General features: G+C 48.3%; 10 protein-coding genes across 14 annotated transcripts; 3 read left to right on the forward strand and 7 right to left on the reverse strand.

The window, feature by feature from the left end:
• Positions 1-16,310: 16,310 nt before the first annotated feature.
• nf2a (NF2, moesin-ezrin-radixin like (MERLIN) tumor suppressor a) lies at positions 16,311-32,426 on the reverse strand. The gene is made up of 17 exons (XM_037482753.2): positions 32,384-32,426; positions 31,921-32,043; positions 30,888-31,013; positions 30,684-30,806; positions 28,848-28,931; positions 24,160-24,228; positions 23,980-24,062; positions 22,912-22,987; positions 22,360-22,494; positions 22,189-22,263; positions 21,968-22,081; positions 21,761-21,883; positions 21,451-21,668; positions 20,180-20,285; positions 19,128-19,246; positions 18,585-18,744; positions 16,311-17,875 (listed from the first exon to the last, which is right to left on the reverse strand). Exons 2-17 carry the CDS (start codon positions 32,032-32,034, stop codon positions 17,825-17,827), a joined length of 1,776 nt encoding a protein of 591 aa, XP_037338650.2. The 5' UTR covers positions 32,035-32,043; positions 32,384-32,426; the 3' UTR covers positions 16,311-17,824.
• fbxo21 (F-box protein 21) lies at positions 32,252-37,657 on the forward strand. 2 transcript variants are annotated; one of them, XM_037482751.2, is made up of 12 exons: positions 32,252-33,009; positions 33,564-33,699; positions 33,869-33,978; positions 34,100-34,221; positions 34,397-34,543; positions 34,645-34,781; positions 34,900-35,036; positions 35,382-35,561; positions 35,652-35,784; positions 35,876-36,028; positions 36,182-36,339; positions 36,717-37,657. In XM_037482751.2, the coding sequence occupies exons 1-12, from the start codon at positions 32,786-32,788 to the stop codon at positions 36,976-36,978; spliced, it is 1,899 nt and encodes a 632-aa protein (XP_037338648.2). In that variant the 5' UTR covers positions 32,252-32,785; the 3' UTR covers positions 36,979-37,657. The 2 variants fall into 2 exon arrangements, with proteins under 2 accessions (XP_037338648.2, XP_037338649.2); XM_037482752.2 differs by having other exon boundaries at positions 32,253-33,009; positions 35,876-36,066.
• A 146-nt stretch (positions 37,658-37,803) lies between these two features.
• tesca (tescalcin a) lies at positions 37,804-43,835 on the forward strand. Of its 2 annotated transcripts, none has more exons than XM_037482761.2 (8): positions 37,804-38,827; positions 39,821-39,890; positions 40,325-40,405; positions 41,253-41,392; positions 42,239-42,300; positions 42,712-42,819; positions 42,911-42,958; positions 43,087-43,835. In XM_037482761.2, the coding sequence occupies exons 1-8, from the start codon at positions 38,674-38,676 to the stop codon at positions 43,177-43,179; spliced, it is 756 nt and encodes a 251-aa protein (XP_037338658.2). In that variant the 5' UTR covers positions 37,804-38,673; the 3' UTR covers positions 43,180-43,835. The 2 variants fall into 2 exon arrangements, with proteins under 2 accessions (XP_037338658.2, XP_062418512.1); XM_062562528.1 differs by lacking the exon at positions 37,804-38,827 and adding an exon at positions 39,656-39,674.
• Positions 43,817-54,402, reverse strand: fbxw8 (F-box and WD repeat domain containing 8). 2 transcript variants are annotated; one of them, XM_037482750.2, is made up of 11 exons: positions 53,774-54,399; positions 53,581-53,685; positions 52,998-53,162; positions 52,757-52,845; positions 50,763-50,920; positions 50,425-50,621; positions 49,741-49,962; positions 46,688-46,815; positions 44,519-44,692; positions 44,098-44,214; positions 43,817-44,001 (listed from the first exon to the last, which is right to left on the reverse strand). In XM_037482750.2, exons 1-11 carry the CDS (start codon positions 54,239-54,241, stop codon positions 43,836-43,838), a joined length of 1,989 nt encoding a protein of 662 aa, XP_037338647.2. In that variant the 5' UTR covers positions 54,242-54,399; the 3' UTR covers positions 43,817-43,835. The 2 variants fall into 2 exon arrangements, with proteins under 2 accessions (XP_037338647.2, XP_037338645.2); XM_037482748.2 differs by having other exon boundaries at positions 43,817-44,214; positions 53,774-54,402.
• A 2,363-nt stretch (positions 54,403-56,765) lies between these two features.
• On the reverse strand, positions 56,766-62,906 carry rnft2 (ring finger protein, transmembrane 2). Of its 2 annotated transcripts, none has more exons than XM_037482755.2 (10): positions 62,746-62,906; positions 62,533-62,613; positions 61,849-62,387; positions 61,671-61,747; positions 61,032-61,132; positions 60,580-60,733; positions 58,448-58,597; positions 58,039-58,133; positions 57,863-57,964; positions 56,766-57,754 (listed from the first exon to the last, which is right to left on the reverse strand). In XM_037482755.2, the coding sequence occupies exons 2-10, from the start codon at positions 62,577-62,579 to the stop codon at positions 57,583-57,585; spliced, it is 1,437 nt and encodes a 478-aa protein (XP_037338652.2). In that variant the 5' UTR covers positions 62,580-62,613; positions 62,746-62,906; the 3' UTR covers positions 56,766-57,582. The 2 variants fall into 2 exon arrangements, with proteins under 2 accessions (XP_037338652.2, XP_037338653.2); XM_037482756.2 differs by having other exon boundaries at positions 58,068-58,133; positions 62,746-62,904.
• A 69-nt stretch (positions 62,907-62,975) lies between these two features.
• Positions 62,976-65,653, forward strand: spring1 (SREBF pathway regulator in golgi 1). The gene is made up of 5 exons (XM_037482763.2): positions 62,976-63,621; positions 64,026-64,182; positions 64,279-64,430; positions 64,526-64,639; positions 65,018-65,653. The coding sequence occupies exons 1-5, from the start codon at positions 63,526-63,528 to the stop codon at positions 65,099-65,101; spliced, it is 603 nt and encodes a 200-aa protein (XP_037338660.1). The 5' UTR covers positions 62,976-63,525; the 3' UTR covers positions 65,102-65,653.
• Positions 65,654-68,498: 2,845 nt separating this feature from the next.
• Positions 68,499-77,371, reverse strand: castor1 (cytosolic arginine sensor for mTORC1 subunit 1). Its single transcript, XM_037482759.2, has 9 exons — positions 77,051-77,371; positions 73,430-73,500; positions 72,266-72,459; positions 71,828-71,963; positions 71,261-71,384; positions 71,045-71,161; positions 70,819-70,901; positions 70,178-70,272; positions 68,499-69,489 (listed from the first exon to the last, which is right to left on the reverse strand). The coding sequence occupies exons 1-9, from the start codon at positions 77,161-77,163 to the stop codon at positions 69,418-69,420; spliced, it is 1,005 nt and encodes a 334-aa protein (XP_037338656.2). The 5' UTR covers positions 77,164-77,371; the 3' UTR covers positions 68,499-69,417.
• Positions 77,372-77,738: 367 nt separating this feature from the next.
• nipsnap1 (nipsnap homolog 1 (C. elegans)) lies at positions 77,739-82,792 on the reverse strand. Its single transcript, XM_037482760.2, has 10 exons — positions 82,649-82,792; positions 81,273-81,400; positions 80,742-80,787; positions 80,349-80,443; positions 80,084-80,154; positions 79,837-79,977; positions 79,074-79,105; positions 78,890-78,984; positions 78,675-78,758; positions 77,739-78,316 (listed from the first exon to the last, which is right to left on the reverse strand). Exons 1-10 carry the CDS (start codon positions 82,729-82,731, stop codon positions 78,252-78,254), a joined length of 840 nt encoding a protein of 279 aa, XP_037338657.2. The 5' UTR covers positions 82,732-82,792; the 3' UTR covers positions 77,739-78,251.
• Positions 82,793-82,871: 79 nt separating this feature from the next.
• On the reverse strand, positions 82,872-91,157 carry lrrc74b (leucine rich repeat containing 74B). The gene is made up of 9 exons (XM_037482757.2): positions 90,480-91,157; positions 89,840-89,979; positions 88,170-88,302; positions 87,537-87,743; positions 86,025-86,134; positions 85,162-85,277; positions 84,929-85,007; positions 83,967-84,062; positions 82,872-83,877 (listed from the first exon to the last, which is right to left on the reverse strand). The coding sequence occupies exons 1-9, from the start codon at positions 90,805-90,807 to the stop codon at positions 83,764-83,766; spliced, it is 1,323 nt and encodes a 440-aa protein (XP_037338654.2). The 5' UTR covers positions 90,808-91,157; the 3' UTR covers positions 82,872-83,763.
• A 1,643-nt stretch (positions 91,158-92,800) lies between these two features.
• Positions 92,801-120,589, reverse strand: nos1 (nitric oxide synthase 1 (neuronal)). The gene is made up of 29 exons (XM_062562529.1): positions 120,353-120,589; positions 116,168-116,954; positions 114,372-114,468; positions 111,775-111,912; positions 109,673-109,818; positions 109,428-109,590; positions 109,202-109,293; positions 107,198-107,339; positions 106,951-107,090; positions 105,794-105,968; positions 105,287-105,388; positions 104,525-104,719; positions 104,032-104,117; positions 103,229-103,373; positions 102,340-102,444; positions 102,153-102,211; positions 101,939-102,055; positions 101,014-101,188; positions 100,531-100,669; positions 100,327-100,405; positions 99,979-100,172; positions 99,718-99,887; positions 98,546-98,756; positions 97,679-97,766; positions 97,185-97,306; positions 96,887-97,035; positions 96,440-96,634; positions 95,766-95,884; positions 92,801-94,399 (listed from the first exon to the last, which is right to left on the reverse strand). Exons 2-29 carry the CDS (start codon positions 116,887-116,889, stop codon positions 94,384-94,386), a joined length of 4,281 nt encoding a protein of 1,426 aa, XP_062418513.1. The 5' UTR covers positions 116,890-116,954; positions 120,353-120,589; the 3' UTR covers positions 92,801-94,383.
• Between the last annotated feature and the right edge of the window lie 9,722 nt (positions 120,590-130,311).

The following is a 130,311-nucleotide window of genomic DNA, read 5'->3' on the forward strand; positions in this document are numbered from 1 at the left end:
AATGTCGAAGGACTTCCTCTTGAAAAAGAGGCAAAGCCAACGGTATCAACTTCTGTGCTCGGAGGACCGGGCTGAAATTCATTTGGCCAACTCAAAATGCAAAGCCCGTGCCCTTCACCGAACACGACTGGCCCGGTGACGCCATTCTTAAATGCGGAGTTTTGAGGGGCATTACGGATATGCCAGCGGGCGCCTTTCGCTGAATCCGCCTCGGGATCAACATAAGCCGCACTGCACGTCCAAACATGAGCTCCCCGAGTGATTTCGAATTTTCTCCTGCAGCCGCGATAGCACCCTCTCTTCGCTTCCTCGCCTCCTTGCTGCGCGGCCTCGGGCTGGACCCCAGTTGATGTTTTTATTTTTTGTAGAGGAAGAGGATGCCCGTTTGAAGTGCTGCGTCGTTATTTTTGGGGAGCATCCGCAAGGGAGGGGGTGTAGGAGGAGAAAAGATTGGATTTGGAAGCAGACAAGACCCCGTTATTCAGAGGGGGAAGAAAAAAGATGGAAAAGCAGATGTGGGCGGGTTCGTCCCCCAAAATAAAAACCCAGGATGGGCGGGCAGGAAGGAAAGGTGGCGGATTGACAAGTAGCATACCTGACTTCTGTGATAAGCTCCATACTGACGTTCTAGTTCTTGGCAGCAGTGTTGGGAAATAAGTTACTGCCTGGGGGTGTGACTGTGTGCAGCTTCACGTAAGGGGGCCGAGTCATGTTTGACTAAGGTTTCCACCGCTCAAACCAAAAAATAATTGAAGGTTCCACTGTTTGATCAACCTTTTCACTAATTATCAGTTATTGGACCAAGGTTTCAGCCAACTAGGAGGGGGGGGGGGCAGCCGCTTTGAATGCAAAGATAATACAGTGCATTTATCACGTGGGCCACTATTCATCAAAATCAGGAACCCCTAAAGCTTCTGGCCAGTATGTGGTCATAACCCCCCCCCCCTTCCCCAAGCCATGATATGAAAGTTAATGGTGCACCAAGGGGCGCATCAATCAGGTTTTAAATCATTTGGGTGGCCGTTGGTCCTTAACAGAGCCAAAGTACTGAGGCCCGCCGATACCCAACGAGGAGACTTCGTCCTTCAAAAAGCTGTCGCGCGTTTCGCCTCCAGCTTCTACCACAAATCCCCGCGATGTCAGACTGACCGCGTCGCCACCCGCTAGAGGCGCCGGAATAACACAAAAAAAAACACCCAGGACTGAGAGAAGTGTCCCTAGACTTTACTGCCTTAAGCCCCACCGGAGGTTTAAGGGATATATGACGATGGCAGCTTCCAAGCTTGGTCTCCCTCAAGGACGTTAAAGCCAATCTCCCAAAACATTAAAGTTGTTGCAAAGTAGGGTAAGAAAGCCTCGTCGTGTCTGCATCCTGAGTGTTTACACACCTTCTTCTGCAGGAAACGACACATCAAAAAACGCCTGAGTCTGTTTTTTCGGCTCTCATGACCCAGAAATGAAGGATAACCCTGAAGGCGCTGAAACCACTGGGGGAATTCAGCCCTTTTGAAAGAAGTTAAGCAAACTCCAAGTTGAGTGTGCGTGAGGTGAAATGTGATTAGCTGTGACAGTGGTGAAAATGTTGATTGCACCAGTGTTCCTGAGGGCAGAAAATATCCCGGCGAAAAGCCTTTAAAAAAGGCTTATTTTTCATGTCATTAAGCAGAGAGCATGTTCCCTTTAAACATTTACACCAAAATATGTTCAAAAATTGAATTTTCTCAACAAAACCTGGCAATATTTTGTTTCCTCCTAAGGGACGCGTACAAATTAGGCTTTCTCTAACTTTCCCAAAGTGTTGCAAGTATGAGTGAACTGTTGAATCACCTCCTCAAGACTCTCCTCTGTGTGGAGATGGGAGGAGGGAGTGTGCAGGAAGCAAACTTCTCCCCGTTTGGAAATCAATTATTCACAGTAATCTCCAGGGATGTGCATGCCCCGGCACTTTCCCAGGATAATGTGAAATGTGTGTGTCTGAGTGTGTGTGTGTGTGTGTGTGTGTGTGGAAGATTCAGGCTAAACCCTTCAGCGCATTGTGAGAGAACGAGAGAGAGGGGTCCCTCTTCATCCTTTTGTGACTGTGTGTGTGACCTCTCGTCTGTTTCATACCTCTCAGTGGTCTTTAAGTAACGTTAGATGTCGCAAGCGGCTGTGTATCTTCACTTCAACAGCGTCCAGCATCATAAAAGTACAACCACCATCGCAGCAGGAAGGGAATAATGCATAATGACTCCTGTGAAACTGAAAGTGTATGATTTCAATATTTTTTAAAGATTCAGCAACGTTGACATGGCAAAACAAGATCACCCTTCAGCTCATCCTTCTCTCTCTCATGGATCTACAAGGAGATCCATGAGATTTCTCTAAGTTTGGGTCCCGGTTTCCTCCTGAACACCACCTTGTGATCGTATCCCAAAAGGCAGCCCTCGGTTTGTGTGAACCAGCGGTACGTCCGAGGGGAAGTAGGTATGGATGCTGACCTGCCGTGCTTGCTTCTTTACCGGCCTTTAGGCTCCACCAGTCCGTCCAAGAACTGCAAAAGCATCTGAAGCATTGGAGCCGATGGTTCTGATTTAAATCTGATCCTCGTCTCGGTTTCGCTACGCTCGACTTGTGATGGAACTCAGATTTCCATCTTCATTTGTATTCTAATGTCTCACTCAACATGCAAGGGGTTAGTTCATTTGACCATCTAAGTGTATTTAAATGTCAGTTTTATCCAGATTCGCTAAATGAGTTGTTGCTGCTGTAAGGGACGTGAATGTTGGAATTAATTTACCTGAGCATATGTAAAATGCTTCAATTTGTGGTCCTTAGACCCACATAAATCATGCATCGAGGCAATACAGAGAAGAAAGGCCGTTTCTGCATCAATGCATGCATACATTATGAAAATGTTGCCTTAAAATGCAAATTAGAAACCTAATTTAATGTCCTCCGAATCATAGACGGCGCGAGAGTAGTGTTCCATGCCTCGGAATGTCGTTAGCGTGCTTTTTTTTGCAGTATCCTTTTTTTTTAGCCTCCTGAATTAGCATTGCTGAACCAAACGTGCGATGAGTGCAAAGGTGAAGTCTACCAAGTGTTGGACAAATCTTTACTGAATTTTCATGAAATTGGCAATGATAAAATGCCAATGAAAGAAGTTCAAGCCATTGCGGAAATAGGGGGCATCAAAAGGAAGTAATTAACAGAGAACGTGCTTGTTTCTTATTTTCATTTTGTGGGACTTAAAGACGTTTATGTCTTTATGATTTAATTTATTTGAAGACTGCACTTTGTCACATTTTGCCATTATCAACACACAAGTCTTTTCCCCGAGCATGAACTTTCTTTTTCTAATTCTCCCTCTTTTATTCTCAGGTTATTTAATACATTCATTAAAAACATACGTTAAAACAGCTAGACGGAAATGCAACAAATGCTCGCTAGTGATTGATGGGTTCTGCACAGCTTATTCTATATTCATATTCAGGGAGTCGCTTAAATGCCCTAAAATGTGCAGATAAGCAGATCGAAGTAGTAGTTTAATGAAATCACTAAATGAGTACCATTCGTTTCTCAAACATTTGTTGGATACAATTGATTGTCTACAAGCAAAGGCCCGATTTAAACTGAAGAGGTTCTTCTTCTTCTTCTTCAATTAGACCCCTAAACTGACTAAACAGAATATAGACAAATGAACCTCACACATCAATACACACACAACTGAAGTCTGCAGCATATGTCCACGTTGCTTCTCATTACAGATGTTTATTCCTTTCAGTCACCAGGTGATTCTTTGTTGTATTACATGCAGTCTTAAAAATAAATCTCTTGGACCGTGTCCAAAAATCCAAGCTGAAGTCGGACATTTTAATTTGGTGGTATTCTAAGCCGCAACACTTCAACATGCGTGTTTATAATTGGCCATATGCTCTACTAATTCCGCTGCAGATCTGAGGTTTAAATGTTTTAATTAGGGTAAGGAGGCATCGCCGTATTGATAAAACTCTATTTTGCATCGGTTTAAACTTGGACTTACTGAACAGAGGTTTGTTTGTATTTGTGTGACAGAGCTTTGCTTAATTCTAAATGATCATTTCCTCATTTGCACGCGCAACAAGAGGAGTGGAGGGGTCAAAAGTCACTGACAAAAAAAATAGCGATTGCCCGTAAACCCGGCTGATGAAAAGCTTAAAAAAATATGACAAAAGTCTAATGAACAGCAGCGTTCACATCAATTTAAAATGTTATTCAGAGAAACTTAAAGCCTTGAAGGTTTCCTAAATGACCGCTGCTCCGTCTATCTGGTGCACGCAGCCTCTGATGTTCAAAGGAGTGCTAAGTCGCATCAACGCGCACCGGGCTAATGCCCTCGACATTAGCGAGGGCCCGATCGAGGGCCCGATCGTCATTAACATCATCTTAAAAAAAAAAAATGTATTGTGGGAAATGAAAATAGCCTTAAGACCTTAAGAAAATGTTTGTCTCCTTCAAAACGACTGAAAGAGTAAGGGATACGATTAGATTTAAAAATCTTCTTTTAAAAGCACACACATAATGATATCAATTCATTCATTAAGCAATTTATTGGCAAAGTCGTCAGACATTAGAAAGATGGAATGAGGAATCTTGGAGATATGTTACACGATGAGGGTTAAGGGAGCTGTTCAAGCAGTTTAGAACCTGCCAGTCATGGTGAAAGTAATATCAAATTAGACAGATGTTGTTTATTTTAGAACAGTGAGATTTGCGAAAGCAGGATTATTGACCTGAATGTTAAAATGCCTAAAAAAAGCATTCTTGGTCAATTGTTTTCCTATCCATAGTAATATTTTTATATTTGTATGTGCTCCCCAAATCAAATTCCTTGAAGGGGAAACCCTTCAATGAGATGAACTGGGCACACTGGGAGCTTTACACACATTTACTACACATACTCAGTGAACAAGCTCGTGTTTCTGGCCCATGGATTAAGAGACCGAAGGGGGATGAAGGGTCCACGTGAGCGGGGGGCCCTTATCTAGAGCGGCTTGACTGCAGCCTTGATGAGTGGGAAAGATGAAGACAGCAGGAGACGCACTGACCCGTCGCCCCAAAGACCGTTTTCTCAATAGTCAAACAATATCATTGTTGTGAACTAAAATGAATCTGACAATGCACCTTTATATATTTTTCCTGAATTCTGTAAGAATTTACTTTTTCCATATTGCGGTGTTCGATGTAGAGTTGTCGATGCATAATCACCAGCTAAGCTTCTGCCTGATAACGTGCAGCAACACAAACTGCACACCAGACACAAACACACACTCTCTCTTCTCTCTTCTAGCTTCACCAGGGACCATTGCAACCAGTGAACCAGAAACGTTGCTCGTTCCGCACACCAATATGTTGCTCTGGCTGTTGAATGATCGGTTGTAAAATGAATCGTAAATCATCCCTCATCCACTGCGGATGTGAACAAATAGTTGGTAGCTGTTTTACACAGACAACGGGTCACATGTGGTTCAGAAACGTTCCCCCTACCGTCCGAAATGGGCTGACCTCCGCTTCCCTGAGTGGAGATTATGGATTCCAGGCTGTGGGGATTCCGCTGATCGATAAGCCTGAGTATTCAAGATGGTTACCTCTAAAAACGTACCCGAGAAGAACTTCCCACTAAAGGTTGACGGTGGAAGTGATTTACACAAAGAGCTGGCTGATACTTCATCGCTTTCAAATGAGGAAAGATCCGCGTGAAGTGTAACAATAAGCCCAAAGTCCATTGAGCCCAAGCTCGGATGAAACATACGCTAAGAAACTGTTGCAGTTCGTCATACCCTTTTTTTTGGGCCTCTGACACGTCGGATGACGCTTTGTAAAAACAACGACATTCCAAACATACCATGGTCCGTAGCCTGTTTGAGCTGTTTTATAGAGCGGGAACCCCCTCAAACCAATGCTTTTATCTTTTACATTATACTTTGATGTTAGCACGCCAGAAGAGTTTCTTTCACTAATGAATAAAGTTCACACAGCTCATAATCTCTTTATCTTAAGCCCCAAGGAACGATCGATGTCACAAGCCAGCTGGCTTACGTCAATACATCGGTTTACTTGTCTTTTATTAAATGTGTTTTCCCAAGCAAAACACATGATTAGACTAATTAACGTGGAAGAAGTCCAGTCTAGGTACGAAATACACATCTGGCCCCCAGACCCCTTCTTCCTGCCGTCGGGTCTATTCTCCAGCTGTGGCTACGGAGGGACGGGCTGAGCTGGCCGTGCCTAAGTGATTTTGATTGATTGTGGTTTCCGTCCTGCAGTCAATGTTTCTGTTCCGTTTCCCCCGATGAGACGCGGCTGCCAATCACTGCCCGGAGAGAGAGACGAGGCCTTCGCCAAGTGTGGCACCGCGAATCGATAAGACATCACCGGCTGCTATCGCAGGGTAGAACGAAGCCCTCGTGAGGGAAGCGGATGAGACAGAGCCGGGCGTTTTCGGTGATGCCTGGTGATAGTCGATTGGTGGCGGGGGAAGTTGCTGGAGCTTTGCAAAGTCGGAGATTGAGCCAACTGTGAATACCGTGAGGAGATTGTTCAAAACTGAAGAGAAGTGAGCATGAAACGGGCATCGTGCAGATAGAAGAAGCTCATGAAAGGGCAACTTCTGCAATACAATCAACGTACATTACTAGCAATATTTGCACGCTTCACCCTAAGGTAGGACCTCACGGAATGGACAGGTGGATTGTTTCTTTCAGGTGTCTCTGGTCTTTTTCTTTTTGTTTCTATTTGGAAACAATACCTGGATACCAATCTTCTTTGACCCTGTTGGCAGTAAGTTGCAAAGTGAAGCAGGACCAAAATCTTATATCACATATGATTCATCAGCAGGGACTTGTTAGACCTTCTGGTCACTAGAGACTATTCATTTAACAAAGGAAATTAAACAATAAAAAGGTTTCCTTTGAAATCAGGTCAGGCATAAAAAATGTCCTCTTAAAAGGCAAACTCAAATATTGAACACGGTTTTCCGGCGTAACCCTGAATGATCTTTTTGACACATTTTCTGTTCGGGTTTTAAAGTTTTTCCACCAAAACCCGTACGGCCACGATCTTGGCACGAACTGTTCATTACTTCAACACATCTCATTCCATCCACACCACCATCCACCAGCTGGATCAGGTCCCCTTCCAGGCAGGCAAACGCTTCCAAACTCATTACGGTTGGACAGCTGCTGGGTTGGGGGCCTTCCAAATTCGATCACTTCCTGCGCGGCCTCTGACACCCGCCGCCGGGTCTCGCAGCGGCGTCGGCGAAGACGATGCGCCGCCTCCGCGTCCTCGTCACGCCTGGGTTTGGCACGCCGAGGCGGGATCTGGCTGCCACGTTTTGTGGCACGGGGGAGAAAGCGTCTCCATTTTGCTGCAAACCGTAGCTCGGTTTGTCAAGGCAACGTGACCACCTGCCCACCACGGCGGCGCATGCGACGCGAGAGGCGGCGGCGGCCTCGCGCTCATTCCCTCGTGCTGCTCCGGCACGTCACGAATCAGCTGCCTCCCCTTGACAGCTAAATCTCATTAGAGGAGTATTTCTTTGTTTGTGTGTGTGTGTGTGTGTGCTGGTGGACTGGCGAGGGACGAGATGGAGCCAACAGTACCACCGCCTTGTGGGGAATGACCGGGTGGCACGAGTGGTCCGGGGAGGGATGAAGGAGTCAGGAAGAAGGGAGGAAGGAGGGAGGAAGGAGTCAGGAAGAAGGGAGGAAGGAGGGAGGAAGGAAGGAATCGGGTGTTTAGGATGGACTTTGTTCTTGGTTTCAGAGCCGTGATGGGTGGGGAGGGGGGGGTTGTGTGTGTTAATGAGCACTCGGGTACTATATAAACTGTACAAATATCCATGCAGTGTGTGTATACAAAGAGCTGTTTAATAATTCAACAATTTCAACGAGTCACTGGAGTTCTGCGTCGGAGCTTCAAAATCTGAGATTTTTGCCAAATGGATAAAATAAAAACAACAACACAACACAAAACAAGTTTCTTTTGTTTGACGTGTAACAAACCTTAGACATCAGTATTTTTGTCTCTAATATGACATATGACAGGTGACTCAACATGGGAAATACAGTTTTTGTGTTAACAGCAGTGCATTTGTCATCAATTTGGCAGACAGGCTCATACCTGCATGGAGAACACTTTGAATGATGTGAGCCTTCCACAGTTGATTCTCGTCGTTTTGATGGGTGAGCACTTCATGGAAACCCCTCAAAGAGCCTTACTTTTTACTCATTGGCTTTTCTGAGCTGTCTAATGTGTGATTTGTGCCTTTTATATTGGTTTTGTGGTTGCAACAATCTACCCTTCCGCTGTTTGACAATTAATTTTGAACTGTGAAGAATCCCATGGAGAACGAGTACACACTGGCGCTGTTGTGTGTCTGTGTGTGTGTGTGTGCTCCACACTCCCTAACAACTGCAGTGCCATCGATTGTGCAATCAGCAGCGAGCGGGGCTAAATGCCTCGCTGCGCTCTTTTCTCTGACTTTTTGGTGTTCGCCGCCTCCAACAGTCCAGCAGAACCGTCCTCACCTCCACACATGGAATCTTCAACGCTCATTGAGGACGAAAAAAGCTTCTTGCGTGTCGAGTAGCCGCTTGCGAACCAGCAGGCCAGAAACGCCAGCATGACTGTGCAGCCCGTTGGTCTGAATGAGGGCACAATAAAAAGGAAAAATAATCACAATGGGTGTGAGTGTGTGTGTGAACAACGCGAGGTGAAGTACCAGCTGATCACTCCCTGACTGACTGATGAAATCATCACACTGACTCACTCATTAATGTGTGTGTGTGTGTGTGTGTGTGTGTGTGCACGTGCTTTTTAGGCTACAGATTTGAATGGAAAATCCCCATATCTGACAGAAGAGTCCATTAAGATTCTGCACAACGCTCCGGTTGAGGTCTCACTCGAGGGTGGAGGGGATATTCTCTTGCTTATCACACACACTCTCTCTCTCTCTCTCTCTCTCTCTCCTCTACCCCCTCCTCCCCTTTTCGACACACACGGCCACAAACACACACATAAACACCCACCGGTCATGGCTGCGTCCCTCTTCGACAATTTTCCCGCCTTAAAGCTACCGTGCTGCACCCCTGCCATGTTCTTCTCTCTCTCTCTCTCTCTCTCTCTCTCTCTCTCTCTCTCTCTCTCTCTCTTTCTGCGCAACACACAACTGCAATGATACTGCGGCATAGTCCACTAAAAACAAGTTCTCACCTGTAGACGGGCTCATCTCCCCCCCCCCGCAGTAGGACAGGAGACGGGAGAGAAGCAATAGAAGGGCGGACTCTACAATGGGAGCACAATACACAAGGATGATGATGATGATGATGATGATGCAGTTAATTTCCCTTATTGTCACGTTTTGTTTTCGTACCCAAAAGGTCACGGATAAAAAGTTTTGACGAAGCGTGGCGTCTTTTCACTGCAGTTTGGTGCTTCTGGGGCCTGTTACTCGTGACCCGTGTGTGAGCCGCTCGTGGAAGGAGCTCGTTACGCGTTGGGTTCTCTCCCCGCCCCGTGATCTGCAAGGAGACACCTCAAAAGCTGCTCATCATCAACCCCAGGATCCATTTTCTTCCTTGCGCATGATTTCTGTCCCACACGCACACGGCATCTCATGCTCCTGCTGAGCTTTCGTTTTTTTCTCTCTTTCTTTTGTTGTACGGTTTCAAAAAAAATAAAACAACCTTTGTGGCAAATGTGCGTTATTGCTCTATTTAAATGAAAATGCCGTTTTTTTTTAGATCTCGGATGCCGCCGTGTACATTTCACACTTCAGTGAATCACTATCGACTTTGATCTTGTTTGCCGTCGACCTTTAAATCGGAGCGAACAACCGCCTCTGACGTTACCTGGAAGTGTCTAAGTGCCCAAGGAGGCTTTTTCTTATAAAACAGCACGAACAGCGCACTGAAACTCACACCCATCCCATGACATGACAGCCAGCTGGTGACGACGGACAGAACTCCGACGCAATGCGTCACCGGAAAAAAAACAGGTGGGCCCGGTACGTCTCCGTAGATCCGGCTGGAAGAACTTAGGGTTAGAACAAAAGACCTGCAGCCTGTGCTTTAAATAACAAGGAGTTCTTCTTAGTGTTTCATCAACCTCCACCGGTCACACACACTCTCTTCATGCTGCTGCCCGGATGAACTCATCTGCGTTTTTTGCCTGACCTCTTGGGCGCCCCGGGGGGGGGGGGGGGGGGTTCTAAGGTGCCCAATAATTGGTACCAGTGGGTAATAGAGTGAGCACGATGAAGAGGCCGCGGGTCATCACGTGTTCACAACATGGCTGCAATTAGAACAGAGCCGATGCAGATCTGTCCAAAGACGACACGCTGTCGAAACAAGTTTAAACAAAACCAAATCACCAAACGTTTCATCAAGACATCACGGTTTACTTCAAATTGATGAAATATTGCAGATGCCTCACAGCCACATCTGTCTCACATACATCTATTCTACACGCTGTTGCTTTTTTGGGCTCATCTTTTGGTGCATTTGCAACATTTTCTTGACATTTTCTTGCATTTGTGAGTCTGCACTCAATTTGTATTTGTACGATGTTGTGATCAGTGATTGCACACATTAAAGTGAAATTGCATACATTTCACCAGATAAGTGAGAAAATGGATTAACCGATACCTTCCCTGAATCTAAATGAAGTTTATTGTTGTTTTTAAACTATGCTTTGAGGGAACCGTTATACCAACAGAAGGTAATAGAAACCACTTCAGGGAGGTTTGTAAATGTATTACTGAGTGAGTATGAGTGATGTTGTTGTATGAAAACTACCAAAACAGTCTGAACGAGTTGGAGGAATTACTTTTTTCCGGCGGCTGGAGCGTAGACAAAACTGATTTAATCACTTGTTCTTTTTCCTGTTCCCACAAAAAAAAAAACATAAATCATTGCCTTTTTTTCTAAAACTGGACATGCCACATTCACCCGGCAACAGCGGCTCGTTGTGAGAGGGGAAGTGGGGAAGGACGCGGAAGGACGCGTTGAAGTGAGGGACCTTCGTCAGCGGGACGCTGTACACTCGGTGGAAGCTGCACAGAACCTCGGAAAGTCACTGAGAGGGAAACATCTGGAAAGCAAGCGGCCGGGGGGAGGGGGGGGGGGGGGCTTTGGGACTCGAGGGTTGTCACAGTGAAGAGAATGTCACTGACAGTACACACGTACTTCTAACATTCAGATGCCTCCGTCAATCTCCACTCGAGGTCAGCTGGAGGACGTCTGCGTGAACATCGCAGTTGTTCTACGATACACAACAACATGCACGTACATGCACAACGTCAGAGGAGGGGCGCATTCATGGCGCCGGACCTTACAAAAGGGTAAGTCCACACATCTCCTGCAAAAAAACACTGTTGCATTGACTCCAATCGTAGGTATCGATTTCCCTCATGGTGACAAAAGAGGAAAAACAAGTCACATTTTTACTTTGCAGCGATTACGGCGCTGCTCCATTTCATTACTTGACATTACTCATTCGAGTGAGCCGTCTCGTCTGAGGGCGCGTTCCACCACGCCGCGGTGAGGAATCGGGCTAATTACAGCTCACAGATCATTGCAGAAATGTAACGGCCACAAAACCGAAAAACAAACAAACACGGCACGTGGCGTCGAGGGTTTAAAAGGAGCAGCGGTGACGCGTCCTGAGATATTTCCTCCAAACGGCCGCCTGCCACGCCGCCATGTTCCCGCGGGGGCCCGAGCTCCACTTTGACGGCCTGCCAGCTCCAACAGGGGGGTGGGGGGGGGGGGGGGGGGGGTTGGTTCTGAATGTTTCACAACAAAAGGGCTCCCACCCTGCCGGACAAAGTCATAATGGAACCAGAGGGCCAATTAGCCGTAATTGTTGTGGCCGTGAATGCAAATCACTCAGCGCTTCAGAAACAGGTTGTTTGGCCTCCTTTTTTTATATACATTTTTTTAATTCTGGCGCCTCGACGCGCTCCCTGTCACCTGCTCGCATTGTCGACTGCGCCGCGTGACGGGATGCAGCAGTTCGAGCCAGCACAATATTACATATTATATGTTTTACTGATTACTGATGTTTTCTGTAATTAGCCAAACCATGATGTTTTTTTTGTTTTTTTCAGAAACCCTGTGGAGTGCACGCCGCTACAAACCGCTGTGCTGTTAAAAAGGCTTCTCTAGGAGATGGGGTTGAAACGGGCCTGTGTGACAATGTGTGCACGAGAAGCCTGTGAATTGGCATCGGTGTGAAAACATAAATGTCAGTGCTCACCAACAGCCACATTCTGGATGTGGTTTTTCAAGCTGTGAAGGGGGGGGGTGTTTAAATTTTCCCCGAGTGCCATCGAACAGGTCACCGAAACCACGACCATGTGATGCCAGGGGGCCCCCGCAGCAGGTGGCCACGGAGAGAGAAAGAGAGAGAGAGAGAGGGGTGTTCTAAATATACTGCTCTGGTCCAGACGTCTCACAGCACAACGGGGTTTTAACGTCACGCGTTTCCGTACCCATGACTCACGCGTTCGTTTTCCGCTTGTTTTGGGTTTGCATAATTGTCTGTTAAGGTGGCTGCTGGAGATAGAAGAGCTGCGGAGACGAACAAAAGAAGCACACAAAGGAAGATAAGACCAAGAGGGAGGAAGACGGGGAGGAGAGAGAGATAAAGAAGGATCTGTTGCAAATGAAATGTTGCCGTTTGACTGCCGTCCTAAAAATAGGAACTCGCCCAACAACTCTCGAGATCTGAGAGCGTTTTGAGTTCTGTTTCTCCAGCCGTTGAGACTCTGAGAAAGAGGGGGGGGGGGGGGAGCGAGAGAGTGGAGGCCTCTGCCAAGTCCATGTGTGAATCCTCATGCGCTCATCGGGGGGAGGTTTGGGGGGGGGGGGGGGGGGGGTTTGGGACGTCTGCCCACGAGGACGTTAGAAGTGCAGCTCGGGTGCAGCACGACATCACTCCAACTTGAGTGAGCCGCGCGTGCTGCATTCCGCATTGATCGCCGCCTCCCCAGATAACACCATGTGACGTCCAAATTCACCCGGGAAACAAACGCACCCGGCTGGAAAACTTGGATTCGGTGACAATTCCTTTTTTTTCTTTTTTTTTTGTAAAAAGAAATCAGTCAACTTTAATTGATAAGACTGGGAGTGTTTTGCATTTCAATGAATACCATCGAATATTTAAAAAATGATGAAATCCTGGTTCTCAATACTTGCCTTCTATGTTTATAAAGGCCTTTTTCTTGCATTTGATAATCATTTATAATGAGAAAAAAAAAGTTATGAAAGAAAATTATCCTAAGTTGAGTCAAAAGTGCATTTTTTAGGGACTGTTTTGTGGTGTGATGGTAAAGTTGTGCATGTTCACTATCTGGCATGAGCAGATTGTGATGATTAAGTAGCTGCAGGCCGATAGGAGCTCGTTCAAACAGCAACATTTCCCTCAAAGTCCTGCTTTTCAACGGATTGAACCAACGTAGACATATCAAGTGGAGAGGAGGGGGGCTTCTGTGTTCACGCTGCGTGGAGGTCAGTGACGGTGCCCCCACCGGGGCCGCTGCTTCTCCACCTCCTCAGAGTTTGGCCTCAGTCATCATGCGGCTCGGTGAAAAATAATAAAACGCCAAAGCGCGGGGACGTACGCGACCTACTCACAACGCTTGACTCTGCGTCATTGGTCCAGAAAACCACTTGGTACACAAAGAGGAGATGAAAAAAAAAACCCAGCAATGAAGTAAACAAATCATTTTAATCTCTTCTCCCTCAACACAACAAGTGTGTTCTCCTCTTACGATTGATTCGACACTTCCAAGACTTTTCCAGAGCAATTTTTTTTGTTTTTTATTCCACCAGAATTTTGATTAAACCTGACGGCACCAAACAAGCCGCCCCGGGGGCCCGGAGTCTGGTCAACGGAGAGGAGGCTTAGCACGGCCTACCCCGTCTCCAGAGGAGAGGTGTATAAATGTTAATAATGATGGTTTTATTCATTTAAAGACACCCTGCAGGCGCGGTTCAAAAAAACAGGCAGCAATGTATTAAGACATTATGAAATGGAAAAACACATTGATATAAAAACTATTAAGTCAATACAATAGAAAATATTCGAGAGAGAATGCAGGTAAAGATCCCCCCAAAGAGCCCCCCCCCCCCCCCCCCCCCCCCCGGGGTGCTTATATAATGAGAATTTGCAAATGAGGAGAAACAAATCACTCGGTTTCCTTCATGGTCTCAAATGCGTTACATATTCGCAAATACTGCCGTTAATTAATTCATATTTCACTTCATGTTGGGCTGCATTGACGATCCATACAATGCTCTTGGGCACACATTATTTTCCTATATATATATATATATAATGATTTGAAGTGTGGCAGTGGTGATCGTGATGACCTTGTACTCCCACAGCAGCCCAGCCTCTGGAGACAGACAGAGAGAACTGAGGTTACAGCAGATGAAAGGGAATCATTTGCATAGGCGCACATCGCTGCAGTTTGATCCGCATCATGATGAGAAACAAGTGTAACGGGCTGAGACAATTAAAACAGGGCTCATCGCTATCTCATGGCCATTACGAAATGTATTCATAGCTCCTCGGCAGAAAAAACGGCAGACAGACGCACTTTCCTGCTGCTGTTTTCAAAAAGGAGAGACTTCGCCCCCCCCCCCCCCCCCCCAAAAAAAAAAATACCAAACTCATTTCCTTCCCTGCTATCTGTGGGGGACATAATGAACCCAATCACGGCAATTTCCACAGGTAGACTTCTGCATCCCGGGAATCAAAGAACATGCTAATTTTTCCGGATGAACGGCAGCCACCTGATGTTGTCTAAATTCCTCGGCCACCACACCGAGTCCCCTTGGGGGGGGGGACCGAGGAAATGTAACCATACTGAACACGAGCATGAAGGAAGGGGCAGAAAGGAGTTATTTAACAGTGGGTGGAGGACATCCCCCCCCCACAACACCCCCCTGCCCCCACAGGAGCAGCAGAAATGACCTCGAGTTCCCTTCCACAGTCGAGGAGTGTCGGGGTTTTCCATGAAGGAAGATGTTATTGTTATTATTATTATTAGGGTCCTCGCTACGACTAGTCGTAGAGGAACTTATGTGTTCGATTGAACCCGTGAACCTACCCTAATTTTTTCATAGTTTTTGAAGATTAGGGGGCGCTGCATTAAATCATTAAAGATGTGCCTTTTTGGCATATTTTTCTAATTTCCTACAGTTGTAAAAGACCGAACTCCTCTCAGGAATTAAAACTGATTCTTTTCAAATTCACGCAGTGCGCTCGTGAGACCTCGGCCCCTTAAAGTTGCAATTTGCCATAAGAAATATTAAACTATGTGCGTAGGAAGCAATTTAAAAAAAGACACCTTTTAAAAGATTTCGAAGGAAGTTGGGTCGTGTATGGTATTTTGAGAGGCTTTTATTTTGGGATGGAACATCAGAATGTCCTGGTTATCCATAACTGTCACCTTGGGGATCTGTACTATCAACCTGAATGTGGAATGGTCATTATTGATTGTTTCCTTTTAAATCTAATCTGAAAATGACCAAATGTAGTCTGGTGATTCGTCCGACGTGCAAGGAGTAGCGAGGACTCCTCCAACGCTGCTTGCACCTTTAATTATTGTTGTGCCTGCAGTGGAGACACAGTGGGGACACCTGCAGGTGCCTCCAGTGACTTAATTGACTGCTTCAGATGCTCGGAGGACCAACGCATGACGTGGCACATCAAGTCCAACCGGGAACCGCCGAATAACCAAGATCTCCATTTGTTCTCTTCAGACGTTACAAACCCCTTTGGCTGTTCACCACGGCAACCGTTGTGATCAGAGATCTGAGATCCGGCCATTCGGGTATTTCTAAATATTCAGAGATGACTCACAAAGGCAAACAGGAAGCATGACGGCGGAGCACGCTTTTACCGCTCCCTTTTTAAAAATAACACGCAATGGAAGGGTTGGCGAAATACAAGTGAACGTGCGGGTTTGCAGGTGGGAAATGATTATTTTTTTTTGTCTGCATGCATGCGTTGTACACTTAAGGGCCTTGGTGTGGAGGGTTTCACTACTCAGAACGACCATGCGGGGCTCTTGAACATGAAAGGAAAGATACAGGGGGCTCTGGATACCGTCTAAATTTCTAAGAGGGTTTTAAATCCATTCAGGGGAGGTTACAGATAAGGCTAAACGTGTCTATAGGCGAAGCAGAAGTGCACAGTCTTCTTTTTCCACATCAAAGTAGTCGGTAACAGGTAAAGTTGGCTCTCGGGGAGAGAACGGGGGGTCACTCAAAGGTCAACCTTTATGAAGCACAAGATGGATGATTGAAGTCACTTGATGGATGTTACATGAGCCGCTTGACAGAAACTGCGAGTGAGAGTTGTGATTGCAGCAAGCAATGACATTTAAACCATTTTAGGAGAGGTTACAAAATGCAAAAAGGTATTCCGAGCTGGGCTATTTTTAAGGAAGGTGTAGGGTGGGAGGAGATTAGCTGGTGCGTAGATTTGAGGAAGCGCTTGATAAGCCCAAAGAAAGAAAAAAAAAGCAAGCTCCGCCAGAGCTGGTGCAGATAAAACCCACAATGGATGGTTAAGTCCGTGGAGTTTGACGCCACGGGAGGACACAGCTGATGAGGCACGTGAATAGAAACACGGTGGCGTCGGCGACGGAGCACAAGGGTTGTTACGTGACCGGAAAGCCGGTTGTTTGCAGAAAAGTAGGATCGGCCATTTGTGATCTTAAAGCATCGCATCCTTCTGCATCATTCTTTAGATGCATAGAATGGATAAATGGTCAAATATGTGGTTCCTCCCATTTACATCCTCCACATGACGGGGATTCGGGTTCTTGTTCTCCTCACAGCACCGGACTGAACACTCATTTATTTTATATTTAAAACATACATATATGGTACACAGTAATACAAGGTAGTGTAACTTCACCCAAAGCTTCAAGTAAATACTGCTTACTTCCCTTGTTAAATGCAATCAAAAAGAAAATGAAAATATATATTTTTTTCCTCACCTTGTCACTTCTAAAATAAATTGCTTTCAGGGGGAAAGAGAACATTAATTCAAAAAGACACATTAATTCAAAACTGATGCAAATTCATGTTTTTCGGGAAAGTGGTTGTCTTCGCGAAAAGAAAAAAAAGGGATCCGTGAGATGGACGATGGATGCTCTCACGTGAGGATCAAAGTTCACCTGTCACTCACAGAGCGGAGCCCGGTTCACTATTCAAAGTGTTCGACCTGCCAGAGACGATAATAAATGGCTGTGGTCCGTTTGTGGCTTCCGATAACAAGTGGTTATCAAACATGTGAGTCAGTAAAAGGCAACACATTAACACATTAATAATTCCATCATTCTGCTTTGAATTTCAAAGCGGTTTTACAGTCAAATAATGTAGGTCGCCCCGTTTGGACATTATGTAATAACCATTTTAAACTGCACAGATAGTGTCTGATTAGAGCAACAGTGGAACTGGAGCAGTCAAAGAGCATTTTCAGTTTATTTCTTGCTCATCTTTGTTCTGTGACATGAATAAAACCCACTCGGAGTTCATTTTGAAACATTCACAGAGAACGTCCTCTATTTCACACCCCCAACTACTGTAAACACACGTTGTCAGTGCGCTGCAAAAGAAGGCAGTGGTGGTTTTGTGGTGGTTTTCCTGGTGGTTTTGTGGTGGTTTTGTGGTGGTTTTCCCGGTGGTTTCCCAGGAGGCGGAGCGTTCGGTCTCGTAGTTTTCTACGACCAGGTCGGATTGAGAGGTTCTGCGTCGCCGCCACCCACAGGCCGTGTCGTTCAAAGTTCCTCAAAGAAGGCCACCTTGGACTTGGTGCTCTGTAGAGTTAGCTGTGGAGGAGACGAGCAGAAGAGATCAGCATTGACAGCGCAGGAGGAAGTTAGTAAGGGACCAAAAGGGGCGACTCTCAATGCAAGCGATTCGGTTCGGTTTTGTTTTGATTCCAATCTCGGAAAAATGATGCAGCGAACAACTGTGATTAGCTGGTGTTGGTCTGTCTGCATCTCCACCGAGGGCGTGAGCACACGTGTGTGCCACCCAGTCCCGTCTCTGATGAACACCACAGTAATTAGGAAAAACTCTGAAAGCCAAAACACAACCCGGCAGAACGAGTCATTTGACGGGTTTCTGATGGAAACAGCAGGTGACATCTGGAGGTTACGCCCAGCCGCCGCCGAGGTGCCATTCCATTTTAGCAAACACAGATGTGAAGATATGACGCTGTACTGATACTTCATGCTACGTTCTCAGCGGCCTCTACGTGACTCCGCCTCCCTCCTCTCGTCCCTCCCCATCCCACCTCACACCAGCCAGATGTGCCTCTGAGTCGCTTCTGGTTCGATTAAAGCAACACTTTCCACTTCGCTCCATCTCTCCCCCCCCCCCCCCCCCTGCTGCTCCATCCAAGCAAAAATCAGTGCTCACTTAACACGTGTTTTGTACCTAAAAGGGGGGCAGATGCCCTTCTTTTTTTTTCTGTGCGTGATTACGAGGTGTGAATATAAGTGTGAAGGTGTGTGCAGGTGGGCCGATGGCTACCTTCTTAAAGTTGCTGTGCCTGCTGGTCCCCTGCTCGGAGTTCTGGTTGTGGATGACGTCCAGTGGAGTCTCCCTCTCTTTCATCTTCAGACTTTCAATCTCCGTCTTCAGCTCGTTCAGCTGCTCCTGCAGGTGCTTGCTCTTCTCCATGTACTCCACCCTGAACACATGCATCACACGGGACTTTAATAGCTGGATGTCGTCCTTGTTTTACACGGACCAATGTACATTACTGGTAATACTAAAGCTCATGTTGTTAAATACAAAATAACCCAATCGTTAACAATTGGCTCCTCAGCCTGCAATGACTGATGGGAGCTGGAACACTGGCGGTGACATCATTGACGCTGAGGGTCAACCGCCTGAACCCCTCAATTTAAAATGTGCATATTAAAAAGTGATTATGCTCCTCCAAGTACATTCCAAAATCAAGTTCGATTGGACTCATTTCGGATGCATTTAAAACGACCCCAAAATAGATTTTCTCATCAAAAACCCGATCCGTCCGCTGAATGACAAATCAGAGGCCCCAAAAACACTCACTTCTCCTTCTCGATCTCCATGGAGAGGCGTTTCATGTCGGTGTCCTTAAAGTCAAAGCTGAGGTTCTCTCTGCTGAAGCTCAGGTCCGGGGGCATGCTGTCAGACTGCGGTCCAGAGGCCTTGGAGGGGAGATGGGGAGGGGGGGAGATTGGAGGACAGGAGGCGACGAAGGCGAAATGAAGACGAGCCGGGAGAAGAAAGACAGGAAGGCTCAAGTAAACGGACCGTGAGCACACAGACGCGTGTGTATATGCTATCAGATCCTGGTCAAATGTCGGGAAATGCATTGGCAACGTCACTTCTGCAAATGCATGTGTCTGTCTGTGTGTGTGTGTGTGTGTGTGTGTGCGCGCGTATGCAAGTGTACATGTGTGTGAGCTGCTGAATGTGCATTGTGTGGGTTTACAGCATGCTGGGGGCTGACGCGTAGGCCGGCTTATGTGCTGCCTGTTTTAATGCAAGTAAATACTTTTAACTGTGGCTTTGTGTGTCTATGTTGTGTGTCTGTTTAGAGGGGGGGGGGAGGGGGGGGGGGGGGGGGGGTGGGGGGGTAGCGCTATTAGCAGTCAAGTTAAAACTATATAGCCATTTGCAGCTGATACTGTTGTGGGGGGCTGATGCATGTGTTGCATTATATATACATTTACTATCCCTGGTAAGGTTGTAACTTTCAACTGTTTACATATTTTGCTTTACTGGCAATGAATGTCATTTCCTTATAGTCTTCAAAATATCAAAGAAGTTAAAAAATTGTCCATCATAATTTAACACAGCACCCGTGAGAGACGTCTTGAAATTTGTCTGACCAGAAAAATGTCCGATTTCATGTTTTTTATGTATATTACATGATACAAAACTGCATTATATTTAAAACTAATGTTCATTAAAGTGCAAAGCCGCAACTATTCACCAATCAAAAGAAAATCTATTGGCTGATATTTGATAAATAAAAATGCCCAAAACAAAGTTTTGAAATGTGGGAACTTCTAGAATACATAATAAAACATCAGAATAAGAATAAGCAAGCGCGTGTACGATTTCGGACCCGTTACCGCGGAGACGGTCCGGCTGGTAATCTCCAGCAGCTTGTGCTTTGCCCTGCACTCCGACTCCTTGGCTTCCTGCAGGTCCTGCTTCAGCTGCTCAGCCTCCAGGGCCCTGAGGGACGGACACACACACACACACACACACACACACACACACACACGTTAATTCACCTCCCAGTCCTTCAAAAGCGCACAAATCATCCAACCTGAATCCAAACTTATCTCGCGCAGACGCCGCGTCGGTACTCGACGAGGCAGGAATGTCGCTGTGTTATTACCCCGGTGATCAATGCGCCGCCCGAGCAGACGCTCATTTCTGACTCCATTACTCCGCCATCGTGCCGGCGCGCACACACACGCACACACACACACAGATGTAAGGATGCCGCGCGCCGGTCATCACGTTTCTTTTGATTGAACACCCAGCGGTTCCTGGCTGAAGCGGGGGAGCCACGGGCCTCGAGGGTTTGAGTGGTCGTAGTCATCTGCATGTTGAGTGCCACGGGGTTTAAATTCCTCTGGTTCACAAAGTGCTCATCCAGAAATTGCAGGTGCCGGCAAGTGGTTAATGGTGCCTATTTAAAATGATTGCCTAATAAATTGTGAACGCTGTGAGGTGATATTCTTAGCATGTGTGTGTGTGTGTACTACTGGAGCTCTTTGCTACTGGGGATTGTCATTTATCAGGCATGTGCCTCTCGTCCGTCTGGAGAAATAAACCAGCAGGTACAACCACTCGATTTGAACCCAATGGCAGAAAATGACACAGTTGCCCCTTTTAAAGAATCAAATCGAAACGAAGACCAAGAGGGAAATTTCAGCAGATTGCAGCTTCATTGTGCAGTGAAATAGACAGTTTGAAAGTGACTCCCAGCCAGCGATCGATACAATTAACCAGCACAAATTAACCGCCGCGGCTCGGAGGAGCGGAGGTGCTGAACAAAAGCCTTCTCCCCCCTTTCCCCCCCCCCCGAGTGCGGCAGCGTGGCTGTAACGGCGGCAGAACAAAGCCCCGGAAATGAAATGATTTCCAACTAGTTAGAAGTTCTTTGATGGGGCCGTTAACATGCAGCTGCGTCCCCTCGCCTGCCTTCCGTCCCGCTGAGCTCACTGGAATGCGGCGGCGCAACTTGAAACTGGAACATTTGGGGGGGTTATTCGGGGACAGCGCTTCATGATTGCTTAGTTCGAGGTATTCACACAGGAGAGTAGGATTAAAAAATAAAAAAAGAGCATCCAAAGCCGGATCAGCATGAAATTCCCTGCAGCCTCCTCACCTCCTTTCCGACTCCTCGGCCATCTTGAGGGCCAGCATCTCCGCCTCCAGCATCTTCTGCTCCAGGAGCCGCCGCTCCTCCTGCCCACGGATGGCGGTGACTTTGACGCGCTCCGTCTCCGCCTCGGCCTCGGCGGCTTTCAGGGCCAGCAGCTTGGCCTCCTCCTCGGCGACCTGGGCCTTCTCGGCCAGCAGGTCGGCCGCCTGCTCCGAGCGCGCCTGGAGAGAGGAGCGGCAGGAGGGAGGTCAAGCGCAGGAAGAGTGGGAAACGAAGACGGGGGGGGGAGATATAGACGAAGGGTGTGTTTTACCAGCGCGTCGTTGGCCATGTGAGCCTCGTCCTGCAGCTGGATCAGCCTCCTCTTCAGCTCGTCCCTGGCTCTCTCCGCCTCCTCGCGCAGCTGCTTCTCCCTCTGCAGACGCCGCCTCTCCACCTGGGGCCACCGAGACGGGCGGAGACATCAGCGGAAACGTGGCAAAAAGCAAAAAAGAAAACTGACCGGGCAAAAGACGGCTACCTGCTTCCTGGCCCTCTCCTCTCTGGCCTGAGACTTCATCTGCTGCACTTCAAGCGAGTCCACCCGGCGGCGGCGAATGAACAGGTCGTGGTTCCCCATACACAACTGGAGGATCTGCGCGGGGGGGGGGGGGGGGTGGTGGGGGAAGAAAAACAACGGACGGACGTGATTCTCCTCCCCGTCCCCGCGGCGAGAAGCGAGTCCGTCGTCTCTGAACTCACCAACTTGTTGACTCTGAGCCGCGGGGAGTTGAACTTGAAGGTGTTGGTTTTCTTGTCCACGGGTTTGATGGTGAACTGAGCAGACGGGAACACAGAGAGAGACGTGCATTTGAAATACAGATCCCAAAAGTTCAACGGGGCGGGGGGGTACAGAGGGGCGGACGGTCCCACCTCCTTGTCGCTGTAGGAGATGTTGCGGATCTCGTTCCAGGGGAAGGAGCACTTGGGCGTCAGCCTGTTGCCCGCCTCGTAGATGTGGAGACCCAGGGCGTCCACTCCCAGGAGAAGATCCGTCCCCTTTTGGTTCTGAAGCCCCCCGAGAACGCAGCGCAGTGAGCAGGTGAGGCCACTAACTGATGACTATTTGTTAGTTCAGCTGATCAATGCCAGTGGAGTTGCGATTTTTTTTTTTTTTTACTTTAGAGAAGAAAGCTTGGTGGCATTTCAAAATGTCTCTGCCTTTTGGAGAAATGATCAAAGCTGCCGAGTGAACATCAGTTCGTCAAAGAGTTTTCCTCATGACTCACCTGGAAATAGATCCGGTAGCACTTGATAACGTGTCTTTTAAAAATGCTCAGGGATTCAAATACGTTCGGGCTAAGGAACAGCTCGTGAAAGCAGAGTCGGGCTGCTGTGCCCCCGCTCATTTTCAAATTGACTTTCCTCCCGGTCTCCCCTTGTGGGCTGACATTGTAAAGAGGTAGCAAAGCGGCATCGGCTCACCCGGATTGAAAAGTAATTGACGCCATACATGTCCAGGTCCTGAGCTATTTTTAAATACTCCATCTCGGCTTCATCCCTGATAGAGAGAGAGAGAGATTGAAGGAAGTGGAGGGGAGGTGGAGAGAAACAAAAGAAGATCAGAGCTGGTTTTGTGTGCAGCGTCTGTCACGTTGTGTGATCTATAAAAGCTCTGCAGCGCGCTGACAAAAAAAAAAAAAAACGCAACCCTAATGCACTAAAAAGGCTTGGGAGGTCATTTATTCGGATGCCTTCCCAATGCATCAAACTCGCTTCCCCTCGTTCTGCCGCCTGCTTGGTAGATAAGTTGTGATTTCAGGGTCAGCGCTACAAAAAAAAAAAAAAAAAAACGCATTAGCATATACTGTGTCGGGCCGAGGGGAAATTCAGGGCATGCTTCAGACTTTTAATAACTTGCTGTTTGATCGGGGTGGGGGGGGAATTGATGAGTTAAGCTTCATCAAAGTTTAAACAGGCGAGATAGCATTATGCGCAGTAAACAAATCTAAAATAGGTTGGAGCACATTCGTGGGCCTGAGGACATTTTAACGGCTCGATTACTGCTGCGGAAGCGTAGAGCACTGAAGAAAAAAAAAAAAAAAAGGGGGATCTCCAGACTTTTGCCACTATTAGTGAAGTCATCTCTTCCCTAACTATTCCAATGCTGGAGAGCCCATCTCTCTGCTGGGGCTCAGAGGTTATCGATCTGCACCCGCAAGTCATGTGACCACTCGGGCCGGTGCTGCGCTTCACTTTGCCTTCCAGATGGAAACTCCCTCCCTCCGTCTTTCTCCAGCTTGGTGCGGCTTGGACTTTGTTCCTTTCTCATAGTGCCGTTACAAACGATACGTTTCAAGCAGCATGCGCTGAGAAAAGTGATGCCACTTAACGCACAAGTCATATGCTGAGTCTTGGTCCCGGTCGAAAAAGAATGCACGATGAAAAAGTTATTTCCAGTGCGATCCTCCCCAGGAACAACTTTTTTTTTTTTTTTTGCCTCTGACTGCATTAAACTTGAAATGTGCTGAGCGAAGTGGAGCCTCCCGATACCTCGTCCTGCCCCTATGCTCCGCGTAGCACGTCGTGATCCTCTCCTCCCACATCTCTGCCGTCATCTGGTACAAGTTGATCACCTGGCATTTGGGGGGGGGAGGGAGAGACAAACATCGATGGGCCTTCGGTCGTGAACGCGGGTTGGGCTCGGGCACAAGCGAGGGGGGGGCTGCTCACCCTCTTTGGAAGCAGCTCCTCCTCGGCCAGGAAGCCCGGCTTGTGGACATCGGGGTCGTAGCCTGCGTACTGCGGGGGAGAATTAAGGGAGGAAAAAGAAGGATTAAAATCCCTCCCAACTAATGGCCGCTATCTACAACAGGCCAGACCACGTCTCCCCTGGGAGCTGGGGGTTTTTTTCTTCTTTTTTTTTCGTGAGATGTAAACCGCAGCGCCAGTGAGAAACGGATGAATGGAGGCCGGTCTAACACACACACACACACACACAGCGGCCTGGTTGTTGGTAGACGGCGTGAATGGATGAAACAAAAGGAGGACTGAGGCCGATCATGGCGGAGCGCCGCCGCCATCGTGCAGGTTGCGGCGCGATGTGGACGGATCAGGAATGAGTCAGAGGCGCTGCGAGGCTTCTTCTGGCGGAAGGAGGTGAATTATGCACGCAGCCGGGGGGGAGGGGGGGGGGGGGGGGGGGGGGGGGTTGAATGAGTGGGCGGCGGCGGCGGCTGTAGATTCCAGGTAACGTGAAGCTTTACCAGTATATAGGCGCAGTCTTAGTTCTGCCTCTAAATCCAGCTCTCCCTTTTCTGGAAATCTAATTTTGAGTTCTCACATTTGGTGGAGTGCATAGTGTCCCCACACCTTCCACAGCCATCGGGAGAGGACGCGCTGCAGCCAACGCTGTGTACAAGAAGGGGATGAGTCAAATCTATTTGTACCTCGTTAAGTGAATTTCATATATTATTATTATAGCTCCCTTGTGTGCATCTTGCATTTGAATATTTTCTGCTGTAAGTATAAATAATGCTGGAGCAAAATCATGTCCCCTTGCAGGATGAATAAAGTAAATATCTATCTATATCTGTATTTTATTTGTATGAGATTTGAAAAGCAAAAACTGCTATTTTTTCCACTGTGATCACTGTTTTCTTTCAGAATAATGAGAAGAAAACATTGGAAACACACATTTCTTTTTACTACACGTTGTATATGTGCGTCCACACATTTCTCCTAAATTCACTAGTGTATTAGATTATGCCTCATAATTTGGTCCAACATAACATTTCAGAAAACTTCAACTGGTTTCATGGAGGAAATGTTTATTAGTTATTTTTTATTCAATGTGTAGCTAAATTTATGGATTTTCACTACACATGAAGTTATTGTTATTTTGTATTTTTATTTTTTAACAGCCATGCACATTTACATAAAAACTTTAAACCAACCAACCGGGGGAAATTTCATGATGGAATCTATTGATTCGGCCGTCTCTCCTTAAAGAGTGAAATGCACCAATGTAAAAAAAATAAGAAAAGGGGTTTATGAGAAGCCTTTGTCTTTAAGGGGCTGACAGCATAAAGTGGAGCATCCTTCTCGTGGATTTCTCCCAGTATCACTCCGAGCCTGACACAAAAATAAAAAACACCTGCTACAGTGACATTTTGAACAAATGTCATTCAAGTATCCCCTTCAAAAAATGATGTCACAAACACACGAGGGGACTGAAACCAAGTCTCACTGTTCACGCGACACGACGACTTGTTTGGAAGGTAAAAAAACAACGTGCGGCGACAAGAGCCTGCGAGCTCGGGAGCGAGCCGGCTCCTCTCGTCCACCGACTGGTTCCACGCTGCTTTTTGTTTACAGCGCTGCTTTTTACGAGTTGTAATTGGATCTTATTTGTCTGCGCGTCAGTCTGAAAACGCCGCCGCCGCCGCACCTTAAAGACCCGGATTTAATAAGCTCGGCGCAGAAGCCGAGAAGCCGTTTTAATTAGATCCTCTCCCTTGCGTTTCCCATCCCGCAGCCTCCGCGCCCTCCGTTTGGAAGATAATTGATGATGCGTTGACTTATAGAGGGACCAGGGGCTTTGTGAGGGACCCTTAAGACGCGCTCTGATCACACACCTTTCTTTCAATTATTTCACACGACTCCAAAGGACCGAGCCACTCGCGAGGGACACCGATGCGGCCTCACCACTGGCTGCATTCTGTTCGACACACTTCAACACAATTATTAAGTACAATGGTTTATACTGAACTCAACGCTGAAGCGTCAGTATTTTTTTAGGATGTCACATGCAGTGTGTCCATAATCATGACACTCGAGGCTTTATGAAATGCACACTTAACCCCCGTGTATACACACAGGCTGTGGGAGTCTCTCCGGCTGAGATCCCATCGCATTTAAATTCATGGAGAAATAATTCAACTCAGAGCCATTGAGCACATGCAAAGTTGTGCAGCAATATTCATAACTTGCACTGCCCCCTGTACTCATGCACTTAGTTGGTCGGCTTTCACGGCTTCCCAGTAAAAGTTTTAGAGATTATCACAATTTTTTACCCTGATTGGAAAATGATTATGCAAAGATTCAGTGTGGGACTTTCTCCGTGCAGCTTTATAACGGTGGTACTGTCAGCTCTACGGGTTACACAGCGAAAATAATAATGTGGGAAGTGTGCCACAGAGCTTTGGGCAGCTGCGCTGCTTAGCAGGTAGCGACCCCCCCTCTCCACTCTGAACGAAGTGGACGGCTGATTAGATGAAAACAGATTGTGCTCCCGTCGTCTCTCCTGTTTCTGGGTGGAGGCCGCTGACAGCAGGCAGCACGCGGCTCCAGCTCATTTGCTGATTTTGCTTCTCCTTTTAACCTAGGCCTGTTAAATTGGCATCGGAAAAGAGCAGGGGGGGGCGGGGGGGGGGATCCCAGGGGGGGTGCTCTTTGCCAAAAAGCTTTGAGGTAGAGCTCCGGTCTCACTGGACCCTGTCCGCCTGTCAGACAGCTGCAACTAACTCTCCCCCATCTTTTTCTCTGGGATTTCAGAGAGATGGGATCCTTCAACCAAAACGGCTGAGATTGCTCGGGGGGGCGGGGAGGTGGGGGGGCGGGGGGGGGGTGTATTAAGGGAGATCTTAGATTTCAGGTAACTTTTTACTTTGATGCTCAACCAATAAATCAAAGAAGGTTTTTTTTTTTCTCTGGGCGCCTTCATGCGGTTTGAAGTGCTCATTAAGTTCTTCTACCTGGAAAGGGAGGGTTCCCAATGAGCGCCATGCCCCCTGCTGGTGGAGCCCGTTTTAAGACACCGAGACACACGTAAACCACACTGAGCGTTCGGTAGAGACATTTTTTGAGGTGTGGATTCTGTGTCTAATCGCTTTCTCTCTCTGCCCTTTGAGCATTAGTGCAGTCTGACAGGACCTCAAGGTATTCAGGTCTTACAGAGGACATTTCTCTCCACCCCCCCCCCTCCCAGCTGCTCCGTTGCCGTGGATACTTACACAAGCTAGACCATAACAGCTGATTAGTACAGTCACATGACGCAGCAATGCTTTCTGTCAACAGACATCTTTCCTTTCCTTACCCTCTTCCTCTCTTCCTCCCTCCTTCCAGTTTTCTCTCTTTTTCTCCCCCCCAATTCCATCAAACATTCAAAACAAACCCCCCCATGGAGGGAATTCTCACTGTAATGTTTGATGAGGCACATCAATTAATAAAATATTGTCTCTCTCTTAATAGTATTTCAACTGCTATTAATACTACTATTATTACTACTACTAATACTACTAGTGGTAGTACTGAAATACTAATACTACCAGTAATAGTGACACTGCAACTGATTTTACTACTCTTACTGCTATAAAAAGTACTATTAGTTTTTTTACTGGTTTTAATTATTTTACTACTACCAATGAAACTACTTTTACGCTCAATACTATTATTTCTAATGCTACTAATACTACAACTGCTACTGATGTTACTACAAATACTACTGTGACTAATAGTATTAGTACTACAGCTGATTATATAGCAGAGACACCTCAACGGGGCCATGGCCTCGGGCCCCGAGCTGAAAGGTTTCCCGAGGGAGGCTGACATCTAGGGTTAGTTAACTACCACTAGTACCATTTTTTTTTTTTATTTAACTTTTATTATTTATGTATTTTTTCAGATTGATATGAGCTTCTCCCATTTCTGTTTTTTTTCCCCAATTCTTTAAAATTAAATTTCAGCTTTTCCAATTTCTATTGTTTCAGCAATGTTCAGAATTAATTTCAGCTTTTTTCATTTCTGTATTTTAAGCAACTTTCTGAAATTCATTTCAGCTTTATGCATTCCAACGCATTTTCAGCAGGAAACGCACATTTTCTAGTTCTACAAGCTGCAGATTTGCCGTGTGGCTGCTCCAACAATATCAGAACTCTAAGAGCAGGTGGGCTCCTGGTTTCTACGTTTAAGGCATTTCATGCAGGTTCTCTCTGCTGCAGAGGATCAATACTAAACTTGCCAGTGAGGGAATTTTCGGGCGTGGTGTGTACTCCTCTGGTCCTTATCAGGACTCTGACAGCCAGAGTTCTGGATCGATCGTGTTTGATTTATGTCTCTCTTCCCCCCGCCCCCCCCCCCAGACATGAGAAGATATCTCAAAAGGTCCAGCCCCCCCCTGGCATAAGACATGCAGCGTTTCTGCACTGTTCTAAAGAGAGAATAAGCTGCATTATGGTGACACGCCACGTTATTCAGACGAATAAACAAAAGAATTAAAATAATTCCTGTAAAGAAAATTGCTGTATCGCAGTAACGCAGCGTGCTGCAGTCAGTCATTCAAAGAAGAGAAGAAGTTGTCGTGCATATAATTAAAATATGAATATCTCATTAAAGAGCTGGATGGACACAGGGACCCTCACCTTGGCATGGACGGCGTAGGAGGCCAGCAGCACAGAGGCCTCAGGTGGACAGTGAATGTCCTCCTCAAGGATCTTCTTCTTCACCTGGGGGGGGGGGGACAGTTTCTAAATCAATCATGTAGCTTCATACACTGTGGGCCACTCAGTTGTTTGTTAAATCTGTTAAATGGTATGACCTCATATTGGGTGCGGTCGAGTTTTGGGAGAACGCGAGTCGAAACGCACGAAGAAACGGAGCGGACGCCTTTCGACAGAAGAGCGCCCCCCCCCACCCCCCCCGCTGGTGAGAGTGGCGAGATCGCGGGTTTAGCTCCCCCGTGGTTGAGCTCACAGAGTGAGTGTTTACAAGTGTGGGCTTAACAAGGGAAATTCTTCAAATTGCAGGGTGAACCCCATTTCCAAAGACCAGGCTTAACGGATGCGTCTCGTCGGGGGTGTCGCTTCCCCGACGCCGTCACCTGCCGCACAAATTCAATCACGCCCAGAGAGAGCACGCAGCCAAAGCCAGTGGTGCTGTCCACTCGCGTTTTGAGCCGAGGAAGAGGCGGCCGCCGAGCGCTGAGAGGAGCCGCTGCTGCTGCCAGTGCTGCTGCCGCTGCTGCTGCCGCTGCTGCCAGTGCTGCTGCCGCTGCTGCTGCCGCTGCTGCCAGTGCTGCTGCGGCTGCCGCTGCCGAGATGGCGAAGACGTGCATTTGTCATGCCTGTGCGTGTTTGCTTGTGTGTTCTGATAAGCGCTAATCCGGCTGTCAGGCCTGTGACACTATCTGAACAGAGGCCTGCTCCCGACTTTTATGGGAATTAATGAGAGCAGAGTAATGAGGAGACAGGCGAGGCACCGGCATTCTCCTCCCGGTGCACTCGGCTGCCACTTTGACTGACAACTTATTTGTCGGCTGCGGCCTTTGTTTGTTTCTTTTTTTTTATAGTGAGGTTTCCCTCAGAAATAAATCAATCGCTTCAACTACCTCTAAATGGATTAAGGACGCACGGAGGCTTTTTATATGCCTTAAGTAGATAAGTGCCTCCATCCAAACGGCGAGGAACACAAACATGCCGACGTCTTGAGCCACACAACTAAACCTGCACGATGGGCTCTGAATGCTGTGGGGGATGAGGCCCCCCCCCCCCCCCCCATGGAGAACATGTCATTAAACTGGGCCTGAGCCCTTAAAGCCTAAGTGGTAATTGATAACTGTGGTTGGTAGCATCGGGCTCGGAGGGGTGTGTGGGGTGGGGAGGAGGGGGGAGGTGCAAAGAGGCGAATCTAATTTCTCGCGAGTAGAGCAGTAGGTGGAGGGGAAGGGAGGGAACATGTTGTGCAGTCACTCACTCCAAATCCCTAGTGTGCAACAGGAAAAAGAGCTAATCCCCAAATTTACAAAACATTTTGCAAAAGCTTTAAAGTGTCAAAAGGTCTAAGACACGTATATTTCTTGAAGCATTCATTTGAAGGCACCTGGTTTGTCAGAGAGTCGACACCCACTTGAACGCAGCGTCGCGCTGAGGAGATTACGATCAAATAACGAAGGAGGGGGGAGGGGGGGGGGGGGCGCTTTTGAGCAGACTTGTTTGGCCACATGTCAGCCACGAGGCAGGAATCCCGTCCTCGAGGCATGTCGGATTTCGGGTTTACTCGTAAGGCTGCAGAAATGTGCCCTTGGGGAGCGGCCGAGACGGAAGAGAACGCGTCAGTTGTAAGCTTCTCTCGTGCGGCCTGCTAGGAGCAAATCGAGAAGAAGAAAAAAAAAGAAATAGGACCACGAGATGGTTGGCATGGTAAACATTATCTCCAGAGCGCGTGCACACTTTACCAATCGGATTTCGGAGTGCAACTACCTGCAGGAAGAAGAGATGCTTCGTGATGTCTTGCACTAGCTCCTCCTCGGCATTTTCAGGGTAAAACTTGGCCAGGAAGTGCAAGGTGATGGGTTCCTCCTTCGGTACTTCCTGATCCAGGACCTGCGACAGCGGGGGCCGAAGAAGTGAACACACTCGGTTCCCTTTTCCCTTTTCATAGGGACGCCGTGGACGACCACTCACCTTCTTTTCCATTTTCAGCCAAGCGACGGCGTCCTTCATGTCGTACCGGAGTCCGAAGAACCACGTCTCCCTCAGTCCCAGAGTCCGGCACACCAAGTCAAAGAGGTCTTTCCCTTTCCACTTGACCTGTAACGCGGCATGTTTTTAGTCTCAGCAGAGAAGAGGCCAAATAATGTCTCATTGGTTTATACAGCAGCATACAAAAAATAAATAAACTATGTACACACATATGAAAGGGCGAGAGGACAGATTTGTATATCGACAGGTACGATACTGCGTGTACTGAACGCATTCACTTCCATCAGAACCTCAAGTCTGTGGTTTTAAAGCAGGGAGCCGGACACCTTCATCCAGCTGTTATAACCCAAGGTTTGTGAGGAAGAAAGAAACTGCTAGAAAATGAGAAAATCAGCTGCACCAGGGGCAGGGCGTCACAACTCCTAGGAACTAATAAAGATTGTGTCTGCATGGGCGATACTCTTTAAATGCTATTTACAAAACCCATAAGTGATGCAATTATCACCCGGGCACAGAAAATAGAACCCTGCAACTAAAATGATGTGGCTCTGTGTAATTACTGGCTTTGAACTTCTTTTCTGGGGGGTGTGGGGGGGTTCCTCCCCTTTAAATACAGAGGTAGGTGCCCGCTAGTCATTCTGATGCCTTTCCCGTGGTGGTGTTTCATCAACCAAATCATACATAACACAGCAACAAGCGCCCGAAATACTTCACGTGGTGATTCAGCAGCATTGCAGCAAAGTTTCAACACCGCAGTGAGCTTCGCCATTGACCAAAACGTGCACGATTGCATAAGAGTCCCGTTTTTTTTTGTGGTTGTTGGTAGAATTGACCCGCAGAGACGATTGATTTCTTTTATTTTTTTATCGATGGTTTGCTGCCATCTAGCGGCGAAAAGAGGGAAAAACTCTCCCATCGCTTCTCCACCAGCGACAAAAAAACCCCGTGTAACTCCAAACTTTACACGCTAAGGGGGTCGCGTTACACACACACACACAGACACACACACACACACCTCGCAGCTGAACTCCATGTCTGACTCCGCGGTGCAGATCCGGACGTGGAAGCTTCTCGGCGGTTTTCTCAGCAGCGAGTTGAATCCCAGTTTGGCCGCCAAGGCACTGGCCATGGCGCACGTCTGAAGGAAACTAACGTTAAGTTACCTGTCCCCTGCTGCTCAGAGGCGTTGACTTCAACGTGTCAACGTGTCACGGCATTGTGTGTTTGTTTGTGTGTGTGTGTGTGCGCGCGACGTAAACAACACACCGGGGTCGTTTTTCATACTTCATTTAGAAACCAACGTTCGTAAACGCAAACCGTAACGTTACACACACACACACAGCTTGAACTATAACCTCGCGCCGAAGTTACGCAGTCCGCTAAAGTTTTCATCTAAGCGTCCGATGAATGATCGTTTGTAAGTAAAATGTCCCCCCGTGGACTGTTGTTGCGTGTGCACTTCGCCGGTGCGCTGCTACCTGCTGCTAACCGTTGGTCATCCGAAGGGCCATGCCGCGTTCAACGACCGCCCGGAATGTTGTAGTGACATTAGAGTGCACATGAACCACTCTTAAGGAAAAGCCCGAGAACGTGGCCGTTTTTCCTAGATTATAACGAGGTTGCCAATTATGTTACAAATTGAATCCATTATATTATTGTGTACAATGATTGCATTAACTACAAATGATTTACCTAAAATTCTCGTTTCACTGACCGATTGCAATACGGGAATACCCGCCATGGTGAAGGCAGCATAGCGTCTCTTGACCGGACAACCAATCACGGTGCACTACACTCCCTTAGCCCCGCCCCCAGCCAAGCCCCCTGCGCCATAACTGGGCGGCGCCAGAGCAATGAGGTAATCGGCGTAAACAGTAAAGATGGCGACTTTTGTAGTCGAAGAGGGGCAACAAAGTCTAAATGGGATTATTTCCGACACGCAAACAAAAAAACTGACCGACCTGCCGACCGAGTTGCTCGAACACATCCTGTGCTTCCCTGTCCTCAAACATGACGACGTTTGTAACGTGTCCTGTTGCTGCAAGCGGCTACACGACGTGTGCCACGGAAGGGGGAAGGTCTGGGGACACCAGTACAAACTGAGGTGCGATGGTTTTTCTTTTCCCGTGGTCTTTCGTCGCAGTTGTGGCCTCTGGTGGGCCTTTCGTCACTATCTACCTAACCTCGTGTGCCTGTATTATGTGTCTTGTTTAGAGCCCTTAATCGCCCTTTTTAAAGAAGGTTTCCTTTACTGCGATCGGCCGTTGACATTCTGCTGATTGCACCAAATTCAGCATGACGCCAGGCCAGTCGCAGGCAGTCCACTCTGAAGACTCACGGTGGATTTGGTCAATTTCGGTGCTTAAATCTTTCACAAAGTTTCAACTGATGATGCATTTTACCCATAACTGCCAAAAATAAATGTGAGATTCAATGCCACATGCAGCCTGTGCACTGCAAGGGGGTGCAGCGCATGCAGAACGCTAAGCCCTTACTCTCTCTATTCTGTTCTTCTGTGCATATAGAAAACCACAGCTTGTAGATGCATGATCGCACAGCAACGTCATATGCTGCTTAACTCATTCTGAGCATGCATGTCCAAAAGTGTGAATAAAATGACCTTTTTTTTTTGTTCTCTCTCACTGCCTTCATCAACAGATGGCCGAGACTGCAGATGTTTTACCGTCAGAACGAGTGCTGTGACTGGCTCAGAGAATACAAAACGCGCCACCGGGTCGGTATACAAATACGAAGGACCGTGGAATCGATCTCAAGGAGATTCTTCACAGAAGTCGTAAGTGATCGAGACTACTTAATCGCTACGGCAATGTAATAATAGTCCCGCCTCTATGCGTTGAATAGATATTGCAAAATGCAAAAGGCCGGATTCAAAGTTTGCGACGTTGTTTTGAATACATGTGAGCTTTTTCTATTCCAAACTAACCCGAAGATCTGTACCTCAGCCTTGCGTTGGCCAGGTGCTGGGTGACAGCTTTGCAGAGATCGAGTCGCTCGGCATGCCGGAGCACTTCTGTGAAGACGAGCTGCTCTTCATACTCCACTCTGAGAAGAGGTGAGAGCAACAGTCTGCACTCACAGGAAAACCCTCAACGCGTGCCCCACACACTCTGCGTTTTGCTATCATGTTGGTTTTGGGGAGGAATTATGACATCTCCTGTTGTGCCCATCACCAGGAAAAGCTTGACCCTGAAGTACTATGCAAAGAAGATCCTTTACTTCCTGAGGCAACAGAACATCCTGAGGAGTTTGAAGACCTTCATGGAGCAGCCCGCAGATCAGCAGTCATCTTTGGAGGGTGAGGCACCAATATCCGTCAAACTTACCACAGGAGGTTGATGTTTCTGCTACTTAGCAAAATAACAACACAAAATATAACCATTTTGCCATTGTACATTCCTTTTTTTGTTGTATCCATATAACGTATGCAGACATCACCATGACATTCTCTTTTGTCTTGTCTGCCTCTCTAGGCGCCGTCCTGGTTGATCAGTATTGTAACCCCCTTGCTGATGTAACACTGAACAGCGTATCAGCCCAGCTGGATGAGATCGCCGAGAAGGTGAAGAAGATGCTGAGGATCAAGAACCCCTCTCACCCCAGTCTGCGCATCGCTCAAGGTGGGCTTTTAACGACGAAAAAGACACATGGGCCGATGCACACGAGCAACACAAAGTTGTAATACGGTTCCCCTTTGTGTGTGTGTGTGTGTGTGATGTAGGAGACTGTTCCGTCGTGCAGGACTTTGAGCTGCAGAGGCAGGTGGTGTGCGCCCTAAACTCGGTCCTGTATGAGCAGCTTCAATACAAAGGCAACGAGTTTGACTACTACAACCCTCTGAACTCTTACATCCACCAGGTAGAGGTCCCCTGGAATAATTTAAGCATTTCAAGTCGCGAGCTTTTCAATCAATTCTCAACTGTTTTTTAATTCCAGGACTTTCTCCCACCCACTTAACCGAGCGTTTTCCACTCAGGTGCTACTACGCCGTACAGGCATCCCCATAAGCCTCTCGGTCCTCTACATCAATTTAACCCGAAAGCTTGGGGTTCAGCTGGAACCCGTCAACTTTCCAAATCACTTCCTGCTGCGCTGGTGCCAAAAACCAAAAGGGTAAGTTTAGAAACGAATATCTCTCAAGTTCCTCTGAATGTTGTTGTTGCCTCACGAGTACAGCTGTCACTCACAGAGTTCATGATCATGGTCATGCAACCATATTGATACTGGTACTCTTCTCACTTTTTTGTGATCCAGTTTTATTAAACTGCCAATTTTTGGATTTGTATTACCTTAGAATTTGGTACTTCTTCAGGAGAACTTCAGTCTGTTGCAATCTGCAACGTCACCACTAGACGCCGCCAAATCACACACACTAGACCTCTAAAACAGAATGATTTAACAGATTTATGTTGGGACATATTTAGATACAAATGGATTTGTTCAACCGTGTCCCTGCAGGAGTGAGGACATCTATGACTTTGTGTACATTGATGCCTTCGGTAAAGGCAAACAGCTGACGGCCAAAGAGTGCGAGTACCTCATCGGCCACCAGGTGACGGCAGATTACTACAGTGCCATCAGCACCACCGAGGTGCTGCTCAGGATGGTGGGAAACCTGCTTAACATCGGCAAACGAGGGTAAGACAGACCGAAACCCCTGATCGTATTTAAAGGTGGCTCCGCATAAAAGATCGGATGACTTCACCTGCACTGCGCGCTTCCTTTCAGCGAGGGCAATGAGAAATCCTACCAGCTGCTGAGAGACTCCCTGGACCTCTACCTAACCATAAACCCAGATAATGTGCAGTACCTGCTGCTGCAGGCGCGCCTCTACTTCCATCTGGGCATCTGGCCAGAAAAGGTGCAAACACGCTCCAATAAGATTGCATCCAATCCGATTGGAACCGTCGTTCAGAACAAAGCCCCCACTGATGTGCCGTCCTCTGCTGCAGGTGCTTGACATCCTGCAGCACATCCAGGCGCTGGACCCCTCCCAGCACGGGGCGGTGGGTTACCTGGTGCAGCACACGCTGGAGCACATCCAGCACAAGAAGCACCCGGCCACGCCCGAGGTGAAGAAGCGCAGCGCGCCGGAGCACCTGGAGGTCCAGTATTCCGTGGGCCTCATCATGAAACACAAGAGGTGGGGGCGGGGGGGGGAGGGTCCCGCCGAGCGCGTCACACACAGCGTCATCCTCTCGACGTGGTCTCCTCACAGTGTGTCTGCCCCCCTCCTCCTCCTCCTCCTCCTCCTCCAGGTCCGGATACAACTGCGTGATCTACGGCTGGGACCCAAAGTGCACCATGAGCCAGGAGTGGATCACCACCATGAGGGTCCACCAGCTGTCCAACGGCGCCAACCAGCCTTTCTACAACGTCCTCGTGCAGGACGGCACGTGCCGCTACGCAGCACAAGGTACGCCTCCAGCACAGCCGTCATTCCTTTGCACATGTTTGATAAATGCCCATGCAAAAGAAATTCATCATTGCAGCAGTACTAATAAACCAAGACAGATGAATAAATCCTGATCCGCTAAAAGTTTCCAATTACGTTTATTTGCACTTGCAAAGCAGCATAGAAAGAATGCATTCATGAGGCCAAAAATGCAGCACAAACAATGTGAAAGTTGTCGCACAAGCACGTTGGCGTTTATCTCGGTAAATGTGCGATGGTCTTGTATGTGTATCAACAATGGCTGGGACTGTTTAGAACAACTCGGGGGGGGGGGGGTCCCTTAAGTACGTTGTCTTTTTAATTTCCGACTGTCACTCGTTGGGTCGGCGGTCCCTCAGAGAACCTGGAGCCGCACGCGGCGCCCCTGGAGATCGGCCACCCGGAGGTGGGGCGTTACTTCTCCGAGTTCGCCAACACCTACTACTTCGCCAACGAGGAGCTGCAGACGCGATACCCGGAGGACGTCGTGGAAACCCTGGGCGCCGTGCAGGAGCTGTACACGAGCCCGGGCCAAAGCCGCCCGCGGGCCGCCGCGCCCGTGTAGCCGCGACCCATCGCCCCGGGCGCCCACCCATCCTCGATTCACGGGGTCCACGATAACGGGACGTGTGCAGCGCAGCGGTACCAGTTTGAAGCGTTAAAAAAACAAAGGCTTAAAAGGAGAGGCTCCTGTCCGCCTCCGAAAGAGACAAAAAATACAAAATAAAAAAAGCTGGGAACATGCAGCCCAGAATTGTTACGGTTTCGATGCACACGTCCGTTGCAACAACAAAGACTCAAATCCAGTCCGGCCTGGAAAAATGCAAAAAATGATGTGGACGAGTAAATTCAGGATGGGTACCTACGTGTTGTACATCTCCCCTTTTACCTAAAACCACGGAATGCTCCTTTTTAGCCAGAGCTCCCCAACCCTCGACCCCGACTGCCCAGCTCCCAACACCAGTGAAATAAGCCCCCAGCATATAACACCCCCCCCCCGACCCCCCCCCCACAGTTAAAGACTGTACAGAAGAAACTTTGTAAATCGACTTCTACTTTTATTCCCCCAGCGTTTTCCTCACGTTTAATGCACTTACAAAAGTTAAACTTTCTCATTTATGGATGATCTTGTTTGTTTTTTTTCTCCTGCGTATCTACAAGTGAAACGTGTGCTGGCTCATCGCTGCGTCGCTGAGCCGTTAATGGAGCAACAAAAGAAGAACCCAATAACTTAAAAACAGAAATGACTCGCGCGTTTGAGGAAGTTACCAAAAACAAATAAAGCGTCTCAACTTTTAAACTCCGCTTGTCTGCTGACTTATTTCGCCGAGCTAACTGACCATATTCCCTCATTAATATGATCACACATTCAAATGTACTGCAGAAAACCGTAAAGAAACCAAAAGACATCAATTACTGCCTTCATTATTTTTCTGATTATATTGAAAAAAATATTTGGGTTTCATACAGATGCAAAATTAAGTTTAGATTCATACGAATTTAGGTATGAGTGAAATTAGCGACATTAGGCATTACTTGTGTATAATGGTGAGTTGCTATTAGATATATCAACCTACAATAATAATAATAATATATCAACCTACTTAAAATAAGTATATTTACAAGAATTAGATGTTCTACCATTTTATTTCCCGTGAATACAAGGATATCATTTGACACTATCGACAACTGTGGCGAGAATGTAACAAACCGAAAATCTGACATTTTTGGCACATGTAGTATATTTCGATATATTAGCAGTACAAGCAACCAATAAGCCGGTATATGTATTTTTATTTCGCAAAAATCGGCACATATTTTTGGAAAATTCGCCAAAAATGTAGCCGAAAAAATTTGGTGACGTCTGCCGGGACGCACTTCGCGGTGCATCACGTGGCTGTAGCTCCCACTCCGACCACTAGGCGGCGAAAAGGAGCTTCCAACGGGATCCTGGTAAGTTTAAACTACGCATTAGTGGGCTGCATTTAGACCGGAAGCGGTTTGAGGCAAAGTTGTGAAACAGCTGTGAAACATCATCATTTAAAATCTAAATCAGCTCTATTGATCTACAAAGTATGATTTAACGGAGCGCACATGTTCACAGTAGTAAAGTTATTAGATAAAGGCTGTTATAAGGACTTATGCTAATATAAATTGAGCTTTTGGGGAGTTATTTATAATAACAATCATTTCTTAGTTTTTAAGGTCGAAACTTTTATTGGCGGAGGACCTTCAAATCTGTTCATTCAATCACAGTAGAACGTCAACCCCCCCTCGTGCTTTACGCACAGGCTGCGTGGATTTAGGACGTCGAGGATGCCAAATAGTTCCGTGCGCGTGCAGCGCGCGCGCGCGCGTAGTGTTCGCGGCAGTCGGACCGGACGCGCCGGTGGAGCAGCAGCAGCAGCGATGGGAGCTTCTCAGACGCGCTCGGAGCACCGGCACCAGGACCTGGCGGATAGAACCGGATGTGAGTATAAAGTATAAAGTGACCCCCCCCCCCCCCCCCTCGTGAACTTTTTAGTTTCGGGTTTTCAGAAGCAGTGGTTCCGCGCGCCAAAGTGGCGTTAAAGGGTCTTGTGGCGGAGGCTCGTTTGGCTCCGCGAGGAAATCAAGGATGAGCGAATGAAGGCATTAATTACTTCTGCACACATCCCGTCTTTATTGTGATGTGAGTTTATTAAATAAATGAAATTGTGTTTTTTAGAAAATGGCAGGGTTTTTTAGAAATGGCAGGGTTCTGATTGCATGCAGAGTTTTTAGGATTTAATCCAAAGACTTTATTGACCTCCTCGGTGTGAGACTTTGAACTGTTTGTTATCGCCTTCATTTCCTTACGGTGGGACTTGGACCCCATTCCATTCTGGACTCAGAGTGTGTGTGTGTGTGTGTGTGTGTGGGGGGGGCTATTATGGTCACGTGGGTTCTTGACAATCTGCTGAAAAGTGACCTTGCAATCACACACACACACACACCACATAACAACACTGTTGTTGTTTTTCTTGCTGATTGCTCCATGTCATTGCAGTTAGCTGGATGTTACACCGCCCTTTTTGACCAACACACTTGTCTGGCAAAACAAGTTAACCCAAACAGATTTGGGTGTGTAGGCCTCGTGGTGTGTGTGTGTGTGTGTGTGTGTGTGTGTGTGTGTGTGTGTGTGTGTGTGGTCACTAGTGCACAAAGTGGGTTAATGATTAAAGGGACTCTCCCCCGGACAACAGCGCTTTGTTTCTTCCATTAATCCAATAACAGGGAGAACTTGATTAGATTAAAAACAAGACGTCTCACGGACCTTCGAAAGAAAATCCAACAACGTGTGCTCCTACATTTTCAATAACCATCATCTTCTGTTAAAACAATTGATTGGATATCCCGAAGCCTTTTTGGAAGGTCGTGGACTGTATTTCTTTTATTTGACGTACCTTTGTGTAATCTGTGTTTGCTTCTTCTTTTTTTTAAGTTTCACTGGAACAGATCAAAAACCTTCACAGAAGATTCCAGCAGCTGAGTGGGGATGAAGAAACAATAAGGTAATTTAAAAGAAGACTCTGCTGGTGGGCCCCCCCCCCCCCCCCACTCGAAGTCGTACCTGCACGGTGACTGCAGCTATGCACCGTGCACCTTTCTGGCATCACACACACACACACACACACACACACACAAGCGGCATGTGGCGACACGAGCCGGCAGCGCTAATGCCACAGCAGACGCGTTACGCAAATACAATAACGTCAATAAAGCACACAGCTGAGGCACATTGTGTACACACAGACACACACACAGACACACACACACAAGCCAAAGTGGCACATTGGAAGTGAGCGATCACAGATTGCTTCCCTTTGAAAAGGGTTATTTATTCTCAGTTCCTCTTCTGGAAAGTTACCGTTGGTGCTGTGATTAACACTCTGCATTATTACATCACGCTGATACTTTTTTTTTTTATATAAATGTCTCGCCGCAGTAAAGAGAACCTGGAAAGCATACCGGCGCTCGCCAACAACCCGATCAGGAAGCAAATCATCGGCGCGTTCTTCGATAAAAGGTGAGCGTGGAGGTGTCGCCCCGTTTCACCTGCTGACGGCCCTGTCGGGGGTTTGGTCTGGATGGATCGAAAAGCAAGTTTGTATCAAAACGATCCGTGTAAAGTGGTCTTAACAGTCTTCGTAGTAAAAGCAAATAAGCAATAAGCAAATTGTGTAGTAAATATAACGTGTCAGAAAGAAACTTCCATCCTGTCAACAACAGCAGTAACATAGATTGTAAATTCATTGTGGAATAATACTGAATATAAGGGAATCATTTCATAAAACCCTCATTAGGCCAACTTCCAGTGCCTTTGCTAAATAAAGCTAAATGTCTTCCTTACAGACACAAGAGGGGGTCAACAGGTAATGTGCAGTGGGTCACCTCAACTATGAAAGGTTTTTGAGTAGCATCGTTTTTTTTTTTGTTTTTTTTTAATCAGCAAAGCACAGCAGCTCAAGGGTTTATTCAGTGGCCTAAACTCAGCTGTACTGTGCAGTTCGGTGCCTTCAGCCTTCCGTTGAGGCCGATGAGAACAACACCGTGCTCGGATTAATTAGCATCAGGAAACAGCTCTTCGGATGACGGCTGATGATTGCAGCCTCTCTTCGGTAGACATAGAGTTTACCAGAGGGGACGCCATCCGACCCACGGTGTCCTCCTGGATCCGGCCCTTCAAACCACAACAAGACAAAACCGCGGCCTACACAACAACGCGTCTTTCTGACACCGTTCTATTTGCAGCTCGGCAAGTCGGGGGAAATACTTGTGGACCTATAAAAAGCCCCCCCCCCCCCCCCCTTCCCTCACTGCTTGAACTCTGTTCCACCTCCATGTCTCCTGTCCTCGACCCCCCCCCCCCCCAGGAACCAGAACCGGGACGAGGTGGGCTCCTGCGAGCAGATCGGCTTCGAGCAGTTCCTCATGGTCATGTCCCACTTCCGCCCCCCCAGCCTGAAGACCACGGCGGAGGAGAAGGAGGCGATGAGGAGGGAGAAGCTCCGCTGTAAGGCGCCCCGGCTCATCGGACAAAACCAGATTCCCTCCCTGTGTGTGTGTGTGTGTGTGTGTGTGTGTGTGTGTGTGTTTTTGCGCCTCGATTACACAACACCAGGAGAAAAAAAGTTACCTTCCGGGAGGGGGGGGGGGACGTGAGTGTCTCGTTTCACCGTCCTGTGGAGCTTCACAATTTGGCTCTTAGATTCCATGAGTCGGCTTTGAGATTCATTCCAGGGTAACCTCGGCTTCGTTGATTTGTTTATTCAAATGAAAGAAGGAAAAAAACACACACACACACACAAACGTACGTCCCCAGAAGGAGGATGTTGGACCTCCTGACCCGACCCGCGCTAATGAATCGTCAGAGGGTCCCCCCCGTCAGGTGTGCAGAGTGAAGCGGGCTAAGTGCAGGTGGCAGGAGGGGGGAGATTAGGGGGGTTGGGGGGTTGGGGGGGGCAGTGCCAATTTGGTCATCCCGGGCAAAGCAAAACATCTACTTACCCGACTAATGGCCCCTTTCTCACAGGGGCAGAGAAAATAACAATTAAATCCACCGGTTAAGAGATGACTTTCCTGTTTAGTCACCAAACAGCTCGTGCACAACGTGTTCAGATCGCTTCTTCCACCCAAAAAAGTGTTTTAAGCCGGAGTCTAAACTTTTAAACGTTTAGTTTGTTTGTATCGATTCTCGTGCTTAATGATCCACTGCCAAAAAAATGTGTTAATATTTCCTTGTTTTCTTATCAGTCTGTAATGAAAGCAAAAAGCAGTACTCTTACAACTTCCTTCTAGAATAAGGTGGAGTGGTGGACCTGAGTCCTGCTGACCTGAATGTGGTTCTGTTCCTCACCAGTTCTCTTCAACATGCACGACACGGACAATGATGGGACCATCACTCTGGTGGAGTACCGCAAGGCAAGATGACTTCATCTCATTTAAAGTGCAGCTTATGAATGAAAGACGTAGTGGAGATCGTGTAAAAGTCCTAATGTAGAATATTGAAAAAAAGTCATGTAGAAGAAATACAAGTACGGGGTTTCCTACTATACAGAATTATATTTTCCGAATTTTATTTGAATGGCAAGCCATTTTTTTTGACTTTTTTTCAAATATTTATTACTATAACATTTTGACGTAGCATATTTTTTAAAACATATTTGTTAACTTTTTCTCAAATTTTTTTAACCAAACATAGTTGGACTTTAACGTAATATTTTTTATGTCACAAAAAAGCTATATAATAAAAAGTAGTACAGCATGATACAAAAAAGTCATTAAAAAGTCTAGAATGCGTCTTACTGAAGAGCCTCCTCCTTGTTTTTAAAGGTAGTAGAAGAGCTTTTGTCCAAAAGCGGTGCCATCGAGGAGGAAACTGCCAAAGCCATCGCGGATGCTGCCATGTTGGAAGTGGCGAGCACCAACGTGCCCGCCATGGTAAGGGAGCCCCCCCACCCCCCCCCTCTCAATCCTCACGGACGCATGTCTGCGGCCACTAAACAGTTCTGTCGCCGCTCCTCCTTTTCAGGGCCCAGATGACTTCTACGAAGGCATCACCTTTGAGCACTTTGAACAGGTTTGCTCCTCAGACTCAGTTTTTTTTTTTTTTTTGGGGGGGGGGGGGGGGGGTTGCGGAATCTAATATAACCCGATGCTTTCTCTTGTCACTTACTCACGAGGGCACTTTTTGTCATCTGCCCGCAGATTTTGAAGGGACTTGAAATGGAGACTCGGATGCACATTCGCTTCCTGGACGTAGACACCACCACGATGCGCTGTGGGAAGTTCACCTCTTGAAGTCGTCTTTGTGAAAGAATGCTTCCGTTTGTAGTTCCAAACGCTCGATGTGCACTAATACATTTCTGGATGGTGGTGAGAAGTAATTACAGTTATCTACCACCAGGTACACTTTTATACAAACTAAAACGACTAATACGTTGGGGTTAAAGGACGTTATCTCTCTCTCTCTCTCTCTTTTTTTTAATCATTGTGATCGCTATCCTCCTATTCGGGTTTAAAGCTAACAGCGCCGCGTTCTCCTGCTGCTACGTGAAGGACTCGTTGTGCTGCAGGCCAAAAGGTGCACGAGGAGTCGGACGCGCCTGGTGACGCCGCATTCCTCTGCACAGTCGACCGACCACTTCTGCCAGAAATCCAACACGCGTTCCTGGAAGGTGAACGATTACGGGCTTTGAACTCGAGTGTATTGAGGAAACGAATTGAAGGGATAATAACGAAAGAAATGCATGTGTAAGATCGTTTTTACAGAAACTTAATGACTGTACGAAAGAAGAATTTTTGGTAATGAGGTAAAAGGGGATTTTTAAAACGTGTTTTTATTGCTGTAATGTTTTACAGTGGTTTCTGTATAGAACCTGTATACAAAATTTACATTAAAAAAAAAAAAAAGTCAAGTTGCCTGGTTTGACGAGTCGTTGAAAAGAGGTCAGAGGTCAGAGCGGCGGGCGGGAGCCAGGCAGCCGGTCGTAAGGCACCGCCAGGCCGATGTTGTAGTTGTAGCCGGAGGACTCGACGTAGTCGGACCTGCAGATGGGCAGGATGTGATCCTGAGACAACGCGTCCTCCGAGAAGTCGTAATGGCAGATGACCCCCCTGTGCCTGAGGGGGCGACGGAAAGACGTAGAAGCAAATTGTAAAAGGTGCATTCCAAGAGCTCGTGAAGGCGGCTGTGGAGGAAAGAAGAAGAGCGGCGACCTGCGGTGAGCCGTGAGGTCGTCGTCCGTGATGCACGCCCCCCTCGGAGACTTGTCATCGGGGACGTTGGCCGTCACCAGGGTGCCGGCGTTGAAGCGCACGCGCCGCACGGGATGCCTGTGGCAGGACACGAGACACACCGTCAGTACAAAGATTCACCCGTGGAGTCTTTTAAATGGTCGACTTATATAGGATATTTAAACAGGAAACAACTGCACAAATTTCCACCTTTTGGGTACATAATTGGTTTCAAAATAAAAGCATGGACAAATATCGCTTTTTTGAATAAATAAGACCATAATCTTATTTGTGTCACATGAATAAGAACCAATTATTTGTAGAAACCTTAATTCTCCTATTTTAAAAGCAGAAACTGTCTCATCAGCTGAGGTCGAGGACCCCCCCCCCCCCCCCCCCCCACCTGTTGTGCATCTCCCACAGCTTCGCCCCCGTCCGCATCTCCCACACGCACACCAGTCCCTCGCCGCCGCCGCTGACCACCTTCCAGTCGTCCGCCTGCACCGCGGTGACGCCCAGGTGGTGGGCGTACAGGGACGCCACGGAGGAGCCTGCTCGCAGGTCAAACACCGTCACCCTGAGTCGGGGGCGGGGGGGGGGGGAAGAAAGACGAGAAGTGAGCACAAGGGCCCGACTCACGGAGGCCATTTGGTGGATTTTTCGCCCCCCCCGGCGGAGGCGTCGGGCTGCGAGAGCGCAGAAGGGACGGAGCGGGCTGGTCAAAAGGCTGGATTCATCCACACACAAAAGAACACTGTCCACCGGAGCCCTTCTGAGGGAAGCCTGGGACGGGGGGGACGGAGACAAAGAGACGCCGAAGCACACGGCGACGGGTTCCCGACTGAAAATGAATCCAACGGCCCATCTGTCGCAGGGGTTTTATTCACCGCTCCAAACACAGAGTGACGCCGCGAGTGTCGGGATGAAACCGACGGAGGATGAAGCTGTGACATCACAGACACAAATCAAACAGCACAAAAAAAAGGCGGCATATGAAAGTAACAGAAGAATGCAGAATACAAGTCAACAAGCACAAATGTTAACACAAATACATTGATCATGGTTTTTTAAATTGAATGATTTTGTATAATTTTCTTTAATGACTTTTCCGTCCTTTCCCCAAAAACACGTCATTGCTGTAATTATTGGTATCAAATGATTTGTCTCCTCATCGGGGGGGGCGGGGGGAAGGAGCCCAGGGGACCTCCGGCTCCATCTGTCGTCATTGAGGCTTTATTGCAGCCGAACGCATCCAGGACACATGACTACATCGGGGCTCTCAGCCTTCCTCCGAAGACCTCATCACCATAATGAAATTCACTTGAGGGACTCAAACTGATTGCATCACGCATTTTTTTCCCCACATCCACAAAATTTAAAAGACTTTGCCAAGAATCGGAGCTAAACGGCTTAAACGGGCGCCGCGTCCTCGTCGTCGCCCGTTTGGTGACATCACGCGACGGAGGCGTTTAAACCGCGGGGGATCCATAAATCCAGTGTCTAGGTAAAATGGGCATTTTACCTCCTTTAAAGTTGTTTTTTTTATAACTCAGAATTGATTCAAAGTCTTTAAATATACATCTAATATCAAGACACCATTTTTGGATGAGCAGACTAGTTACACAGGACTCGTGCCACAGGTCCGGTCCAGCTGTAAAACTGTGTCCAAAATACGAGAAATTTGCTGGACGAGATGAAATCGTTTTGATTTGACAGGTGGTGCGAAGCGATTTCGGGGCATTCAGCTTGAAAACATGAAAATCTCCACGACATCGTTGTGCCTCTGGAGCCTCTGGATAAATCCTCCACTTCCCGAGGCCGGTAGAGTCACACCTGTAGCTCCTCCTCCTCTCCGCTGACGGCATACAGCCAATCAGGGACCCCTCATTTGCTTCATGGATCCCGACAAAAAAAAATAGAAGAAAGAAAATATAGAAAAGATGGATAAAAACTCTACAGGACAAAAAGAAGGGATGCATTAGGCTTTGGCCTTAAGCCACCCCTCCTTTTGTCTTCCCCCGCAAGGCATCGGGCCGGGGTCCAACGTGTATGGTGGGGGGGGGGGGGGGGGGTCTCTGAGCACAGCTACACGCCCCAAGACCAAGAAATGGTGAGAGGAACCGCATGAAACAACCGTTCCCTCAATAATAAACAAATAAAAAACCCCAACTGAAGCAGATCCTGAACAATACGGCGTGGTCTGCGTTCGGCTCGGAGCCAGATGGATCCGGTCGTGAATAGAAACAGGAGGCGCCGTCTCCTCCTGCCAGCTCGCGCTAACGAGCGCACAAAGGATGAGGGGCTCTTTTATGCGCCTTTCCTCATCCGGAGAGCCAGGTTAGCGATGAGGCGAGTGTGTGTGTGTGTCTGTGTGTGTGTTGTTGCTGTTGCTGCTGCTGGACGGGATCAGCATGGACAGACTGGATTTGTGTGGTGCAGTGTCCCAGGTGATGGAGGAGGACAAAAGAAGACGCCCTTTTTCCTGACACCTGTTTCTTCAGCGGAGGAGAACAGTTCATTAGGTCCCTTTGTGACCTTTGAACTGACCCCTGACCCGGCGGCGGCGGCCTACCTGCGGTCTTTGTTCCCGCACACCAGCAGGTGGGGGGCGCTGTCCCTCAGGCCGACGCAGGTGAAGTCTCCCAGCGAGTCGCCGACACACGCCACGGGTTTGCCCGTCTCCAGGCTGCAGACGTGGATCTGAACGAGAAGGGGGGGGGGCGTGAAGGTCAAGCGAGGGTCAAGATGCCCGGGTCCCTTTTGAGATGCTTTTTTTTACATTAAATGCCTGCAGGCTCAGCGGCTGCCTGCAAAACTTTTTCTTCTCACACAAACTTTGCAATGATGTCATCCGGCGCCGGCCCCTAATTGGTCGATTAGCGGCTGGTGTTTTGTCATCCGAAATGAGACGGAGCAAACAGGGTAACCGGCAGGCAAAATTGTCTTTGAATAATTAAAACGATTAAGAAATGAAAGCGAGGGGGGGGAGGGAGGGACGGGGGGGCAGAGAGAGAGAGAGTGAGATGGAGAGACAGCAACGACAATAGAGAGGTTTGACTGAAGGTAAAAAAAATAAAAAATGGTGGCATGAAGTAAGCCTTGAGGAGGTGCCAGACGTTCTCCGGTCCAAGCACAGCTTTAATGGAGCACCACCAAATCACAGACTTTGAAATGACAGCTTGATAGGATTTGGACAGAGAGAGGGGGGGGGGGGGGGCTGTTCTGGATGAATCTTTACAGTTTACGATCTGTGCGATCGTTCAGGGACCTCGGGGGGGGGGAATCAATCACCAGTTGGCTTAATGCACTTCAGACAAAAGGGAGCTCGGACGCGTTAACGCAATTACTCGCTGCGCTTCTTCGAGAAGACGACGCAAATTCGTCAATTAGCGTTTCGCTTTGGGAGACGAGCCCCTACGCGGCCTGTTGGTTCCGGGGGTTTTTTTTTGGGGGGGGGGGGGGGGGGGGGAAATCAAAAACACCAGGAGCAGTTGGCCAGGGGGGACGCCAGCTCGAGTCGACAGCCCAGCCACGAGCTGGGTGGGTGGGTGGGGGGGGGGGGGGGGGGCGCTCGGTCCATAATGAGGATCTGGAGACCGGCTCCGACCACACACACACACACACACACACACACAATATGGGGAGGGCTAGAAGACAAAGCTGCAAGCTAAACAATAACGCAAGTCAAAATATGAAAAAGAATCCTCTGAATCAGACACAAAGCTGGCAGATATTTGACAAAAAAAAAAAAAAAAACTACCTCAGTGATCACCGCTGAGCGCGACTAAGAACACGGGCATACGTTACAAGTCAGAATGCTGCAAATGAAAATGTTTCACCAAAAGGTGCCAGATGACGTCCTTGGATGTCACAGTGACAGATTTTAATGAAGCATATGTTTTCTTACTAAAAAGGCAACACGTTTACAGCCAAGTCTTTGTCTTCTTCCTTCTGGTAGAAGTGTGATGAGTGCGACAAACAGGTTAATTACACTGCGATATATTTTAATTAGCAAGGGAGAGAGGTATGCTAATCATGAATTGGCATAAATTAGACTGGAGTTCTTGCTATGATCACCATGGAAACAGTTTGAAAGACTTTTGTGCTTCTTTACTGCAAAAAAAACAAAAAAAAGTTTGATCTAAGGAGGTTGGTTCCGTTTTCAAAGTTTAATCAGGTATTATTGGATTGCATCAACGTGAGGTACGAAAAGAAGGGGGAACTCATTTTTATAACTTTTAATGGAAAATGTAGCTTTTGTTTTAAATGAGAAAAAACTATTTTCCCTCTTCTCACTTTGCACCAGGACCTTCCTCGCCGCATCCAACGGATGACGAAAGAAAATGCGGTAGATGGATTTTCTGGGATTTTTGCCCGGAGGCGCGGCGAGGCGCTGCCCTCGGCCCGCTTTGCGCTGCCTCAGCGCCGCGTCCGTCCTTCCTCCCGGGCGAGCGGTGATGTCACCCGAGGAGCTTTGCCAAAAACCTGTCCGCCACAAACGGATTGCTGCGCACAAACAGAGGCTGGCCGTGATGCTTCCATTCGGCCTGTCGCTACGGCAACAAACATCTGCCTTTCTTTCATTAAAAAGAAATTTAAAAAAAATAATAAAAAAATGACAGTATTCGTCTTTGGATGCGGCAGCTTTTCGACGAAGAGAGCTCTTAAAAGCGCCACGCCCCCCCGATCCCAACGGAGTCGTTGGTCTCTGTGTACAGGCCCGAGGGTCAATTAGGAGCGCGAGGTCCTTAGTAACGCGGTATTATTAGAAGCAAACAGATGCAGCTCGGGGGAACCAAAAGTTCATCAAAGTACCCCGAAAGGCCGCAGTAATTAGCAGCAGGGCCCGGCGAGGGCAGGCCGCTATTTACGCAAGCTATTTCTACTACAAGCCCAACCCCCCCCCCTCCCAGCGGCACGCGGCGTTCATTTCTAAGGGGACCAAGAGGGATGATGATCGGGTGAACCGGCTAAAAGTAAACTTCAGATTCAGGATTCATCATTCTGAACAAACTAATAAGCTTTTTTCATTAAAGTGACCTTGTTAACTCTTCTGGAAACCTTTCATGCCAATTAGCACAGTCTGGCTAGAATTTTCTTTCTTCTTTTTTTTTTTTTAATAGCACATCTAAAATCCAGCTGCACAGTTGTGCAGGTTTGCCATCTACTTTGCCCACATTAAAAGGTTGTGTTTGGGTTCATTTGTCTTGCGGGGGGGGGGGGGGGGGCTTTTCAGTTCCAGGAAGCACAAAAGAGGCCTTGATACCGTTCCATCAATCCCATTAACACACAAACACAAAAGTGCCGTTCACAATGGAGCAGCTAATCAGCAAAATTTAAAAAGTAGCTCCCCCCCCCCACCCCCCCCCGCCCTGAACTGATGCTGCCTCCCGAGGCGTTCATTCCTGACCTGGGATCTGTACCTGCGTCTCATTGCTCTTAACCCGCCGTCGGGTGCGAGCAGCACGGCGCCATTTGTCCCACTGGATTAAGCTGAAATTGAGACGTTGTGATTCCTTGAAGTGCAAATGGAGCAACAAGCGGAGCGGGTGATGTCATCACTAAAAAAAGGGGCCCCAGCCAGGCTCCGTGTGACACTGTGCGTCGGAGATTTTGTGACTCCACCTTGTTGCCTCCGTCGTGCGCCGCCCAGCCGGCGCGCTTCACCCCGAAGGCCACCTGCGAGGCCGAGGCGTCCAGGCAGGTGACGGGGTGGCCGTAGACGGAGTGGAGCGTCCGAGGCCCCCCGCCCCACCGGGGGTCCAACAGGTGCACGGCGTCGCCGGCCGACAGAGCCGCCAGCGGGCCCACCTGGCCTCGGCCCGGCACCAGAACCAGGCTCTCCACCTGCCGGGGGAGGACAGAGGTGGAGGAAAAAGCTTTGAGTGTCCTTTTCATTCTCATGAGGATTTATATAAACATGGTTTCAGTTACGGTTTTACAACAATGTATCCGTTCATTCGTTTCATCAGTATCGGAGAAAAGCAGAAAGTCTTCATATTTGAGAAGGCGGAAACCCACGAAATGTTCTACGCGTTGCCTGACAACCAGCTTGAAAAAAAAATAAATGCATTGACTCATTTCAGCACTGAAAAGTTACAAAAAATCCACCTCAAACAGAACCATATTCGTCCATGTTTTGGTGTCCGGACCTATTCAAAAACAATCCTCGTCTCCATTAGTCCAGAAATGGGAAAAATATCAAAATCTCTAAATGCTTCAGTCATTATTTACCATGAAAAGGGGAGGAAACAAGGAGGAAGGGAGGGAGTGGGGGGGCGAGGGCCCCCCCCCCCCCCCATCTCTTACGTTCTTGGGGAGCCGCGCCCGACACAGCTCCCTCCAGTAGCCGCGGTCGTCGGCGGCGACCAGCCGGACGTGGGCCCCGGCGGCCGAGCCCAGCGCGGCGCCGTCGGGGCTGAGGGCCAGGGCCCGGATCCTCTCGGGGCTCTGGTAGTGATGGACGGGCTCTCCGCCCGTCTCCGTGCTCCACAGGTCCACGCAGCCTGCACCCAACACATGCAAAGCCCGCCCCCCCCAAAAATCACTGCACCGTGACACATCTATGTTACGATGAACGAGTGGCTGATGTCACCAGCGGGGGGGGGGCAACACACACACACACACACGCACACACACTCACTCACCGTCTTCATAAGCGGCAGCGGCCACGGTGCTGTTGACCTGGACGTGGCTGACGGGGGGCCTGGGGACGCAGTGAGCCGACAGGCCGTTAACCTTCAGGAAAGAGGCGGGCGAGTCCCAGTGCAGCGTGTCCCACAGCCTCACGTCGCCCGACGTGTACCTGCAGGTGCACACGCACACACACACACACACACAGCATTCACACCTTTAGCGTCGCACAAAGAGGCCGATGAAGAGAAACACTGTGCCTGGCGCTGTTTGGGGCGGAGAGAGGCGGAACATTTCAACCCTCTTCATTATTCAGTGCTGCTTTATATTATATATTAGTTTCAAAGCCCATCTTGATTCACTAAAACATTGTTTTCCCTAGAACATTGGTAATGAAGAGCATGAGAAGGAACATTTTTGATATATTTCGTTCACTGTCTAATTCTCACACAAGCGAAGCTGTAATCAGCAAGTATGTTTGTGTGTTTTTGCGTGATTAATCTGATGGATTATGAAAGTTGTCGAATCATTTTCCTGTCAATCCACAAACTGATTTAACGGCGGTGGGTGAATCAGAGCTGAAACCTTAACACAGCAGCTGCTGGATGATAAATGATCGTTTTGATGCATAGTTCCAGTTTCTCCAGTGCGGGGGGGATTTGTTTACAGAACAGTGAAGGTTTTCTTCTGTTTGCACTATTGGCCAAGTGGCTTTTTGGAGTATCCACAAAAAAAACATAAAATATATAATATAAAAATAGTCTGCAGATGATGTTCCTGAAACTTGGAAGAATGATGAAACGGGATAAATAACATAATAGAAGTTTTTTTTTGGCAGGAAGCAAAAAACATAGGAACACACGCTTTGACTTAATTGGTACGTCGCCTAGCAACAGGCGGAAGATGCCCGAAAAGCGCCGGTCCGCGGGGGGGAGACAGATCGACCTTTTGAGGTTCCCCCGATAAGATTCGGTGGGTGCAACTGAATCACCATGGATTACTCCCAACTGCTATCGATTAGGTTCCTGTTAAACAAACTCAAGTACCTTCACCTAGATGAATGACCCTTTAGGTACCAATAATGGGAAAAGTATTGATGTTAATAGCCGCGGTAGAAAAAAAAAAGAGAAGGACACACGGGTATGTTTCACGATGAGGGTTTTCTACGCCGTGTCCTCCCCTCCGCCCCCGACCCACCAGGAGACGCAAACAAAACCCGTCTTCTCTCCGATGAGACGCTGGAATCTAATCCCGTCGCTCCCCGGAGACGCCGCCGGGCTCCTCTGGGTCCGCGCTACCTATCCATCACTGCCGCGGCCCGTCCGGCTGCAGGGCAGGTTGTCAGGGTTCACGGCAGCCAAGTACTGCCATTAGCGGAATAATGTGTGATGGCGACTGAAAGCCGTCCATCGCGACTGTTATTATAGGACTTCATTCCATACCTAAAATCATTACTCCTTATTAAAACTAAAAAACGTATGCAGGTTTTTTGCAAATGTTTCTCACCAAAAGGAATAAATGTGAGGAGGGTGTTTTCTATCACTGTGAGGGCATCGAACGCCGAACGCTGTTATTTATTATAACCGGGCCATGACCTCACTGACTCATTACATCCCCGAGCCAACAGGGAACGCTCTCGGCTCCGTGCTGTTTTGCTGCCGACAACAGAAAGAAAAAAGGAACAAAAAAACAAAACAGAGTCATCATGTGTTTCCATTTCGTGACCTTCCCTTTTGCTGCGGATTTTATGTGGATGTGCTCTAAAAGTCTTCAGGTGAAGCCGCGTGTTGCCAGCTGCTCACAGCCACTGCCTGGCTCCTCCTCTTTTAACAGCATCGCTTTTACAAACCAACCACCTGGCTGACGTAACAGGCCCGGTTGTTCAGCCAGAACCTCACGCCTACGCGTGACACATTCCTAATCAAACCACCAAAACAAAGCAGATAAAAGAGAGGACGGGGACACCAGGCAGATTCCTTCGGTCACAGCGGATGTCCTTGAGACTCACCCGGCCAGGACAAAGCGGTCCGAGCAGCTGACGTCACACAGCACCTTCCCCAACTCGAACTGCAGCTGGCTGATGGATCCCACCCGGTTCTACAGGAGAAAACACGACCACGAGGTGTTTTTTTCTCACTCAACTTGATTTTTTTTGTTATTTAGTTCCATTATTTAAGCCATGAATAAGAACGTAGCGTTGTAGGAAACCAGACGACCCCCCCCCCCCCCCCCCGATCCCGACTGATCACCTTCCAGTTGGAGCGCACGGTTCTGGCCGAGCTCCTGCAGTCCCGCAGCGTGCTCTTCCAGCAGGGCGAGTCGGACACGCCGGCCTCCCGATGGTGGCCCTCCGCCGTGCACATCCTGAACCACAGAACGCCGTCCTCCGCGAGCACTCTCCACGCCCGGCTCACCTGGGGGGGGGGGGGAGAGATTGGACAGCGGGATGCTGGATTGAGTCAGCGTGAATTAACGGGCTAATTTATTCATGCTTAACGAGTGCGGCCGACTGCCAAGAGGACTTCGGGGGGGGGGGGGGGGGGGGCGCAACTGTGATTTTAGGGACTTCCAGACGAGCCGAGCTCAGCGTGATGACTTCACGAGGGGGGGGGGGGAAAGGATGCCAAAAGGAACCGAGAGAGAGATGAGGACGTTCAGTGAAGAGCGCAAGCGTGCTGCTTTTCAGAGGATTAATTAGTTATGTAACCAGCCAAAGAAAGTGAACTAACTGAAAAACACTCCAAGCAGAAGGCTCACACCCCCCGTATATGGCATAAGGCAACAGGGCGTTCCGTGTGGGTCATCCTCTTTTGGACAGGCTCTACAGCTCACCTGTGCACATCGGCCCAGCTCGGCCCGGCCCAGGTATTGGAAGATCTTCAGGGCCAACTCGTACGGCAAATCAATGTCGAAGAAGGGGATGTCGTTAACTTCGTTCTGCAAAAGCAAAACATTGAAGCCGAGTTTCTTTCATCTGGTCAACCAGGCATCATTTCTGCTCATATCATCACCATCCTCCTCGTACCAGATCCTGAATGAGTTGATCCAACAGCTCCTCTTCTTTCTTCCCCTTCCTCTCAGGCTGCTGCTGCTGCTGCTGCTGCTGCAGCCTCTGCTGCTGCAAGGATGCACTGCACGCACTAGTCATGCTTTGGTACTGCCTCTTCCTCCTGGTTCTCTCCTCCTGAATCCTGTCCCGCAGGGGACTGGTCCTCCCGTCCAGCAAGCTGCGCGCAATGGACACATATTCGGGCTGATCCTCTGAATCCGACCCCGCCGAAGCTCCTTGGACGCAGCCTCCCGTTGCTTCTCTTGAAGGACTACGGTCCTCGTTGAGGTTTTCCAAGTTTTGAAAATAGCTATTTTTTGGGTCTCTCCGGCCGCGAGCATCCGACAAAGGGGACGCGGCGCAGACAAGTTGCCGCTCGTCTCTGTCACTCGTTAATTCCTCTTTCCAACGCTCCCTGAACGCGGCAAGCTCGTCTTCGGCCATATTTCTCAATCATCCTCGGTTACATATAATAACTTTAATAAAAAAAGGTTATGAAGCGGTGTCGTGGGAATGTATTGTGAACCCGTTCCAGGAAAGGGACGGTTAGCTTTGACACGGGTGGTAAACAAGCAACTGTCCGTCACTGTTAACAGTCCGTGGAGGAACAGCGTGTTGCTGTACATTGGTTCCGCTATCTTTTAATTCCGCAGTTTTATTATAGGATGTGATACATGTTTCTGTGGCCATAGCTGGAAACTGTTCTGAGAATAAATAAAAAGTGCTTCACGTTTCCTGCCAGTTGGAAGGTCCTATTTGTTATTTGTCATATTTTACTTTTTTTTCTTCTTCAAAATAACACATTTTATAGAAGGCGTCAAAAGGGAACACGATGTCCCACAACAAAAGACTCCTCAGATCAAACCAGACAGGAGAGATTCAAGAGTTAACCGTTGCCTCTCTCTTTTGAGAAAAGATGATGTAAACCCCACACCATGTGACACGGGAATGAATAATACAGGAGAGGGGGGGAGAGAGAGAGAGGGGGAGAGAGAGAGAGAGAGAGAGAAAGGGGGGGGGACGCAAACACAGTTAAGGTTCGTTGAGAGGAGGGAAGAGGTGTCACATATCCCCGAGACTTAAAAGAGAAAAGACTTGTTGTGCTCTCAGAGAAAACCATGTGCTGGCTACCGAACGACCAGCCGCTGCTCCTGCCCGGAGACTCCACCTGCGGCGCCCGCCGCCCCTCGCCGTGCTCGGTGGCTCAGCTGCTGGCGTCGCGCCTGCGGAGGATCGGGGACCAGCTGGAGGAGAAGAGCCGGACCGCCGGGCGCCCGGAGAGCGGCTCGGGATCCGGCTGCGGGGGCAGCGCGGAGCCGCTGGCGGCCGGGCGGGGCCACCCGACGAAGGGCTTCCTGTCCGCTGCGCTGCACTTGACCGCGCTCGCGCTGGTGGTCGCGAGGCGACACCTGTAGGGCGCGAGGCGGCGACCGCAGCAACAGGTGCGTGGGGCACGAGTCACGTCACCCGCGTGCTCGACTCGAGTAAACACGAGCCCGAAAGTCGCTGTTGTAATTTTAAAAACGTGGGGAAATGGTTTAGGGATGAGTACAAATCTGTTATGTTTTATTATAGCCGAAATGTATACGCAAAAATACGATGTAATGAATAAGAAAGTAAATTACACGCTTAATCTTTTGACACAAGTTTTATTTCCGTGTTGAGGAAAGGTCTACATCCTGAAGTGAATTAATTAAAGATAATTAAACGCGTTTATTTTTATTTTTTAGACGTTTCCACGGTACACGTCGTAATTATCAGGGGATCCAACAATCTAACATAACACGATACACAACTACCCCATTTCATGCAGTTATTCACCTTTGTTTTAAAAAACAGGTGTTGATGCTTTGAACTTTACAATAATTACGCATTCGGTAATTCAATTTTATGTTAAATGTAACCCCAATCAACAAAGCACATACACGTCATTAATGGAATTTTGTGATTTGTGAATTGTTGTTTTTGTCTCTAGTATGCTGTATACTTTAAAGCATCTAAAATATGTAATTGAATTTGTTTTTGACAAGTTTGATCAGATTTCTGTCGGGAACTAATATTGCATTTTCCCCGGTCTGCGTGAAATATTCCACCTTGACATGTACTTCATTTGTGCTCATTGAGTTTATGTGTCACACATTCTAGAGATGGATCCTTTTAGGACCGTGCACGCGGGGGAAAGGGCTCACGTCATTTGCACTTACAACCGAGGGACGCAGGAGTCGGAGGATGCGGTCCAGGACGGGAGGTGCGCAGAAAGGAGGATTTAAATCTGCGTTTCGTGGCCTTAACTTTGAGCCTGAAACTCTTTACGCCATGAAGACTTCCTCAGGCCCGATGCAACACTGAACCCCTGCAGTCACCCCCCCCGCCCCCTTCCACCCTCCCGGTTACAAAACGGTGATGTAATCCTCCCCCTGGTAGAGCGGAGGGAAAAGCTTACGCATAGGACTCCCTCTGAATCACCTTCCCACCACGTGAGTGCAGTCATGGCAGGCGGGGTTACACCGATTAGACCTTTAAATGCACTAAGCTTCATAATGCACTGGACCTTTTTTTTTTTTACATAACATGTGTTAATGTGAATACTGAGAGGATGATTGTTGGCATCGGTGTGCTCTACAGTGTTTAGACACATCCTCCTGTGCTTTAGCGTCATGTTTGTTAGGTGTCTTTTCATCTGATGCAGGACCTGCGCATCGGCAGTTGTGCTGGCTGTTATTTCTGGAAATAAGCTTTTGTCTGATATATCAAGTGTAACGTGAACAGAATTACTGAAACTTTGTCTTTTATAAAAGTGTGTGCTATTTATACTTTTTCAATATTTTGTATGTTTTTATTAGTGGGTTAAGTAATAAAAATCTTTCTGAAATACATTTTCTGCAGGAGTCTTTACAATTGGAGAAATACGCTGAGCTCAACGTGCTTTAGTTTCTAAATGAAAAAAACGTCACAGTGCAACGCACTCTGCATTCAAAGCAAGCCAGGAATGTATTCTCAAAGGAAATGATTCATATTAACAAGGTTCACATGGAACAACAAAGGAAATCATGACCGTGAGATGGAAGCTTATCAGACTTGAGCCTCCACTTGATGAAAAAGATAAAAGCAACGCATGCTAAGTGGAATCGATAAAACGCTTATCTAAATACCAAGAAAAAACTATTATGAAAATCATTTGATATACAAACAAATGTGCTGTGTGACTATATGACATCACAGGAACATTTTATTATGTGTTTAGTGTGAAATAAAAGCCTTATTTTACATGCACACAACAATGTGACAGATGCATCACAATAGTAAAACTGACAGTAGTCCAAGGGTAATTAATAATAATTTGGTTTCTGCACATGGCATCTAGCACCGATGTGCTCAACTTGTCACAGGTATATCTTTTTTCGGGGGGTGGGGGGGTCTCATTTATAACAGCTGCATAAGGGGCCTGAGAGAGAATCTTCTAGATCCTCTTCATGGGAAACAATGAAACCAGCCGGTCTTGTTCGTACATTCGTGTCACAACTAAAGGCCCCCTTTTGATCGTAAAACACATGAAGCAACTCAGAACTCCCTCATTGTCGAATTGTATTCAGCGATGTGCAACTTGAACGGAAAAACTAGAACAACAAGAGGTGCAAACCACGGATTGTAAGCAACGCTGTAAAGTATACACACTGGCAACGTGTAATGCAGCTGGATAAACACTCCATGAACGTCCATGTCCTCCTTTCAACATACGCAGGCATTTAGCGGTTTAATGAAAAGAGACCCCCTCCCCTCTGAAGCTAGAAAAGAAAAAAGATGCCACAGCGTGGTCCTCGCTCAGTAGACCTGGAAGTGGGCCGAGGTGGTGCCGTCCTTCCAGCAGCGCAGCGCCTCGATGGCGGTGGAGCGGCACAGCGGGCACGTTCTCTCCCGGTCGAACCACAAACACAGGCACTCCTCGCAGAACACGTGCTGCGGGAGGGGGAGGGGGGGGGGAGGAGGAACGTGTCTCTTTTAAATAAACCTCTCTTCAAATGTCATTAGAGGAGCAGTACGACACCTTTCCCCAGAGGCCCTCACCTGACAGAGCAGGGCGACGGGGTCTCGGAAATCCGCCTGGCAGATGGCGCAGGCGTCGCCCGCCTCGCTGCACTGCTGACCGCCCGCCCTCGCCCCGTAACTCTGCACGACAGAAAGGGGGGGGGGGGGAAAGCGTGACGCCGAGCACATCTCAACCCGCGGGTTTTTTTTTTTACCTGGACGCGCAGTGGTCCGACTCTCTGACCTGGGAGCTGCAGAGAATGGCCACCGCCTTCCGGATGGCCGCCACTCGCCCACAGATGTCAAAGGACTGCAGAGCAATAACAATAAAGACAAAGAGACGCTTTATTTCATCGGAAAAAAAAGAAAAAAACGAAACATGCCATTCTGTTTTGGCCATTCATCTACTGAATATGTAGACATTGCCTTTAACACACTTAAAGAAAAACAAGCCCATCAGCAGCATCCGCTGAATCACTGGAGTATTAAGAGAAGACTAAAATTGTCACGATCTCTAAACTAAAACCCTTTTTAACAAAGCGTCATCATATTTTATCCACCTCCTCCTTGCTTTGATTTCTCCGTGCTGAGCAGACTTGAGAAACACTATCAAACGCAGATGACCTTGCAGAGGCTGTAGATGATGATGAGAGTGGCTCCCAGGAAGTAGCTGCTGGACGGGTCTTCTCCCATGATGTACTTGTACCACAGCTGGATGGGGACCAGTGCGCGAAACAGCTGGCTCAGCTCCTCTATCAGCAGGTAGAATTTACCCTGGATGAACAGAGAAAAAGTGCATTAGTAGCGGAGGCCTCTCTTGGTGTTTCTTTCCAAACACTTGTGTCCAAGGGGCTCTGGTTTAGAGTAAATAGACAGTGGAGCAGGTTGGGGTTTAAGGCGGGGCTACCTAGTGATTGACAGGTCGCTGACCGGCCCGTTGCGGCCTGCTAGTCGTTCCTCTTCAACCTTTTCAGCTTCTAACAGTAAATTCTCTTCGATCGTAGCTCCAATCCTCTCATCTCCCATCCTCAGCTCAAAAAAACAAAAACAAGATGGCGACAGCCAAAACACCCATGTCGAGGCTTCAAAACCATGTTCCACAAACCAGTGACATCACCACGAGGTCCACTTCTTTCATACAGACTACGGCGCGGCAGATGGCAGCGACTGGGAATGAGCCAACCTGATACTTTTTGTTACTAAAAAGCGCTTTTGAAGACAAAACATCAAAGACAAAAGGCGGCCTTTTTTTTTTTTTTCAAGGCTTAACCAAAGTTTGACCAAATGAAAAGAAAATGCTCAATGTGGACGACGTGCACGCTCCCTTTGATCCACTCTTCTTTTCTTTTTTTTTACCGTCGACAAAGCAGAAAGGAGCCAAACAGCTCCGAGGCGCTCTTCTATCTAGTGGAGAGCAGAGCGGGTATTAAAAGCTTAAAAACAGCGCGCCTGCAGCCCAAACATGGCCGCCGTCCAGAGCCGCCGCGGCCTCACGGCGGCGGCGCGGGGACATTTTCCCCCCACACACTGCGAGGTGGAAACTGGCAGCGGCCCGTTCCACCTGCTGCCCGCCGCCCGCCATCCAGCCCGAAGGGACCCCTTCACTTCATAACCCACAGGGGGACAGAAGGGCACCTCGGACCGGCCCCAATTGGACTGGGGACAGGTTAAAAAAACAGAGGCGAACGAAATGAAAGGAAAACTTGATCCCACTTCCCCCCCACCCCCCACGATGGCCCCCGTGGCGTCGCCGCAGCTCGCGTAATGACTTCCTGGATGCTCGCTGACAAGGATTGATGAGTGCGGGTAAAGAGTTCAGCAATTCATCTTCTGGATTGTCCCCCCCCCCCCCCTCCCCCTCCCCAGCCTGGTGTCCCACGGTGCCAATCACGCCCACGCAAAACAAACTGTCAAATCTTAAGTTTGGACAGGAGCCAAGGAGCGCAAAGGGGGGGGGGGGCTGCTTATTTGACTAAACTACACACAGAGACAGACATAACTTCACATTCTGATCCAAACGGCTGCTACTGAATTATTCAGTAAAACAATAAATGGTTCCTAGCCCTAATTAACCTGTGAGGCTCCTGTTGAACACCGTGGAGATACAGCCTAGGATTCCCTGAAATGAAGAAAGCTATCGAATGATTCACATGTGTGTACTATATCTGTGTGTGTGTGTGTGTGTGTGTGTGTGTGTGCGTCATACAGGTAATGGTCCAGCTCCAGGGAGGCATGACCTCACCCGTGCAATCCCCTCGAGGGGCAAATGAGCTCAGTGGTTCTGATAGGCCTGTAGGTCTGTTTATCAGTGGAAAATGTAATCCTAATACTTTGTAACCCACACACACACACACACACACACACTCTCATGCTCCTCCTCCCATCACAAGCAGATAACATATGACAGGTGTATAGCTGCACCTGCACCATTAGTACAAGGTGTTTTTTGAATTTAAACACACTAAACGTACGTTTAGTAATGGGTTTAAAAGGCAAAATGCACCTCTCAGTGCTCGTTACAAAAGGCCCGAACCCCAAAAGCTGCATTTATTGCAGTTTAAGCAAATGTCAAATGCACATAATTAAATGCATCTAAAAAATGCCTTTATAAAACGGCACGTAGAGCTCATTAGAGCTACAGTTCAGAGTAATGATTCCGGAAAAGATGTAAACTGCGTCTCCCGTGAAGAAACAATGAATAAATGTCACATTTTCTGGAGCTGTGAGGGTCAGAGGCATCAAGGTGGATGTCTTACCCTGGATTTAAAGGCCAGGAGGATCTTGGGCAAAAACAGGACAAAGCATTTCAGGCCGATGGTGAAGTACTTAAGGACAAAGTCGGTGAGGCCCACAGCCCAGATCAGGTTAAAGAAGTCAAAGCTGCTGAGGTTGGGCTTGGCGAATATGAGGCTGGAAGAAAAAGAAACGCGTCGATGAGTCGTTAGAGGCACATCCGCTGGTTTCTCACAGGATGGGAGAACGACGAGCAACGGAAAAGGCAAACGTAAAAAAAAAAAAAAACACAAAATACTCACAGGACAAGACCAGACAAGAACAGGAGCGCTCCCTAAAGGGGATGGAAGTCAAAATGAAATGACCCACGACACCGAAACGGATGGAAAAACCTAAAACACAACAAAAAGTTGAAAGAATAAGATGGCGGTGGCCTAAAAACACACGCTGTTAAAACACCTGTGCGCGCACTTACCTGTTGTGCAGCTCCTCGTGACTGAACGTGTAGTAGACGTACACGATGTTCCCCGCGAGGAACGTCACGATCCAGAGAGCAACCAGCACGGAACGCTCCGCCTGGCGAATTTACAGAGAAGCAAAACATGCGACATTACAACGCCTGCTTTAACGTCCTACATTTCTATCACATGGTGCTACGTGATCAGTCCATCTGACCTCGAGCTGCGGTGGATGTGCTCGCCTTTAGTTGCTAGGGACCCTCGGTGGGATTTTCTTTTTCACTTAAACTGAACATGCGTTCTCGGTGGTATTTTTGTAATGTATTTTTAAATAACTCAAGGGGACGAGGCCATGAAAAGCAACCCGGGTACTTCTATTTCCCATGTGACATCGGGCTCCATTGTTGTCCAAAACTACAAAAAAAGGAGCCCTTTTGTAATACTCACTAGTGTACTTAAAACAGCCCCAAAAGGCGCCCCATTAAGTCCTGTTTGATTGATTGATTCCTTGATTGATACTCTTCCTTTAGTGCTCTACGAGTCGTTCAACACACCTGAAAATATTCTTGCGTACAAAGACACAAGGTGACACGGGGCCTGCCCGTTAAAGCTCGGCCCGACTTTCACGCGAGCGAGTGTTCAAGTTGTCATCTCACCCTTAAGGACACTTGGTGCCTCACTGTGGAATTGGCATAGGCGAAGGTGCAGGCCATGCCCGCGCACACAGCGATACCTGCAGGAGACACGGGCAACATCGTCACCAACACACTCCCCCTCCGTCCCCCCCCCCCCCCGTGACCCGTGGCGGCGCTATTGCGACACCCGCCGGCGTACCTAGCTTATGCTGGAAGCACACTTTGGCCAGCAGGATGAGGATGAAGGGGAAGCCCCTCTGCAGCCACGTGACCACCGCCTTCAACTCCGACAGGGCCGGCGCCGGCGTGGACGGGTCCTCCTGGGCCTCCTCTCTGGGGCCGTGCCTCTCGGCGCTGCCCGCGGCAGCGGGCTGCTGCTGCAGCAGAGAGGGGGTCCTGTGCTGGAAGTGGTGGAGGTGGTGGTGGTGGAGGTGGTGGTGGTGTTGTTGTTGTTGGTGGTGGTGGTGCGGGGGCGGCCGGGGGAGGAACGGTCCGCCGTCCGTGCGGTGGGGGCCTCCCTCTTCTCTGGACGACGCCGTCATCTGGATGAAAACCTCGGGCGGGGAGCCCAGGACCAAGCCGGCCGCCTGGAACTGGGCGGAGGAGACGGAGCCGGAGGGCACACCCACCAGGCCGGAGAACATCTGCTGGGGGGAAGAGGGCGAGTCGGGCTTCAGGCAGTCGAACACACCGCCCTCATCCAGGCTGCTCTCTGATCCCAGGGTTTGGCTTCGGCTCCTGAGGGGCAAAATAGAAAAAGATTTACCCTTTGACGGCGTTGAAATGTTGCCATTAAACATTGGGTCACGTGCTCCGCATACATTTGGCCTCATAGACAATGAAAGGGCTCGCGCTGCTTCCGTCTGAGAGCTATCCTCCTCACCTGTCAGAGGGCATGCCATCCGTGTTGCTGCTGTGTCTCCTCTGCATGGCACACCGCTGCTCATCACCACATGGTCCAGCCCTGCGAATGACAAATCAACCGGTTCGGACTGACGAGAGGCGGACTGGCAGCGCCTCCTCTCCGGGTATTCCGCTCTGAGGCGCGTTTCATTCGTGAGAAAGTGAAATTGAATAATACCGCAGACGACTTTACCTGGATTCGTTCAGTGAATTGCCGCGCAACTGTTGGCATGTTTGGCGTCGGGACAGCTTTATGTGTCGCGTTAGCTGGGTTTGTTGACGCTGCGGCAGAGCAGTTCTAAAGACTTCCTGCGTGACGTCATTGACGTCGCCTATCCCTCACGTCAGCGTCCTCCTTCCCAGCACACCACATCCGGGTTAGAGACGTCACCCATGCGCCAATCAGCGTCCTCCTTCCCAACACACCACATCCGGGTTGGAAATTTGTTTTTGCAGATGGTGGATGTCAGGCTTCGCTGGAAAAACACGAACAGTTGCTGCTAGTTAGGCGTAACGTTGGACTGATTTGCTAGGAAAACTGCACATAAAGTCTGCGTCATAGTATATTAACGTTATTGTTCTCATCATCGGGGTGTAGCTTATCTGAAAGCGAATGCTAATGCTAACGACAGCTAGCTAGCAGGTTAACAAAACAGGCTTTTACGACGAGAGCCCGTTGACCAGCTGCCGAGCCGTTAACGGTGTTCAGCTGTACACAGCAGCATTCACATTGACAGACATTGTTGGCGTAACTGACAGCATACCAAACCTACAAAATGGGTTAGCTGGCCCTCGTAAAAAAAAACAACAACCCGACTTTCCTTGATGTTATTGATCATATTTGCTGTCAGTTACAGTCGGTTGACGTCAGTGTTTGAGGCTCTCGTCGCTGACTTGATTGGAGACCCTCTGGAGGTCTGATGTTTCGGACCTTCTCCGTCCACCCGCGACTCCCCAGGAAAGCCATGCTGTGATGATGGTGCTGCGGCGGTTACTGAGGAAGCGCTGGGTGCTGGGAGTCGTCTTCGGACTGTCTCTCATCTACTTTCTCACCAGCACCCTCAAACAGGTACCGGCACTGGGAGGAGGAGGAGGAAGAGGAGGAGGGGTTCTTCTGCAGCACGACAAGTTGTTACTCTATGTATGGAATAAGAGGGAGGGAGAGGGGTAATAAGCTGACAGATCGAGGATGCAGAATTCCTGCAAAGGCGATTTTGGCGGAAAACTTCATTTGAAATGTTGCCTCTCTATGAGGTAAACATCTTTGGCATTCATTGTACTTGGTACACAGGCACAATGAAAGCGCAAAGCAACCCATAAGCTACTTGTTTGTCCGATCAAGCAACCAGAACCCAAATATATTCTGTTTTTTGATGCAGGTTACCATAAGTTTAACAACAGGGGCTTGTGATTTCTCTAAATATTCTCTTGAAAGATTACATTTCACCGCTTCCCACTGTGCCACCTGTGCAGGAGGAGCGGACCATACGGGACCGCACGCTCCTGGAGGTCCGAGATCCCGACCATCGCATCCCGTGGAAAGTGCGGTTCAACCTGGGCAACAGCAGCCGACCGATGACGCAGTGCAGGAACTCCATCCAGGGCAAGGCGCTGCTCACAGACGAACTCGGTGAGTCACGACTCACGACGGGCGGGGGGGCACTAACGCAACGACGGTTTTGAATTCCCTCTCCGAGCAACGCGTGTTCTCGTCCCCGTTTCACAGGTTACGTCTGCGAGAGGAAAGACTTGCTGGTCAACGGCTGCTGTAACGTCAACGCTCCCAGCTCCAGGCAGTACATTTGCAAGAGCTGCCTGGCCAACGGCTGCTGTAGCATCTACGAGTGCTGCGTGTCCTGCTGCCTCCAGCCCGATAAGGTGATCCGTCACGCTAGGCGCGTTCCCGGGGCCTCCACCGCGGCTCTGGGTCAGACGCACACGCTCACGCGCTTGTTTGTGAACTCTTCCACCAGCAACCTCTCCTGGAGCGCTTCCTCAATCGAGCGGCAGAAGGTTTCCAGAACCTCTTCACCGCGGTGGAGGATCATTTTGAGCTGTGCCTGGCCAAGTGTAGGACCTCTTCACAAGTAAGGGTTGGAAAAGAAAAGGAAAATGTGGAACTCTGAGTTCATGGAGACAGTAAAAGAAGGGAAACTACAACTTGACAATTCAAGTCAATATTTCACTCGTCACAGTTACAGTTAAATAGGAGATTTGCACTTTGATGAATGTTTCTCCATTATGTAACACTGTAGTCTCATCAATTTGGATGTTACTTGGCAACTTTTAAATTGAAAAATTCGTAAAATCAGCCTTTTCAGCCAGGTTTCTGGAGCGCTATGAACGCTTTTTTTTTATCTGCTCCCAAGTAAACCCAAATTTCCTTTTTTGTTTTGTTTATTTAATTTTATAAAAAGAAAGAAAATACTTACACGTGTATCTTTGTTCCTTTTTATCTCACGCAGAGCGTTCAGCACGAGAACACATACCGAAACCCTCAAGCAAAGTACTGCTACGGCGAGAGTCCCCCTGAGCTCCTCCCCGTCTGAGCATTGGACTTTCCTCCCGGGTCCGGGGACGCCATTTGACGGCGGCAGGTCAAGAGGTTTCGGACACATCGAAGGTGCTCTGGAGGGGAGACGCAGCCTCTGAGACAATTTTGTGTCATGTAGGCAAAGAGATGGCGACATCTCAGACCTACTAAACTGGACGAAAGCTGTATTTAGATTCAGATTATTCACACTTCATAAGTGCTCCATACGTTCATCCGTGATGGCTCAGGATTGGCCTCAGACCGCTTCATGTCATGAAATAGGCTTCATGTCCTAATACGCGTTAACAGCAACAGTTTTGTTTTTTTAAAATCTGAAGTACAGCAAAGAATGTGTCGTTACTTCTGTGTGTAGTGCATGAACATATTTAATAAAAGTGAATGTGAAATTAAATGGTGCTATTTTAAATCTGTGTGATCATACTTTTATTTATTTTTTTATTATAAGCTGTTGGCTACAGGTGCAAAGAGGAGTTCGACATTGGATATAGTGTTATAGTTTCTCTCCGCTATGTAGAACATGTGGAACGGTGCTGATCTTCAGAACCACGAGACATCGGACGTTCTAAATCAAATATCAAATGATTCCTTCATTGGCCCAGGACCCGTGGGCCCACATTAATCTTGGTTACAGGGTTGTTGTCTGCCTCGTCCATCTGTGCACGGATCTCAACACGGTGATTGGAGTGCAGACCGGTGGCTCTGTGTAGGTGATTCCTCTCTCTCTCTCTCCTCGGGCAACGTGGGCCGCTCACCAGGGATGGGCGGCCCGAGCGCAACAATTAATCATTGTGAAGGCCCGAGTAAACAAACCGTCGTGATTAGGAAATGTACTCCAGCCCCTTTTAATTTGCCTCTTTGGCAAGTTGATTGATGACGGTCACATGGGAACGGTGCCGGCCAGTCGATTTGAACGAAGCCATTTGTTGTGTAGCTTTTTTTTAAAGGAATAGTTTGAGGTGAATGTTGATGGCGACCTTCGCCGATCTTCGTATTCAACTTTCAAAAATGTAATACTAATGCTATAAATAGTGGAAACACTAGGATTTACATTTACAGCATGTGCAGTGGGGCAAAAAATGAAAATGTCCCCTCAGGAAAATTGCATTAAATTGCTTGGTTTATTTAAAAAGAGTATAAAAACATAGTATTACAAATCGGCCTAAATCCCTTTACTTTTCATTTCCTTAACCATCCTCTTCTTCCCTTTGGTCTTTTCTACCCCAGATTTGCGCTCCAGCTGGTCCAGATAGACCGTGGATGTGTTCAGCAGAGTGTGGCTCCACTGCTTCTTCTCGAAGGCGTACTCGGGCACCGCGGGCGGGGGGGGCCTCGGGGAGCAGTGCCCCCCGAGGACGTGCCGCGCGCACCCCGCCAGCTGCCTGACCGAGGAGATGGCCCGCTGGAGCTCCTCGTGAAGCCCGGTGCTCTCCGGGTTGAGGTCGTCCCTCTGGTCGTCCAACACTTCCTGCAGGCCTTCGGCCATGAAGAGGAGGCTGCACTGGACCCTGGACCCGTTGGGGGGGCGCGTCAGGGGGACCTCGAGCTGGGGGAAGCCGGGGGGCCAGGTGCCCAGGTTCCCCCCGTTGGCCGTGTCCTGGGAGAGGAGACCAAAAAAAGGGTGAACATTCGTACCAAATCACAAACACGCGAGAAGCTCTCAGTCTGTCGAACAAGGTGATTCTAAACCCCACACACTCGAGCAAAATGTTAACTAAGCGCAAATGATGGAGGTCAAACAGGCAACAGTGATGAAGAGGCTTGTCCCACACACTGAAAAATAAAACGAATGCTGCTGTAGGAAATATGTGTCACGTTTAGTCCAAGAAAGTAACTCCTTACAGGCACTCAAGTACTGCGTGGATACAGCATCTCTACTGCATCTAACGATCCACTTCACCCGCTGCAACATAAACCGCTTCCTACGCTGACGCTCATCTCTCAATTTCATCTGTTGACAAATTGAATCACTTAACTCCTCCACTGAATACAAGACGAAGTGCGATGCGTAGCTCTCTACGTCCCTATCTGCTTATAAAGACTGCAACATTTTGGTTGTTTTCAGTTGTGACGTTTTAATGCTTCAATGCTGCTTTGTTCCGTTCAAACGGCTCCCTGTTCTGTTGGAACAAGCATCTAAATGCAATGACCCCCCCCCCCCCAGTGCTTGCACTGATGTGCTAGTTCAGCAGAAGTCTGAGCTCACCATTCTGCTGCTGGAACTGAACAAATGTCCCACAAGCCCCAGCGTGATGAAGAGCGTGACACACACACTCGTGGTGCAACGGTACTTACAAAACTATCCAAGCTCCCGGCCACCAGACTTCCGGTGAGGGCCGTCAGGTCCCTCAGTCTGCACGGGGCCGGAGACGCGGCCCCCGCGTCCGAGCTCCGGCTCAGAACCAGCATCAGCATCCAGACGCGCTCCGCCGTCAGGTACCCTGCAAAACACAAAAGCGAGGGGCACGTCAAACGCCCGGGCCGGCGAGGGCCGACGAAGGGGAGAAGGATCACGTGACACCGTACCTGCTCCGCTCTTCATTCTGCACTCCAGTCTTTGAGGAAGGTCGGTTGGTTCTCACAAGGCGACGTTCGTCGTTTTGTTGAACCTCTCGAAGGAGGGGCGTGAAGGCAGCGCAGAGGATAAAATCCCCCGATTTCTATCAAAGTCATATCCTTTGATGAACAAAAAAAAAAAAGAGGTAAAGCAGCGTGTGACAGGTCAACTGCTTTTTTTTCCACTTCAGGAAATGCTGCAGATCGCTGATGGGGAAGATTGGTCTAAACCCTAACCGTTTATCATTCAAACTTGTGTTTTTGCACCCTGGATAACTTTTATATTGCAAAAAACATTCATTAAAATAGTAATAATACTCTTTTTTTTTAAACCTAGCACCCGAAAAAAACCTGCTTTCACAAACAAGCATTGTGTGAACAGCTGAAAAGAGAATAATCAGATGAAATGCAATTTAAGTCGATACTGCTACAGTCTTTGGTTCGTTTATAGAAAAGACATAAGCCATGTGATCGATCACTGGCCTTTATTCACCTTGCATGTTTTTTACGAGTTATTACTCATCACTTCCAGTTAAACGGGAATGACATCGCTCACACACACACACGTCAGCAGGTGTTTTTGTAAACGACATTCACGTCACGGCCTCCTCTGCAGCCTCAGCCCACAGCGCTTCCTGTGTGCAGGTGCGACAATAACCACACTCACCGATATCCTATTCGTGGTATTCCACTTTAACAACTACGTAACTTTTTGGTGTCTGGTGGTAAATGGTGAAGTAATTTTAAGTAAAAAACAAAGCCAAACTCATGCAGAATCAGTTTGTTGTCTCCTATTTTGTTTGCATTTATTCCGCCTTATGAGTTGAACAATAAGTACAGACTTTCAATGTTTTATTGGAGGAAGCAGCACAAAAATTACAAATGTTTAAAGAAAACTTTTAGCAGGGGTTACATTTGTAAGTTGTACCAAAGAAAACATCTGGGGGGTGGGGAAGATTAGCTAAATCAAAAAGTGTATTGTGCAAATAACAAGAAATAAGACATAGTGTTACTGACCTCTGGTAATACTACGGTTAAGAAATGCTGACCTCTAAAAAAAAAAAAAGCACCGACTGTCCTGCTTAACAGAATTTGTAGTAGTTTTAATAAGAACTACCTGCACATTCCTTTGAAACCAAACCGGTTGTCAAAAAACAGAAGTTCTCAGTTATCCTTTGCATGGAAATTACTGTCAGATCAACATTCTCACAACTGCATTGCATTTCAAGCTTTCACGCTTTTAAATGGAAAGAAAGAAAAGTGCAGCGGAATGGCTGTTTGGGTATATGGCGCAATGATATAAACATCACTGGAAGACCGAGTTGTTGAACCCCCTCGTGAAACCAACGCCAGTGAGATCATCCGTCCGCAGCAAGATAATATCATCAACAATTCCAACTTCATTAAAAAGGAGAAAGAGTCTCTCAGATATATATATATAGATATATATCGGGGCTTTGTGCTTGTGAACCGGAACGAACGACTGCGTTTGAGATTGTTTTTGAGTGCGTGGGTGAGCCCGGGGGCCCCCAGAGGCCATCCGCCCCCCCCCCCCAGAGGACATCCGGCCGCAAGATCGATGCGACTGGAGGCCTCGCAGACAAACCGCGATGCGCACGCCACGGAGAAGCGCTTTCTGGTGATCATGGCAGGTTCGTCGTGGTTAATACTGCTGGCGATGCAGCGTGCTAGACTAGGCACGGGGTTTAGCCTCTCGCCCCTGGGAGGGGGGGGGGGTGGGGGGGGTGGGGGTGGGGATCAACTCGCGGCTGGTTCTTTCCTTTGATGCTGGAGCATCTGGGTCACGCTCACTATGTCCTCCTCGGGGACCTAGAGAACAGCGGAGAGCAAAAAATAAATAAAAAATAGGTAGAGCAAATGAGCTTTGAACACAACACATCGTCACTTTGTGCGGCTGTTACGGTGATCACTCCACATGTCACACGTGTCGCAGGTCCACCGGGCTTTGTTGCACATTTCTGAGGTTTATGAAACCAAAGATCTAGGAGCTTAAAAGTTACATTACAATGAAACTTCAAAAAAAAAAGCAACGGGCCCATGATGGAGCCTTGTGGGACTCCGTGGGACATATTGAAGATAAAATGATCATGATTGTTTCAGTAATGATTCACTTCATGTTGTAAGTGAAGTAGTTTTGCTCTGTTCCATGTTAGGATGTGTCTTAACTCATTTTATTACTACGGCCACTTGGTCAAGAGCTTTTCCGTTTACCTTTATATGAAAACCATTAATAATAATAATTCCCTAAAGATGGACACCGCAACAAGCCGCAAAACAGGATGATATCATCATCAACGATGAATAGGACACGGTTGTGCAAAAGGGACTTTCATTGTTTTGTTTGAGTCACGATTAAACTACAAAAAGGAACACCGGCTCGTTATCATCTTCCCACATTTGGGAAACAGCCGAGCCGTGAAACAGCCGGAGGTGAGTGTCGTCATTTCTGTGTCAGATATGTGGCGGCGATGAAAGGCGGCGGTGGTGAAGGACTCACCAAAGCATGGTCGAAGCTGAAGGTGCTTATGTAATAGGCAGAGATGTCGCTGTCAGCCAGCGGCTGAGAAATCTGGGCCACGATGCCACATTCATCTGAAAACAGCGAGAGAACCGAGGAGAAAAACACAGAAATTAGTATCCTATGGAGTTATTGAGCCAAATGTAAGATCACATGTATGTAACCATTTTAATGAGACGGAATCTATTACGTCATTTTGTCTGTTCTTTATTAATTAAAAAGCCAACCAGCATGTGGATTGAAAAAAATTCTGACTAAGTAAAATAAATGTAATACAATAAGACAACAGAACAGCTACTACAGGAACAGGAAAAGTTACACAAGTAGTTTATTAACAGATTATAAAAAAACACATTTAATTAAAAAACAGTTGATTTGTAAAGTGAGTGTCTGGTCTACGTTAGCAGAAGATGATGAATCACTGAAAAGGTTTTATAGCCATCTAAAACGAGCCCCGTGTTTACCATGTGAGCGACAGGCATGCAGCACACAGAGAATAACCCGAATGACCTCTGACACCAGTCAGACACCAAAATGCCCCGAGGCCTCCCAGCAGGGGGGAGCAGATCACGCAGAGGGAATCAACACATTTTGAGCTACTCGGAAAAAAAGTCTCTCACCGAAGCCCAGCGGCTGTCCCCCAATGCGAACCATTCTCCACAGCTCCCCGGATGAGCTGGTGAAGAGAAGGTCAGCAGGAAACCTGAAGCACAAAGAACAGGAAATTTCAGAGATGAAGACATGGCCGAGTGCAGAGCTTCAAGGGCTGCACAATTCGTATTTTTTTTTTTTTTTTGGAATGTTTGATCAAAGTTGCTCTGTGGATGCTGCAAAAAGAATCCTCACTGTCTCTGGGCCTCAGTGTCCATCACCAGGGAGATGTAGCCATCGATGAGGGAGAAGGAGAAGAACTTGATGCAGTCCAAGTGGCGGCTGGGAGACGACTGCGCGTCCTCCTTGGGACTACGGGGGAGAGGAGACAAGAGCGGAGACGTGAAGAAAAAAAAAAAACTGGGTCCGGTGCTGCCACCTGGTGCTTTCACGGAGGTACTGCGGCCTCACCCGTTGGAGTAGAAGAGCACGTCGATCAGGGTGGTGGCGATGGACGGCAGCGTGTCAGGGTCCAGGGACATCACGCAGAACTGGTTCTGCGGGATCAGCACCGGGTGGAGCGTCGGCTGGACGGCTGGAGGAGCAACGACGGCGTTTGTGTGGGAGAACAGCTGAACTGGGAGAGTTCCGTTTCGTCCCAATAAACCCATCAACCAACGGATCGCATATTCTAGATGTCTTGTATGATTAAAAAGCAGACATTCTTCCCGGTCTCATACTTTCAACAGTGGTTCTTTCAGTGTCTTAATACAGATCTTTAGTTTTAAGAACGTTTTTTTTTATGCTTGAGGAGATGGAGATATATGAAATATTGTGAAAGCGTGGACACATTTCACAGCATGTCCCACAAACCACGTCCCCACTGCTCAATTTAAGCTATTCGCCATTTGGTAAATAGAACACTGCTGTGGTGCATTTAATGTGTTCAACTCTTTTCATTTCAGGGCACTTTTGCACTTTTGCCCTACCGAACCCGACGGGTGGTGCCGGGAGGAGGAGGAGGTGGAGGAGCCCTACCTTCTTTGCCGTTCTTCTGGAGGCCGTTGGACTCGTCCTGACAGCGGACGGGGACGGACTCGCCTGCCACCTCCCTGTAGATGTTGAACTCCTCCTCCAGGGTGCCGATGACCACCGACAGGTCCTTCTCCCTCACCTGCACGGCACGGGGGGCCAAACATTAACGTCGCAGGCACCAACGCCGAGGGGGGGGGGGGGGGGGGGGGACACTGGAGCGCGTTAACCATTAATTTATTCGCTGACACAAACGCCTGTTGGGTCGTTATCTCGTTTTTTCCGCCTGCTTCACACTTTTTTTTTTTATAGCCCCGTCAGCTCTTTTGGGGGGTTTTTAGATTCTGAGAAAAACACAGACAGCGGGGCTTCTTTTGTCATGGCTAGATTCCGGAGGAGCCATGCGGGCATGAAGGGGGAAGCCTGAAGGAAAGCGGGACTCGCCAGGATGAAGTCGGTCTGATACGTGGAGAGCATGAAGACCGACACGTGCTGCTGGGCCAGCGGGGCGATGACCGACTTGGCGATCTTGGTCACGCCGACCGCCTGCGAGCTGCTGGAGGCGTTGCCGTTGGAGACCACGTTGAGCGGCAGCCAGACGGAGCTCTCGACGTTGAGATGCTCGGAGGGCTGGAGCTCTGGGGGGGGGGGGGGGTCAAAGAGGGTCCTGTTAGCAGCGGTTTGCCATTTAAAAAAAACATGGTTCAAATGGAATTTAAAAAGGTCAGGGTATCTTGACCTTTGTGCTACAAATATTTAAAATTCTTTAAAAACATCTGCAAAAGATCCATTTAGATCTGATCAAGACAACAGGAGCCAGAAATGCCTTCATCAAAGTTATAATATAATGGCTCTTATCTATAGCAAGTTAGTCGGCTTATTGGATCAAATTGCACATGCTTGTTTCTGGGTTTATATCCTTATGGTTCCCCCCCCCTCCTGGTTCCCCCCTCCTGTTTCACCACGGAGAGCTAAAGTTTGCTGCTGCTATTCATAGCGCACAGTGACAACTTAAACCAAAGCGCGCGTGTGACCTGATGCCGATTAATTAAATCAGCGCGTGGGAAGTGTCAAAGTCGGTCAGGATCCAGGAGGTTGAAAGAGAGGCTGCTGTTCACGGCGTCACAACATCTGGGTTGTGTTTCCTTTAAGCCAAACCCCAAAAAACATTACCGATTGCTTTCTACCTCCCGCAGTGAACTCCGTTTTTTTTTTTTTTTTTCCTTCTCCTCGTCGTCGCTCCGCCTCCTAAAATAGCCTCTCGGGCTAGAAGGAGCGCAGAGGAGACGCAGGGAAGCGGAGCAGCTCACCTTTTGAGAGAGCTGCTGCCCGTGTGGAGGGACGGCAGCAGCTGGATGCGGCGTGGGACGGGACACGGTGAATTATGCAGTGGACTTGGTCCCGGGAGGTCAGCTGACTTTCTAGTCACATGGCCCAAAAATTGGAAGCTTTATAGGACACTCAAAGAGACCGGCCGCCTCCTCTGTTAGTGTCATTTTTATGCGCCCCCGAGTTACGGATCGCGATGAGACACAACGTGTTGGACGAGATGTCTTCCCCCCCCCCCCCCCCTCCTCCCCAGACTACATATGCTCCACAAAGCTGTACCTTTGAACCCTTCCTCGTCGAGGACCACGGTGTAGTTCTCCGGCGTCTCCGTCAGACTGAAGAACTTGCATCTGAAAAACAGGAGAGGAGGCGCGTGAGGGGAGGGAGGCAGGGAGAGGGGTGTGTGTGTGGGGGGGGGAGTGTACATGCGTCAGCGAGGACAATCGTCCTTTTGGGGAAAAAGGGGAAGGGGAAGAGGTGCTCCCCCCCCACAAGGCCGAGCCTTCTACTTCCTCCCAGATGACAGTGAGCTGGGCCTTCTCGGCCTGCGGGTGTGGCTGACGTGGTCCTTCGGTCGGGGCTCGGGGGCCAAAAGGCTCGGCCCGCCGCGCCGGGTTCTATTGAATGTCGCTTTTGGGGAAAAAAAAGAAGTTAAAGACACACGATACCTCAAATTAAATGTCTGTATGGGACAAATTCCTCTTGTTCAAAACCCCCAAAAAATACCTTTGGTGAGAGCAACGGCAAGAACATGGAGGTCGGATTGAATTATTCAAGCAACTTGTCTCATTTCGTCCTAAAAGTAACAAAGTCGTAGTGTTAGACTGTCTATTATGAATACTTCCACCCTTTGAGTGGCGTTTGCATTCATCTTCGGTCGAGAGGAGATACGAGCGGCTCCTAGAGCGCCTCACTGAAGACCCCCCCCCCCCCCCCCCCCCCCCTCCCTCTGCTCGTCCGTCGGCTGGGGCCAAGGGCGAGCGGGGCCGCGGCGCTCCTGACTCAGCACAAAGTAATCCCTGCCAGGAGACGGGACAATCGGCCCGGCGAGGGACAAAGAGAACACCAACACTAACAAACAGCTGTGCTAGCGAGCTCAGCCAGCCCATTGTATTCTAACAACACCCCCCCCCACCCCCACCCCCACCCCCACCCCTTCCTCATTTCCTGCTGACCCCTCACCTTCCTCAGCTGGCGGTTTCCTGCAGGTAGAGCGTGCCAAGCATCGCGTGAGCCCAGTGGGACTGATCTAGTGCATGAGGGTGTGGGGGGGGGGAGAAGACGAGCGCGAGGCTCTTGCGTGACACCTGAGGGGGAAGACCGACCGAGAGGGCCCCCCCGGTGCTGCGGTTTCCTGTTTGTGAAATACAGATCAGGAGGATGAAGAAAAAAAAAAAAAAAAAAAGAAGAAAAAAAACGGCTGAGCTTAGCGACCGAAAAGTGACACACATAAAAAAATGGCTTCGCCCTGAAGTGGCGCGATGCAGGCGTCTCCTACGAGGGGGCCCCTGAACGCCCCTTTGCTATTAAGACAAGCGGTTAAGCTCAAACCAAACTACACGTGAAACGTGCTCGCGCTCGAAGGCCGAGGGAAGGTGGGGCGGGTCGTCATGGAGACGGGGGAGATGCAACTGTCAGTTAGGCATTGGGGTTATGACACATAACGCATTATGCTCCCCTGGAAAAAACAAGGAAATGGACTTTTTGTCCCTCCTGCAAGTAAAATCTTCTAAGATCAAAACGTGTCTCTTTTTGGCGTTTTCTATCAGTGTATGTTTGATTTCAGAGGGTTGACCTCAGTCTGTGTGTGTGTGTGTGTATGTGTGCGTGTGCGCGTGCGTGCGATCTCCGACGGCAACCATTTCCAAAAAAACCACCTTCTTCTGTTGAAGCTGAAAGCGACATAAAAGGAGGAGGAGAAGATAAACAACCTAACAACAGGTGGCGAGGGGAAGATGAAGACCACACGAGAGCCTGGACTTTGATCCAGGCCGAGGCAGCGAGGGAGCGAGGGAACGAGGCAGCGGCGTCCTGCAGCTGCGGAAACGCGTTGAGAGCAGGACCGACCCGGTGTTGGAGCGGGACCCCGAAGGCGGATTTTGCGAGCTGAACGCTGCCTTCGAAGTCCCCCGCGAAGACCGATGGCCGGCGTTCTCACGGCCTCCCCTTTTATTCAGAACAAAGGGGGGGAGGGGAGGGGCGGGGGGGTATTTTTGTAACTGAAATCCCGGCGCAGAGGAGGCCGCTTTGTGTACCATGAGGGGAGCCCGAGCCCCCACCATGACGGATCACTGAAGCAGACAAGTAGAACCCCCCCCCCCCCCCCCCTCCGTTCCCAGTGCTTGGCAAAAAATCCCTCCGGGTCACAATTTGGGATGAACGTGGCTCCTCTGAGCACCAGCCTCCTTGAGAATCTGCCATGGAGCCACTCCACACGCATTCTCCCTGGGAGTTGTTCTCTCCTGAATAGCAGAGGGGGGGGGGGGGGGGGGGGGAGGAAGGGGGGAGGGTGCTAGAAGAGAGGGAGTAAGGCAAAAAAAAAACAGCCAACAACAACAGAGGCAATCAGGCTTGTTTGTGCTCCATTGTTTCAAGAGCTGCTACGAGTTCAATCTCCACCCCAGTGTGCATCGTCTATAGTTTGATCAAAAGGGTTGGGGCCTGGAGGGGGGGGGGGGAAGAAAAATAACTGGACAAAACAGCCAAAAACACAGCCCCCCCCCTACAGGATGATGACATAACTCCAAAGCATGCACAACAACACTGGGAAACCATGCACCATGCACACTAATCCAAAGAAAGGGCACCACGCGTGCACATTCTTCCTTTTTCTGGTTCATTCTGGCCTCAGCCTGTACCCCCCCCCCCCCCCCCCCCCCACCCCCAACCGCCCCCCACACTGAAAACAACCGATAGTACTGGCCCGTACCTGGGTACTAACTCAACCACAGTGCGTCCTGGTGTCATCCACTCGCAGCTGTCTGCCACTTTGAGTCGGAGACAAACGAGTGCCCGCGGGGGCAGACAGGTGTGAACGGACGTGACGCGTCCTGCGGGCCGTGACGCGTCCTGCGGGCCGTGGCGCGTCTTGCGGGCCGGGCTCTAAATCGAGCTCCTCGGGCTCAGTCGTGAAGGCACGAAGGGAAAGCGGTCATGGGGGGGTTGTGACTAACAGCGGCCTGGTAAACAGCTTGTTTGGGCTGTTGTGATGCGAAGGGGGTCACGGGATGCGAGTTATGGGACGGCATCAGGGAGGAGGAACATGTCCCGCTGACGTTTGCCTGCTGGACGTCGGGGCAGCGGCCCGAGGCCCGTCCTGAGTGACGGTCGGGCGGCTCCAGGACAGATGTTGAGCTTTTTCTTCCAGCCGTGCACATGTGGGGCAGCCAGGGCTATAAACAATTACATAACAAAAAAGGGAGGATAACCAGGGATCAGCCTTAAACTGGTACTAATGCCAACCTGAGAGCAGGACGATTTGCAAACTGGACGCCGGCTTTGGGTTAGAGGAGGTCAAAGGTCGAGTTGTGCAGGAGGAACCAGGGGTCCTTCTAAACACAGTGGAGGGTTGCCTTTACTTGCAGAAGCAGCAGACAATGCACGGTGGCAATTAAACTGCTCGTGGTTTTGTCATTTAATTATAACATAATGAACGCAATAACACCTCCAATTGTAAAAAAAAAAAAACCTTCAATCCTAAATACTGTAATATTCTGTAAAAACATGTGTAAGCCGAACTACTGCCGACCAGCTCCACGCACCGCGGTGGATCGCTCGGAGCAGCGGGCATGCACGGACTAATTCCCCGAGCAATGGCTGGATGAGAAGCGGGTGGAGGGTTGAGGATTACCGGGGGCACCGGCTGCACCCCCCGGGCCAGTGGTGCTTTTTTATTCTTACCGCGTCCGGTTCCGGAGGAATATCAGCTTAATCAGCGGGTGCGTGAAGTTCACCAGCCCGCTCTTGGATATGCTGAGGACCCGGAGCCTGTGGTCCAAGATGTGCAGGTCCATGTCGTCGGGTGGTGTCCGGCGGCGGCGGCGGCGGCGGCGGGGTGGTGGTGGTGCGCTCGGCTCGGGTGGAGGACGCCTTCCCGGCTGCGAGGTATCATTTAAAGGTGAAAAACACGGGCCCGGACGGTGCAAACAACACCTCCCGCTGCGCTCGTCTCACAAGGCGAAGAAGAAAAAAAAACATCCGACGCAATCCGACTCCCAACTACTGTATATTCAAATAAAGGGACACGCCCCCTTTTCTTAAAGCCACAGTGTATCATTTGGCTTGGGACACTTTTTTTCTTTTCTTTCTTTGCACGGATAAGACAAATTGTAGAGAAAGGTTGATTTTTAGTGAGCTTCACTATGACTGGTGCGCACCTTTTTGTTAACTGGGGGATCCCCGGTTTCCAGTGTTTATGCTAAGCTAGGCTAACCTGTACCTTTATGACAGAAATACAGATCTGTTCCTTTAACTAACGAATTAGCAACTCTCCCAATTAAATTACTTTCACATAATGACATAATGTCATTACCCATTGTTACATTTAGTTTAGCTTTGATTCTATTAACGTTTTTCTTTTAGGTACATGAATAATCTCAACATCGTTCCTGGGAAAATGACCAAACTGTTGTTTTATTTCAAAATATTGACCACCGCACACCGGAAGTTACACAAAGCTTTTTACGAAATCATTTCTGTGAATTTGAGAATTTGTGAACTAGTGAGTCCTGACATGTTTCATTCGATCATGTGTCTACGTGCAGCCACGGCTGTGAAGCGTCAGCGTGATCTCACTCAGTGTGATTCATATCCAGGAGAAAAATAATCACGCCACTTCTTCACCATAACTCAGGATGACATTTAAAGCCTAAAATACAAGTAATGCAATGCATGTCATTAGGCATTTCATTTTGCCAGTTCATCATCATCATCATCATTGTCAAATCAACACAAATACTGTATGGCTGCCACAAAATAAAGGGTTTTTGTTTACACCGTTGAATATAACACAGATTATCCTGCAGATTAACACAACAAATTAAATTTTAATGTTGTTTTTTTTGCTTTCTCAGAGAGATGTTCTCAGCTTGGGGTCGTCTTCTTACTGTAAAGGCGAACTCTTGGTGGGAATCATTATTCTGGACTCCATGCTTCTGATCAGAGGCACTGAGGAAAAGACAGAGAGCAACGAGAATGTTTAACTCAAAGAGTATGGGATTAACGGCAGACACACACACACACACACATTGATGTTCATCAGAACTCACGTTCTTCCCATTCTTTTGCTTTCGTGTTCACTTAAACCCGTAAAACGTACCCTGCCATTTGTCTCACATTATAAATATGATGTCAGTCCCTGAGGACTTTCTGCACTGATCTCTGCTCCTAATCTCCCTTGATAATCCACTCCATTTTTATAATCTAACACAAAACTTGGGTTTTTCAACCATCGACCCAGTGATTCTGTAAGAAAAGCCATAGCTGTGGGTTTTTTGGAGGACAACGCGTGTGGGTGCTCGCCTACCTGTGTAATACACATTAGAATCCCAGCCCTCCTTCAGCCAGGCGGAGTTCCTGGTCTCCTGCCGGGACTGCAGGCTTCCATAAGCTGTAGACACCACGAGCACAACCGCATTTCACACCGACGCTACAGCGCCCCCCCCCCCCCTCGTGCCAAACGTTTCAGGTTTTATTTATCGTTAACAGATCGGGTATCCAGGCCAAACGTGACACACTCACCCCACAAGTGGTGAACGACATAGAGGTCGCCGATCTGCGAGAAGAACCCGCCCACGGCCTCGCCGTTCTCCTGTCTGTACTTGATGGCCCTCGCCCTGTTTGGAAGAGGAAAGACCACCCGAAACCCCGTTAACGCTGGAAAAGGTTGTATATTTGAAGCAAGGTGGACGTTGTGGAGCCTTACCAGTGGTTTCCCCATTCAATCATGGTGCCCGGCTGAAACCCAGGAGGAGGTCAAAGGTTAACACAGCTTTACACACACACACACACACACTTAATGGACACAGCGAGTCAACCCACGAATTTAAAATACTGCAGGCAAAAGGCCTCCTTTCAGCAGCGGATCCAAACGCTGAACTGTGATGAACACAAGACGAGGGGAGGATTACTTTACTCCTGCGAGATGATTGGCAGCCCAAAAGTCTGCAAACACACAACCTCTGGGGAATAGATGTAACGGCAGTGATTGATATGACGGTATAAGTAGTGTCTTGCGGAAAGATACAGCGATAGGCCTTAGAAGGGAGAGAAAAAACAATTGTCATAATGCACGGTTCCATTTTATTACAAGAGAACATCCAAAATACACATTCAGGGTTTGTCTGTTTCTCCAAAACGCAACAAAAAAAGTAGGATTACTTACCACAAAGAATATTTAATAAATACAGGGGGAAGGTTTTTACAAATGTCAAAAATACCTTCTGTAAAATCCTTCTACTCAGAAAGATTACGTTACACATTTGTACTATAAACTTAAGAGATCTAAGACAACCTCATTTATTGAGCCCTTAAAGCTTAATAACTTTGATTGAAACACTGTGAAAACACTAAAAAAAATACAACTGAGGGAACGGACTAACCCTAACCCTAACCCAGATGAAGGGAGCGACGTTCGATCACATGTCCCACAGCATTACACCTGCAAGGTGTGTGAAATATGGGGATACCTTGAGTTTGTAGCTTCGCATTTCATAGACGTTCGGACCTGGTCTCGGCGCCGGTTCGTTCCAGAAACTGAACTCCAGGAGGAGCTGATTTCTCCTGGAAACCAACATTTGAGCCCTCTCTTTCCGGAACTCGTCATACTCCTGAAGGAGAGATTTAAAAAAAAAATATGTGAACGTCTGACACGGCGATTCGAATCGTTTCCTGGCACAAAAAAGAGAGAAACATGACGGAGCGCTTCAGTCCAACCTTGTTTTTGTTCAGCTTCCTCAGGCACTCGGTCAGCGCTGGGTAGCCTCCTCTGTATCGCCACAGGTGCACTGCAGGGAACCAACCAGCAGATGTCACTGCGGCGCCGCGCGAGGAGCCGCGCCGAGGCCCCCTCCTCACCACCCCTCACCCCCCCCCCATATGTTTTCAGCATCCACCTCGAGGCCTTCGGGACGGGGAACACGCCTCTTCCCACCATCTTTTTAGGTTTTCACTTTTCTTTTCCCCCCCCCACCCCTCTTACCCGCTTGGTCCTGCTCTCCGTACCAGGTGTTCCAGCTTCCCACCACCTCACAGGGGTAATTCTGGTCCTGATGGAGCCTGTTTTGCACCTCAGCCCTGCGGGTGAGGGGGGGGGGGTGGTGGGGGCAGCAATGAGAGAAAATAGAAGTGGAAAAAGTGCTGTTCCTTCGCCACAGCGACCAACTAGAGGGCACTCAGAGAGCGGAAAGTCAACATTAACGTTACATTCAAAAAGACTTTGATGTTATGCTAATTTTCCTCGAAGGACACTTATGGAATCAAGGTCCTTCTTGTGAATGAAAAAGCTAAAGCAACTTGGACCACATTTTTAAAATTGTATGGATGGTTATAAAACCTTTCATTTAGTTAAAAAAAAAAAAAAAATCCAACTCACTCCAGACTGTTGTACGCTTCCAGACACTCTGGTTTGACGTTGTGAACTGAAAAAGAGGAGCGAGACCTTTCAGAAATGGGTCTGTGTGTGTTTTTTTTTTCTTCTTCTTTAAATACAAGCAACCATCCAATTCTCCAACAAAGTAATTTCACACTCCGATTCAGCAAAGACTTCTCTGTACAAAAACGGATTCGCTCTCAATGGGTTACGGCTGATGGAGGGCTCAAATTGAAAATCCCAACACGCCGTGATGTACGGCACGCACAAAAAAAAAAAAAAAGAAAAAAAAAAAGATCAAAGCGCCGGGGAAGAAAGAAAGATTCCTCCGCGAGAGACGGACACAGCAATCACCAACAAGGACGTCGCCGTAGAAAAACTTCACAGGCCGCGTCCGTCACGCAACAACTCGCGACTGCCACTTTGACGCTCGTCACATTTCGGCTCCTCGTGCTACCGAGGTCGCTGAGGTCAGACCCCTCAAATGGGCGGTTTGACCCCCCCCCCCGTGAGATCGAGAGATGCTGTGCCTACATTGGATTTTGTACAGGTTGCTGGTCTCCTTCTTTGACAGCAGGTTGGAGTGGGCATCTTTCCTGGCATCGACTTTGCGCACAAACAGGGAACGGAACCAGCCTTTGTCGCCACCCTCTGAAAACCTCCTACACAGAAGAAACGAGATGAAAGAAAGTTTCACCAAAAAGGCTCAGAGCGGCAACACGAGATGGAGAAGTTGTCGTTATTAAAAGAGGAAGGGGGGGGGGCTTTAAAGGATCATGGTGTTATGCGTGACTTATGGGCTAAAAGATAGTCATGCTTTTATCTCATGCTAATGTCCTTTGATATACAAAAAAAAAACATGCATAGTGTATGAGTGAGTGGGAATGTCATAGCTTGCGTCTTCTTCTCACCCACTGTGGAGTGAAATGAAGATGGAATACCATTAACTCGAAGAACTATTGTTGCAGTCGATGAAGCTGCAATCATTTTTTTGAAAGAAAAGAAAATCAGACTTTTAAAGGAGCTGCTGTGAAGTGAACAGGAAGGGACTGTGTGACAGGGACAAACACACCAGTTACAATACCACATTCAAGTGTAAATTCATTATTTAGGGCTCATAATTAACAACCATGTCAAAAATATGACGTAGTGGTACATACATAGTTAATAGCTGAACACAGCCAGACACTCACGTGAACATCAAATCCAATCCTTTGACTTTCAAAGCTGAACTCATTTAAAAATTTGCTTCAATGTCGACGTTAATCTCAATTTGTTCATTTCAGCTCAAAGGGAATGTCTGGTAAATGCCCATTTACGAATCATGCAGCTCCAGTGTCTGTATATCTATTTACTGTCACTTCCAAGGCCGCCCGTCTACGGCTTTATTCATTCTTACAAAATCCACAAACTTTCAAGGTCAGCGAGATTTCTCTTTTAATATCCTTTAGGGCCAATGACTTTAATTGGGAACTATAATTAGAAACGCATTTCCCATGGCTCCCTCTCAAAAATAACACAAATAAAGGCCTTGCATTCAAGCCATAAATTAGTTTTTTTTCCTTCTTCTTCTTCTTCTTCTTCTTAGAAACAGCCACAGAGGAAATGCCTTCAGTGTGGAGGCCCAGATAAGGTCGCTATGGCTTCAGGGGACAAAGTTCACAGGTCCATAAAAACAAAACAAAAAGATCTATAACGCATTGATTCACTTTATCCTTCAGCCATGTGTTAAAAAAATAGAAATACGAAAGAAACAAAAGTGCTGGTTGAAAAGTTGACGATCGATCACAGCGATCACAAAACAGTTACGCGCCAATCCAAAGCACATTTTCTTTAAAAAAAAAAAAAAAAAAGAAAGCACCGCGGCCGCCACCAACGTGAAGCACTTTTTTTTTGGTTTGTTTTTTTACCTGGTCGGGGGCTCGAGCCTCGCGGCGCACCTGAGCAGCTCGCGGCCTCGGCGCCACGCAGAGGGAGCGCCGGTCGTCGCCATGTTGCCCCGCGGGGAGTGTCGGACTCACTGAGAGCCCTGAACGCACCGCGCCGGTTAATGTTCACCGAGGTGCGTTCTCGGACTGCTGGTGGCGACACGCTGCGGATCAATGACAGTGACGGCAGAACAAAAAAAAAAAGACAAAAAAAAGAAAATACGCTACTGAAGGACGTTTTGGAATAATTGACAAAGAAACGGCTCCATTACACCTCTGTTTTATTTAACTTTATTGCAAGAAGGCGTTGGATGTCATGTGATTATAATTGTATAAAGCATATTGTAGCCAAACAGCACTAATCATTTAGCAAATGACCTGCCTTCAGCTTTATGTTTAGTCATCCGCATCCCTGTGAATGGCATTAAACGTCAAATCATGCATCATGAGAGAGAACACCTTTCAGGGCTGAACTTTGGTCATAGATGAAGATCCTTAGGAGTCATAACATTGTAACAAGTTGTGATGCGGTGAAAAGGCCTCGGCCGTGCAGATCATGGTCGGGTGCACGCACACACGTGGGAGGGATGCACGTCTCCAAATGACAGCTTGCTGTACCTAAGCGTGTTTGAGTTGTCCCGCTAAACAAGGTCTCTTATCTAACACTGGGTCGTCCTTTCAAAGCCAGCTTCTCTATTAGACTAGTCATGCAGTACTTAAATCCTCTTTGTGCAACCCACTTTCACATCTTTCCGTACACAATGCGCTGCTCTCCGATCCTCTCCGTCATTCTACCCACCGACGTTATGCAACATCAAATCGGATCATACCTAAAAAGGATCATGCTCAATACCTGCATTGTTTCGCTTTGTTCAATGACTTTAAACAACGCTATATTTAAAGAATGTATACACATGCAGGTCTGTATGCTTGGGAAAATTAAGAAAGTATGAATTCAATAACTTGCATTATATTATCAGAGGAATATGCTCAAATCACTTTTTCAAAAAAGACATCTTTTAAAAACGATATCCTGGCAAATGCCTGAATGCTTTGCTTCATCTCCCCATCTTTTCTGACACAAAAGCACGCAGCAATTACACTTTGCAGGCTTTTCCTTTCCTGAATGCGCCGTGATTTACTGCAAGCGCGGGGAACATCTCTTTCACCGCCGTGTACAAATCTTCAAAGTCCTGGTTCACCGCGACGTCCTGCAGAGAGCCAAAGCAGAGGAGATCACGGCTACGTTTGAGTTGTAGGAGGACGACGGCTCACGAGGAGGCCCCAACGTGCAAGTTACCGAGAAGTCTAACGTCTCCACGGCCGAATCGGGGTTTTCCTGCAGCGCCTGGAGGATCCCGTAGCAGCCGGCGTTCTGGATGGGGTTCCTCCCCACCTGGTCCAGGGCAAACACTGTGTAAGGATGTGCCTTTGGTCCTACCGCTGTTCAATGTGACGGAATACGCTTTGAAAGCATGTTGTGGCGATTCAGCGTTTTGGGAAGACACACTCAGGGGGCCTTCTGGCAAATAACCTGGCACACACCTGCCAATTTTCAAAAATCGGAAATTTTAATTTTGAATTTAATGAAGAAATTACATGTGAAAATTATTTTTTAAAAGTCGAGTTGTTTGACCGTGTCACCTGCCTTCACACTAAGGGGAACAACATCGCTCCTCCTGAGCGAATCACTTGTAACGTTAGCGTAGCACCATGGCTACGCTAACGTTAGCGGTGGCACTGGAAGGGTCTAAAGACTCATTCAACGCACTGCGAGCCGTAGCTTCACATTTAAACACAATGACGGCGCCGACCTTCGCGGCAGGTGAGCGTATTTCCCCCCGAAATGTCAATCTATTCCTTTGAGAAATAAAAAGGCATGCCATCCAGCTAGCAGATACAATTCTCTAACTAGCTGCCACTAATTTAGCTAATAAGCTAACAACTGCCTGTATGTTTTCCAGGTTTAAAGTGAGCTTTTGAACTTTTGTGTGTTTCACTAAATACCTAACCTCTGTTCTCCATTCAGGAGTGCTCATTGAATGCACTTTAAATGCTCAAACTGTAACTCAGTCTTTGCCATTCACTTCTTTTCTGTCAGTGACTCGTAGCAGGCCGTAAAGATGAGCCCCCGAGAACCCGGGACTTTGAAACAGAGTCCAGTGATCCATTTATTTAACCCACTCTATCTACCGTTAACCTCCTCCCCCCCCCCGCCCCCACGTTGTCTTTGAAGCATGGAGCAATCTTTGAGCAGCTTACATTCAGGGATTTGATCGTCTTGTTTACTTTGAGGCCCATGGCTAGATGGATAGCTCCTTCGGGGGGTATTCGGTTGCTACTGTGGCGAGAAATAAAAAGGAAAAAAAACAAGTGTGAGGGGAGCAATCATAAAGTGTTATTTGACTGGGAACTTGAGATGCTGGGTTTTTCTTGATGAGTCAAAGGAGAGGCTGAATGATGGGTTTAGGATCTGTTTTAAGATGTGCTTTTACCTCACGTTCAACTCCTCCAAGACGTCATTGTCCTTCAAAGCCTGTCCCAACGCAACGGCTCCTTCTTTGCCAAAGCCATTGAATGTCAGATCCACTGCTCTGAGGAAAACGTTTCCCTGAACAAACAAACAGAAAAGAATTGGAATAAGTATAGATTCCTTGTGCAAAAGAAAGTAGAACTTAAAAAAAACATGATGAACCAATGGAAGAGCAGCAGAAAATGTCCTGATGTAATCAGCCTCTCAGACCACAATCAATCAGAACTCAGTGATCAGCGTGCCGCTTCTCCTCTGTCCTGCTGCGAGATGATTAATGGATCATTCAGACACTCAATGTGCGTGTCACCAGAATAAAGTTCTAAGAAAAGTGGAATCGGAAAATCTGAACGCTGCGTGCCGAAATTTCAGCCTGGAGCGTAACTTTTTACGAGACGGCAGATTGGGGAAAAGCTCTTTTCCCCTCTTTCCTCCGGCAAAGCCAGTCCCATCGAGTCGAACACCTGTTTGGTGTTAAAGGATTTGACCTGCCGGCAAATTGCATGATTCAACCCCCCCCGCGCCCCCCGCCAGCGTTTTGGTGACTCACTGGACTGTGAGCCGGGCGTTTATATCGGCCAGCATCAGCGTCCTGAGGATGCTGCAGGGGAGCAAATCCCTGCAGCCAAGCTCCCAAAAGGCTCAAGGGAAAGTCTCCACGGAAGAGTAATAACCCCGATGCCCGTAAAAAATATATATATATAAAGATGTGATGGGGTTTCTCATGCACTGCATGGCTGATTCATGACGGAGGCACACACACTGGGCTTCAATCAATCCGATGTGAGTGGTGTAGTGTTTGCAAACGTGGATTGCAGGGTGCGTTACCCCGAGGCCGGCGGCCAGCATCGCCGCTCCTCGCCCTCGAAGGCAGTTCCAGGACAGATTCAGGGACCTCAGGCCCGTGTTCTCTGGCAGAGAGTCTCTCAGCTGCTTTCCTTGGCGTAGAAACAAACAAGAAAAGGCAAATTCTACCTGTTCATTAAACAAAAAAAACTGTGTTTCACATGCTGACTGAATGATAATCAATTGCCACAAAACAAGTGTAATAATGTCATTTTGCTAAAATGGTAGAAATTCATGGAAAGAACGTCTGATAAGTATTTAAGAGATGTCTGAACGTGTTTCATCCCTCTATCGAAGCTGGTGAGGAGCGTAGAGGCAGAAAACCCAAAAGACATCCGTCCCCATCATCATCTCACCCACTTTATCCCAAGGATCAGAATGTGCACAGCACCCGGTGGTTCATAATAATAAGACAACCCCCACCCCCATCCACCCACCCCCGCTCCTACTGTGCTTGATGGAAAAAGCAATAAAACCATAGCATGAATGTCAGAGTGTTTGATCGGTCCACTTTCTCTCCAGCGCGTCGACGAGAGCGAACGGTGTCCTTTGATATTTCACCAGTTGGGAGGAAATAAAATTGAATACGAGGGGGGGGGGGGGATGAATCACAGACACCACGTGACACCGAGAACGTGGCCGGCGTCCCCTTCCCCGCAGGCAGTTATTTGGAGATTACCGCATCAGATGCTCATTGCGTCCGGGTGGGCCATTCGGGGCTCGTCCGCGTGATAATTGAAAGAGGTTTTTAATGAAGGCGAAAATGTTCTTGACCTTTGAATGCCACGGTCTGCCTGCTGTCCCGCTGCCCCGCTTAGCGATAAGGCTAATGGCTTCCAAAAATAAAAACTATGGCAGATACGGGTTTGTACTGAATTACACTGCGCTCATGGTAGTATTTGGTGAGTTTTAGGTGGCTCTAATGCATTTTCATTTATCAATATGACAGAAAAGATAACTTCGCAGTCACTTAACCGGCAGCTTTTAGCAACTGCTTACCGAAGTCTTTCATTCACATGCAAACCGAATAACATTTGAGTAAAATGGTTATTATGTCAGTCACGACATTTAAAAAGATTGAAAATGCGCCATCTTGTTTGTTTGGATTTTTTTTCTGAGGTAAAAAGTAAAAAAAGAAAAATGCCCTTTACTTAACCGAACGTGTATTTGAACATCTTTAGTGCTGTATGCATTAGCACCATCCCACTTAAATAATGATGTTCGACAACGACATCTGGGTTCAGTGTCTGCATGCGTTCCATCACGTGTCCATATATGTATTTGACAGGGTCCAAATGACAGACTGTTAAAAAGCACAAAGGAAGAGAGAGAGAGAGATTGTCATCTGTCATCTCTTTCCTCTGAGCTCTCATCTCTGTGTGCTGGAGTTCAGTGATCTGGATCTGATCTGGAGCTCCTGACGCGAAAATCTTTAACTAATCGACCCGATGGCAAAAGCAGGCAGGCGTCGTCTTTTCCGATGGCCGTTGCTACCTGCGCGCTCCCCCAGAGCGTTGTGGCTGAGGTCCAGGTGCCGCAACGTGCGGTTGGCCACCAGCGCCGGGCCGAGGCGCTCGGCCGACCGGTCCGTCAGGTGGTTCCCCGACAGGCGGAGGCCGATCAGCGTCCTGTTCCCCGCGAGCATTCCAGCCAGGGCGCCGGCCCCGTCGTCCCCGAGCCGGTTGTCGGACAGGTCCACCTCTGGGGTGACAACGTTTATGCTGGTTACGTTTTTGCAGAAAGGGGGGACGCGAGAGTGTGCAGCATGAGTCTGACACAATCGAACGTGTTTTTCCATTGGTTCATAATACTGATATTTCAGAAATCTTTTGTATTGGTCACTGCTTCTTCTTCAGTTTATATCTTCATTTGTAGGTGCGGACATATCAGATGAAATGTTCCTCTACAAATAATCTCTCCCAATCTCTGCATAACACAAAATTGCATGACGAAGAGCGGCGCATGACACCTCCAAGAGCCTGCACGACTCACGGTCCATAGACGTACTGAACCAACATTCAACACGGGCACCAGATATGCTCGCTGTATAATTCAAGGGGTGGAGAAGCGGCGTGTGCGGGGGGTAGAGAAAGTGCGTGTGCATGCTCGAGTGCCGAGCGAAACCACCTGTAATGTGACAATTTTCCTTCAACATCTCGGCTATCGCGGCTCCGCCTGTTCCCTCCATCCAATTGTCTCGCAGGTTGAGCCTGAGGATTGAAGTGTTGGTTACCAGGGGAACAGCCAGGGCTCTGGTGCCCTGCAAAACACACACATCCAAAGTGAATTTTCTTCTGTTTTGTTCACTCCAGTATATTTTCTTCAGTCTGTATTTCAGTTTTTAAAAAAAAGAGTAGATGCACTGATGCAGGTGGGCAGAGGGCGAGAGAGAGAGAGAGAGAGAGAGAGGGGGATATTAAACCTGCATGAGACAAATGAAGCAGAAGGGAGCTGTGTGGAGGCGTGGGTCAGAAATGAAGCTGGCAGAACATGAAAATTATAGTTTCTAGCACGTCTAATGAGAAAGTTGGCTGCATGAAGCCTCATGTTAATTTGATCTTGAACAAAAAAAAAAAAAATTGAAGTAGTGCAAAGGACTAAAGTGTGTCTGAAGGCCTGCAGAGAATCTCCAAGATACGAGGAGCCAATCAATCTGCAAGACATCTTGCAAAAAAAAACAACCTACGGTAGCGGCGCTTTGGCACTTTACTTTGACTCTCTGTGATTGACAGGTGAAGGTTTATTTAAAATCCAATTTGATCTACCTGAAGGATGTTACTGAAGCTGAAACTGGCTTGTTAAGGAAGGGATTTGCTTTATCAATTTTCATTTGCGGGCGTTACGGACCAGTGGAAGCCTGTAGAAATGTCACGCTGCGGTTGCTAGGAGCTCCGGGAGATGCCTTTTTCACATTTGCAGAGGATTTGGTCTCGACTCCCGAGATGTACAACCACAGAGCAGCTCCACGCTGATTCATAGTCAGACTCGTGGGCTCAAATTAAGCCAGAGAGGGTTTACAGGTAAAAAAAAACCCATAATATTTATCTTCAATTTTGTTTTTTGTTTTTATCTGGCATCGCCGTGTACACAAGCCCTTAAAAAAAAGACCCATTAGTTGAACTCAACATGTTGTAATGGACTTCCTGTTTGGTCTAAACCTCCCAAAAGAACCTGTGGTTACGTCTTCGGAGATCTGTGTGCGTGCGAGTGTCTGTGTACACGTTTCCCGGGTTTGCACGCGAGCTAAAACATACACACAGTGGAGGTGGGGACCAATAGTGAGAGAGATGAGGCGCATTTGGCGCCGTTTAGAATAAAAGATCAGACCGTTTACCCCAGAGGTCGAATCAAACTCCAGGTCCAGGCTGGTCTTGTTGGACAGAGAGATCAAATATTTGTAGGTCTTTTTTTCACGGAGGCAGCTGGAATTGGAAGGTCAACCGTTGCTGTGTGTGCAGCGGGATATCAAATGTCAACATCCACTCCTTTTAATTTACATCCACAGCGTAACAAACAGGTTTATCCGCAACCCGAGGCTTCAGTGCAATTGTGGCCGAATGTAATTTTGTAGGAAACAAAATTCAATTTTCAGTCACTCAACTCCGGACGGCGTGCATCTGGTTATTTAGCCGCGTGTGGATGTGGTGATTGCGTCCCTGAGCAGATTCTGTAGTTTACAGCAAACCCCCCCCCCCCCCCAGAAAAAAAACCCTCTCTGCTCCTCCCAGAAAGCGAGACCAACTTCCCTTCAGCAAAAATAAGAAAGAAAAAACATCCCTCCCTCTGGATTAAAGTACCTGAGGCCCCAGGCCGCGATGCATCATGGACAGCTCGCGGCTCTGCATGTGCCGCAGGAAGTAAGAGGCAGGCGCCACCTGTAGCGCGCCGCACGCCTCCACGTAGGCCGCCCGCCCCGCCGCCGCCTCCTCCTCCTCATCTGCGGCATGAATAAAGACAATGGCCGTCTCAACTGTTGGCTATTAATACCTCTTTGTAGAAGGGGAGATGTGGCACTCTCCTCCCAGAGGAGGAGGGCCTTTTCAGTGTGACATTGAAACCCCCCCCCGCCGCCCACCCCACCCCACGGCCGGTTTCCACCCCGTCAGGGACGGCCCATTCATGCACGATGGTTTTTTTCCCCCCCTTTTGGTGAAAAGGTAGCCCGGCACAAAAGGACGTGGATGGAATCATTAGGATGCAGAGCGGGGCTTTGGGGTTTGTGTGGGCAGGCGGACGAAGGAGTCCTTCTGGTCCAGAAGATGGAAAAGACGAAAAAACACACGGGGCGACGTGTGCTATGGATGCGTCTTCCCATCGAGATCGAAAATTCACAGGGAAAACAACGACAACAACAACAACGTCAAACATATCATAAGAGGGAACGTCGCAGTCATGCAATTTCATACCTTCGCTGTCATTCCCATCTCTCTTTTTTACCTCCGAGCTCCAAGTCTGTGCCGTAGTCGTCCTCGGGGCTCACGCTCCCGTGCCCTCGGAGCGCCTCCTCTTCATCATCATCATCATTGTCCTCCTCCTCCTCCTCCTCCTCCTCCTCGCTTTCACCTCCGTCCAGCGCATGCCCGTCGGGCCTCGAGCGTTGGTCCTCTGGCCCACGCACGTCGACCCCTGTCGCTCTTGGCTGCACGGAGAACGAGACGAGCGGTGCGGTTTCGTGACTCCTCAAAGCCTGAGCGAGGAGATCGGGGTGGATTGGCGGCCGAAGCTCCCACATCCTTTCCTCACACCCTCCCTCGTAAACCCCCATTACCAGGCAGCGCAATGCATCGCTGACACTTGCTGCGGAGCTTGCCGTTCTGTGATTAAACTACGTGAGAGTAATTGAGGGAAGATTTGAGGGAGACATTTCGAGTCCCCTGCGTTGAATGCATTGGTGCACGACCACAGGTCAAAAGAGCATGCAATGAAAACGTTGCATTGCGTTTTTAAGCGCGCATTTCCTTAAGGGAAAGTGCTGGGATGGTGTCTTTTACATGTCATGTAGTCTTAATGCCTCTTATGATACCCTTGCAGGTCAAGAACATTCTCAACGAATTCCCTCACTTAAACAGTCATCACAGACAGCCTTCACCTCCCCCCCCCCAGCCGCCTACCTGCGTCCCCTCACGTCCCTTCGCTCAAGCGCTTTGCAGAACTCTGCCGGATGGTCATCTTCCTACCTGTCCCAGCTGCAGCGTCTCGCTTTGTGCGTCTGCAACGTCGTCGTCCTGCAGCACAGGAGGCAGCAGCGGGTCCATGGCCGGCTTTTTCGGGGAGTGATGGTGGGATGCGGGGGGGGGGGCAAAGGAAAACTTTCCTCGCTTTGTTTTCAGACCGTGCATGGGATCTGCGAGAAAGGGGGGGGGGGGGCGTGGGGGTTTGTGCAACCTAAGGTGCTCGGTGGGAGGGTCAAACTCTTTGGGCTAATCGGAGAGGCCGCTGCGTCTCGTCTTCAGGTCAGACCACCAATCGCAGACCCGGTGCAAAGTTCGGGGCCCGTTGGTGTGTTTACACGTTTCCATGGTGCCCAGAGTGCCGACTACAAGCACCAACAGAGGCAGGAAGGGGAGGGGTGGCAAATGATTTGTTAGTGGTCACTGTTTGTCAGGGGGATAAAAGAAAATCTGACCTTTAAACTACAAACAAAACAAAAAACCCATTTGGACGTAAAACAGGCTTTGCTGCAGGAATAAACCTTTCTACTCAGGCTTCTTTTTTTTTTAGACAAAACAAACCAAGCAAATGTGTTGACATGTTCTGTAAATGTTTCTTTATTTGTAAGTAAATGCAAAGTCCTTGCAGTTGATGCATTAAAATGGAATATCCTCAATTACAACAAAGGTCATTACAGCAGAGGCTGATCGGGTCAGAGTTCATAGCAGCAGCGAAACGCAAACACAGAAAAAGAAACTCCTTCAAGAATGTTCTTTTTTTTTTTTTTTTACACTTTAAACCATCCAAAGCCAACCCAGAAAGGCCGGACACAATACGGTCCCACTGACCGGCACAGTGCTGGCAGACACAGAGCGTTTTAAGATATGAACAGGAAGAAGATCACCATGCATGTATTTAATGCCGCTGCCGGTTCATCATCAAACCTAAAAGGATATTTTTTGTTCTTTTTAAGTCAAGCAGAATCATAGTGCTCATTTACATATTCAAAATACATTCTTAGAAAAGATCAAAGTGGTATTCCTTTATATTTTATACTTTGAATATATATATATCTATGGAAGCTATATATATTTATATGTATATATAGAAGCTGTGTATTGTATCGATTGCTTTCCAGCTGCTCATTTTCTTGACGGCTCTCAATCGGATTTATTTAAGCAAATTATACAGTGGCAACACACATCCAGATGAACAACAGTGGGGGCATGGGGAATCCCCCATTTTCTCCCCCCAGCATGAGAAATAGGGAGAAAAAAAATAATATATAGATTCTCGGCAGCTGTGACAAATGTTTGAAAAATCACATTGAGATCCTTTAGTCATGCGAACAGTTGTCTTTGAGTTTGAATCAAAGACAGAGAAAGGGAAACGAGCCACGTGTTACTGTAAAGGGTGATCAATAAATACAGTGCCCCGCCTACCCCCCCCCCACACTAATATATTCTAAATTACAACCCTGACTCATTAGAAAGCAGCAAATGACCCTCTTGTCCTTGAATGAAAAAAAAAAAAAAAAAACTAAAAAAACTCATTCATCACACGATCTAACTGCAGAGAACAAAAGCTAAAAAACGCCACGTGGGCAGTCCCCCCCCCCCCCCCCCGTTACCAAAACACCATCTGCAAGAGCACATTTTCAGGCCTGACTCACACAGCGACTAATTCATGCTTATTTTAAAATCCGACCAGTGGGACAAAAGGGTAACGCGCGACGAGCAGAGCGCGCGCACCTAGAGAAACATACACCTGAGCGCACGCGCACACACACACACACACACACACGCTGATGCTACTGAGCAGGTGTCGGGTCACAGTGAGAGGGCGGCGCGTGAGCCGCGGGGTTGCGCACAATCATGCAGAGAGAGAGAGAGATAGAGAGAGAGAGACCCACGAGAGAATGCACGTGCACGTGCAGAGGCGGAGGCGTTAATGCAAATTGTCAAAGCTCAGAAGCCGTCAGATACGATCTGAGCCGCACAAGGCGCCCGAGGAGATAGAGATCTATATGCATGGTTTTTTTTAATTTTTTTTATCTTGCATCGCTTAGTGTTTTGCAGCAGAGATATGCAATTTTAGAAAGGAATATTTTTGACAGAACAGGATGGGAAAATCGTGCATGTGTGTGGTTATAAATGTGACGCCGGAGACAGAAGTCCTAGCTTAGCTTAGCACAGTGACTGGAAACGGGGGAAAGAGTTAGCTTTGCTCAATACTCACCTCTGAAGCGCACTCATTTAAAAATATAAATATAGGATATTCACTTTTTCGCACTTTGGTTTTTGTACGGCTTAAAACAAGATGTAAAAATGTTAATATTTAGTACGTTGGTAGAATAATTCTGTTGCATTTCCCACTTTTAGCAATGACTCTTCGACACATTTCCTTCCGACATTTAAATCGAGCACTGAACAAGTTTAAAGTTATGTTTGTCTTCACTCTTGGTTCATTTAGATCACGTGATCTCTGTGGATGTGGGTGGACACACGCACACACACACGCACACACACACAAAGCGGGCTGTGACACAGTCGCTGTTTTCATAAGTCAGGGTGACCTGTCATGAGGGCAAATTTGCGTGCAGAAAACTCCCTCCTTCAGGTGTTCTTTTTGCATGCCTGTACATCTCTCGATTATCTGTGCTTTTTATCTTCTTTTTTTTTTTTACTTTAACTCCCCAGAAACTTCAACCTTTGATTATAAAAAGTTAAACAAAAAAACACAGCCCAAACACGTTGGACCAGCCGTGATTCTTTCCTGCAACATAAATGGTATTCAGAATTCAGTTTGTCACACTTTCCCTCGTTGATACAAAACCTCAATGAAAGCCTTTTTTTCACTGTAACAATAACACAGAGTATATTATATTTTTGTGAGTATATTCTCGTCTTGGTCATGCAGTCACAATGAGGCAGGTCATTACACTGGGTGCACACATTATGAATCAAAAATGATCAATTTAAACTCGTCGGAAGTATCATCAACGAGAGAACACAACATTTCCAACTTGCTACAGACAAAAATCGCGGAGCCAAAACAGAAACAATAAAGTTGTATAAAAAAAAAAAAAAAAAAAAAAGGTACAGTAAAAAAATTGGCACAGTATTTCTTTTAAACCAGCGTCGCTGTGTCCTCCAGACTGGTCGATGTCAGAAAGCCGATTGGCAGAACCTTACGAGCAGAAGACCCTGAGAAAGAGAGAGAGAGAGAGAGAAGACACAGAGACATGGAAACGGAGACGTTACAGCCGTTACTCATCCAGCCAACGCGGGGGGGGGGGGGGCGGGAGGGGCCCTTTGACGGCCAAATGTGAAATTCAAGTGACAATCCGCACAGGAGCCCTCTGTCTGCGGTGCATTATGTTGGTGCTTAATGAGCCACAGTGGACGCGTGGGGGGGCCCACATGAAGGGGCCGATCTTGAATTTGTGCACAAAAATCGACGACGGGAAAACAAACACAGAAATGGAACGGGGCCCACTCACTGCGTTTCGCTCTGATCCGGTTTAGCTTCAAAAAAAGGCCCTTCTCCACGGGTTGCTATGGTTACGCTCTCTGTTTTGGGTGGGGGGGGGGGTGGGGATCAGAGTTACTTGTTCCCTGACTGGTTCTAATCAAAACGGGCTCTGTCCTCACCCTGAAATATGAGCTGGAAAAGGTGAAGAAGTAAGAAAACACATCGCGGCGCTCGAGCATCCCACGCGGTTCGGCGCCGTTGCAGACGAGTCGAGTGAATAATCCCGGGTTTTTTCGTGTGTTTTGCGAGTACAGACTAGACGTTACCGTGCCTCATGAAATCCACTCTGACACAAATGGAGCAACGAGGAACATTTATTACGTATGAATGAATGAATGCGGCTTTCATTCAAATGATGTGCAATTTCATTATTTAAAAAGGAGACTTTATTCCAGGTTCTTATATTTGTATTTTTGGTTTCCACTAGAACCAATTCATAGGCTTTAATGTTTTATTATACTGTCATTCAATAAACAACCCCATTTAAATGAATGTATTGGTACATTTTTATATTATTATAACTACAATAGATTCATATGATGGCGTATGTGATATCAAGGTTTCAAAAAGCCCCCCCCCTCCCAATCCACATAATCCAGAACTATATTATGGTTTGAATGCAAAACTAAGTGTGGCACGGCCAAACTTTATGCTCTTCCTATTCATTCCAGTGACTCAGGAGTTCTACACATCTAGCACCACCTTCCCATAAAATGATGACATTACCCATAAGTCACGGCAGTAAATACAGGGGAAAATGAGGGGAGAATTAGAAATTCATGCTGATGTTTATGACTCAGGATAAATGTCCATCTGCTCTCAAGACCCCCTAAACATTCCACAACAAGGAGTGTCAAAATGGGATGGTTACTAGAAAATGTAAAAAAAAAAGCCAAGGTAGGTAAAAAAACTAGTTATATTTGCACTTAATCTGCTTTTTAATGCAACGGCGGAATATTTTACACGGAGAACCGCCAATCTAGTACGTTTATTGCACATCAACACAAATCAACCTGGAAACCAAAAGAAGCCACTCACTCGTCCGAATCCTTCTTGCTCTCCTCGATGTAGGCGATGGACTCCGAACGGAGCCGGTTGGTGACCTCGTAGGTGCGCAGGGTGACCCCAAAGATGTCCTCGTGGTAGCGGTTCTCATCCTGGGATACGGGGCGGCGTGGTGAGAGAGAGAGAGAGAGAGGCGCGACGCGTCATCATGTTAACAGTGGACGGCAAAGAGAAACGAACGCCGCTCCTCGGGGGGGGGGGGGGGGGGGCGAAACAGAGGCGCACAGACTGCGTTTCACGCGCCTGCAGCCGCTGCACTGGACGGATTCACTGAACAGAACTGAAAAGCAGCTCTTCAGCCCATTTGCATGCGGCGCGGATAAGTGTGTTAATACTTGGCGTTGGTGACACGTGTCCTTCTCCTTTTTATAGCCTTTTTACCCTTGAGTTGACAATTGAGAATAAGCCAGTGAGGGTGTTTTTTAACCTTGTTTTTCCACAGGAAACAGTGACTCAACGCGCCTTCTGTTTTTTTTTTTGCAGAACCTCGCAGCCTGTTCAGCTGCGCGTTGCTCAAGGGCACCTCTGTTCACGGTGGACAGCCCCTCATGTTCACTATATATATATATATTCTTTTTTCAAAGCTTGTGCAGGATTCAAACTTCTGACCCCCCCCCCCCCGCCCTGACAGGGCGCCCCTCGCTTACCCGCAGCTTGCTGATGAAGAAGCCGGCGTCCTCCAGCGTCATGTTGGCCTGCTGCTTGATGATCTGCTGGACGGTCTTGAGCACGTCGCCGGCCATCGTCACGTCCCCGCACACGTAGATGTGGCCCCCCTCCTCCCTCAGGCAGTGGTACACCATCTCCGACAGCTGCTCGCGCAGTACGTCCTGCACATATTTCTGACAGGCGGGCGGAGGAGGAGGAGGAGGAATGGTGAGTGCGCACGGAGGAGTCAAGTGGGAGAAGAAAAGAAAAAAAAAAAAAAAAAAGCCCAGCCAGGGGACCACTGAGGGAACAAAGTGAAGTTTGCAAGCTGCAAGCCGAGAGACTGTTGGATGCGTTCAATTATTCTCTTATACCCTGTACGTTTCAATTTTTCTTAAGAACCGCAACAGAAAAACTCATTTCTCCACCACGGGGCTTTGTTTCACCTTTGGTTTGTCGGGTTCTCTGGAATAGGCCGTGTAGAGCTCCTTGAACACCTCTTTGTTCTTGGCCTGGACGGTCTCCTCCTTGTAGATGTGGTCCACCTCGGACTGCCTGCAACCGAACACCAGGACCATGGGGCACGACAGGATTCCTGAAAAAGGCGACAGGCGCTTGTTGCATCTGTTGCATCTGCGGCATACTCATGATTCGTTCCCTCTCTGCAGGCTCGTGTTCGGCCGTGGGAACCCACGTCAAAGCACCAACGCAAATGTGTGAGGGGAGAGAAGATGACCAACCGACCGTTGTGTTCGAGGTCGTACAGCCTCTGCTGCCAGAAGCTTCTGAAGGGGGCGATGCCGGTTCCCGGGCCCACCAGGATGCAAGGCGCCTGGTTGTCTTTGGGCAGGTGGAACGATTGTGCACTAAAACCAATAGACAAAAAAACCAAAATGATCAGAGTCATTTTAACCTAAAGACGGGTCTTTGCCATCTTGGAAGTATTCTTTTTTTTGCTTTCTCGGCCATGAAGAGATTTTTAACACTCTTTTAAATGTACAAGATAGAACAACAGAGCCTGCACCTGACTAACCTAACTTTTTTGTTGCATGACAAAAAAAATGGAGCAGATATTTGCTGAATTGAAAGAAAGAAACAGGCAGCAAAACACAATCAACACAATCAATACTTGTGCACCACAGTCTCAGCAATCATGTGAACACACACACACACACACACCTTGGTATTTAACGTGCATACAGGAGTGGTGGAAGGCAGTTAAACGTTGTGATATTTACCCTCGGACAAAACACGGCACTATCTCTCCCTTCTCTATGCGGTTGAGCCACGACGAACACACTCCATGGTGGATGGGTCCCTCTCCACCTGAAAAGGGAAGATTATTACAAAGTGGGCCGTTTTTTTCTTCTCCCTCTTAGCCTCCCACTCTCCTTAAAAGGCCCAAACTAAAACACAGAAAAAAAAACACCATTTCCAAGTGATGAATCACTCTCTCTCTCTCTCACCCCCACACCTGTACTTCCAAAGGGAAATTACAGTAATTCAACATTTGCCTTTACAATCATGGTAATGTTTGCACAAGTGAAAATACAAACTACTGATGTGAACCGACCTCCTTGGCGGGCTGAGCGTTTAGATGCTAAATTCTTAAAGTATTTAAGGGAGCCTTGTGATACGCGATGCATCGGCCCCTCCCGTGAATCCACGAATTTTGCGTTTTGCGCGCACGTCATCGCGTAAGAATGATTCCGCGCAGACGCGGAGTCTCCCTGAGGGGTTTCTAAATCCACCCTGTGATTACAGCGGTGTTCTGGTCCCCGTTCTCACAGAGGCTGAGTCATTGGCCTCCTCGCGTCTCTGCAGCAACCTCGGAAGAGCCGCAGCGCATTCCTTTGAACACTCGCAAAAAGGTTGTTTGTACGGCGTTTGCACTCAAAGGGTTCTTCTCTGAGTAACTGCTTACTGCCTGGACGCAGTTCACTGGAAACCCCTTGGGTGGGAGTTTGTTTTTCCGGATACATGTCGCAGTGAGAATTTCAGCGCCTCAAAAGCGTAACAGGAGTCCAAAAAGTTCATCCTCACATCCTTCGGCTACGATCCCCCGGGGAGGGACTCTTAACACTTTTCCCAGACAGGTGCGTTACCTCTGGCCCGGTAGGAGACCACAGCGACGGTGAGGTGGATCTCCCCCGGGTGCAGGTCCGGGGAGGAGCTGATGGAGTAGTAGCGGGGCTGCAGCAGGGGCAGCTGGGTGAGCAGCAGGGTGGAGGGCATCTGGATGGAGGGGAACTCCTCCAGCACCTCCACCAGCGTCGGGTTGTTGTACCACTTCCACTCCTCGTACTCCTGCAAGCCCTGCGAGAGAGAGAGAGAGAGAGGCGATGGGGTCACTGCACGGGTGGATGTTTATTGGATTTCAGATCAGACAGTCTGCTTGGAGGCCGCCGTGCTCCCTCGACTACGCCCGCTGGCATTTGGACGTAGTGGTTTTAGAACTTCCTTTGTTTCTCAAGGTGCTAACCAGCCACCCGGTGCTTACTTAGGGGCGTTCGACGCCGAGCCTGGAGCCCTGTGTGAAGCCCTGAATGTACCACTACCAGAATCCCAACAGCAAACGCACTTTGGGGCCTGGGGCTCTCCGACCTCGGTGCACGGACAGGGGCCCGCGGGGCATTTTTTAAATTTTGTTTACCGCTAATAACCAATTACACATCAACTATTCGCTCCTAACGAGCATAAGAAAAAACACTCATGTATAAATAATATAGAACACGACCTGCGGTGCCGAATCTGAATTCAGAAGCCTTCCATCTCCTCCTCCTGCCTTAGTGGCAATAATTCCATGTATGAGCATATGAGTCACTGCTTGGCCTCAGACAGCCTTTTTTTTCTCCACACATTGACAAAAATGGAGAGTGAATTGTGGGAGGGTGGAGGGGGGGGGAGGGCGGCGACTCAGGGCTAGAGCGATCGGCGGCTTTAATTTGGCGCCAGCTCGCTCCTGCTGTACATATTTCAGCGCAGGAGTAAATCAAATGGGCTCTCAGGCACAGAAAGCCAAGCTCCCCGTATTTGACGGCAAACATGACGAATGTGTCGGTTTTGGAATGGCGGCGTTTTAACGGAACGATGCTTTTCAACAGCGTTCAATAGCTGCATGCATTTGCCCTCGCGAGTGGCCAACGCAGAAAAGAGGAGAGCGTATTCCTGGATACGGGCCTACGCGTCGCGCGTCACAAACCGAACCAGGCGCCCAGTGTGCGACGGCTCGATAATTCCAAAAGGTCAGCGTTCGCCAGAGTCGAAGCGAATTTACCTTACTGAGGATCTCCAGTTTCTTTTTCTGCTTGTCGTTGGTCGCCAGGGCGGCAAACTGCTGCAGCAACACGGGGGTCGGTGGGGTGGTGATGTCCAAGAAGTATTGGAAGGCCTGGTAGATGGTGCAGGGAGGGATGCGGGTCTCGTGTGTCCAGTTGCTGATCACACCTGCAGAAAGGAAGGCCGTTAGAGCCACATTTCCCCCCCGCCCCGGTTTCCCTCAAGTCCGACACGCCCCTTGTGCAGCGGCATCACCCACCCAGGGCAGTGTTCCTCTCCTCCAGGAACTCCACTTTCACGATTTGATTGACCGGCGGGGCGTCCTCCAGTTTATCCAGGAGAGCCGTCACGAGGTCCTCGTGGTTGCCGGGGAAGATGCCCAGATGGTCGCCGGGCTGGTAGGTCAACCTCTCGTGGTTGTTTGTGTGCAGGCGCACAAATATGGTGGAGCGACTGTGAGAGAGAGAGAGAGAGAGAGAGATCAGAGGAGCTTTAGGGAACGTCGCCGCACAATCTGTTCCATCTAGTTCACACGGCAACATTTCACAGGTTTCCCAAAACAGACCAAGATGTAACGGATTATGTTTCATGTGCCTTTGATACTCACTTGGATTTGGGACTCTGCAGGTTTTGAGATTCTAGCATGGTCGCTCCGTAGACCTTCTTCTTGTGAACGCAGTTGAACGCTATTGGCAGACAGACAAAACATGATTCACTTAGTGACTGTTTCAAGGCAATCCATGTATCCTTAACAACATGTCTAGCCATGTTTGAGACCACTTGAAGACCCTCTTTAAGACCACGGCTGTACCTTCTATGAGGGCCGGGGCCTCCACCGTGTACGTCATGCGGAACTTGCTCTTCTTCCAGCTGCGGTCGTTGCTGATCAAGGAGTCGTTGGCCTTCTCGATGTTCACGTCGTCGCCGACGCAGAACACGTCGCAGGCGGCCTGGACGCGCAAACGGGAAAGAACACAGCCGCTCAAAACCAGGGAGGGGCCCCCGCAAAGGGCTCTCGAGCGACGAGAGGCCCTTCTGGGTTAATTCACATCATTCTGGTTGCACAGAAACCTTTGACAAGCAACGCTGCCCGCCCTGTTGTAAGGACGGTTTGCTCGGTCAGCACGTTTGCAGTGCTGTCCCTATCAGCACTAAGCAAAGCAACGTTTAAGGGCCGCGAGGAGGCAACACATGTTCTCTGAATTTATAATTGTGCGGCTTTGAAAAATCTTAAAGAAAACGGTGCGTTCCCACTCAAAGAAACCCAAAAAGGGCCTGAGCCCAGGAAACAGACCTTAAAAACCTTCTTGGCCCAGGTTCTGAATGACTCCTCCTGGCCACACAGCTCATCTCCTTCCCCCATGCGTAGGATGCGCTCCCCCCCGAGCTCTTCAAACAGCGTGTCCACAGCGTGGGCAAAGGCGCAGAAGTGTGGGTAGGCCCTGGAGCCGAGGCCAAACACTGAAAACCTAAAGAAATAAAGTAAAATAAACACACGCACACACACACACACACACAAACACACACAAAGACAGTGAGAGGCGCAGTTAACGGCGACAACGCAGAAAGAGACAAGCGATCATTCGCCAAAGCCCCGCCACCGAGTCCACCTTAGCCTTGTGCCCCTTCTTCCCCCCCTCAAAAAGCATCGAAAATCGATTTTGGGGAGGGAACTTTCATTCCGCGGGTTTCGCTGTGAAGCGCTCAACTCACTTCAGTTTTGTGTTTTTGAGTTTTTGAGGCCCCTTCTTCCTTAACGGGTCAGCAAACTCTCCACTGCAATAAGATGTGTGATCCCAAAACGGATTTACAAGGTCAATGTCAGTGCTGTGGCTAGCGAGGTGACAACAGAATATTCTGGTAATTATGTATAGTAAGAATTTATCAGCAAAATGTTGAGGCAAAAACATGCATTTGCATTTGAGATGAAACATTACATTTATGTCCTGCAGACTTAATCAGTGGTGACTTTATTCTTCTTTGTGATACCAAAAGTGACAAATTAGATTAATTTATCCACAAAAGTATGTTACTTCCAAAATGAATGCTTTACCATCATATCAGCAGCTTTTCAAAAACTAAGAAAAACCTAAATGTTATTGACATCACCTGCATTGGATCTGATTCAGCTCCTTTTTGTATTATTATGTAGCATTGAATTAATCAGACAAATGTAATCAGAGACGTACGGCACGTCTCTCTGGATTCCTTGGGTTTACCTGACATTAGCGAGCGGCCCGGTGCTCTCAAAGTTGACCTTGACCTCTGGCTCGTCGCTGGAGGACTTGCGAGTGTCGGAGTAGGAGGACACGCTGTTGAAACGGACCTTGTAGCTCCTGAGCGGGAGGGCAAAAGCAGAGGGGATGACGAGACGCGCATGCGCATGGCATCAGGGGCGGGGGGGGGGGCATCACTCGCCGCAGGTGAACTCACTTCCTGTCTTCCGTGTTGGACGTCGGGTGGCGCATCTCCATCAGCGCGGCTCCAAATTTCTGCGGCGGTCAGAACAAAGTCAGCCGGTCAGTCAGTGACGCGCGCCCCCCCCCCCCCCCCCCCCCCCCCACCACCACCCGCGATGGAACAGCGTGGTCAACCACAGGGGGTTCGTTTGCCAACATACCTCGCCATTCTCCGGTGGATCGCCGTTGCCGAACGTGCTGGTCACCATCAGCACCAGCGTCTCGTGCTCCAGGTCCACCACGTCGTAATCATCCATCGATATGACCTGCAGAGAAATAAAGAAAGAAGAGTTTCTGCTTCCGCTCACTTTTGGGACGACCCGGGCGTGTAAACCGTGTGGGGGGGGGGGGGGGGGGTCGGGTGGAGGAAGCGGTTGTAATGGCCACTCTGTCCTCGCCACTAACGAGATGACAACATGCTGCACGGCGTGCATCCGTGATTGCGTTGGTGTGCACACAGACACACACAGGGCCAGAGGCGTGAAGAGGAAACAAGCTTTACCCCCACCCCCCCAGGCACTCGCATCTGCCCCGCGATCCGTCTACAGACACCCGCTCTTGGTGACACACACACACACACACACACACACACACACACACACACCGATCTCTTCTTCTGTGATTGATCACGCTGGGGAAACAGGAAACATGAGATATGACCCCAGGGGGGGGGGAGTGGATGATTGAAGGCAAGCGCGTTTTGTCTCCTTTTTTGGTTCTCTAAACAGATTAGCACAGCCAGGGGAGGGAGGAGGAGGGGCGGGGGGGGGGGGGGGGGGGGTCAGGATCTCGTCCTGAACTACTGCGCCGCGTCCTGCATGAGAGAAGATGAAAAATGTGACAAAAGCCACACTCTCTTCCTCTGGCCTCTCGCCGCCTGAACTCAGTTGGCATCGGCCCGTCGCAGAGCAAGAGGTGGAGGGGGGGGGTGGGGGTGGAGGAGTGGGGGCTGCTGTCATGAGAACGATGACGCCTTTTCAATTCCTCCCTTTTTCTCGAGCGCAGTGTCCGGCTTTCATGTGAGATGATGCAAGGCGGGAGCAAGGGTACCTTCGCGTCAAACGCGTGCTGGAAGATTTCACAGAGAGTTTTGGCATAATCTTGCGATTTGCCCGTCTCCGTGGCAAACAGTATGGTGGCCTTCACCCGTTTGGCCATGGCCTGGCCCATGAGCTTGGCCGAAAACTTCACAGCCCTGCAGAGGCGGAAAAAAACAAAAGAGATACGTTGAGAATGAAATGTTTTAGAAAACACACACGGACAAATTGTTGAACCCAAAGACTATTGATTTGGGGGCACAGTTTGCAACATTATGATTCTAGGTTTCTAATTTCTTTCTTGGTCGATATATCATAAAGGAGAGTCCCAATTTGAATTGCCAAACACCTTCCAACCTTTTAACAATTCACAAGGGAACTTGAAAAGCGGCTTCTCTCATTTCAGTTTTTTAGAAATTTTGGGAATAGTCACCCAGGGAGGGTTGTGTGGTTCCCTCCAGCTGGTTGGCGTCGAGGCAGGGGATGGGTGGCAATTGTTTACCTAGCACGTCACATCCCTCGAGGCAATTATAATAACGGCAGTGTGCACGCACACTGACGCGGCTTTGATTACACCCTGAGGGGGTTGATTGAACAAATCTCAGTACAACAGCCTCCTCTCGCGTCTGTCTAACTTTTGTCTTTGGAAAGTGATTACTCGTCAACCTTTTGGATCATTATGCACACATCCCACGGTGAATTATCTTTGACATTTAAGAGTGCAATGCAACCTTGACTCGATCAACGCAGGTGGAGGAGGAGGAGGAGAAGAAAGGCAAAATCCCAAATACAACAAAAGCGTGCCGCCTGACTCACTTGGCGAGCTTCTTGAATCCGATGGCTCTCTTCTTAGTGGGCGTTCCATTGAGTCCTTTCCACACGTGGGTATTCCAGGGATCAGACTTTTGCATATGGGACAAGAAAAATCAAGCTCAGGAGGTCGCCTTTATTTGGCTTAAATATCTGTTCCAAATAGCGAGACGTCATCTGCGAATCGGTGCGTCTGCGCAGCGGCTCGCTACGAAAAGAAGCCGCAAGCCACCATTTGCTGTACAAACTTTTTCCCTCCGACGTGCTGTACCAGCAGATAATGAGTTCCAACTTTTTTAATTTACTTTAATGCCTTCCTTATTATAACCGGTCTGTTGTAAACATAAAGTGAATGTGCGGGCGCCCACTGAAATTGCGTTCCAGACTATTTAAGTTAATGCGTGTGGGCATATAGTGTCATCACTTACTGTTTCACAGCAAACTCAACCAGAGGCCAATAAAGGCGAAGGCTCAAACTCGCTGTATCGCCGCCTCTTACCTGGTACTCAAAGGACGGGGTGAGGCGGTAGTTGAGCATTTCCTGGTGGAAAACCGGCGTGATGCTTCCCGACATGGGCGGCACGATCCACACCCAGTCCCCGGGACAGCCACCTCGCACCCGGTACTCGTTCTCCATGTGCTTCATGAAGGACTCCGTGGCCGAGTGGTGGTCTACGATGGTCACTTTGCACGTCTGGAGATGGAGGAACCAGAATGCTTACAATGGACGCAGCTCCCGACTCCCTACTAGGCGCTAGAGACTAATATAATTAGTGCTATTTCGGCATCAATTAGGAGGGTTTGGAACCTATCGACTATCCAAAATGGACTGAGGAGTGCGATGGGTGACGTTGTGTCCCGAGGCCCCTGTGGGAGAGCTACAACGTGGTTATGAGACGGAAGGTTCCAGATTGATGACGTTGTTTCCGAATCCAATAACACGCCACATTTTAAATGGGTTATCGACGGACGTGTCACAGCGCGACATCAGGTGGACGCCCTTTTTTTTCGGCCAAACACTTTCATGCCTTTTATCTGCAGACATCAAATGCATTTCTGTCCCTTCGTCTTGAGGCTGTGGTATTTGCAAAAGTCTTTGATCACACATGGGAGAAATTTGCAGTCGGGTAACGTTGTATAAAACGTTGTGACGGAATCAAAGTCGAGAGGAGTTGTTCCATTACTGTAGTAACGATTTTGTGATGCGTTTGAGATCACGATCCTTCCTTTTAAATGCGGCCACGCGGAAGTTGGCTCCTACCTGGAAACTGTAGAGAACAGCAATGTTGATCTCCACCAGAGCCTGGTCCTTCCAAAGGGACGAAGTCTTCCTGGTGTCCAACGCCATCCTGTTGGCAACTTCCTACGATGCGATATATATACAGAAAGACGATCACGACAGTACTGCATTGGAACGTCTCTGTGACATAGAATAGTTTTCTGCACAGTCTTAATAAGTCTGCCATCTTTGTGTACGGTGATCACTCTTTGGAATCAACCAAGTTAGATCTCGTTTTGTGCCTCCGATTTTGGGAGTTAAGGAGCTGGGAATGCTCTTAATAATCCAACTACAAAGTATGCGATTGCACAAATGAACTGACTAGATAATGGGTACATCTTTGGCATATTAATCAAACCAACAATGCATAATTCATGTTTATCAGCGTTTGTTGCGAACCACACGGGGGCCGTAAGTGCTGTTAATCAAGGCTTCTTCTTTTTTTGTCAGTGGGCACAGTCAGAAGAAGAGCAGCATTGTGATTGCTACCTCCAGCATGTTGTAGCGGGAGCTGTCGCAGAAGTCCCTCACGCCGATCTCTGTGCCCATGTACCAGCCGCTGAACGGGCAGCAAGTGAACTCCAGACCGCCGATCTCCAGCAGCATGTTGGAGACCGCCGGCAGACCGTACCACTTCAGGTCCAGGTCCTTGAACCACTCGTACCTGGGCGGAGTGAAAGGGGGTGGGGGGGGGGGGGGGGGGTTTCCAACATTTGCAATTTGCACAACCATTAACCACAACAACGCGCGGCTTCCGTTTGGAGCGCAAATAGTAATTCCCGAGATCCAAACTGCAGCCAAGAACAACATTAACACACTTTTGATGGTGTTTCAGAGCTGGACGGAGCAGACATCCCCCCCCCCCTTCTCCCCCCTCCTTCTACCAGGGTTCATAACATTGCTTTCAGTGTGTTATTTTCAGCGAAGGGTCTAATGTCGAAATGATGAGACGCTGTTGGTGGTCGAGGCCTGTGCCAAGCTGCTCCCAGAGCTGAGGACCAGTCGAAGCAGGGTCCAGAGCAAGAGAAGCCAATTTTGCTTTTTCGGGGAGTAGGAGAGGGGGGGGGGGGGATCAGTGAGTCGAGGGATTCTGAAAAGCTCGGATGTGTGTGTGTGCGCATCGGACACTGGTGGAGCCGTCATACTCCGATTCTTTAGCGCTATTATGGGTATTAGAGCCAGCAGCTTAATGCTTAACATCTCAAGGGCGTCGCAGGCTTTCTTCGCTACCCGCCAAAGTGAGATGGAAGTCGTCTCGGACGAGAAGTGAAACGGCAGAATTGAATGAATAAATAAATAAATGAAGACAGGGAGGATCTTGGAAGCTGGCTAACGAGCCCCGTGGTTACCACAGAAGCCGACATAGCAACAGACGAGGCCCGGCTAGCTGTGCTTTCTGTCAACACGCGGCACAGTTGGAATGTGACAATAACCCAATCAGCCTCCTTGGCTGAAAGGTACCCCATTGTTCAAGTGTTGTTCAGAGATGTGCGAGTGGGTGGATGCCGCTTTCTTCTTTTTTCTATATATACACACACACACACTGTATGTTTTTTTTTCCTCCTTTTTGTGGGTGGCCCTGGCTGTCGTCGCTTGGCTCGGCGCGTTTAGTTTTTGTGCACTTAAAGAGGGAAGGCATCGCTCACTTGGGGTGCGTGATCGGCACCTCCAGGACCAGGTCTTCGGGGATCTCAAACAGCTCGGGGTCGTTCCCGCTGGCTTGCAGCAGGAGGGGCAGGACATCGAAGCGGCCCTTCGGCGCTTTCCACCCGAGCTTCATGCAGATCTGGTGACAAAAAGTTTTTTTTTTTTTTAAAAGGCGCGAGCTGAGTGAAAAACGATTGTTTTTTTTGTTTTTTTTACACGTAAACGCATGCGGGCCCTCTGGCGTACTTCGGTGAATTCGACGTTGGCAGGGTCTCCGTGGATGTGGTCATCGGGCTGTCTGTAGCCAGCATAGCGAATCAGCTGATTGTTCCACACCCGAAAGTCATGCTTGCCATCTGTCCTCTGTGGAAATATGGTGATGGCCGACCTACGAGAGAGAGAAAACAACTCAATGGTGTCTACTGCAGAGATATTAATAACAAGTACCGTTGGTTTGTAATCTCATACCTGAGATTGAGAATGAGAGAATGAGATGTGAGAACTGTGCCCCAGAAAAATCCTAGCATTCCAAAGCATGTAAATATCTGAAAACACTCAATCATGCAGTGATCACTTTAGATTTCGAGCTTTAACATTTCTTCTTCAGTAACATTTCTTTTCCAGACCGGTGGCAACATATTAAATAGTGATTCCATTGACATCTATATTCTAAAGTCGTTTTTTTCACGGAGGTTGCTTCACAGCATGATTTCTCTGAAAGTTTCCATCGTAAAAAAAACATTTTCATATAGAGTGATAATCAAAATATCCGCAAAATGATGCAAGAATGTTGAGCCTTGCTCTCGTCAATGTTGGGATTCATGGTATGCAAATGTATGCAAATGATCCCCGGTTTAATAAGATAATGGATCGCTTTCATTTTCAAACACGACGTTCCAGAAAACTTGTAATACAAAACCTAATTGCCTTAATAAAAGTAATTAACCATCTATTAGTTCAAATGTGTACCCTTTTCACCCGAGGCGTCCCCGCCCTCGAGCAGTAAATGACGGCGCAGCAAAGCGTGCGATCCCGTGCGAGAATATCGAAGTACATCAATCAGCAGCATCTCCAACAGATGTGCAATCCGCCCCGAAGGCATTTTCAATTTAAGCCGGGACTCATCTCAGCTTCTACCTTTAGTCACATCTCAGCGGCGTTTTAAAAAAGCCACGACCGGGGTTAAAGAAAAAAGAAAAAAAAAAAAGAAAAAAGTGTTAATGCCGCTAAGCTGGTTGTAAGTCCCCGAGGAGGGTCGGCAGCTGGTGTGAATCTGGGCCACTACATCTGCAGTAAACAGTCCTGACCGCAGTAAACAGTCCTGACCGCACCAACGTCCGGTCGCTACGATCCGACGCCTCGTTTCACTGTCGCCGTTTACAAAAAAAAAACGTGCCCGCGAGGCCTCGCCGGTAAATGCCTGAAACAAGTACACGACGCTGCATTCCGTTTTCCCCAGACACAAGTAAAACATTTTATAAAACGTTAAATCATGCACAGCATTGGATTGATATCGGTTTTCTCAACTTTGGGGGAAAAAAAAAGGGAAATCTAGTTAAACCTTTTGGCAATTTTCTTCCAGGATAATCTCCCACTTGGGGTTCTGACATCTGGTTTTGTAATAATAACAGAGGATTCGGAATAAGCAGAAATATTACAGAAAGCCTTGCCAAACATGTGGCAATATTTATATTCATGTCCCATGTTCTTATTCCTGTTAAAACCAGCCAAACAGAGAGAGAGAGAGAGAGAGAGAGAGAGAGACCTGCCGACTCTCATCCACACGCGTGTCCGGGTTGTCCCGCCACATGCCGGGCCCGAGAGCCGGCATGAGCCAGGAGCCACCCTTCCTCCAAGAAGTAAACATGAGGTGCCACATGTGATTAACACTTGGCAGGACTTGTGTGAGTGAGAGAGAGAGAGAGAGAGAGAGAGAGAGACAGCACAGTGCAGGTCTGACAAATGAGCGCTTGTTAGCCAGGTCCGCCAAGTGGTCAAAGAGGCCAACGATCGGTGCCAGGACACCGACGGATGGACGGGGCAGCAGATCGAGCGTCAGATTCGAGCGAGAGGAGACCGGCAGATGGGGGCGGAGGGTCAAGTCGGGGTAGTCCGAGATCCAGGGGGGGGGATGGGGGAGGAGCGGTGAGATGCACGCGGTGACAGATGGCGGAGGAGGAGGAGGAGGAGGCGCCGCGTAGCGAGTTTGAACAAAATAGCGGCGTGTGTGTCGATCTGCCGCGTTCTCACCTCAGGTTGCCTTTGTTGGTGGCGTACTTGATGTGGTTGCAGATGTAGTTGTACATTCCGTGAGCTGTCGTGCAGTCTCTAGCATCAAACACCTGGGAGGCAAACGTGAAAAAAATGAAACCACAGCGGCCCGGATTGGGTACAAAGATGCCTTTTGAACACAACAATTGAGATGCGTTTAAACACAAAGCGGGAAAAGCCCCAATGCGGCGTTGATGCACGTTACCTGTAGCTTGGACCACTGGATCCTCCCGACGCAGCGGGCAGCGTTCCTCCAGGCGTGCTTGGCCCCATAAATCAGCTCGGTGTCCTTCAGCTGGTAGGTCCCCGAAGCTTCGATCTCCTTGGTGGCCTCCTCCAGCCGGTCCACGTGGGCCTTGGAGCCAAACCTGCAGGCCGGGCACAGATGCACGATGCAACAAGGGCAAACAAAGGGAAACAACCCTACGGCCCGGAGAAGGGCGCGCTTACCTTTTGATGGAGGTGTAGTACTGGTCTATGAAGTCAGTGGCCAGCGGGAGAAGCTCCTCTTTGGTCCGGACCTCGTCTGGTTTGCGGACGTGCTGGTTGGGCATCATCACGGAGCCGAGGCACACGTTTTCAGAGCAGATCGGCAGCTGGAAAGAGGAAAAGGGGTTTTAGGGGATTCATTCTCACATATAGACAGTGTTGTTCTTCCCTGGAGAGGAAACACTTAGCAGTTCAGGCCTGAGGATTTCACTCACGAGACACACTTCCTGCATCCATCTGCGTCGTGATTGGACGCAAAGTGATGGCGAACTTCATTTACCAAAGGCAGAGTTATCACATTAGGGATCCCTCTGTATTCATTTCGGACTCGCTGGCCAAATCTTATGAACCAAGACGGAAACTCTTGAATTAAAACTCTCTCTGCTTTTGGCTGCTCTTCCAGCTGTGAGGCATCATCAGGACGGTGCTGTGCAAAGACGTACACGAGCGGGACGGAAAGAGCAGAGGAGGGAAAACCGCGCCAAAACACGCAAAAACTGACAGATGAAGCGTGACGTGATCACAGCCGAGGCCGCTTGTCGCTTTGGGTTCCCCCCCCCCCCCCCAAAAAAAAAGCCTTTTCGAGTGGGAGCAGACGACACGAGCCGCCGCGGCGGGGAGAGGAAATGTGACACCTACAATCGGACCCCGGCACCGAGAGTAAACCTCCCTGGGATAGCAAAATCGTGAGCGAGACTATATGAGTGAAGTGGGGGGAAAAAAAAGGGGGGGGATATTCTCACGAAGGAAAGAGGAAGTTAGCACAATTGACAACAAGGGAGGACAACAAAAGCGGGGACAGGAGAACGTGTGGAGTCGAGTAAGAGGTGAACAGAGTGAAAAGAGGGGAAGTGGATGAGTGGGGAGCGTTAAAAATAACCCCCCCCCGCCAAAAAATAAATAAAAAAGGAATCTCTCGTGCTCCAGCACGTCCGCTCATCACGCCGCTCTGGGCATTCATGGCAGCCAGCTGTCCTTTTTAGCGAAAGACGGATCACCCTCCAAACGCGGGGCAGCGCCTGCGATTTATAAACCCAGAATCTCAAAAGGTGGCATTAAGGGGGCCATTCATTGGGATGCGGCGCCCGTTGGTCCGACGAGTCACCGGCGTAATGAGGCAGGCCGCTTGCTGCTCACGAATGGCGGCCGTGTTTTGGCTGGTGGTGGTGGTGGTGGGGAAGAGAAGCCCTCGGCTGCATGATAAAAACGGGTGGGGGGGGGGGGGGGGGGAGATTAACGAAGAGCGGTTTTTCAGAAGCAATGTCGATGCGTCGCCCGGGAAAACTTTTGGTTTGTAAATGAGCCTTTTTAGAAGAGCCAGAAGAGCACGAGGTTCCATCCCGGTAATGGCGCGCTTCCATCAACAGACAAGGCCCCGCAGTGGTCGTGTCCTTTGGAGAAATTGAGGCCAATTTTGCCAACATGAAAATGCAAAATACTCGCGTGATAATGTCGGGGGAGGGGGGGGGGGGGGCTTTTGTTTTATTAGGCACCTCAAGGTTAAAAGGAGTGACGATGCACGCCGACGTGGCCTCGGTTTGAACCCTCCCGGGGATCGATGCCTTCGTCCACAGAGCGAGAAAATCGACCCGGTCATAAGCAGCACACCATTTGTACGATGTGCAGGTATTCATTACAAAAAAAAACGAGCTTTTCCACCAAACCCCCCCCCCACGTGTTAAATAGAACCGAGCCGAATCAGACGTGTACGTTCGGTCGGTGAGGAGCGGCCGCTCGGGGAGGGGGGTGGGGGGGGGGGGGCTTCAAGCTACTTGACTTGCAAATGACGCGTCGGTGAGTCTGCATGCTGAACATCTCCAGGCAACCGAGGGTGACTGATGATCACCGACGCCATTGAAGCCACGGGAATCACATCGGTGACCTTTGGCAGGAGACTTTACGTCTGGCCTGTTCGTTATTATGTGAAGTCACGTCAGCGACACCGAGACCCATCATGGCGATCTGGCCTTTTTTTCTTCGTGATGCCTCCACAACTCGACCCAGTTGCATTTGAAAAACTGCGACGCTGAAGAGGTTAGACAAAGTAAACCCTGCAGCCTCACCTTGCTGGAGCTGTGGTGGAGGGTGTCGCTGTAGACGGTGCCCGTCTCCCAGTTCTTGATCTTGATGAAGCGGGGGCATTTGGAGGGGCTGCCGTTCTGCAGCGACTTGGTGGGCGAAGTCCTGCCCTGAGCCGGCGGCTGGAAAGACAAATAAATAAAGGACGTTTCCTTGGTCACTGCGGCCTCTGGGACACCTTTCCTGCCTTTCATTGGGGGGGAAATGGGTCTCTGAAGGGAGTTTCACAAGTGAGAGGCTCGGTCTGCGGCATGAACAGAAACTACTTGTGTTTGCTCCCCCCCCCCCTCCCCCCTTCCTAAAGGCAATCAACTTTTAACAGCAGGTTAATGGGAAACTAAACGCGTGGCTCACTGACTTTCCAATAACGTAGCTAACGAATTGAAATAAAGCCGAGTGGGATTCTGATTGACTTGCGATTTTAACCCCCTAAAAAAAAGCGGCCTGTAAGTGTTCCAGGGAACCGGCACACGGTAATCAATGGCGCCCCTCGGGCGCCCTTTTACTGTCTCTCGGGGCGCTGTTAAACCGCACAGCGGAGCGTCTCCCGAGCGGAATCGACGCGATCGCCATCCTCGCTGGGAAGGGGAGGGGGAAATTGAATCGGATTTGGGAACACACACGCACACACACACACACACACACACACAGCGAGGTTAAAGAGCCTAGTTCTCGTGGACACGGCGGCATTATGAGCGAGGTCGTGGACAGAGTCAGAGGTCACTGCGCTCAGGCCAACGGGCAAAGAACATCAGACGCGACGAGTTAATGTCGCAGCCTTTAAATGTCACTTTACTTTATTTCCACACATGTGAAATGAAACAGCAGCTTTTTTTTCTTCTTTTTTTGTTCCTGAAAAATGAACAACTTGAGCTATTAAATGCTAATTGGCTTTCCCAGCTTCCCCGGCAGGGGGCCAGGATTTAAAAACCAGTCCCACGTAACATTCATCCACCATCAAGTCAATACGCCAGCACTGATCTGTACACTTCGTGATCATTACCATTTCACATCATTACTGCTGTACCAGTTGGCGCATTTGTAAAATGGAGTCATGGAGCTAATGTTAGCTTCCTGTAATTACATTTCCAGCTCTCTGCCTGCCTTTTTTAAAAACTCAAGTATTTCACAGTTAAAGATCAACTCTGTTTTTTTTTGGTTTTCAACTGATACGTTATGAAATGGTAAGCGTGAAAGTGCGTACGTAGACCACACGCACACACTCCCATCATGCCTCATTCCCCAGGCCGAATCGTTAGGAAATAGGTGTGGATGCTACAGAAGGGCGCATCCATGGAGCTGGAAACGGAGCTAATTGAAGCTAATCTGATGAAGATGATTTCATAACATCGTGTAATGACAGAAGACTTTCTGGCAAATGCAGTTGCACAGCAAAAGTTCTTCTTTCAGCGATCAATTAAAACTTCGGATTGGAAATGTCGGTAATGAGGCCAAGACAAAGGGTAGAGGGGGAAATAATGCAGCAAGATTTATTGCCTCAGAAATAGAAATAAATGACAGTAATTAAATATTCATGGACATTTATGGTTTGACATCTGGCGACTCATTCAGTGGTGATTAAGTCGATGCTCGCAAGAAAAACGGGGGCACAGAGGCATATTCTGGCATTCAACGCATCATCATCATCATCAAAAAAAAAAAAAAAAGGTGGCTTCTCCAGAGCCCACTAGCAGGTGGAATGTCATAGAACACTCTGCCACCTTCTCCCTTTGCAACACGCTTATTAATCATTTAACTAATGACTCAAGGATTGGCAGCTCAAACCGAAAGGCGCTCGTACGACGCGGCGGCGCTCTCAAGTGTCCGGCTGCGGTCTATCGAATTAAACACTTAGCGATGATCCCTCAGAGTTGGCGTCAGCGTCTGGCAAAGCGCCTGCAGGGGGAACGTCTCGCTGCGTGAGTCAACACGCGCTTTTTTCCCCTCAGTCTGAGCACGCACTACAAGGGATGACACGTTTACCACGTCTGACACACACACACACACACACACTGGACGGATCAGCAGCTGCAACGCATTCATCGGGCATCCTTGGAGTCTTTTTGGCCCCCGTCCGGTCCCCATCGCTCAGGCAACGTCACAAGTGGGCGGAAAAAAACACGTGTGCAGATCACGACGCCATCCCGCTCGCAGACATTTTGAACTGTGACCAAACCCTTCTGTGTGGAAGGCATAAGCTGGATTTAATGCTGCACCAGCCCCCCCCCCCCCCCCCCACCCCACCCCCTCCGACATCCGGACTAATCTAATTCCTAGGTGATGGGGATCTTAAGCAAAAGGCTTTACTACTATGTGCAAAAGGAGTCAACACAGATGTGCGTGCTGGGTATCTGAAGGCGTGAACAGTGCCGATAGCGTGGATTATGGTACGAGGCTAAAGAGCAGCCGTGAATACACATGCATTATACAGCTGCGGATCCCCCCCCCCCCCCCCTCCCCCTCCCCCTCAGCGGGCCTGCTCGTGAAACGCATGATCTAAGATCCAAGAGAGCGGCGCATGCACACACACATACACACACACATGATCTTTGTTATCGTTGAAACGTTGGTTTCCTTTTACCTGGTCAGCGTTGTGGAGCTCCACCGGCATGTTCTCCGGCATTCTGTTGTTATCGGACGCCAGCTGAGGAGACGTGCCATTTCCCACGCCAAGGTCCCTGGAGGTCATACACAAGTTTCTGTCAGGTGTGTGTGTGTGCGTGTGCGTGCGTGCGTGTATGCTCACATCTGGTGCCAAACAGCTCTTTCCTAACCAAACCACACACACACACAGTAAACAAGCGGCCTTTCCACTATCTTCACAAATGAATAAACCATGGACTTTCTGTCCTGCGCACATCCACACTGCTGTTCTCTCCTTTTGGGCCTGCGTGGGGCGCACACGGAGCTGGGCTAGCGTTCTGAAGGACATCCACCTGTTGCCGTGGTGCAGTGGGACGACTTTGCTGGTGCTGTGGGCGTGACCCCCCCCCCCCCAGAGAACTCAAGAGACACCTGGAGCGACGAGGGTACGGCAGGTTTAATTTACAGCAGCTGCCACTCAACGAGCAACGATGTGATCTGCAGGGTAAGAGGTCTCACTCTGAGTTGATCATGAGAGTCTCAAGGGAAAGGTGGGGGGGGGGGCGGGGGAGGTTTTTACTAAATGCATAAACACGGGAAGCGCATCGGCGTTAGACTTTAAGCCTGAATCTCTTTGTGAACAATATTCATCCCCGGAATTCAGAGGCGGAGTTTAGTCACGCCGAATCGGGGAGAGAAGTTGCTTGCGTCATTCACCACTGGATTGGGAGAAACGTAAACCGCTTCTGCTCCGAAAACAAGAATTTCATTTTGCAGGTTTACGCCAAATGAAGGAAAATGCCTCCTAGCCAGAGGTCACCTTTCATGCTTTTCCAAGCACACAGATTCAATGGATATGAAAAGGCATTCATGAAATCCAGAATCACACATTGACTCAAGAGACGGTGGCCTCAATTTGATTTCGATTGGTCGGGGAGTATAATAGCAGATATCTGAGACGTCATTATCAACAGTATGCTGTGCAGACCGTTCGGGGGGAATGGAATACTGGCTCAGACGGTGACCCCCTTGCCACAAACTTGAGGCGATCTAATCGCAGAGGGAATTGTTGCCGACTTGCACAAACAAGAGGGACTTTTTCCTCTCTCTTTTGCGAGCTGATAACGAATGTGAGATAAGCTCTGTGTTAGAGACTACTAATTGGGGTCTGCTGTGTCACATCATTTTGTGCAAGTGACATCCACACCGATGAAGCGAAGAACACTGTCTACCCCGTCGTATTCGTAATGGAGCCGCAGCGTCAAACTATGTCGGATTGCAACGCCCTTCGCATGCGTGGGAGTCACTTTCAGGGAGTGATCAAAACCAATCTCGGCCCAAAATGCAGATAAATAACCTCAAAACCGGAAAGAGTTATGTATTTGACGTTTGAAAAATTATCGGTAAGCTTAAAGAAGTTTATGCAGACATGAATAATGCAGTAGCCCCGTTAATTGAAGAATATCATCTGAAATGTTGTGACAGTAATTACTTGGCACTGAACACCGAGTCATATTGGGCTGCTAATACAATGCAGCTGGGTCAGGTAGTTCGGGGAGAGCAGAGCAAAGTGGGGGTGGGGAGGGGGGACGCTTCCTTTCAATCAGAGGACCAGGTGCAGGCTTTTTTTTTTCTTTATTTTTATGTGCGAGCCACTAACCACATTGTCGGCGAGTCCTTGACTTAAATTGCGATGTTATTTCCACAACAGGCTCAAAACTCTGAACCTGCACTTAGACGAGGGTGCACACACACACACGAAAAGACACGGACTGAGTTTTCACCGCAAATTACCAGGCCACTTGGATCTCGGCGTCTCTTCTCGCCGCGTTCCTCTGGCCTTCGCCGTTGATCTCCTTCTTGCTGTTTTTGATGAGGCGGAGCACGGGTTCGATCTCCCTCAGCAGCTCGTTGTTCTCCTCCAGGCCGTTGCACAGGAGGCCCCCGCGGCCGCCGTCCCTCATGGCCAGCGGGTCCTGGGCCTGCACGCCCGCCTTCTGCAGGAGGGACTGGGTGATGGACGGGGAGGACAGGTTCTCGATGGCCCTCAGCTGGGGCTCCTTGTTGACCTGCTGCTGCTGCCCGGGGCTGAATGGGCTGAAGGGCGAGCAGTGCTCGTAGGACTTGGAAGGTGGGATGGTGGGACGCGTGACCCTGACCGTGCGTTGGCGGCCGTCCGCGGACAGGGTGGTCTCCAGGTGGGTGGTGAAGCCCTCGGGGCCGCGCAGGATCAGCACGGCGTGGCTCTCGGGCGACACGTTCTTCAGCGTCTCCAGGGCCCGCTCGTAGGACAGCTCCACCAGGGGCTTGTTGTTGACCGCCAGGACAATGTCGCCCACCTGCACCAGGCCGCACTCCTCGGCCGCGCCGCCGCGGATGAGGTCGGACACGATGACGGGCGGCTTGGAGACCCTCTGCTTCACCAGGAAGCCCAGACCGCCGACCTTCCTCTTGAAAAGGCGCACCGAGATGATGTTGGGCTGCAGCTGGCACACCGTGGGCTCCGACTCCTGCATGGTGGCTCCAGGTGTGTGCGATTGAGAATGTGTGTGTGAGGATATCAGTGTCCCCAGGGATGTTTCTGCAAAGCAACAGAAGGAGGGAGAGAAATTGTTTTAGTTTTAGAGGAAATTTGTGTTGATTTAGCGTAAGTCAAAGAGGGTGCGTCAGTCATTGAAGCAGAGTGTCATATTACACAGATCATTAACTGCTACGGATGGAAAATATCGCTGTGAATAATTATATTTTCCAACTAATCAGAACTGCTCAAAACTCTGCACTCTTAATATTGGCAAAGCGTTGACTAAGCTCTGTTTGTTCTCAATGCAAATATCGGCATACGGAAAATGGAACAGCAAGAATCACAATAGCTACGCACACAATTTTAAGAGGCAGTATACATTCTTTTAACTTATTTAACAGACGAAGAAGATTAAGATTCTAAATAGAAAAAAAACATGAGCTCAGGTTTAATATAACACACTATAGGTTTGACAACCCAACGTGCATCCATGATGTTGTTTTAATGTTGCCCAATGCCATTGGGCAGAAGTTATAAAGCTATATTTTATACTTGGCGTATTTTGCAAGTTTGAGCTGTGAACTTTTAGATAAATGGATGGATACATACATCCCCAGGGGGAAATGTGTTAGTAGCATCAGGCAGAGTAAACATAAAAAGAATTCAAAATGCTCAATACAAAACAGAGTATTTTTGCATTGTGGCGACCTTAATCTATTCCACCTCTGGTTTTGCACATGCTGAAGAGGAATGAGTGTGCCAGACGCTATGAGAAAACGTTTAACATTCTTTGATGCACAAGCGTGTTACTTGTTGTTTTTTAAGTGGCGGCATCTGGCGTGGGGGCGGCATCGCCTTGGAATATAGCGGCTACGTTTTTTTTTTTTAAACACACAAAAAATCAGTAACGCACTTCCAGACTTTTGAGAAATGTGATGGCAACACAATGAAGGAAGAAAGGGGGAATTTATGAATGAAACTGAGCAGGGGGTGGGGGGGGGGACTGCTTTGGCACACTCCATCAAGCTTCAGTTTACGAAAGCAGGAAATGTCAAGGTCTGAAATGAAATGGGAATATATCAAAAGATGATTAAAATAAACGTTTTTTAACCGCTGACATCGATGACCTCACGGTGAGCATTCATTCATTCAGCTGTTTCTTTTTTGTTCTCCTTCTTCTAAAGATCTGCATTGCTCCACTGGGTCACATCTCTTCATTCGCAGCTCCGTGCCACACCTGTGCCACACCCGCTGGGAGCTGGTCCGCGCGCCTGGTGCTGCGCAGTCGGCCGGTGCGCGAGGGAAGGATTCAGCACCAAGGTCAGCGCCGCCTCTGAATGCCGCCAGCCTCCTCAGCGTGAACCTCGGGGGCATCGGTTTGATTCGTTTTCATTATTCAGGGGGGGTGGGGGCAGTGTGTGTGTGTGTGTGTGTATTTGAGGGAGGGGGGGGCGATGTGTGACGTCTCTGCAATGTTAAACCTAATGCCCAGAGAGCCCGGTGAGCGGCCGCCGACTTGCCTTTGCGATCTTTAACACGTTAAAAGAAAGTAAAAAAAAAAAAAAAACTTCCCTGGGGGGCTCCGGAATAACTGAAGTGCGCGGCGCTTTAATCCTCGCTCTTTGTAGTGGCACCCTACGAAGGTGGGAAATTGCCAATAACGGATGTGACTATTGATGCAAGTGCGCTCTGAATATGATTAAAGTGTATTTCTTTCCGATCTGGCAACACCCTCTATTATAATACCATTAGTAAAAGCAGGCAAATGAGAATTGCTGGTAATTAAGAGGTGAATAAACTCGTTTTGCAGCTTTATAGATGCTCTCGTGGTGTTTTTTCCCAAATAAATGTGTCTTTATAACAAACACTTGTTGTCATTACGGTCGCCTGGCGATCAAACAGGTGGGGCTCGAAGTCATATAACGAAACAGCAGTTAACCAAGAAACGTGCACACGCATGTAGGTGGCTTCAACTTTGGGGTTTGCTAATAAAAAAGAAAAATGACAAAGATGCCAAGAAAACCGATCAACATTTCAGGCTCACAAATACGGAACTTCACCAACACGTAGAGGGACGCGGTTGAATGCGCTTCTCGATGCTTTTCACAGACATTAGAACAAAATGTTCCCTTATTGATGGCAAATATACTAATACAAAACATACATTTGTCAGAAAATGTTGGTAGAAAGTGGATATTGATTTGCTCACCAAATGCTGTAAACACAAAAACTTTGTCTGAACGTATTTCATGTCTCTTACGAAATGAGGAAGAAATATGGAACCATAAAGACAAGAAGCTTCCGGGGCGTCATAATGGGAGCATTCCCATACTTTCATGCAAGATAATTTCTTAATGCAATCATGCGCATGACTGCTTCAACTTCGAAGGAGGCAACTATACTCACTTTGTAGCTACTTTTGGAATTTAATTTGTTCATTTTCATTCTGCTCATGATGGCGGCTAGGCTTATACACTTAAAAAAAAATGTTAACACCATGGTTCTGGACCAGCAGTAAACACGGACTGTTATTACCACACTCGTTTGTGTGCAATGCTGCCTCGATTATGCGACTTGCTTAATGCGCCGTCGCTGCAGCCCGTAACATTTTCCTTAGGTTCAGGCATTTTGCATCGGAAAATACACCAGAGAGCGAGTGTGACAGGTGGTTGGTCCACTAAGTCCCCAAAGTGATGGACAGACAGGGGAGATGGTCAAAACGGCTCGATCCACAAAGCACGTGAAGCGTGACACTGCACATTAGAGAGGCTGCCATCTAATATCATTGTTGTGTGTGTGTGTCAAATTGCAATGGAAGTATTCCTCAAAGATATAAAATGACTCTTAATTTTGTTTTATTAACAGGTGTCCACCACAATGCACACTGTCTGACGCACAGGCTGCTGTTGGCTTTGAGAAAAACATGTCAACTAGAAAATAAGCGATTGCTCGATGAACACATCATTAAATGTAGCCCGTGTCGCGTGGTTTGTTTTGTCCTTTAAGTGAAATATATTTGTAAATCACTATAAGTTTAAAAAAAAATGTTAAAATATGGTTCCAAATTTAAAGATTTTTTTCGGATAATTTCAAAAGGTGGATCACGCATTCACGTTTGGACCATCTCTCGATTTGGCTTTCAACGGAGCAGTTTGGATGTGGTTTCTCAGGTTCACCTCCAAAACCATCATGTGCTATTATTAGCACAACGTAGAGGATGAAAAAAATCTCCCTATTGCATATGATACCCAAGGAGAATGTGAATTTACGTCTTCAGACGCTTGGCAAAAAAAACAACAACCCACAAAACTTTCACTATTGATGAATTTTTGAGCGTCATTTTTAAAAAGGAAAAAAAAATGGCCAGCTCTTCTTCCTCCTCATCCACCATCATTTCCTTCATAAAACCAAAACAATGTAAGGTGCGCAGAGTGGATTAAAAAAAAGGGTCAACTCACCCCCCCCGCCCCCGGCCCCCCTGAGAACAAGGACGCTGTCACAACGACCTGCTGCAGTGAACTTGGGATAAAACTCCTGCGCTCCTTTGCCTCTTGCTCCTCAGCAGCGGCTGCACGAGTCCGTCACCCAAGAAGAAGAAGAAGCAGGAGAAGAAAAAGAAGAAAAAAAATCCCCCGTGTCCAAGTCGCAGCGACGCGCTGAGCCTCTCTGGAGACGAGGCACGCTTTGTGCCTTTTCTGGCGCACCGGGGCGCCTTATAAATGCAGCGCAGCGGGAGACACGGTGACGGGCTGGGGGAGGGAGAGAGAGAGAGAGAGAGAGAGAGAGAAAGAGAGCCGTAAATGAAACTGTGGGTGGGTTTAGTTGTGTCGGATATCGTCATCACTCGGAATGCAACGGCCGACTCCCCTCGAGTCCCGGCGTGGGAGGGCGAGGTGTCACTCAGTCAGCGCTGGAAGGCCTTAGACCCTGATCCCTGACCCCTCACCTGGGGATGCAACATATGACATTCGCTTTATTTCATTTATTAAAGGAAGGAGAGAAGACCGGTGCAAATGGAACGGATGAACGGACGTTTGTTTGAAGAATGCATGAACTGAGCTAAAGGTGCCAAAGGTGGAGAGACTGATGGAACCGCACCGGGTTCAACGCATGGTGTCAATCAACATCCAGGAAACAGGACACAAGTCCATAAAAAAAATGTTATGTACAGTTGACATTGACGCCAATGAAGGAGGGAGGGATGAATTCACCCGTAGGACTCCAGTCTTAACTAAGTGTGGGAGTTTAAAACAGGGATGTAGTTGAGTAATATTTCATCCTTATCGGTTTTTGCCAAAAACTGAGGTCGTTAATAGGTTTTTTTTTTCTATTTGCAGGATTTGTCTTCTGATGTCTCCACAGTCTAGACATTGTCCCAACGAGACCTGTCCAACCCAACCTGCGCAGGTTACCGTGTCACAGCTCAGCCCATCCCTGGAAACACCTGATCTGCCTCCTTGTTTTGGAATTGTTTTCTTGGCAATACAAAGTTGAAACAACAACGTTAAACGCTGCATTGTGACGGATGGGGCCAATGGGATTCAAGCTCTATCCACAATTCTCGATGTTTCTGAGGAAATGTACAATGACTGGCGGAACACCCATATTGCTATGGATTGTGGGTAATGCCCTTGGGCAAAGTCTGCAGAAATGAGGACTTAAGGACAGGGTTTCTTAAGGGCTAAAACGTCGGCCCCAAACCCTGAAAGACTTTACGGGAGGGTGCCGTTAAAATCTGTGAGTGTGGCGATTGGGACCAGGCCTCTGATTCTTAGCACCTTCGTTTTTTGCAATGTGTATGACACACGTGTTTGAATTATGTGGCTGAAGAAATACGTTCAAAGTAGCCAATAACATGCAAAAAAAAATACACAACCTTTTATGAAAATAATGCAGTCTGAAATTTGTGTTTGCAGGCGGCAGAAAAAAACGAGCACTGAAAACAAATGCAAGGAAGCTTTTTTGGAGATTTTATTAGATTTTTTTCAGCCTTCGTCGTTACAAAAGCATCACATTGAGATTGCAATCTCTCTTCAAAAGATCAGGTGCTGTTAACGAAACCTGAAAACAATAGCCTGAAAGGAAGAATGATGAGCGTTTACCTCCTGAAGGGTTTTTCGATGGTTCCCCCAGTTGATTCCTAAAATTACACGGGACCATCAAAAAGAGGGAGGAACGTTAACAGCTCTTTACTTCACTTTACGTGTCAATTAGCTGACGTTTTTACCCAAAGCGACTTACAATAAGTCAGCTGACACAGTTCACTCGAAACACCTGATCTGCTTGTTTTGTAACTGAAATGTTGTGACGGAAGGTGACCGTCGTTTTTTTACAAACATTGTTTAAATGTTTCGGCGCCGCACCCAGATGATGAAGAACCTTTAGTGTGCGAGAAGGGCGCAGTCACATCTGTTACTTCAGAGTCGTGTGGGAGGCTCCATGCTTCGATGACATCGCGTCTTGGGGGGGAGAGGACGTCAACGTTTGACCCTGGGACCCAGGGCCGGGTCTAGACAGGCAGCCACAAATCTTGAGGGGGCATTGTGCTCCAGCACCTAGTTTGAAGGGGCACCACATTTATTTGAGGGGGCCAGGCCTAGACCCGGCCCTGCTGGGACCGGATTGTATTCAGTCTGATAGGTATCTGTTGAAAGGGTTCAACGTGTACACAGCCACATAGACGAGGTATCAGAGAGAGAGAGAGAGAGAGAGAGTGCACCTGCTATCAGATTGTTCCTTGCTATCGGACATATTGTTTTTATTATCAGAATGGCACTTACTGAGAGGTTGTACTGTACGTAACGCTCAATGGCCCTTACAGCTGCGCTGATGGACTCACTTCAGGCCGCTCGGGGGGGGGACCAATCAGGTGACCCTTCGGGTGCAGGAGGCTTCGCGTGACCCCTGCGGGGGACGCAGCCTCCCTCTTGACTTAATCACCGAGTATGAAAATCTGGCTCAAGTCTCCGCTACGGGAGGCGGGGGGGGGGGGGGGGGGGGACAAGCTCTTAAGGTTCTGTCCCTGTTCTGTTAACTGCATTTATTACAAAGCCTGAAAGTGGAGCCGTCCTCCTTGTGTTGTCCCTTATGGAGCAGCTGACGCACGAAACGAGTGGATTGAAGTGTTTTTTGTGTTTGGGGGGGGGGGGGGGGGGGAAGATGTCGTTGTTCATGATCAGTGGGACAAGAATGCTGTTTGGCTTACACCAGCTTTCCTGTGCCGACATGCAGACAAAAACAGAGTGCAGCTTCTGGTGATAGCACACATGTACACACACACACACACACACACACACACACACAAACGCGCGTACTAACAAAAATAGCAGGGTTTTAAAAAAGAAGAAGATTTCCTCGAATCCACTTGGAGGATGTGTATCTTTAGACATACGCACACATTCGGTGCACGCATATACACACACACACACACACACACACACATTCCATGGTCATTATGTCAATCACTTCCTGCTTGAGTGGTACCATCTGCCCTCTCATAAAGCCCCACACCATGTGGATCGCTGTGCAAAGCCCCCGCTTAGCCCCGTTACGTCGCACATTGCCCGGCGCTAAGACGCTACAATCACGTCACTTTCTTTGTGTACTTCTCCCCCACTTCCTGTTTGACCCTATCAGCCCTTTTTATTCACAATACCGTAACCAACGTGTGACATATACATGTGTGTGTGTGTGTATTACATCGTAATCAAAGCATTTTTTTTAAGTCATTGAATGCATTTAAAATGTGCTCAAAGGCAACAAGTCACTGTGGGATTGTGATTGTTTGCAGGACTGAGGGAAGTTTCCGTGATAAACTGAAACACAGAAAGGAAATAATTCTGTTTCCACTCTTGAAAGATATTTGTCTATTTTGTTGGTTTTGTGTGAATAGCTGCAGCAAAGCTTCAAAGTTCTTGTTGTAACATTACTTACCTTTTCAGTTTGAAGTCATATTTGGGACATGGGCTTTGTCTTTCTGCGGCAGCTTTATTCATATATTTTCTTTCCTTCATGTTCTTGCTTCTTAGTGGATCAATAGAAAATATTTACCTGCATTTTAAAAGCCAGTCTGCTCAATAAATGCCTTATGAATTCAAATAAATGTTTCTATTGCCAATATGTTCACGGTTTGATTGTATGGAATCACTTTGTAGTGCTGATTATGGAATAAACTGCCCAATATGAACAGATGTGTGATTGAAAACAAAACACTCAATTGGAATACTGGTATGAAGTGATTGCGTTTTGGACTAAATTAGAAGATCTGTGCACCTTTTTAACAACCAATACACAAACAAAATGATCATGATTCGTTTTCTTTGCTTTTAAGGTCTGCCTTCGTTTGGCAAAACTGACTTGCCAAGTGACCCATTGACCCGGCTTGAGCCATTGTACTAATCTAATGATGATGATGATGATAATGAGCCAATTCACACCCCAAACACCCAACCTCTCTTCAAAGCGGGAATCCTTCTACCAAGTTCTTCCTCCTCAGCTGGAGCGACGTACCCACTCGACTGGTCCAAGGTGTGGAATGCAACCAGAGCATGGACGGTAAATCATGTGGGTGTCTTGTGAAGGTGGACAGGTGGAATTGGCCAAGAACCGGTTGGACTCAGGCCAAAGCCATGCCCGGTGTTTCGTTGTCGTTTTTAATAGATTGTTGATTCGCTTTGTACAACCTTTATTTTCAGTAAAGGTCTGAAAACTAAGCCAAAGGAAACAAAGAAATAATTAAGATAAAACAACTTGAATGCATTCGATTCAAACAGGAAATGTCCGCCACGAAAAAAAGGTACATTTTGCATCATTTTAAGATATACTGTGTGCCTATATTCAGCTTATTAGATTTATTTCAAACTTTAGGGTTGTTTCGGTTAAGACAAATGTACCTCACTCATGCTTATCAATGTTGATCAAGCTGCTTAAACGCACAACACAAAAGGTTTGTAATAAAGCAATAAGGTGCACGAGAGGCCTCAGATGGCAGCAAATAGATGCCTTTCGGCACAAAATAGTCGTAGCCACCTGACGTTGTGCATCACATTTCATCAGTGTGGAGGAAAAATAGTCCCCGTACGTGCATGTGAACACCATTGGGTCCCGCGCCGCCTCATTCATTCACATGGCGCATGACCTCCGTCAACGCGAACAGCAACTGTACATTATTACTGAATAATGCCCCCCCCCCCTGTCACTCACTGTCAACCGATCAGATCGCTGGGTCATAATGAACAGCGGGTTGTTTACTCGTGTGCTTGTTGTTCTGAATCCAACCCTGAACACGTTTGAACTGTTTGTTGATACATCGTAACATGAATCTGGGAATTTCGCACAATGTTGCAACAAGGTTACGGAAAAAAACAATCTTTCTGCAGACAAGTTTCTCGTGCATAGGTGTAACCTTTCATGTCTGAGAAGCAATCCATCCCAGCCGACACCCTCGTTAATGAAAGGGTTTTCTTATAAAAGGAGTGTTGGAGCATTTGAAGCTGGCATTTCCTTGTGCCAACTGACAGGAATGATTTATGGATTCGTTTGAAGTATTTGATCCGCTTGCATGTCATTTTTACCGCATAGTGAAACCAACACACGGCTTCAACGTGCAACAACAGGTGCAAGGCACCCTTAACATGTCTATCAAATATCTTTCATTTGTACAATGTGGTACAAATTGCAAAGTGCAGTCGTCACAATGCTTTTGGGACGTGGTGCAGGTTCCCTCTGCAGGGTCAGAAGTTTACAACTTGTGCAGCGATCCTGGAGCATAGAGATGAAATGAGATGGTCTGGAAGCGCATGCAGTTTCCCCCGCAGCCTACGACGTGGAGAACTTGTTCCTCTCTCGATGTGAGAAACGGAAAAAACGGGGTAAAACGGAAAAATCTGTTAAAACCAGCGTGCAGTGCGAGGCGGGAGCACCGCGGGGGCATTTAATGCAAAATCTCTCACTTGAAAAGAAAAAAACTCCCACTCTCCGTTGACACTCGGATCGTCTTGTAAACCAACAAATCGAGTACAGCTAAAAAAAGGTCAACGCTGCCGAGCTAAAAGACAGAGGGTTTGAAACGAGCCCAGCGGTGCACATGGAAATGTGCTGTTTGCACTTTGATAAGGTCCTCGGGCAAAATCACCACGAGCTTCACAGCAGGCGGCCACCGGCGATAACGCCGCCGTGTGCGGCGTCAGGCCTGAAGTGCTCCGGGGGGGGGGGGGGGGGTAAAGGCCTTGAGGGGTGTCAGAGAAACCCTCCAATCCAAACCGCATCTCATTTTTACTCTTGAGATTTCCTCGTTTTTTCCCCTACGCGCCAGGGGTTTTGGGGAATTTGATCTATTGCCTGGAGAACTGGATTATTGCCGTGACCCCCCCCCCCCCCCATTTATCTGCGCTCTAACCTGTCTCCTCGAGATGACGTAACTTCAACCCCCCCACCCCACTGCTGCTCCATCAACTTGTCAGAGCAACCACGTGGTCCCACATGCTCCTGGCTTCAGCAGGAAAAGACATTGACTCCCGTTACTTCCTGCCCCCCCCCTCCTCCCCCCCCACTCCATCCCCGAAAGGTCAAACTCGTCGTTAGCTGTGGCGCTTTTTCACAGCTTCGTGTCACATTATTCAGGAGATCTTTGCAAAGCGACTGGAGTTCAGCGCAGGTTCAGTGAGCCGTGCACGGAGCAGCTTTCCTCATCTGCATTTTGTTTTTGCAAACGTGTTGCAGCCATTTTGAGATGAGACTTCGCTGTCTTCGCAACTTCTGCAGGTTATTTTTAGTCAAAAGTGTCTCTCTTTCATAATCACTTGTGTAACAACGCAACACGCAGATTAAGGATTATTATATTGGTTTAAAAAATTGCAAAACAACCGCGTGTCGTCGTTTTAATGTTGTGTAAGGATGAGCTGTCCCATCATGGAGTGACGTTCGGGAGGTGAACTCAAGGTGAATCCAAATAACAGTAATTAAAACTGTAATTAAGTGGGTGGGAAAACCAGCAGGGATCAGCTGCTACACTTTTCATCTCAGTAACATTAGCAGTCAATCCATAGAATAAAAATAGCTTTTGCCACTTTAAACTTTGACCCTTTGGATTGATTTTCGTGAGACTTTGTTTTGCCCCATTTTCCAATCAGTAGAGACGTGGGAGGCACGTTTCTCCTCTATTGCTCCCTGAGAATGGATGCTGATCATCACGCAGACATTAGACGACATTAATGGGACCGCTCAGAGAATAAAGCTTCAGATGGCCTCTGCTGGCTACTCACACAGGATGCAATACTGCACAGTTCTCTTATGGTTTGATGTTATTTTCTGTGTGGCTATTATGTATCAGGCTTTTTTTTTTTTTTAATTTCCCCTGCTCCAAGGTGACCTTGGATCTTTGACCATGTTCAGCGAAAAGCTCGAAGGCCTCATTGAGCTTTTTAAATTAAAAAAAGGATAAAGTACAGATTATTTGGCCTGGACAAACATACACATACCTACCCCGTGATGATTATTGTAGAATACTCCATGTTGAAAATTGAAGAAGGACATCATCTTGAAACCATACCAAATTTAGAAATGAAGACGTGTGGTGCTCTCAGGAGGAATTGTGCTCAATGAGCTCAGCGCAGCTTTCAACCGCGTGGCTTAAACTATTTTTGAGAAGCGCTGATGGAGCTGCGGCTCGTCAGACTCGTGGCATTCACAGAAAAAGGATGATTTTCCCTGGATCGAATGGAGGATGTTCTTAAAGGATCCAACAGAACTCACCGAGCGACTGTGCACAAAAGGGGCCGAGCTATTCATGTATGAACCAGGCACAAATCAGAGAATATTCTATGGCTCTCCAAGCTCGGAAAATTGTATTCCTGTGGAGCCCTCCAATCATAAAAGCTTTTTGCCCAGCAAAGAGTTTGTTTGTGTAATGGCTCAAGTGGTCTTAGTGGTTGGAGTGGTGCAGCGCGGCTTCGTTATGTATCAGGACGATGCTTTCTTGGATTGTATTGATCTATATGCAGCTGCTAGTCAGAGCCCTCTGGAAAGCAATAACAGTCGCATTTAGACAACATAACTCAACGTCATGTTTGTCATTGGTCGCGTGTGTGCAGGGAAACCAGAAAGAAGCCAGGGAGGAAACTTAAATTACGCCTGTTTGCCTGTATAAAATAAAACCAAGCTTTCCATAAAGTGCACTTACGCTCTCCTGATTCTTGTTATTTTCTAAATTCTGTCATCCCAATATGTACGGATCCACCTTGTTATTGCACACAAACCGCTCCAACATCCTGCCATCGAGGGTCCGGTTTTCCCAGCGCCCGGGTCTGCGGTGGGAATGGGTCGTGTGGGGCTGGTTTTGTGGTCCGGATCCAGGTTCCCGGATCCCTCTTTGCAATGCGGGCCCCTGTAGAAACCAGCGGTTACACGTCGGGCTGAAGCCCTTTGAGTGGTCGGCGGGACTAAAAATAGTTTTGGTACAATGCAGTGCATTTAGCGTTACCATTAAAAGATTTAAACCCCCGGGTTTGCTTCTATAAATGTGCAAAGAAGATTAGTTGAGCGGGGCCCGAAAAAACGCCTGTTGCATTAAATTATTCGTGTGCCGTTTCTAACCTTTAAAAGAGGATTCGAGCCAATTACAAATATGTCGATGATCATTTCATTATAAGTAAGAAGGGAAATGTTCTACATGCATGTGAGTCCCAGCCTTGCTTTACCATCCGAGTGTTAGCATGCTAACGTTTACACACATTACTGAACACATAGGGTTTTTTTTTTTTTTTATAGCTTTTTCAATCAAGTTTTCATCTCATCTACGGGTCAAAAGTCTCCATTTGTCCAATGTGCCACTACGGTTGGGTTCATTGAACACCTGCAGGAATAATGAGATCTGTTCATCAGCCTCGTAAATTTGTCGAGGTTCGCAACGATCCTCCACTCGTTCTACATGATCCTTCAATATAATCAATAATTCTGATAATGGACATAAAAGACGTAATCGATTGGCTTTCGTTTTATGAAAAAAATGGACCTTTTGCTGTGTTGGAATTTGCAAATCGGCTGGCGATGTCACCAGATCACACTGAGCCCTCAGACTGCTCTCCTTTAATATGAGCTTCAATAGAAGCGTCATACGAGTTCAGAATGTGAAGAGAGTAATAAATAATAAATGTTACATTTCTAGATTTATTATTTCGGATTACACAACCAAAATAGAGGGATCACAATCTTCAAACGAACAACACAAAGTATCACCGACATGGTTTTTTATTGACAATTTTTCTTCAATCTTCTGGATAGTAGAACAAATGTTGCACAAAAAAACACAAACTTTATAACAAGGCCTGTAAATTCATTGACATTCATTTGAACAGCAGAAACTAAATGATTTCTGAAAGGGTAGAAAACCTTTTTTTTATTTTTTTTATAAACTTTACTGTACAAATAATACAAACGAGGATCCATTACAAGCTTGAATGACCGAGGGACGTGGCAGCAATGTGTGTGTGTGTGTGTGTGTGTGTGTGTGATGATGTCACGAGGATGCTGACGCTCACGAACCAAGTGATTCTGCTGATGATGCCGTTGAGGGTTAATAAAATAAAAAGCAGTTACGGACACAGAAATACCCCCCCCACGCAGCCGATCCGGAGCACACCGGAATCACGCCGCGCGAACCCTGGATCATCAGAAAGGACGACGTGGTCTGTCGACATTGACAAGAGCTGCTCGCCGATTGACATCATCCTGTACATTCTCAAGTGTTCAAAAAAGCACTGTTGGACGCACGGACAGCACCACCCATCCATCAGCACCACCCGTCCATCAGCTGTCGACGTTCCTCCGGCTCCTTCTGGGGGATCCCGAGGTCCTCCCAGGCCAGCTGGGAGAAATCGTCCATCCAGCGTGTCCCCGGCCCGACTCCCTTCTCGCCGCAGGAGACCACGGATACAACCAGGGGGGCCAAAAACATGCTCATTTCTGTGTTTTGGGACCCATTTGAAAAACGTCTTTAGAAGCTAATACAATTGAAGGTAATTCCAGCCGCTTTTTTTGTTGTTGTTGTTGTCATCGTTTTTTAAGGAAACCATCAACTAATAAACACAAAGCTTTTTGGAAAATCTCCCGTGAACTCGTGCAATGCTTTGTGTCACCTGATCATCGGCTGAATGACCTCATTCTGCACTCCTAGAGCTGCCCTCGCTTCCTTCTGGGATCTTTTTTGTTGTTGTTGCGGTTGGGCCCGTTAATCACGTGCACGCGGGGAGGTTAAGAGCAACTGTAGAGAAATGGGCCTTGAGCGTGCAAAGCTTCAGGGGGGAAAAGACTTTCAAACGGTCACCTGTGGGCGAAAAAGGCATCTAACTCGACTTCTCTGTCGCAACGCAATTATGATGAGGATTCAATATGTTTTCATCTCCCTCACACACTCGACATT

Source organism: Pungitius pungitius, chromosome 5 (assembly GCF_949316345.1).
Source record: "Pungitius pungitius chromosome 5, fPunPun2.1, whole genome shotgun sequence".
Lineage (NCBI taxonomy): Eukaryota > Metazoa > Chordata > Actinopteri > Perciformes > Gasterosteidae > Pungitius > Pungitius pungitius.

Excerpts from the sequence above, each read along its gene's own strand:
- nf2a (XM_037482753.2), bottom strand. The coding sequence starts at position 32,034 with ATGGCCAGTGCCTTGGCGGCCAAACTGGGATTCAACTCGCTGCTGAGA. Across the intron at positions 22,495-22,911 it reads TCAATTACTTTTCAATCCGG|AACCAAAAGGGGACGGATCT; the intron begins GTGAGCCGATGC and ends GGGGGGCTTCAG. Across the intron at positions 19,247-20,179 it reads CCAGCCGGACCGTCTCCGCG|GCCTCTGGACCGCAGTCTGA; the intron begins GTAACGGGTCCG and ends CTCCCCTCCAAG.
- fbxo21 (XM_037482751.2), top strand. The coding sequence starts at position 32,786 with ATGGCGACTTTTGTAGTCGAAGAGGGGCAACAAAGTCTAAATGGGATT. Across the intron at positions 35,037-35,381 it reads TGGTGCCAAAAACCAAAAGG|GAGTGAGGACATCTATGACT; the intron begins GTAAGTTTAGAA and ends GTGTCCCTGCAG. Across the intron at positions 35,562-35,651 it reads CTTAACATCGGCAAACGAGG|CGAGGGCAATGAGAAATCCT; the intron begins GTAAGACAGACC and ends GCTTCCTTTCAG.
- tesca (XM_037482761.2), top strand. The coding sequence starts at position 38,674 with ATGCCAAATAGTTCCGTGCGCGTGCAGCGCGCGCGCGCGCGTAGTGTT. Across the intron at positions 42,301-42,711 it reads CTCTGGTGGAGTACCGCAAG|GTAGTAGAAGAGCTTTTGTC; the intron begins GCAAGATGACTT and ends TTGTTTTTAAAG. Across the intron at positions 42,820-42,910 it reads GCACCAACGTGCCCGCCATG|GGCCCAGATGACTTCTACGA; the intron begins GTAAGGGAGCCC and ends CCTCCTTTTCAG.
- fbxw8 (XM_037482748.2), bottom strand. The coding sequence starts at position 54,241 with ATGGCCGAAGACGAGCTTGCCGCGTTCAGGGAGCGTTGGAAAGAGGAA. Across the intron at positions 52,846-52,997 it reads CCGTGCGCTCCAACTGGAAG|AACCGGGTGGGATCCATCAG; the intron begins GTGATCAGTCGG and ends TTTCTCCTGTAG. Across the intron at positions 46,816-49,740 it reads CGCACGACGGAGGCAACAAG|ATCCACGTCTGCAGCCTGGA; the intron begins GTGGAGTCACAA and ends CTTCTCGTTCAG.
- rnft2 (XM_037482755.2), bottom strand. The coding sequence starts at position 62,579 with ATGCAGAGGAGACACAGCAGCAACACGGATGGCATGCCCTCTGACAG. Across the intron at positions 58,598-60,579 it reads TCCTGGCCTTTAAATCCAGG|GGTAAATTCTACCTGCTGAT; the intron begins GTAAGACATCCA and ends CTGTTCATCCAG. Across the intron at positions 57,965-58,038 it reads TCGGACCACTGCGCGTCCAG|AGTTACGGGGCGAGGGCGGG; the intron begins GTAAAAAAAAAA and ends TCTGTCGTGCAG.
- spring1 (XM_037482763.2), top strand. The coding sequence starts at position 63,526 with ATGATGGTGCTGCGGCGGTTACTGAGGAAGCGCTGGGTGCTGGGAGTC. Across the intron at positions 64,431-64,525 it reads GCTGCCTCCAGCCCGATAAG|CAACCTCTCCTGGAGCGCTT; the intron begins GTGATCCGTCAC and ends CTCTTCCACCAG. Across the intron at positions 64,640-65,017 it reads AGTGTAGGACCTCTTCACAA|AGCGTTCAGCACGAGAACAC; the intron begins GTAAGGGTTGGA and ends TATCTCACGCAG.
- castor1 (XM_037482759.2), bottom strand. The coding sequence starts at position 77,163 with ATGGACCTGCACATCTTGGACCACAGGCTCCGGGTCCTCAGCATATCC. Across the intron at positions 71,964-72,265 it reads ATCAGACCGACTTCATCCTG|GTGAGGGAGAAGGACCTGTC; the intron begins GCGAGTCCCGCT and ends CGTGCCGTGCAG. Across the intron at positions 69,490-70,177 it reads TCAGCTTCGACCATGCTTTG|GTCCCCGAGGAGGACATAGT; the intron begins GTGAGTCCTTCA and ends GCTGTTCTCTAG.
- nipsnap1 (XM_037482760.2), bottom strand. The coding sequence starts at position 82,731 with ATGGCGACGACCGGCGCTCCCTCTGCGTGGCGCCGAGGCCGCGAGCTG. Across the intron at positions 80,444-80,741 it reads GAAGCGTACAACAGTCTGGA|GGCTGAGGTGCAAAACAGGC; the intron begins GTGAGTTGGATT and ends CCTCACCCGCAG. Across the intron at positions 78,985-79,073 it reads ATTGAATGGGGAAACCACTG|GGCGAGGGCCATCAAGTACA; the intron begins GTAAGGCTCCAC and ends TCTTCCAAACAG.
- lrrc74b (XM_037482757.2), bottom strand. The coding sequence starts at position 90,807 with ATGGGGGTTTACGAGGGAGGGTGTGAGGAAAGGATGTGGGAGCTTCGG. Across the intron at positions 89,980-90,479 it reads CACAGACTTGGAGCTCGGAG|ATGAGGAGGAGGAGGCGGCG; the intron begins GTAAAAAAGAGA and ends TTCATGCCGCAG. Across the intron at positions 85,278-86,024 it reads TGCTGGCCGCCGGCCTCGGG|GGAAACGTTTTCCTCAGAGC; the intron begins GTAACGCACCCT and ends TTGTTTGTTCAG.
- nos1 (XM_062562529.1), bottom strand. The coding sequence starts at position 116,889 with ATGCAGGAGTCGGAGCCCACGGTGTGCCAGCTGCAGCCCAACATCATC. Across the intron at positions 99,888-99,978 it reads GGAGAGGAACACTGCCCTGG|GTGTGATCAGCAACTGGACA; the intron begins GTGGGTGATGCC and ends TCCTTTCTGCAG. Across the intron at positions 98,757-99,717 it reads AACTGGAGATCCTCAGTAAG|GGCTTGCAGGAGTACGAGGA; the intron begins GTAAATTCGCTT and ends TCTCTCTCGCAG.